The sequence below is a fragment of the Alligator mississippiensis genome, chromosome 4 (assembly GCF_030867095.1).
Source record: "Alligator mississippiensis isolate rAllMis1 chromosome 4, rAllMis1, whole genome shotgun sequence".
Classification (NCBI taxonomy): Eukaryota; Metazoa; Chordata; order Crocodylia; family Alligatoridae; genus Alligator; species Alligator mississippiensis.
The window spans coordinates 152,208,779-152,347,030 of record NC_081827.1 but is presented as its reverse complement, the minus strand read 5'-3'; the positions used below and the strand labels follow the sequence as shown (position 1 = coordinate 152,347,030).

The 138,252-nt window shown below is 50.6% G+C and overlaps 10 protein-coding genes, 1 long non-coding RNA gene and 2 pseudogenes across 21 annotated transcripts in view; 4 read left to right on the top strand and 9 right to left on the bottom strand.

The window, feature by feature from the left end:
* Window positions 1-19, bottom strand: part of LOC102569787 (glucose-6-phosphatase catalytic subunit 1) — a 6,734-nt gene extending 6,715 nt beyond the window's left edge. Inside the window, exon 1 of the mRNA XM_006266360.4 lies at window positions 1-19. This exon is cut by the window's left edge and continues 370 nt beyond it. The gene's annotated coding sequence lies outside the window, so the exon portion shown is untranslated.
* A 5,106-nt stretch (window positions 20-5,125) lies between these two features.
* Window positions 5,126-14,865, bottom strand: G6PC1 (glucose-6-phosphatase catalytic subunit 1). Its single transcript, XM_006266359.4, has 5 exons — window positions 14,558-14,865; window positions 11,290-11,399; window positions 8,931-9,036; window positions 7,068-7,183; window positions 5,126-6,506 (listed from the first exon to the last, which is right to left on the bottom strand). The coding sequence occupies exons 1-5, from the start codon at window positions 14,785-14,787 to the stop codon at window positions 5,995-5,997; spliced, it is 1,074 nt and encodes a 357-aa protein (XP_006266421.1). The 5' UTR covers window positions 14,788-14,865; the 3' UTR covers window positions 5,126-5,994.
* Window positions 14,866-27,193: 12,328 nt separating this feature from the next.
* Window positions 27,194-27,377, bottom strand: LOC132250463 (U1 spliceosomal RNA; annotated as a pseudogene).
* A 1,019-nt stretch (window positions 27,378-28,396) lies between these two features.
* On the top strand, window positions 28,397-33,058 carry LOC109286329 (uncharacterized). The gene is made up of 3 exons (XR_002094329.2): window positions 28,397-28,626; window positions 29,188-29,401; window positions 32,969-33,058. It is a non-coding gene; the product is annotated as an uncharacterized LOC109286329 (long non-coding RNA).
* A 2,944-nt stretch (window positions 33,059-36,002) lies between these two features.
* Window positions 36,003-46,494, bottom strand: LOC102568108 (membrane primary amine oxidase). Its single transcript, XM_006266358.4, has 4 exons — window positions 44,350-46,494; window positions 40,889-41,174; window positions 38,311-38,440; window positions 36,003-36,557 (listed from the first exon to the last, which is right to left on the bottom strand). Exons 1-4 carry the CDS (start codon window positions 45,920-45,922, stop codon window positions 36,273-36,275), a joined length of 2,274 nt encoding a protein of 757 aa, XP_006266420.1. The 5' UTR covers window positions 45,923-46,494; the 3' UTR covers window positions 36,003-36,272.
* Window positions 46,495-57,980: 11,486 nt separating this feature from the next.
* Window positions 57,981-80,280, bottom strand: LOC106737122 (retina-specific copper amine oxidase-like). The gene is made up of 4 exons (XM_019500175.2): window positions 74,334-80,280; window positions 60,466-60,751; window positions 59,659-59,788; window positions 57,981-59,142 (listed from the first exon to the last, which is right to left on the bottom strand). Exons 1-4 carry the CDS (start codon window positions 75,901-75,903, stop codon window positions 58,858-58,860), a joined length of 2,271 nt encoding a protein of 756 aa, XP_019355720.1. The 5' UTR covers window positions 75,904-80,280; the 3' UTR covers window positions 57,981-58,857.
* LOC109286325 (membrane primary amine oxidase-like) lies at window positions 60,751-67,076 on the bottom strand (annotated as a pseudogene).
* Window positions 80,281-80,368: 88 nt separating the features above from the next.
* Window positions 80,369-90,231, bottom strand: PSME3 (proteasome activator subunit 3). The gene is made up of 11 exons (XM_059726813.1): window positions 90,044-90,231; window positions 88,038-88,070; window positions 87,418-87,480; window positions 86,828-86,932; window positions 86,484-86,532; window positions 85,790-85,902; window positions 85,111-85,179; window positions 84,108-84,175; window positions 83,909-83,963; window positions 82,609-82,695; window positions 80,369-82,120 (listed from the first exon to the last, which is right to left on the bottom strand). Exons 1-11 carry the CDS (start codon window positions 90,083-90,085, stop codon window positions 82,040-82,042), a joined length of 765 nt encoding a protein of 254 aa, XP_059582796.1. The 5' UTR covers window positions 90,086-90,231; the 3' UTR covers window positions 80,369-82,039.
* Window positions 90,232-90,320: 89 nt separating this feature from the next.
* Window positions 90,321-98,182, top strand: BECN1 (beclin 1). Of its 2 annotated transcripts, none has more exons than XM_014609216.3 (12): window positions 90,321-90,414; window positions 90,739-90,867; window positions 91,432-91,499; window positions 91,734-91,792; window positions 93,808-93,898; window positions 94,159-94,295; window positions 94,510-94,704; window positions 95,009-95,155; window positions 96,121-96,270; window positions 96,364-96,424; window positions 96,821-96,963; window positions 97,424-98,182. In XM_014609216.3, the coding sequence occupies exons 2-12, from the start codon at window positions 90,741-90,743 to the stop codon at window positions 97,590-97,592; spliced, it is 1,347 nt and encodes a 448-aa protein (XP_014464702.2). In that variant the 5' UTR covers window positions 90,321-90,414; window positions 90,739-90,740; the 3' UTR covers window positions 97,593-98,182. The 2 variants fall into 2 exon arrangements, with proteins under 2 accessions (XP_014464702.2, XP_006273518.3); XM_006273456.4 differs by lacking the exon at window positions 90,321-90,414 and adding an exon at window positions 90,469-90,573.
* Window positions 97,691-103,865, bottom strand: CNTD1 (cyclin N-terminal domain containing 1). The gene is made up of 5 exons (XM_019500169.2): window positions 102,735-103,865; window positions 101,680-101,842; window positions 100,874-101,018; window positions 99,939-100,035; window positions 97,691-99,338 (listed from the first exon to the last, which is right to left on the bottom strand). Exons 1-5 carry the CDS (start codon window positions 102,903-102,905, stop codon window positions 99,216-99,218), a joined length of 699 nt encoding a protein of 232 aa, XP_019355714.1. The 5' UTR covers window positions 102,906-103,865; the 3' UTR covers window positions 97,691-99,215.
* Window positions 103,866-103,935: 70 nt separating this feature from the next.
* On the top strand, window positions 103,936-105,156 carry LOC102565546 (cytochrome c oxidase assembly factor 3 homolog, mitochondrial). Its single transcript, XM_019500151.1, has 3 exons — window positions 103,936-104,018; window positions 104,150-104,463; window positions 104,538-105,156. Coding segments are annotated over exons 1-3 (420 nt in total). The 5' UTR covers window positions 103,936-104,016; the 3' UTR covers window positions 104,642-105,156.
* A 3,806-nt stretch (window positions 105,157-108,962) lies between these two features.
* On the top strand, window positions 108,963-110,046 carry LOC106738084 (cytochrome c oxidase assembly factor 3 homolog, mitochondrial). Its single transcript, XM_014609237.3, has 2 exons — window positions 108,963-109,254; window positions 109,342-110,046. The coding sequence occupies exons 1-2, from the start codon at window positions 109,056-109,058 to the stop codon at window positions 109,440-109,442; spliced, it is 300 nt and encodes a 99-aa protein (XP_014464723.1). The 5' UTR covers window positions 108,963-109,055; the 3' UTR covers window positions 109,443-110,046.
* Window positions 110,047-110,481: 435 nt separating this feature from the next.
* WNK4 (WNK lysine deficient protein kinase 4) lies at window positions 110,482-133,144 on the bottom strand. Of its 10 annotated transcripts, none has more exons than XM_059726806.1 (20): window positions 132,575-133,144; window positions 122,448-122,620; window positions 121,371-121,591; window positions 120,841-120,998; window positions 118,987-119,075; window positions 118,473-118,692; window positions 117,900-118,230; window positions 117,345-117,475; window positions 117,125-117,198; window positions 116,680-116,821; window positions 116,362-116,478; window positions 116,076-116,267; window positions 115,586-115,646; window positions 115,061-115,216; window positions 114,317-114,933; window positions 113,516-113,612; window positions 112,738-113,188; window positions 112,335-112,537; window positions 111,957-112,073; window positions 110,482-111,631 (listed from the first exon to the last, which is right to left on the bottom strand). In XM_059726806.1, exons 1-20 carry the CDS (start codon window positions 133,085-133,087, stop codon window positions 111,561-111,563), a joined length of 4,134 nt encoding a protein of 1,377 aa, XP_059582789.1. In that variant the 5' UTR covers window positions 133,088-133,144; the 3' UTR covers window positions 110,482-111,560. The 10 variants fall into 10 exon arrangements, with proteins under 10 accessions (XP_059582789.1, XP_059582790.1, XP_059582791.1 ...); XM_059726807.1 differs by having other exon boundaries at window positions 110,482-111,628; XM_059726808.1 differs by having other exon boundaries at window positions 110,482-111,628; window positions 111,957-112,054.
* Between the last annotated feature and the right edge of the window lie 5,108 nt (window positions 133,145-138,252).

The window sequence follows — 138,252 nt, the reverse complement described above, 5'->3', positions numbered from 1 at the left end:
TAACACCTGAGCACCTCAGCAAACATTACTTCATTTGAATTCAAGTAATTACCACTCCTTGGAGCTGGGTGCAGACATCTAGCTCAGCGATTTACAATGAATCAATCAAATCAATGATTAACCCATTATGACTGCACTGGCTCAAGGGGGGTGGGGTGGGCGGGGGAGATGCTCTCTTGTTTTGCAGTTTTTTTATGTTTTTTCAGGTTCTGATTGGGAAAAGAAGCTTGTAAATGCTTTTGATTTAGAGCACGGTGGCCCTCCAAGAAGCAGCAGGGAAACAAGAGAGTTAAATGGATCTATCTTCATTGGATAGGAATCTCAGAGGAATCCATATAAAATTAACCTGAGGCTAAAACCAGACAACAAGTTTAATCTGGGACAATCACTCCCCCTCACCTTTTGAGTCCTATCAAAAACAGCCCAGGACAATCATTTACCAATGCACCTTGAATGGCAATTCACTTGGATTAGTCTGCGTTGGTTTAGGGCAAAGTATTAATTTGGGCTAAAAACAGGTAACCTGGGACAAAGCCTTTTATTCTGGGTTCCTACCGATTTTAAGTGCTGTAGCATTCTGTAGGACAGGGGTAGACAATTATTTTGGGCAGAAGGACGCTTACTGAGTTTTGGCAAGCCATTGAGGGCTGCATGACAGGCAACCAGGGGCAGATAAATATTAATTTTTTTTTTTTTTTTTTAGGGACCCCATAGGCCAGATTACAGCCCACCAGGCCATTCTTTTTGTCCACCCCTGCTGTAGGAAAATGCTAGAATAACATATTTTGTCCCTGGGGGAAATTGGTTGTGTTTTTTAGCCTGAGTCACCTCAGTGGGGGGAAGATTCCACTTCCAGCACATTTTGATGCTCAGAATATTCCTTGTGATCCATGGTGCATGCTTCTTAAGGTCGGTACCTTTAGGTTGTCTTTGTAAAGATGAGGATTTGTTGCCTTAGGATGAGCCATGTGTAGTGCGCCAGGGTCTGTAAGCTTCATCAGGATAAATATTAACTGAATTTTAAGAAATAACTATGATGTGGCAAATATCCATGTCACCTTAGATGTGTTCCCTGCTCTTAAGATTTAGCAATCAAGGCAAACAAAGACAAACCCTGAAACACAACTCAGGAAAGGGTGCACGTGGAGCTTATTCAGAGGGCGAGGGTAGAAAAGATTCCTGGTGGAAGTGGACTGTATGTAACGGGTAGGGATATTTGTAGAGTGGAGGCAGAAGAGGCTTTGCTGTTTCCAAGGACATGGATAGATTGAGACTCTTTAACGATATTGTAAGAGTGAACTCTGCTCAAATTACTGCCGTAGTGTCATCCCCAGACCAATGCTGCAATTAGGACAATTTTCAGGGCTTCCCATACAAATTCCTGGTATGCCCCCTTGAAGGCATCTTGCATGCTTACATTCTCCGTCTTGTCTACCCCAAACCAGGAAACCAGAGCAAAGAATTGAAGCTTTCTGTGCTGGTGCAGCTTCTCAGAAGGGCAGAGGGAGATCTATGAATGATGCTGATTGTTCTATGTGAAAGTTTATGCATATTGGCAGCAAGGTCTCAGCGAGTGCAGCAGTGGCTTGAAGACTTGAATGCTCCAGGAAACCTGCAGCCAGCACAAATAATGAGACCACATTCCAACTCCATCTGCTAAAGCCATGCATGTTACTGTGAGGAAAACAGCAAGCAGTATATCTGAGCTCATCCTGCTGTAGCCATAATCTTAAACATAAAGCTTTGAAAATAACAAGGAAAGGCTGAAGCAATTCAGTTCCATGTAAACTGCATATACATTTGATCCTTGATTTAAAAGCTGGGCTCTGATGACTTTGACCAGAGAGGGGGCTGAGCTGGCTGTATCATATGTGCTATTCCAAAGGAGCTGGATTGTCCAGAGGAGCTCCTTGCCCTCTCTTCCCTACCTCTCCATGGTGTGTATTTTACTGTAGTGTTTCTCAACCTTTTAAGTAGCAAGTACCTCTTAACTTCTGAAAATGTTAATAAGTACCCCAACACACAATTTTCCAGGGGATTTTATATTTACAGACTAATGTGTGCTGTATGTTGGAAGAAGGGCTGTGTATATAAGGCCGTGATATGAGAGATGTCTGATCTGGTGTGGGTAGGGTTGCCACCTTTTACACCAGGGGTGCACTGCCCAAGTATGTACCTGGGCTAGAAGTGCTGTTGCCCAAAGCTAGGAGGGCTGAACCCAGTGCCATGCAAAGCACGGCATGCCAAATTATTACTGGGGAATTTTAATGCATGGCGCACCAAATTTTTTGCCATTGTTTTGAGAGGAAAAGAGGGCAAGAGAGAGAGTGTTGGGGTACCCATGTACCCCCTGCCTGTGTCTTGTGTACCACAGGTTGAGAAACTGTTTTACTGTATTTCAGACAGATTTTGCAGCTGAGCTGATCAGGGAACATGCTTTAGCAGCTACTGGTAAATCCTTCTCCTTGGTTTTGCTACCATTACATAAACCAGGCAGCCCAATAAGGACTAAAGGGACCCTGATGCCTGGCACTGGACACCACTTGGATCTCCTGCCTAACTGTCCACCCTGTTGATACCTGCTCTTCTGCACTCTGCCCTGGTGAAAATTGCATCTGTACCAGCGGGCTGGCAGTCCCTACATGTTTGGCCTGTGTAGGCTTAGCTCACACATGGAGTCATCCATGCTGGGGCCATGAACCCTGCAGTGTGCCAAGTCTGAGCCCTTGCGTTGACCTGGATCAATGTCTGGCAGCTCTGGGCCATGTGGGCAGGAGTGTCCTGTGTGACCCATGGGTCCTAAGAGGAAAGGTGGAGAGAGGGGCTTTGGTCCCATGGGAATTGCACCTCAGGATTTTTCTTTCCAGTGTGCATGTTGCTCAGGGGCCACTTGTCCCCTGACTCCTTAAGGCAGTTGAGGGTCATGCTGGGGAATTTTGCTGTGAATATAGGTTGTTGAGGAGAATGGAGCATCCCAGTGCTCCCTTTCAGGAGGTGCCTGTCAGCAGGTCCCTGGGCTAGCACCAGGCTGTCCTCAGGATGCAAACCCAGTCCAATGACTTCCAGCCAGCCACTCCCACCAGCTACTCCAGTCGAGGTGTTTTCGTGGAAAGTGGAGTCTCAATGCAGCCTCTGGGCTGGGCCAAGTACACTTCCAACACCTTTGGGAAAAATAGCTCTTGGGCACAGGGTACTGATTAAGTAGCTGCAGTTTGATAAGCCCGAGAAACAAGATCAGAGGCTAATGACCCTTTTAATCGCAGGCTGATAAAAATAAGGAGCTAGGGCAGTTCCTAGGGCAGTACCTAAGAATCGATCTTAGGACTGCTCTTGTTTATAAATTCCTTAACGACCTTTCTGGGAAAAGTGGGAGTATACGGATGAAATCTGCTGATGACACAAAGTTGGGAGGCATCATGAGAGGAAGATGGGGATATTGTACAGAAAGAAACTGGATGACCTTGAGGACTGGAGCACAGGAAGGAGATAAAATTCAATAGAACAAAATGCAAGGTCACCCACCTATGCACAAATGGGATTTTTCCCAAGGGGTGCATGGCATGGTTTCACCCTGCTTTTGGATCATGCCAGTGAAGCAGCAGCCAGGAACATTTTTGACATCCCCAGAGCAGGTAGGAATCATCTTCCCCCTGCACCCCCCCTCCTCCATACTCAGCAGCACCTCCTCTCCCCTCCCATTCCCTCCCTCCTGCGCCTACTGCTGCCTTTCTTCCCACTGCCCCTGGATGACCCAGGAGTGGGGAGAGTCCCAGAGTCACTCTTGCCCTGCTCCAGCCAGGCTATGCAGGGCCAAACTCAGCTGGGGACAGTGTCAACAGCATCAGTGGGTGGGTTCCTCTTTCCTGCCTGATCCCCCTGGATGTTCCCTGCAAGCCTGGGAGCCATTTCTGCACTTTCAGCTAGTTGGGGACAAAGCCAAACCCTATTAAAAATAAGGCCTCTAAGACCAAACAGGCCAAGTGGCCAGGGACATGCCTGAAGTGTGTTATGCCAGTGTACCTGTGTGCCTCCATGCCTGGTCAGGCAACATAGCAATGATGAAGCACATTAGTTCCTCCCACATCCTGGCCTTTGGTTTCTTTCATTCATGTTTTCAGAAAGACAGGTGCTGGCTTGACATCCTGCGGGCTGAATTTTCTCTCCCGTGCAGGCCCAACCCAGGGGTCACTCCTTCCTTGCTGTCCTTTAGTACCCAAGAAAGCAAAATGCCTGCCTGTCTCGCTCCCAGGGTGAGGAGCTCAACTCTGCCCCAAGAAAGGTGTATTTGGCCAGTCTCCTCTCCATTACCCAGAGAGATTTGAAGCCAGGAGCAGGAAGCTCTGTGGTGGCTGACACATCCACCTTGCAGTGCTAAGGGTAATGTGGGATGTTCCCAGAGCCTGCTCTGGGGTAGACCAATTCTTCCATTCATGGCTTAAAGATATTTTAATAAATGAAACAGAAATAGCAGTTCTGGAGGACTGCATCACTACTGTCATGTATTCCCTGTGAACAACTGGCTGTGCTACCCCAGGCTTTTAATCCTGCCTTGCAGAAGCTGTGCTGCTGGCAACTCAGGATTGGGCTCCAGAATTTCAGGCAAAAACAAAGGACCTCTCAGATATGTTTTTGGATTGAGTGCCCAGGCATGACCGAGAGTTCATATCTGTCAAGATTCATTTGTGGGATAGAACTGAATTACCAACATCTACAGAAAAGTGGAACTTCCCTAAGGATTAATCCTGTACAATGTCCTTGACTATGTCTGCTTGAAGAATGAGACAAAATGCTCTGCTGGTCAGCCCCACTATGAATGTCATTCATATTCATAGTGAGGTGGCCAGATGAGCGGAGAGTGAACTGCTTTGATTAGCACTCCATGAAGCAAAAAACAGTGTAATAAAGAGGAGTCACTGTGATGGTGAATGGACCCATGATAGCAAGACTCTTTTTCCTCTCTTGCCACTACCGTACACTGGGAATATTGGGCAGCATTGTTGAGGGGACAGCATAGGGAAGTCCAGAGCTATTTCTCCCTATGATTTATAATGGATTAACAGTATCCAAAGTGAGGGCTGGATTTCCCTGAAGCAGGGGAGCAATCCAAACACCTTACCACCTCTGGTGACGAAACCACCTCAGGATTTAATAAAATGCCCTCTGTTTACATATAGGTACACACGTATACATACTGCTTTACACACAAGATAACTGCTAGGCACTAGGTACTCAATGGGACACAGAAGCTGGCAAGCCCCAAGGCTGGTGGCACATAGGAGCTTTTCTGCTAAGATTTTTATACTTGGTCTCTAAACATCACTCTCCTGCAAACAGCCTCTGGTCCTCAGTGAGGAGCTATCAGATCAATCATCCCAATAACATGCAGGCATAAGTACCCTCCACCCCCTGGCAATGCCAATCTCCTCACATGACAAATACCAGGGGAGGGATAGGGTTAGCTTGTGTCACCTTGAGAGTGCAAACAGAGCTGGGATGACCTGCTAGGGAAATTGTGATGGCTGCCAGGGGCTTCCACCTGCTACAGTCTGGTCCCAGGGCTCCACTGTTCACCTTATCACATATGCCATCCAAGGGACAGGAGAGGAGCTGTATCTAGTGTCCCTCTCATGGCAGTGGGACTTGCTGTGCATGCAGCCTGCATATGAATGTATCCCAGTCTCTAAACTTTAACCTGCATCATGAGATCAGTTCCATAGGTGGCAGTTCTGCTGTGTAAGCCAGACAGGGACTTCCCAGGAGCCACACGGGGCTGGTCCCAGGGTGAAGTCAGCATGTGCAGATTTGGTGATAAGAAAGCAATGGCCATGGCTGGGTCTAAGCCAGCATCTTCTGTAGCACTGGCTGACCCAGGACTCACTAGATCCAGTTCTGGCACTTGTACCCAGACACAGGTGGGGGGACCAAGAGTCCTAACTTTCTGTTCATGGGACATGGCACCCATGATGTATATAAATACCCAAGTTCCAATTCCTTTTATACAGCTTTCTTATCCTGTTGGCTCAGGACCTGAGAGATGCAGAAGGGGATGAGACAGACAGCAGCCAGGGGCACAGCTGCACTCTTGCAGAAAGACAGGCCATAGAACAGCAGCTCCACCTTGGTGGGCGGTTTGAAAGAGTCAAACAGGTGCAGAACAACAAGTGAAGCCATGATGCAGCTCAGGCGGAAGGCCAGTTGTTGGCCCTGCTTCCCTTTGCAGCTTTCCATGTACATCTGGGAGTGGAGGGCCAGCCCCAACCCAAAGAGGATGCCCAGGTTCCGGAGGAGGCCAGCAAAGGGTGTGGTGTCAATATGAACCCACTCCGGCTGGTCACACCACCTCTTGGCTTTCTCCAGGGTCCACAGCAGGTCAACACCAAGAGTCTTCAGCAGCAGGTAAAAGCCCAGGGCAAAGCTAAAAAGGAAAAGGGTTGTGCCCAGGTATCTCCGGAGACTGGCATTGTAAATGGCGTGGATGTGTTGGAAAGCTTCAGCCACTGCCATGCCTGCAGGGAGCAGAGGGTGAAAGGAGAAACAGCCAGTCAGAATAAGAAAGCATAATTCCTGGGACACGCAGCTCCATGATTATCACTGTGGTGTCATGTCATCCCAGGGAATAAGTGGTATTCAGGTGGCTGTGCCTATTCTTAGCATGGTGAGAAAATATTATTTACCTACTTTAGGCATTGACATACTGTGTTCTCCTCTCAGAGTCCCAAGCCTGCTGCACATGTATACCTCGAAACAGTATTTTTTGGCCAGGAAAACCTGCCAACCATGATAATTAGTCATGTATTGTTCTATCTGTGTGACCTGGATCACTATGTTGAAGTGCCTGGAGGCTACAGGCTTTCCAAAGACTTGTACCATAGTGTGTATTCTCTGGAAAGGCAAATGTAGTAATTGCATAGCAAACTTGGACATATGCAGCTTCATGATTATCCTCATATAACCTAATATAAGTGATTAGTACTGCCCAGGGTATAGGCTATGTAATATTGCAGGTGGACGTGGTGGCCATCAACTAGAATGCAGGAAGAGAAGGCAGCTCTTTTGACTGTACTGACCTGAGATGACCCCTGCAATGACTTGATGAGGAAAATGTGCAGCAATGAAGACTCGGGACAGACAGACACAGATCTGTACTGCCCAGAACCCTGTCCACAACGCCGTCCGCAGAAACCTGCAATGGGGAGACAGTTCAGTTAGTGGCAAAGCCAGTGGGATCAGCAAAGCTTGTTCTTGCTCAGGGATGTAGGGACACATTTCCTGCAGTGTCTGGGTAGGAGCAAGAAGGCTGGGATCTCTGAAATGCCTCCCCCTGACAGCAGGGTAAAGGGTCACAACATAAAACCCTGACAGTCACTGATTATGGCACTACTAACCCACAGAGAAGGAAGCTTGGGGAGGTCCAGGGTTTGCACTCCACAGCCAGGCCACATACCACTTTTAACACACATTAAAAACATCTAGGGGCAGGTTTCCCCAAAGACTCAATGTTAGCTTAACTCTGCCAGTAACAACAGAGATCCCACTGACTTCAACTGGGACAGAGTTCAGGTAACACAAAGCACTTCTGCTCCCACAACCCAAGTGGGGCCTCAGTCAAAGACCATCAGAGTCAACAGAAGGACTTTGAGCCAGGCCTTTGTTCAGACTATACCGCAGAAGGAATGATTCTGTCCCAGTACAAGGGATCCAGCTTGTAGGAAGTATGAGCTGTGATTCTCTTTGGGTGTGTCTACATGTTGCCATGCTTTACTACTTCCCTTTGGAAGTAGTAAAGCATGGTGCAGTACAGGTGGTTACTGCACTGTGTGCATGGCACACAGGTAAATTTTGCCGCTACATCACTGTAGCAGCACACCATACCCAGGGATGCACCGCTACAGCGACATAGCTGGCGATCTCATGTAGACACGTGATTGCTACACTGTGGCATGCCATATGCCACAAGGTAGTGCACCCTTTTGCTATGGCCTTAGCTGGCCTAGCTTCCAATGCCATGGGTGCTTGTGAAGCCCTTACTAGCCTTTTAAACCTCTTGCTCAGCACTTACATGTTGGCCTGTAGGCAAGCATTTGCATACAGGTATATAGCTGTGTATGAGAGAGCCATTGTGCTGCCTGCTTCCTGCAACAGAAAGTTCTGCTGCTCAGCTACATGATGCATGAAGGGCATTGACAGAAGTGATGGTTTGTCACACGATGAAGCCCCTGATGTGCTCGACTGCTGTGCACTGACTCACATGCATGGCTGCAGAGCGCTTTAAAAATGCCAGATTGCATAACAATCTGAAGCTTCATTACATGAAGGTTCAGATGAAGATGCTCCAAAGTGGAACATCTTTATTAATATCTATCAATATGCACCAGGAGCAGAGTTGGGCTGAAGCAGCCCAATGCTGCCCCTGTTGCTGACTGCACAATGGGAAGGGGAGAAGGGAGGGGAGAGACTTCTGTGTAGGATTTGCCCAGCCTGCATTGGAAAGTGGGGCAGGTGGATTTGAATCTCCCCACCCCTCCCGAGGTGGGGGTGGGCTCCAATCCACCTGCCCCACCCTCTAGCTCAGGCTGGCAAACCATCTGCTCCCTTCCTCTCCCTCCCCACTCCCCTCCATTCTGAAGACAGCACCAGAGCTGGGAAAGGGGAGGGGGAGGGGAGAGCAGCTGCAGACACATATCCACTCCAAACTGCAGCTTGATCCCCCAACCCCCATCCCCCCAACCCAACAGCCAATGTTTGCTGGGTCAAGAGACCACTAACTCATGGCACTTCCTGCAAAGCACCACGAGTTATAGCAGGGAGCTGCACATCTATCAGTGCCTGAAAGCTCACTTTCTTTTACTGGTTCAGAATGCACCTTCCCCTACCTTCAGGGCTACCCTCTACACTGAAGATATGAGACTGACTGTCCAAATGCTGCTTACCAGTATTTAAATGTCAGCTGTTTCTTCCCCACAACAATAGAAAGAATGGCTGTCACCATCACATAGTAAACTCCTGCTGCACCCATTGCATGACCTGAGGGACTTCCTAGAGGAAAGAAAGTGCCCATATTAGCTTTTCTCTGGTTGTTCTTTGCACTTTAGAAACATTCCTCCCTGAAGACTAACAGCAAAGACTGCCCAGGCTTCTAGGATCCCTCAGCTGGAAGTCCAAAAGCCTGCTTTGCAGCACAACAGCAGCCAGTTCCAGCAGGACACTGGGGATTCATCAGTGTAGGGACAGGCACTGTGAGAATCCTCTCCACTTGTAGCATTCGGAGTGGGGGAGAAGAAGAGGAACTCTTACAAATAAGGCATTATTTGTAGGGGGGAAATGTGGGAGGGGTCTCCTAGGCCATCAAGTCCAGGCCCTTGCATTTGCAAGCAAATGTTAACCACAGAAATCCCACAAATTGCCACTTCAACACCCCACTCACAGCTATGAGGCAAAACATCTGGAATCTCAGTGACAGTCTACCCATAACAGGGGTAGAAGCAGGAGAGACCAGGGCACTGCCAATGCTCTGCTACGGCAATGACAGGGCAGCAGATTCTACAATATCCAAGATCCCAGATATGCTCAGAAGAATCTAAAGGAAGGACTCTCCCCATACTACAGAGGGAAGGGAGAATCCTCCACAGACCCTGCCAGTCTGATCTAAGGAAAAAATCCTTCCTGACCCCATATTTGATGATCATTATGGTCTTCAGTAGAAGAACAAATGTCTAAGTACAAAATATGTAGTTAAGTATTTCAGCAAGGGAAATAAGCCTACAGCACTATGACCACTCAGAGCAGAGACAGCTCTGCAAATTCCCCAGGGCCTGTGGTACAGTCCCACACAGATATGGCAGTGCCAGCTCTGTTCATGCACTGGGGACCTGGATGGAATCACTGTAATATTTGAAAACTCCTTGTCCTTTAGGCAGCCTGAGCCCCCGCCACCCTCTCCCCCCAACCCTGCATATACATTAACCAACCCACTAAACCCCACTGAATATCATCCCATCCTACAGAAACTCAGTGAGGGTAGTAGCTACAGAAATAGTACCCAGCAGAAGTTGGGATTAGACTGCAGGAGGTATAGCCAAAGGCCAAATCCAAAAGTACCTCTTTGTCCCCTAAGTATCACCTACGTAGCAGTGTATGGGTGATTTTTTTGGTGCTTATGCAGATAAAAGTTCTGTATGCACCAGTGTAGCTGTGCCTCCCTTCTGCACAGTCTCAGAAAGCTGCACTGTGACTGCCTAAGCTTGGGGGTGAAAGAGAATCTTCCGAGTGCCTGCATAGTGCCAGGTAACTCCTGAAACTTTAGTTGGAGAAAAAGCCACAGGTTGTAATTATTTGACACCAGAAGATCCATCCACCTGTTAGCCCATTAGTAAGGTACTTGCCCAAGGAGCAGAATACCTAGGCTCTGGGCCCTTCATAGCCAGAAGGGGTTTGAAACTCCATTTTTCCCTTCCTAGCAAATGATTCTAACCACTAGGCCACAGACTAGGCACAGACTACAGTGCGCCTCTGGAAGATGGCATGCTGGGCAGTCAGGAAAGGGAGATATGTGGGGCCAAGAAGTAAAGAGCAAGCCAAAGGGAGCATGACTCAGTGAAGTGGATGCTGTGATGGAAGGGCTCTGGGTCTATCCCCCTTCTTCTGCTGGGCAGGAATTCTCCCTTCACTATGTACTATTTGACCCAATGAATGCAAGGTGCAGAAATTTTGAGGAAGAAGCCAGATGCCAGGACCTTCTCCCTGACACTGAGTGTCCTTCCTTTACTAAGCTTCTAGGCTAAGAGGTTGGATGTTCCCTCTCACTTCCTCACCAATTTTAGTTCAGGATGTTTCCACACAGATGGAAATAGAATCTAAAAGCTATTTAAGTGCCAAATGGCATTTGGCCCTAAGTGACTTGCTTTGTCAGAGAGTCTGTGGCAGAGCAGGGGATTAAAACCAAGTCTCTACCAGCCTAGGTTAGTGCCTGGTCCTCTGAAATCATTCTCTCTCTCTCTCTGTCCATCCCTGGAGAGACATTTCTTTGTAATAGTGATATCACAGGCCAGCACTTATGACAGCTCTTTGCCTCACCCTCATACATATATGGATTTCTGAAGCCAGCAGCTTGAATCATGAACCTTTGCTCTGCATAGAGATATTAATAGCCCCCCATTCCTTCCCAGGGCAACTGCTCAGTTGGTTGGCACATGAACACTTTCTTCCATATGCTACCCCCTGGCATAAATTGTGGTGCACAGTTCTACTCCTTTACCCCTCTCTCTAGGTAAGTTTTAGAAGATGCCTCACCTGGGCCAGTCTCACATGTGAGAGGGAACTGCTGGATCACAGGAGCAGAGGTGTTGTCATAGTAATTGGTCTCATGGACCCACCAGTAGGGTCTCTGCCCAAAAAGGATCCTGAAACACAAGAGGAAAGGTGGCTCTAGTTGTCTTAGATGCACAAGAAGAAAAGCAGGCTCAAACCCCATCACCTAAGCCCTGGCATGCAAGCAGAGACTGGAGAAGGGATGAGGGGGCCAAGTTTGGGGTAGTCACACACATAGGGTCCAAGAAAGACTTTGAGAATAGTGTCATAGAGAAGTAGGGCTGGAAGGGACCTCAAGAGGTCATCTGGTCCAACCCTCTGCCTGAGAAAGGATCATGTCTATCCAAACTGTCCTATGTAAATGCATTGTCTAATCTCTTACAAAACTACACAGTCAACCCTGACAAGACATAACATCCTAACCAGCCACAGATAAAGTCAGGGGACCACGGTGACCAATATCCTGCTGCTGCTGCAAAGGTTGTTAAAATACACTTTAGAAATTACATACCCTGGTTTACATACTCTCTTTCCGTGCATCAACTCCTCAGGGAAACCAAAGCAGCTAAAATGGGAGGGGGGGGGGACACGGAAAAAAGAAAGAACCACCTCTGGTTTCTCCAAGTTTACATTTTCTAGCTAATAGCAATAAATGTGCTGGCAATACTAAACACACAGACACCTCCACCTTCCCAACATACTTTGTACATGTCCCCTCTATACATGTATGTGTCACCATGGGTGGATCTCAGCTTTTGAAAAGCAGGGGTGTGAGTGCATCCTCACATATAATGCAACACGTATTTTCTTCCAGGTAAAAATAAACTAGAAGCTTTCCTAATATTCTAGGGCAGCGGTTTTCAACCTTTTTTCATTCATGGACCCCTTTGGAAATTTTGAATGAAGGTGCTGACCCTTTGAATATTGTGTGGGTATTCACCAACTTTTGATTGATCACAGTCATCCTTTGTGGACCCCTTATGCATAGTCGGCAGAGCCCCAGGGGGGGTGGATCACAGGTTGAAAGCTACCATGCTAGGGGTCTGGGGCCATATTGTTCAGTTTAAGATCAAAGCAAAAACAAATCTAACTTCATTGGAATGTGCATTAATTTGCTCTAGCCTATATCATAAAAAATGACAATAAACTAGGTAAAAATAATCAAAGGATGTTGTTGCTTTAGTTTTGTTGTCATTAGAATTAAATGCACATCTCTTTCAGATTCGTAAAACAAATTATAGCCTTCTTGTGCATCTTGACAGTGAAATAAGGAGTTCAGAAGGAATCAGGTAAATTAATATAGGCCATGAAGTCAAGTGACTCCCCCGCTGCTCCTTGAATAGAAAAGCTGCTGTCACTGCCGCTGCCAGCCAGTTGGTTTTAAATTTTGGGTAGACCAGGAATCAAAGGGGGTACAACTGCGCCCTCCACGGATCCACCCCTGTGTGGCACTGGGCATTCTCCATATCTCAGGGACCAGAAGTTGGCAGCATGAGCAAAGAGGCCCTGACAAGCTCAGAGCTGCCATGGACTTTCCCTTTTCCACCTCACTCAGTGCAATGCAGAGGCATGCAACTGGGACCAGCAACTACACATTCTATGTGGTCACTTGTGAACCCTTTCCCACTCCCTTCACATGGGTCTGACCCTGCAGCAGGACACAAGTTTTAAAACACTATCAGTGAACATTAAAAAATAATAATTATTTACATGACTTTATAGAGACTGAAGAGAGTGTAGGACCCGGCATATGGTAGTTACATGGTACTTAATTGGTCTAGATGGATGCAAACTAGGACTTGCCATTAGTCATGCAGCCTGCCTTAGCCTGTGGCATAGGGAGTTAAGAAGTTCCAGTGCCATAGTGTCATAGGAAGCAAGGTGAGACCCCACACATGGTAATTGCATGGATACAGAGTTGTAAGGTGGCTAGACATACTGAGACAATGGTTTTAGCATGAGGTGTACAGTTGCTGGGGTGGGGAAAATTCAAAGGTATTAAGGCTGCTTACAGATGTAAAAAAACCCCCAAAACAAAACAGTGTTTTATTTAAACTCAGCATGCTCCCATGCCGAGCCCAGCACACGCCCAGAAGAGGTATGGTGTTAGTTTGACCTGACTCACCCAACTTCTGTATAGATTGGGTGCTTCAGCAGGGTTTTTCTGGTGCTTGTATCTAATAGCTGACTGAATCACCTTTAAATAAAAATGCCAAAAAGCCCTGTTGAGGCTTGTGAGCTATACAGGCGCTGTGGAGTTGGGTAGAACTGATGTGTTGCCTCTTCCAGTAAAGTGTGTTTTTTGGCGCTGGGGGAGGGGGGTGGTTCAAATTTGTCAGCAGTCTTTTTCAGTTAGTGGTGCCTGAGGGCAGTTCTCAGTTCAACCCCTCTGTCCTGCTTCTGCCTGGTGGTTTCAAGTAGCTATCTTCATATTGGCTGGCCCATGATGTTTACACTTGATAATAGCCAAAAAGCCAAGAAGCGATCATGCAGGCATTGCCCAAAGATGGGAAGGTCTCCCAGGGATACAGCCTGAGACCCTGTATATGAACTTATCCATAGGTTGATCATTGCTCCTAGCTCATTCCGCTACATACCTCTTTTGACTCCCATGGCAACTTCACCAGCAGATAGATGCACACTAATCTTTTCCCTACTGGGATCCAGCCCCAAGATGACACCAGCTCTGGGGAAGAACAATGTCCTTAAAAAATGCACCTCTGAAGTAAGCAGGGTTGTGCCCAAAACAGTGTCTGGCCCCCCCAAACACACTTACCTCCTTGCCCATACCCACCCCTGCTCTATGCCCTTTTCTATCATGAGCTACAAACAGACTCACTTTTCTCTAAACAGTGGTAATGTAAGAAGCTCTAAGCACTCTGCATCCACCGATCTCAGTGCCCTTCACAAACCAAGGCAAATATTGTCACCTTGTTTTACAGCTGGGGGGAAATGAAATCCGCTTAAGAGAAGCCCATCTAGAGCTAATGGCTGCATTAATCCCATAAAATGAACAAGTAAAGCTAGTTCAGGTCTTCACTCTGCTGCTGCTTTGGAAGGAAATTTGCATCCTGAAAACTTGAAAGAGGTTTCCAAATTTGCTTTGGAAAGCTCCAGTCTGGAGCCACCTTCAACCTGCCTGGCAGTTCATAGAGAAATACACCTTGGCAATCATCTCAAAGGGACAAGCAGGGATTAAGCAAGTGCTCCTAGTACAGCAGGGCCAGGCACAGCACAGCATACTACTCACCACTTAAAAACCAGGTTGAGCCAGTCCCCAATCACGGCCACCCAGATGAGCTTGATGCCCACTGTCTCACAGAGGTGGAACCAGATGGGGAAGAGGATGAAGAAAGTGTTTCGCAGGTCAGCGGCAAAGGAGACAAAGAGAAACCAGTCCTGGGCACCCTGGTAGTTCATTTGCAAGTAGCGAGTGGCCTGAACCCCTGCATCATGCAGGACATTCATTCCAGCCTCCATTCTTGTCTCCTGTCGGCACCTCAGTGTCAGCAGGAAGCACAGAGTGACTTTGGTCTCTACTGTGCTCCGGCTGTTCTCTGGCTTGGATTTATACCCTGTGAGGCTTGTTTGCAGCCTGTAGGTCACTTGCTCCAGCACTGATCTTTGGACCCAAAAAACACTTTTGTCAAAGGTGCATCACCGGGAAGGAGTTGATGCAAACATGTTTGGAGAAACTTACGTAAAAGCGGAAAAAAAGGGCTGACAAAAACAGAACGTTGTGTGCCCTGCTCTGCCACTGGGCACTGTTAACCCTTTGCAGCACCAGGGGCCTCCCCATGCTGGAGGAACAGTTCAGGTAAACGAGGCAGGATTGTCCCTTAAAGCAAGTACAGCGTCCCACTCTGTACCCTCCATAATTTTTGCCGACTCCTGATAAGATTTCCTGGGTTTCCAAACTTCCATAATATCATTTATTTCCTAATGAAGAGTTTCAGATACAGACATTCACTGAAACTCAGCGGGTGTGTCTACACATCGCCATATGGTGATGTTTCTACTGCACCGTGTTTTAGTACTTCCTTTTGGAAGTACTAAAACACAGCACAGTACGAGCTGTTATTGCACCATGTGGGCAGCACATGCTTAGATTTTGCAGCGATGTCACTGTAGTAGCGTGCTGTAGCTGGGGAGTGTGCCACTACAGTGATGTAGCTGGCGATCACGTGTAGACACATGTGATTCCTATGTTGCTGTAGTGAGCCGCATGGTGATGTACTGCGTCACTACATCACTGTAGGGTGACACGTAGACGTAGGCAGTGAAACTCTGAACCATTTAGATCTCAATTGTAGATATTTCTGTGGATCTCTACTGCCTCAAGCCTGCAGTAGTGCAGCAGGCAAGATGGTCCTTGGGTAATTCAGCACTTCCCCGACTACAAGAGTGATTTGCTTTAGGCTGAGCTGCATTTATGGAGTATAGAGTTGCTACAAGTCACATCCAGTGCTCCTTGCTGAGCTCTGCAGGATATTCTGCACAAGCAGCTGAGGGTCCCAAACTACCTCAGGACAGTTTATTTTCCCAGCATCCACCAACTTGCTCTATAAATTGCCTTCATGTCTGTATAGGGCCCTGTCATTATGTACTTGCAATCTGCAGACCCCACCATGGCATCCCCCACCAAGTGATGAAAACCACAACTTGGGCCTTTAATCATAAGATATTTTTAAGATCTTGAGACCTTTTTAATAATCCATTTTAGCCATTTCCCTTTGCCTTGCAGTTTCAGGATCCTTTAAAGTCATATTTCCCAGCCTGCTGGGATTTTTGCCTTTGTATGTAGTGTGGGGTTGGGGGGGAATGGCTCTCTTCTTTGCATCACTTGAGTGTATTTTAATAACACTTGCAAGTGCAGGACACTGATAGTGCCCTCATCCTCCTGCTTTACTTGTGGCAGACTGGGTGGAAGGCAGCCAGGAGCTGGAGTTGGAGCTGGAGCCCCAACTTCTGCAGCAAAAGCTGCCCAGCTGCAGCTTCTCTCCCTTCTCCCCCACCTCGCTTGGCCTCCTAAGAGCAGTGCAGCAGGGGCAGGAGCAGGAGCAGGAAGAGAAGGAGCCACTGGAGGCAGGGAGAGTGAGCAGCACCAGGGCACATACTACTGCACCAAGAGCAGCCCTGCTGGGAAGCAGCTGGCTGGGGCTGGGATTGTCCAGTGGGCACTGATGGAAGTGCGTCATGGGCTGTCTAGGGCAGGACTTGGTCCCATGCAGAGCACTGCAGGGGCAACCATGGGCTGGACATGGGGGAGAACTGCACCTGCACTGCACCGCCCAGGCAAGCTCTGCTGCATGTGCCCCCTGCCCACCCCACCCCCCTCCCTTCTTCTCCCCCCCCCCTGCCAGTTCCTAGCACCTAGCACTCAGGCAGCCCCTCACACTTATATCCCGCAGCCCCCCAACACCCCACATCCCCTCCATATCCCCTATCCCTCCACCTCCCCAGATGCACGTCCACACACATCCCCATGTACCTACCCACACACCCACCCCCCACACACAGTATACAAGAGTAAGACTTTATTTTGAGCTATTATGCATATACACTCCTCAAAAACATATAAATCAGGACTAAAATTATTTTTCAAAATAAAATTAAAATGTGATAGTAGTAGATGTTTGATTTTAGTATACTTTTTAAAATCTATAATTTGTTTAAATAATATCTTCTAAAAGATGTATGTGGCCCTTGACAGGTCACCAAAACTCATTAAGTGACCCTTCAGCCAAAATAACTGCCCACCCTCGTAGCAGGGCAACAGGATTGTTTTGCAGCTTTAGAACTAGCTTAGCCAAGTGCTTCTATGGGATGGCCTGTACAGAGGTGATCATGCCCAGAGAAGGGGGTTGGACTAGGTGACCTGCTAAGGTCCCTTCCAGCCCTACTTTTCTATGATTCTATGCAAGGAGGAAGGTTAGATATTTGCCTTATATTGAAGAAAGCTGAGATTTCCCATAAACCCAACTCTAGGAATTGGGGTTTTACCAAGGGCACCAAGCATTGTGAGAACAGGTGATGCCACTAGCTGAAGCAATCACTTTGGAGCAGCCTGTTTGGGATTGAGATGATGGAACAGTCAGCAAGTCTGTGGGTCCCAGTTATTGATTATCAGTAGGGCCCAGCTCCCCAGGACATGACCCGTGCGTGGCTTGACTGTGACAAGCTGAATGGTTCAAGGTTCTTGACCTGAACTTTCACACTGAGAGAGATAAGTGATGCCTTTTCACTGGCTGGCAATCATTAACCCCTCATGCTGTTTCCCCATTCACTGACATCACCTTGTTTTGGTGCAGAGGTGCTTGGTTGTCTCCTGTGAACAGCACCACTATTTGAGTAGCCTATCTCCACAAAATGACAGCAGCAGCAGTGGCCAGCAAGGGCCTGCCAGTCAGAGGTTGGAGAGGCAGGGGCCTTGGATCAAGGTCACAGAGTACAGGAACTGCTCCCCTGGAAGCTCAGTATCCCCTCAGTATGACTGGCCCAAGCAACTACCAGGTCCTCTCCATTCTGCTATCCATTAGCTGGACCCTGACTAAGCTGTTCCCTCTTCCTCATTCCCTCCTTCTCCTGCCATCATGCCCTGGCTGCATCTTCCACCTCATCACCATAGCTCTTGGTGTTGCAGTAGCACCCTGAGACCCCATCAGAACAGTGGTGACTCCTCAATCCCTGCCCCGTCTGCCACAATTCAGTCTTTCCTATTTCCTGTGAATCCCTGGAGTCCCATCCCTAGTTTAAAATGCAAAGAAGCTGAAAAGTTTCTTTGCCCAATGCTCTAACTGGATTGTTCCCCCCATTGTAGCCCCTACTACTTCAGATGTCTGGCCGTCACCTTCAAGGCTGTACTTCACACAGTTCCTGCCTATACCTCTGCTTCTCTGCCTTGCTGTGTTTCCAGAGCCCAATGCCAAGGCACTGCCTTCATCTCCCTATCACTGTCCCAGCTCTGTGTTACCATGTGGATTGGAAGTGGCACAGGTCAGCCTGCTCTTGAGCTCTCTGTGTGGCAGGTCCTGGTCCTGGCCCTCCCTCTGGACGTGGTGTAGAGTAAGTAATGATGATAAAACTCAGCTATCCACTGTTGTATTGAAGGCACGCCACAGAGCTGAGGAGTTGTATCTATTTGCACCTCCACATGCTGCAATATGAGGATGCTCAGCTAGTGTTTGCAGGGCTGAGGGGCAACCACAACCAGAGATGATGTTTCTGTTTCCTGCAGAAACAAACCACTGAGATATATTCCTGGGTGCAGCAATGTGGGTCACAACAGTCTTCACAGGCCAGATTCCTGAGCACCCAGACTCTCCTAAGTAAGTTCATTAGGCTCCTATGCTGCCTTGTGAGGGACTTAATTGCAGGCACCTCAGGTATTGGCACAGGTTCTGCCTCTGCTACCTTGATATCAAAACTCAGAGTCGGGCATGACCAAACCTATTTGGCATAAAACCAGCGAAGTTGTTTGGTTGAGTTTCCAGTGCCATAATGACAGGGTGTTGGAGGTTAGCTGGTACACTGCCCAGATGCCAAATCCTTATCAGAAGAAATGTGCTGACAATCCTGATTCACCCAAGAACCATCTTGCCTGCTGCACTTGGGGGGCTCAAGGCAGGAAAGAGCCACAGAAGTATCCAAAATTGAGCTAAATGTTTCACTCATGGAATCCCTGGGCAAGGCAGAGCCAGTCCCATCAACTTCTTAGTACTGGGGCCACTTTGGGGCATGATCAGGAGGAGACCCCACTACAGGGACACCACAGTTCCCAGCTCACATAGTGCAGGGGGATTAGTGCAGCCAGTAAAAATGGAGTAGCCCAACGTTGTACCAAAGGCTGCACAATTCTGTTGCTTTCACAGCAATGTATTGTAGAGGACCTCCACAAAGCTGCTACAGCGAGTGATGGAAGCACTACACTGCCAATACTCTCTGGAGCCCACCAACCTCATGGACTATGTGTCCTTCCCAAGCCAGGCCCTGGCTAGCTGAAATGTCCCTGTGCACGCTGAGTCACACACTGTCAGGCCCTGTGCAGGGCTGGGACAGAGAAGCTGCGTCCGCTGAAGGTTAGGGTCCTGCCCAAATTCCACTAACAGTCTTCAGGGAGCATACTGGGTTTAAGGTAAGCTTTTTCTCTTGATTAAGAGTAGCTAACCTACATATATTTATTGTTAGTAGCTAAAACTCAGGAGTTAGACCAATCCTTAAGTCCTTTGCTTAACTAGAGTCCCAAATGAGGAGGAGTTTGCTAGGGAGTTTGCCTGGAAACTCTCTCTCAACTTCCTTCACCGTAAGCTTGGTGAGAGGAAGCAGGGAAAAAGGAACCTTTCAGGACCAAGGAGCAGTGAACAGGCCAGCTTACAGATGAGTTTGCTAGGGAAGGCCTGCTTGAAGAGAGGGGCAAGAAAAGAGAAGAGGTGGATTAAGAGATCCAGAGAGATGGGTGGAGGACACTGCAATGCCAGAGCCACTACCACTACCAACTCATCCTCTGCTTGCACCTGTAAGGTATCTGTCCAGGCAGCCCACTCACTGGCAAAATTTCCACCCAGGTCCTGGTTTGGCACTGTGGTGGAGACTGCAGCTTGCAGGTTCCTTGCAGTGACAGCCAAATGGGGGAGTGCTTGTGATGTGAGAGGTTCATCCTTTTGGTGTCCCTCAGGGAGCAGGCAAGAGAGCTACAGGTGGAGGTGGCAAAGCTCCAAAGCATCCTCTGCCATGAGGACTTCATTGATTTAATGACAGAAGAGACCTCTAGGACTATGGAGGAAGGACTGCCTAAGGCAGTACTAGAAAGGGAAGAGGACATGGACTCTCAGGAAGGTGGAAGCTGAAAGCTTGTGACCTTTGGCAGCAAGCAGATGTCTTCATCTCCACCTGTATCAGTTTGCCTGGAGAACAGATATGGAACCCTAGCAACAGAGGAGGAGTATGTTCCTTTGGTGGAGGCGACCAGGCCAGGCATCCTGAAGGCTGGAAAGATTGAGATCACTACCATCAAGAAGAAGTGATGGGTGGTGGTAGTTGGAGACTCCCTTCTGCAGGGGCTGGAGGCATCCATCTGCCAGCCTGATCTGTGGTCTTAGGAGGTCTGCTGCTTGCCCAGAGCCCAGATCTGAGATGTCACGGAAGGATTACCAAGACTCATTTGGACCTCTGATTACTACTTAATGCTGCTCATCCATGTGGGTGCCAATGAAACTGCCAGGGGAGACCCTGAGCAGATCAAAAGTGACTACAGGGCTCTGGGTGCAAGAGTGAAGGTCATGCGGGCTCAGATGGTGTTCTCAATCCTTCCAGTCAAGGGGAAGGGCCTGGGAAGGAGCAGACGTATCCTGCAGATCAATGCATGGCTGTGCAGATGGTGTCACCAGCAAGGCTTTGTCTTCTTTGAACACAGGATACTGTTCCAAGAAGGATTGCTAGGAAGACATGGGATCCCCCTGGTGAAGAGAGAGAGAGCATCTTCACAGACAGGCTCACTAGCCAAGTAAGGAGGGCTTTAAACTAGGTTGACCAGGGGAGTGGAGACCAAAGCCATGAGGTAAGTGAGGAAATGGGTGACCTGGAGGAAGTGCAAGCAGGAGCAGGCATTGGCAGGGCGGGTACTCTTATTCTTCCTGAGAAAGTAGGGCAATTGGCTAGTTACTTCAAGGATCTGTGCACGAATGCACAGACTCCGGGAAACAAGCAGGAAGAATTCGAAGTCCTAGCCATGTTACAGAACTATGACATGATTGGAATTACAGAGACTTGGTGGGATCCAGCTGGGGATGGTCCTGCCTTGAGCAGGGAGTTAGACTAGATGACCTCCTGAGGTCCCTTCCAACTCTAATTTTCTTTGATTCTATGGGTTATTTTTCCCCAGAGGAATGAAAAGACTCAGGGGACTTTCTCCCTGTTTATATCTGACTGCACTGCAGTGAAATGAATGTAATCCCCTGTCCACTGAGCAACCCTAAATCTTGCTTATTGTCAATGGTGTGAATAGATTGTGAGCTCAATGGACAGAGGCTGTGTCACTGTGTCTATGCTGCATCAGGCTTCTTAGCACTTGCCCAAGACAAACACCACCAAATTAGCTGTATTTTTCCATCCTGGAGCTCCCTGAGATGCAAAAGCTTCTCAGGTCCATGTTCCCCTGCTCAGCCGCCCAGCTGTTTGTGCCTAAGCATGTGACAAGATTTGACCTAAACATGGAGCCCAATTTCCCTGCCTGCCCCAGAGGAAGAGCAGAATTTGAGAGATGGCCATGTGAGCTCTGCTCCACAAACACAAAAGGAAATTAAAGTTTACACAGGCATAATCTTGCAAAGCAAATTTCCCAAATGCTGTCTTAGCAACCCTGATGTGAGAGCAGCTCTAGGCAGTGAAAGGCATTTCAAGGAACTTGGCCTTAACTTCAAAAATGAGTTTTCTTGGAAACAGATCTATGAGGATTTTGCCCTGTGAGGTTTCTATGTGGAAAACAGGGGTGGGGGGTGGATGGGTCAGAGTCTCTCGGAAACAGCGTCTTTTGGTCTCATTAGAGAGAATTCCTCAGGTGTCCTCCCTGGCCAAGCTACCAGAAAGCCAGAGGAGGGGGCTTGACATGACCCTTCCCTCCCTCCAGTCAGAGCCTGGGTGCCAAGATATGTATAATAATAAACAGGAAGATGCTGAACAAGGGCCCTGTTGTCCAGAAAGGCCTGCAGTCATGCTAGCCCTCTCCAGCTATATCCCCTTCCCTGCTAGCAACACCACACCACACCACACAAGTAACTACTTTTGCTAGCACCTTGGCTTCCCTAGACAACATACCCCCAGCAGAGAACCAACCCTGTTGTCTTTGAGCAGACATCAGCCTCTAGCTCCTCACTTATTTTTCAACCAACTCTGTACCCTGCACCAAGATCTACACGCGCACTCTCTGAGCAGTGCCTCCTGCCATGGAGACAGATGAATTTCATGTCCTGTTTGCCTTTCCCTATCTCTGACTCAATGCAGAAAAATGTTGGACACCAGAAAATGATCTCTGCAGCCAGCGGGCAAGAAGGAATCAATTTCTTCCCTGAGTGTGAATCGCTGCCTCTGCAACCCCAGCGCCAATGCAAGATTCAGATATCAATCATGCACAATAAGCAAGGAGGTATCCAGCCAGCCCCACATGGGGCAAAAGTAAATGCAGGACACTGTGGGGCCAGGAATGCTAATGAGAAATTAAGATCAACCCACATGCACAGACAAGCTGAGAGTGCAGAGCTTTCTCCCTAGGACGTGGCTGCTCAGCCCAGCAATGAACCACTATTGGTTGCTGTGGCCCTCTCCATGTGCTTATGACCTGTTCTGTGCACTGAGAGAAGACAAAACAAATGAAAGCTTTTGTTTTCTTGATTCCAGGATAGCCACAGGCACAGTTTTCCTCCTCATGGGCCCTGTCAGCCATGAGTGGTCATGTGGTTTGGACTGGGTCTGGGGAGGTCTAGTGGATCTTGTGGGGAGGGGATGTGAGTGAAAACAGACTTGATCCATGGAGAGGGACTTGGATTTTATCTGGGAAAACCAATCTGTTGAGGATCATGTCCAGGTGACCTAGGAATGACAAGCATTCCAAGCCTTGAGATCAATTCCCTCCAACTCCATCTTGAAGGGGAAGTTGAACAGAGACCAAGCCAGACTGGTTGGATACTCTAGCACCCTGGAGTGTCACAAGGGGCATGTCAACACTTGTCATCCTGCTCACATGCACAAGAAAAGGAGAGCATGCTGTGCTCCATCCTGCCCTTGAAAACACTATGCAGTTGCCCCTAAGTCCATGGGAGTTTTGTAGATACAGCTTCAGCAGGGCTGAAAACACTCAGAGGTCCTGATGCAGAACCTTGAGGACCAAGAGAGAAGAGCCTGAGAACCTAAAAACCAGCAGGCACTCCCCTGCTGTTGAACTACAGCACTCAGACACAGGATACTTCTATTTCCTTTGTGCAAAGTACCTCTTGCTCTCTGCAGCTGCATGCTGCCCACATGCAAGTCACTCGTGTACCCATGGGCCGTTTTCCTAATAGGCCCCAAATGGAGATGCCAAGAACCAGAAATCCTAGCCCCTTAGGCCCTTCTATTACCGCTTATTCTCACCCCAAATCCCTAAAAGATCCTTTCGCCCAGATGATTGAGTCCAAGTCCCTACTGCCCTGAAGTGTGAAATGCCGCATGTCTTGCTTTGGCTGTTTCCTCACTTTTAAATTCTTAACTAACATGATCAGGATTCACACAGGCCCAGCAATCAGGACTCCCCTCTCAGCAGCTCTGGGAGGCAGTGCCAGGCAGTGTACGAGCCCTACTTGGCTTCCCAGGCAGAAGTTAGAAGCCTCTTCCAGTGGAAAAACAGAGTCAGCATTGGGACAGACCCAAAATCTCTCTGCCAAACACCCTTACTTTGCTGGAAATCCTAATGGAGTGTCTCAACAACTAAGGAACTTGGACAGGGTCTGGGAATTGCGCCAGCGCCTCCAGCATCTGTGCTGCTTCATTCCCGCATAACACAGCACTTCAAGGTGCTAGAGTATCCAACCGGTCTGGCCTGGTCTCTGTTCAATTCCCCTTCAAGATAGAGTGGGAGGAAACTGAACTTAATGCTTGGAATGCTTCTAATTCCCAGGTCATTGGAGATCATATCTCATAGCTTCCCAGAGCCACATCTTTCTCTCCAGCTCCCAGCCTTCCAGCCTCTGCTCTGCGCTTAGGCCATTTATGTCCCTTATCACTGTTTATGGTGTGTGCTTTCCCAAGAGTCAGACTCTTGCACATTCCACCGAGGAAGTTGTATAACAGCTTGTTACAGGCCTTGTATTTTTTGAGCCTTTCCTTGCTGGCTGCAACATTTATCCCAGGGAGATTCCGTCCCTGGGCCACTGACCCAAGCCTCCTGCATTGCAGTGAGGCATTGTTATAGGGAAGTTCTTTCCTTGCTCCATGTCCACGGTATTGATCTTCAGAGGTCCAAACTTGGCATTTCACAGATTCTAGGAACAGGAACCCTGGACCCCAGAGCTGCCTTGTCAGCACTGCCATTGTCCTGCTGAGTGACCTGCCCTCCTCTGTACCCCACCTATAAAATGGCACGGCTGAGGCTAGCCTGACCCTGTGAAGAGCTAGATGCTTGGCTTGATGCTCCAAATCATTTCCTTTCCCAAGAAATGGCCTAACTGAAGACATTTTGAGAGACGTGTTCTGGGGTCAGTAAACCTATTTCTCTGAGGCTGGGGAGGTAAGGTCTGGCCTATTAGCCATTCACCGAATCTGCATTACTGCTCTCAGTTTTGTTGCCTAAATCCTGGGTGAATTCCCTGGACCCAAGAGAAGCTAGAGGGGCAGCAGCTGCTGCAAAGCCAAGCTAGGAATGGAGGGGAAAATGGGGTTTGGCTCCACAGCTTGTAGGAGGAGCAACTTTGCTCCGTCTGCTCAAGCTATGATTTCTCCCTGTCCACAAAATACCAGTTTCCCCAGGTTCTTATTTATTTACTAGGCATCTTGATTGGATATAGCCCAAACATAGACTCTGGAACCTCTGGACAAGGGGGCAGAGATAGGGCTTCCCACTGACATGCTGCAGGGAGTTAAGAGGGAGCCAGAGCAGAGGACTGTTCTCCCAGTCAGAGCAGGAATAAGGCAGCAGGGAGAACATTTGGAGAGCCATGTCCAGAGGGCTGGGAGCTACCGCAGCACTGCTGTTTATAAAGCCGATGCACACTTCCATGCTGAAAGAATAGGAAAGTAATGTTACCAAACACAGACTCTCTTTGGTGTCGCCTGGGCCTATGCTGGAGTGGGACTGAGTTAGGCAGCACTAAGGCACACACGTAGGTGCCCAGTCCCAGCTTGGAGAGCCCCCAAGGATGCTCATTCCTCAGATTCTGGTTCCTGCCTCTCATTGCTGGAAAGCATTTACCAAAGGAACAGCTACAGGAGACAGAAATAGCCTCTGGGTGGAGAGTGCAGAGCCCTTGGGCACTTGTACATGTGACACCTTTAACATGTACTCAGGACAAAAATGTCACTTTGTGTAGCTTAATGGCATCAGAGTGTACACGTGCAAGACTTTTGGGGGTTTTAAATGACTTTGTATGGTTGCAAACTACACTACATCCGGGCCCCCCTAGGCAGGCTGCTAGCAGGCCAGGTGTTGCCCCAGCTCGGAGGTAGCACCTGGCCAGATCTAACTCTTCTCCAAGCCTGCTGGGGCTTCAAGTACCTTGTGCACTGTCCCTACCACCTTCCCACTGCCTGGGACTTCCCAGGAAGGGGCTGGCTTGCCCCTGGGGCAGCACAGGGAGGTGGCAGGAGGATGCCTGGGTGTGCTGGTGGCCAGAGAAGGCAGGGGGGATAGTGCTGGGGGACGCTGGAAGCCCAGGCGGGCTCAGGGAAGCTGGGGCTCGATGAGCTTCCAGCACTCCATGCACTGTTTCTGCTGCCTCCTCTGGCTGCCAGCACATCCAGCTGCCTGCCTGCCACCTCTCTGCACTGTCCCAGGGGCAAACCAGTCCATTCCCATGTGGTCCCATGTGGCGAGAAGACAGCACGGGCCATGCATGGGATGCTGGAAGCCCCACTGGGCTCAGGGAAGAGTTAGATCCAGCCAGGTGCTACCTCTGAGGCACTTGGCTTATTAGCAGCCCATCGCTGCTGTGGAGGAAAGGACCAGGACCCTCCACAGCTCAGCTCACCCTATCGGCAGCTCGCCCCTCAGCCACAGCCACAGCCACAGCCTGCTCTAACGAAAAAATAAAAGGAGTGGGCCCCTCACCATAATGTGACAGAAAAAATGAAATGGTTTAGGCCTCAGGTTTTTATTCTATGCCCCACCATTTCCATTTAGGGGCATAGAATAAAACCTTGGGGATAAAACCCCCGTCATGTATACAAGCGCCCCTTGATGTGCAACCCAGAGAGGATAGATAACTTGTTAGGCTGCTTACAGAGTGCTCAGAGCTCCTGTTCTATAGCACATGAAAATCTAATGCACAGGTAGAAAATGCAAGCATACCAGAGCCCCTTTTTCTCTCACTGCAGAGCAAATCAATAAATAACAGGACAGGAACTCGCTGCAGCTCCAGTGCCTCACACCAACCTTTGGCCCAGAAACCACAGCAGCCAGATTTGGGACAGCATGTTCTCTGCTCTTCCCAGAGCTCTAGTTATCATGCAGCAAAGCAGCCAGAGACTCAAGCTCCTGGAAACACTGCCAGCTCCTGAATTTGCTGCAATATACTTTGTAAGATCTGTGTTCTCTGTGTCAATAGTTAACTGGAAGAGCTCCCAGCTGGCCAGGGGAGCTTGGGGGACACAGAGGAAGAATGGGCAGCGGGGCTGGTATCTATTGGTGTGGTTGGCACTCCCAGGCTTCGTCTGCATCAGTATAGTGAGCAGAGTCCAAATAAGCTTGTCCTGTAAACATGCTGGGCACTTTGCAAAAGGTTTTCTAAGAATGTGAGTGCTAGTCCACCCAACACAAAAAGGCAGCTTCCTGCCCACCCCTCTCTCTTGGGCACCCAGTGCTTACACTCCCCCAACTGTGAGAGACTGAAGAGGGACTACCCTGGAGGAAGGTTTTTTTATTCTATTTGTATTTTTAAATGTTGTTTCAAGGGCCAAAGCAGTTCCAAATTCTGTTGGGCAAAACCCAATAATAAAGTTCCAATTTTGACTGAGCAGAGCTTAATTGTTCAAGTTCATATGGCTGTATCACTGGGCAAGTATTGTCCTTCCCAGACTCATCCATCTGGGGCTTCATATACTCACCAAATCTGTGGCTGACATCCTATAGGCAAGCCCAACGACCCTAGGGTTCAGATGCCCCCTAGTCTCACCTGCTGTTAACCAAAAGGCCAGGGAGCAAGCCAGGGGGAGAGCAAGAAAGCAGTCCCCTAGTCCCACAAAATTATGCAGTTGAGTTTCCTGCACTTGGGGAAAATCTCAGGGGTCAGCATGCCTGCAGTGCTAGGGACAGGCCTCACTCTGGGAAAACCACCTCTTAGTCCACTAGAGGCCTGGTGATCATGGTATTTACCCTGCCAGCCCTGGAGAAAGGGTGAAGAAAATCTGGCCTTCAGACAGCAGGATGAGAAAAGCCCATTGTGTCCTTGGATCAGCCTTCTCCTCCATCTCCCTTCAGTGGGCATGTGGCCCACTTGTCCCTACGTTGAAAGACAATCACTCTAAACCAGGGGTGTCAAATGTGTGGCTCACAGGCTGGATCTGAACCTCAGAATGGGCGGTGGAGGGGGGGCGGGGGGGGCTGTCATGTGGCCCACAGGGCTTCTTGCACACCAGATTTGGCCCGTGAATCTTGTCATTGCATCTGCCAGAGCTGCTGTATCAGCACAGCTCTGGAACCCAGGGGGTTAGTACTGCTGCTGCTTAACACCACCCCCCCCCCAAAAAAAACCCCTGCCATTGAATTTGGGGGTTTTAGCTGCTGTTGGTGACTAAAATGGGAAAAATGTCAGGGGGGGGGACAAGTGGGGGGTTCTGGAGCCATGCCAATTCAGAGGCCTCAGCAGCCATGGGGATTAGCACTGCCACTTGCAATTTGTCTGGCCCACAAATAGACCTACAGCTTGGATCCAGCCTGCAGGGTCAAATGAGTTGGACACCCCTGCTCTAATCCACTGAGGTGTCCTTTGCATCTGTCATATTAGGGACCCCACACAGCCTCTGCGGCAGGACAGAGACTGGAGGTGACTCTGACTCCACCTGTCATGGAAGCGCACCCATGGTACAGATGAGTTGTAGGAGCCACCACACAGCACAGGTCTGATAACACGAACATCAGTGAGATTGAAATTTCTGTGCAGGACCAGTGCAAACACCCTAAGGGCCAAGACGGCCAGGGCAGCAAAGCTGATGACCCACTCCCGGGGGAAAGAGGATCCTTCCTGACTGCAGCTGGGCCAGGTTTGGGAGCTGAACTAAGAACAGAGAGAGAAGGAGCCACTAACTACTCAGGACAGCGCAGTCCCTGTTGAAAGCAGGAAACAAGGAATCTGTGTGCCACTTAGCTTGACAGACTGGCCCTGTCAATGTGTGTCCAGTCTTCCTTGGGCAAAGTCCCCAGTGCTGTCTCAGCTTTTGAAGGTGGCGGCTGTAAAATATTCCTATAACAAAAGCAGGGAGCTCCCAGGGCTCAATTGGAAGAGGAAACCTTCTGCTCCACCCTCCCCAAATCCACATCAGGAACTATGTTCCCTCCAGGGTGAGACCAGCTCGGGGACAGGGACTTCATGGCAGATTTGGGACCCAGATCTTCTCCTTGGAGCAAGGACTGCTGTACAGGTGTGACAGAGAGGGAAGTATGTGTGGGAGAGGGAGGGTGGGGTAGGAGGGTGGAGCTGATGCTACTTGGCCTCCTCGTGGAAACTTGAGGGGTGCTCATTATTACCAGGTGGCACAGTCAGTTCTGCTGAATCAGCAAGTGCCAGCCCATCCCCAGTGAGAGGCAGGCACAACCAAAGCCTCCCAAGAGGACTCCTGATCTGGGCTGATTTGGCCAATGTCTGGCACACAAAGACAAAGACAGTGCACGGTAACATGTTTAGGACCTTGAGGCACACACTGCCCTGAGGCTCTCACAACCTCCAGACCCACGGTCTTTCTTTGTGGGGCACTGTGCATGCCTCAGAGGCATGCCCCATGGAGGGTGAGCACAGGATCACACGAGGCATGCTGCACACACAAGACAAACATGTACCTGTTCGGGTGTTGGGGCATATGTGCAAGGGTCTCCAATTCAGAGCCAGAAGGATCACTCTCCACAGAAGCCAAGGCCAGGGCTGATTAATCTCTGCTCAGAACAATTGTTACACATTAACTCCCTTGTTTGTCCCTAATTTCCAGCTAGTGTCTGCTGTCAGTGGACAGGGTCCACAGAGCATTCATGGCACGAGCACTGTGAGTGGACCACAGCAAGGGAGAGCACAAAGGACACCCTGCAGGATCTGTGCCCATGTTCCTGGCAATGCTGCTTCCAGGGGCCTGCTTCCCTTGCCCAGCACTGAGCTGGTCCCAATCCACAAGCAACTATTGAATATTGAGCCTCTTGGAGCAATGGGTAAGCCAGGAAGCCAGCCTCCCACGAGCTACAGCACAGAAAGCCCTGTTTTCTGCACTGAAGCAACCAAGCTGCCACCTGCCGGGAGAAGATCAGAGGCAGGGGAGCATAGGGATTGCAGGTCTTGGCACAAGGGCCTCAAGTCTGTCCTTACCCTTTCTCTGAGCAAGGCAGGAACTGCACTTATCTGGCCACTGTCCTTTGCACTCCGGGACCCCTCCTCTTGCCCTGTGTCTCCCGGTGCCTAGACAGTACACTAGCAAGGGCTTTAGAAACAAGGGGCCATCTCTGTAGTTTTCTGTAATGGTCACATGCTTTTCTGCTTGTGATGTCACAGGTGGTTGCTGTGGTAACTGTCCTGATGTCACAAGTCAATGGAATGGAAAAATGCAGCTAGAGCAGGGAAATTTCTAAGGTAGCTGATGTCCTAATCTCAGGCAAATATCCTGTCTCCTTCCCCAGTGCCTCAGAGAGGGATGGAGAGGAAACAGAGACTGGGCATGGAGCTGCCTCTCGCTGAACACAGTGGAAAGTTTCCATTCAAGCATTGGTGGCTCTTCCTAGGGCAGGCACTGCCTATCTAAGAGGCATAGGCAGTGTAAGGCCGGGGCTAATGGGGCTTAGCCCGCCCAAATGTGGGGCAGTGGGTAGGGCCACTGGGCAGCCCGGCCACAGGCTCTGGGCAGCTGCAGCAGGGGTGGGGAGGGGTGCGCACACAGCCAGGATCACAGCCCCACATATGGATTACTGCCCAGCAGGTGGGCAAGTATCAATCTACTCTGTAAAAGGGAAGGAGCTGGTGGGGGGCAGAGATCAAGGCTTCCACAGTGAGGGAGGAAGCAGGGCAGAGGTAGGGGCTGGGGTGAATGGGGCCCTGGGGCTGGGCCAGGTTGTGGGATACTCAGAGCCCAGGCAGCTTGTCCAGGGACACGTTGGGGGGGGGGCTTTTCCACTGTGCAGACCCCAGGGGAGGCTTGGGGGATATGTGCCCCCCTAATCTGTGCACAGGGCAGAGGCGGGCTGCCACTGTATGCTGGGCTCTGCTGCCACTGCCTCTGGAGCTGTACAACCTCATGTGCCTGCCGCCTCTGGGCTGCGCTGTGTCCCCTGCCTGCCCAGCTGTGGGATACACATGGTGTCGCTCAGCTCTGGAGGCAGCAGCAGCAGCAGGGCACAGAGCCCAGTGCACAGCGGCAGCTTGCCTCTGCCCTGAGCACAGATCAGGCAGGCACGTACCCCCTGGGCCCCCCCTGAGGTGAACACAGTGACGGGAGCCCCCTCCACCCCACGCCCCTGGATGAGCCTCCCAGGCTCCAACCCTCCCACAAGCCACCCTCACCGTGGGGGCCTTGATCTGCCCCCACCCACTAGTCTTTCCCTGTCCCCCCACCCCTTCCCCCACAGACTTACCTACTAGGCTGGGAGGGGGGTGCGCATGGTCAGCCCTCCCCACAATAATTTTTTCTCCCTCTGCCTATGCTAAGAAGCCTGCCTTGTTCTCATTAAAATCTCCCCATTTCCTCCCCTTGCCCCTGCAGCCCTTCCTCTCTGCCCTGCCTTGCCCAGGTGCCTCAGAGAAGTATCATGATCATGAGATCTGGCAGAGTCCCTGAGTACAGGGGCCAGGACTATGGTGCTGAGCTTGTGGAGTGCTCCAGCATAGCAGAGCTGTGGCCCCTCCATGCTATCCCAGTACAAATCACCTAATTGATTTCAAAGAGTGAGAGCCCAGAGCCCTGAAGCTGCCTGGGTTTGAAGGCTGCCAGCTCAGAGGCAGGTAGAAATGTCACTCATCTGCAGCAGTAGCAGTGCTTCCAGCCTCAGGCTGCAGAGCCCACATCCCCTTAGATCCACTCTACAAACTGGATGTATTGGAAGGTACTGACACTGAGGGTGCAGACAGAAGTGACAGCTTTCAGCCAATATGCCTGAAAGCTGTTCATAGCTGTGACCAAACACAAGCGCATGGCTGCAGACAGCTTAAAAAATGGCCAATTGAGTGAAAATCAGACCCTTCATTGCAGGAGGTATCTGATAAAGATGTTTCAAAATGTAGCATCTGTTGTTACTTGTGTCTGCAGAGCTCCCAGCCTGGAGGAGGGAGTTCAGTCTCAGGGCTTTTCAGCCCCCTCCCCCCACCCCCAAGGGTGGGGTGAGTGTATTGGACCTTCTCCCTCACGGTGGGGGAGGGCTCTAATTCACACACCCCACCCTTCAGCACCAGCTGGGGAGCCCCAAGAACGAACTCCCTCCGCAGCCTTTCCCTGCTCCCATTCTGAAAACAGCAAGCACTGGCAGAGAGCCCTGGCCATTGCTATGGGAACCTGGCTGCAGGCTTCTAACCAGCAGTTAGGTTCTCCTCCTCCCTGAAACCAACAGTGAACTTCTGTTTGGACTGGGGTAACATTGTAAATCAGAACACTTTGCAGAAATCTTTCTGAGTTACAGCTGGGAGATGCACTTCTGTCTGCACCCAGTGAGCTCATCTGGAAGCAGTAGGTGCAGCTATAAGTGCAACTCCCAGGCCTAACTCGTGGTGTTTTACAGAAAGCGCCATGAGTTAGATCTATCCTCCCAAATCAACAGACATTAGCTATCGGCTCAGGAAGGTAGGGGATTGAGCTGCGATTTGGAGCTGATCCAGGGAAAGAGGCCCTAATCCACACACCCCACCCTCTGTCACTGGCTGGGCAACCCCCAGAATCAGCACTGCTCCCTTCTCCCCCTCCTGGTCTAAAAACAGTGCTGGGAGCAGTGTTGGGCTGTGTCAGCTGAGCCCTGCTCCTGGCGTGTGCAGACATAAATTAATGAAGTGCCTTCATTTGAACCCTTGTGTAATGAGGGTTCAGACTGTTGTGGGATCAGATTCTTTTAAAATGCTCTGCAGCCATGCACTTGTGTTTGGCCACAGCTGTAGAGCACTTTCAGGGGTCAGATCAGGTGAAAATTGTCACTTCTGTCTGTGACTAGTAGTGTGCCTGCACATACCCACTTCCTTCCTCCGCAGCTTGGGCAGAGTTCCTGAGCATGCTCCCATGTACCTCTGTGCATGAGAGAGGATGTAATGAAGGGGCTCCAGGCCCAGAGGTGGACCCTTCCCAGCTAACTAGGCCTGTCACTCTGGGGGAAGCTGAAGGCACCACCTGGGCATTCAGCCTCAGACCTTCCCCTCCAAGATAGCTTATATTAGGGAGGGAATTTAGCATCCCATTAACTTTCTTATCCCCTCTGTGCTGCTCCACAGGTACTCTTGAATCAAAGCTGCACCACAACCTGTTAGTAACAAACAGGCATCCTAGTTCCTGGGTTTGGGGAGTCAGAACTAAGACAGACATCCAGAGCCCAGTCAGAGTATACCTAAAGCAGGGAGTGTTTGGTGCTGGGGTCTGCTTCTGGTCATCTCTGAAGAGTGGATCAAACATGAGTCTAGCTTTAAGAAGCACTCGAATATCTGTTTATAGTCAGGGAACTACATTCTTGGCCCAGAGAATGAAGATCCTCTGGGCCCCACAGCAAATTCCACCAGGCCAGCTGGCAGAAAATCACAAAATTGTTTTCTCTCTGCAGGCAGCATCTGGAAAATGGCTCTCCCCAAACCCAGGCATAGTTTGGGATACAGTGCCTGCCTGATGTCCTGCTGTGGGGAGAGACCACTGCGTCTCAGTGGGCAAGCAGAAAGGGCACAGCCTAAACTGCAGGGGCTGTTGAGGCCCCTCCTGGACATTTCCTCTGCCAGTCAGCCTATAGGAACATATCTGGAGCCTGCTGAAAGCTAGTACATGGCATATCCTCTCCTGCCACCTGGCACTCCATTTATCCCGCACAGAAGGCATACATCAGAACCCCAGCTTCATGCTAGTCCTGTACCCCTCTCAAGACACCACAGCCCCTTCTTTCATTGATCTCAAAAAATATTTCAACAGAGAGTTGGGATTATCAGTCCCCTTTTACAGCTGGGAAAACAAGGACGTGGATGCAGGGAGCAGGAACTCATCCAAAGACACAGTGGATGCATCTACACAAGACACTTTACTGCAAAATAGTATAGTTTACTAAGCAGCACGCATGTGCATCTATACTTTCACATGCTTACTGAGCAGTAAACCTCGCTAATCATGAGTAAATTTGCTAACTGCAAATGCAAGTACCAAATTTACTTGCAGTTATTAACTGCACAGTAGCAGGGAGATTGCTCCCTGCCCCAAGAGCTGCCGGCTGCTGCGGGGCTCCGGAACAGGGACTATGTCTCTCTGCCCCAGCAACAGGGAACTCCAAGCCCCCTGCTCTGAAATCACGACTGCAGAGCTGGCACTAGGAGATCCTTATCTCCCAGTGCCAGCCATGTAACCACAGAGCTTGCACTGGGAGATAAGGATTACCCAGCACCAGCCCTGCTGCTTGCTGCCCCACCAGCAGATTAGGGCAGGGGGCTGGTACCTACCCCTCCTCTGCAGTTCTTTCCAAGTCCCCTGCCCTGATTGGGGAGCCAGGGCAAGGAGTTTCCTGCTGCCAAGGCAGGGAGGGAAACATTGTCCCTACCCTGGCAGCAGACAGACCCCTGGGGGCAGGGAGTCATGTCCCAGCCCTCACCAGGAGACAACTCTCTCCTAGTCTGGTGCTTCCTGCCAGCCCCTGAGCTAGCACACAGGGGGAAGCCTAGAACTCCTCGAGGTGGTGGTAGGGGCCCATTGCAGGGCCCCAGGAAGTGGGAGCAGTTTGCTTCCATTAGCAGCAAATCGGCTCCTGCTTCTCTACACATGTAGATGCTTGCCTGGGAGCATTTACTGCATCGACACGTGCACTGGACTGCACAGTAACCACCATTACTGCACAGTCCTGGTGCCACATGAGTTGTTTCTGACACTACTACGCAGTAGTGTCAGCATCATGGTTGCTGCCTGCTGATGCAACATCACCGTAACTCATCGCTACGCCAACATAGTGTCTCATGTAGACGTGCCCAGTGAGTCATTAGCAGGGCTGGGGACAGAACCATACTTTTTGCCTCATATAATGTACCCTGGTATATGGGACCAAATTTCTTCCCCAAAGATCCCTCACCGACCTCCAGAAGTAGTAGTTGGCCATGTCTCTACTGCAGCTGAAGGTGTGCTGGCAGCCAACATAGACACACTCCATATTGGCTTTGAACTCGCTAGCATGGGAAACCAGCAGCAAAGACTCAGGGCATAGGCTTCAGTGTAGGCCAGCTGCTGAGTGCATGCCAAAGTTTCCAGGAAGCTGTGCAGCCTATGCTGTACAGCTTTCCTGCTGTAGTTACTTGTGATAGCTGTGTTAAAGCTGACATGGAATTGCCTGTGCTTGCTGTAATCACACCTCTGAATGCAGCACATATGTATCTTGAGAAGCTACTCCTAAACAACCCTGCTGTGGCTTACCCTTTGTTGAATTAGTAGTTAGATACCCTAGATTTAGTAATAAAGGTGCTTCTTCCCTGCTTGCTATAACGTGGCGCATGTGTAATTACTGAATACAGATAAATGGACTAAAAGCTGCAATATTTTGTCAGAAGTATACCTTAGCAAACCAAAAGCTAGATCATGGGCTAGTACAGAAACATCATGGGTTGTAAATGACGGGCCTGAGCCAGCAGCTGGCTGGAGCTCCTGGGCCTGTAAATCCCGCTAGTGAAGGCTGCATCAAGCTCTGCCTAGTGAGACTGAACAGCTTCCTCTGCACACTTTTAATACACTGTGATCCTGTGATGGGTCTTAATGTGGCTGGAAGCTGTGGAACCGAGAGCTCAATCTGAGAGGAAGGCCAGGGAAATGTCAAATTCAGAACAAACACAGGCAGCAACCAGGGGCAGGGGAGGGCTTGCTATGCTGCATATAGTGGATTATCCTTTTTCTTGATCACTACAGAGGCATATCCTGTGGAGCTGACAGGTTCCAGCATGCACTGTGCCATTGTGTTCCTCCAGTCCTTTAAGAGGATAGTCACTGGCCCCTTGGACAGTTTTGTGGCTGCATTCTATGGGGATGAGTTCTCCTCCAAAGCACAGTATGCTCAGAAGTACCATGTTACCCTTTATACATGGTCACTTGGCCAAGCTGCTCTCTCCCCACTGGATTTTCAGAGAAAATTCAGCCCCCACTTAAGCTGAGCAGTTTGTGTAAGTGTCAAAATGGGATCTGAACTCCTTTGAAAGTCTGACCTTTCGTGTGCTTAGGAAACCGGGGATTGCAGGAAAATTTCTGAGCAAGAAAACATATTGAGGGACCCCAGCTTGTCCAGGCCTAGCTAACAGGGAATGGCTCTTTACAGCATGTTCTCAGGGCTTTGCTTATGAGAAAGCTACTGTAATTTGGGGTGTCAAACATACAGCCCATAGGCTGGATCCAGATGGTGGACCCCTACAATCCAGCCTGTGTCTCGGATTGATTTTATGCGCTGCATGTGGATTGCAGAACCAGTCTGGTGCATGGGCTGGACCTGTTGCCAGCACGCTGCATGAGGTGCCAATGCTGGACTGACCCGAGTGTTAGCTCCAGTGCATGGTCCCGATCCAGCCCACAGACTGGCCCAGTGACCCTCATAGGGCCCACAGGGCCAGATATTTTTGACACCTCTGCTCTAATTGATTTCAGTCAAGCAACAAAATAAGCCAATTTATCTTTGAGAAACAGTGGGGGGGAAAGAGAGAAAGAGTATGCATAAACCCTCTCTCATTGAAGCTTTTGCAAGCTGTATACTTCATCCGCTAAGTATAAACTTCATACAAATCAACAGGCATCAGTGAACCCAAGGGTTATTACATGCCCTTATGCTGCTTACAATGGAAACATGAGCACAGATGCCTTGTGAACAGTCACCAGTGTGCATCAAGGGAGTCCCTGCAGACTGTGGCTCAGACACTGCTCAGGTTCTGGAAGCCGCTATAGGTGAATGGGGGCAGGGCTGGTGAACATGAGGCAGTTTTTGACAGACAGGCCACATGATTGACTTCACACTTGCTTGGGTCCTGGTCAGCCCTGAAGTAGACACTGTCAGATGAGTCACGTGAGGGATCTTCATCAAAATAGTTGTAGGGTCTCAGAAGAAAGCCAACTCCATTCCCCACGGTCACTGTGTTGGGGATATCCTCAGCATGTGGGACATGCAGGAAACCAACAGAAACCCAGGCAACCAGATCCTGCGATTGGAAGAGAGAGAGAAAAAGGGAGAGGTCAGTGGGTGATGCCAGGAGAACTCCTAGCTAGGATACCACACCTTGGGCAGACTTTAGTGGACCCAACCCCACTCCCTGTCAATATTACCCTAAATGCAGATGCTGAGCAATGACTGATATCAGGGCCTGCAACAGACCAGTAAGTGTTTGAGTATAAGCAAAGAGTAAGGGAAAATCCCTGCTGGCTGGGATGTGACCCAGGAGGGATGCTGTGTTTGGACATATGTCCCATATTTACTTGGAGTCCCCTGAGGTTTGGTGGTAGAAACCTTGTCTGGCATGCAGGAGACCTGGTTCTGCTTCTCAGAGGTGGCTACAACTACAGCTGTTGGGGCACTGAATGTCTGGACTCAGCCTGACCTTTGGATTCTGTCTCAATGGCCTAAAGGGAGGATGGAAGTTCTGGGCAGCCTCCATACTCCTGCCTAGGCCTGCACATCAATGGTCTGGGTGACCTCTCATGCATACATCTTGATCCAGAAGGATCAATGGTTGTCTACTACTACTACCACCATATTTACTCAAATGTAAGATAAGGTTTTCTTCCCCAACAAGCACAGGGAAAAAAAGTCTTTATTCTTATATTTGCATATAAGGAAACCACACTAAATACATTGCCTATCCTTGAATTACTGCCAAAAGCAGAATACACTCAGTAATAGAAACCAGCTATGAAGTTGATTAAATGCAGGCAACACTGAGGATGACTATAAAATACCCATATGGGAGAAAAATGCTGATCAGAAGTTAGGGAGACAGGGCGCATCTGAACCTCAAGGCCTCCAGGCTTGGGGCTTGCATGTAGGATGCCTGCTTGGATTTGGGGAATTTTGAAACTTGACTATTGGGCTTTGCCCAATTGAATTTGGAACTGATTTGGCCTTGAATTTTTTTTTTTTTTAATTTTGTATTCTCTCAGTGCACAAAAAAATCCCCCCCCCCCCCCCCCCCCAAAAAAAAAAAAAAAGTTTATATTCTCTCAGTAGTTTCATAGTTGGTAGGGTCGGGAGGGACCTGAGCAGATCATCAAGTCCGACCCCCTGCCATGAAAAGAAAGAGTACTGGGGTCAAATGACCCCAGCGAGGTGTTCATCCAGCCTCCTCCTAAAGACCCCCAGGGTAGGAGCCAGCACCACTTCTCTTGGAAATTGGTTCCAGAAGTAGGTGTAGGTGTTGGAGCAGGTGCTCCTTAAAAATGTGTTTATGGAGTACCTGTGCAGAAGCCTGCAGCAATTTAAAAAAAAGTAAAATGCATCATTTCTGGGTCAGCTAAGTGTACGGGTACTATATGTAAATTACCACAGCTATGTTTCTTTTAAGGTCATTTTTTTTTTTCAGATTCATTCCTCACTTTCATGTGCTCAGGGAAAGCAGGGTCTGACAGTAAGGAGTGGGGAAACGGTTGCAAGGGAAAGAAATTAGGGTGGGGCAGAGGGCAAAGTTGCTACCTGACCTCCCGGCAGCATTTGTTTTCCCTGCTGTAGCAGTGGGAGGGGGACAAATTCAAGACAAGCCTCCAATAATTAGATACTATACCTGGAAAATTATACCAAATTTATACATTTTCCTTATTCAGAATCTAAGTATTGGGGAGTCATCTTATAATCAGGGTCACCTTATATTTGAGTAAATGAGGTATGTGCATGCAGGTGTACATGACCTCCACACTCCCCCAGCAAAATGCTGTTGCCTGCAGCACAGAGAGGACCTTACTCACCTCATTTGTGATGGTTTCATTGTCCACAAAATCTGCAAAAGCCACAGTGGGCTTCCAAGGGTCATTCTGGTTGTAGATGCTGGTGCTTCTTGGCTCGTCTTCCTTCCGCTTGGTGACAGCCAGTTTGTACCTAAAGAACAGAGAGGGAGAGAAATTTCTTTGTTCTTCCCAAGTAAACTGAATCAGAGGCAATGAAGGATAGCAATAGCATCAGTGCTGGATGCCTGGCCTCCTGGGATCTGAGTCTGGGCAAGTCAACACACCTCTCTTTCCTCAGGGGAGGTAACGTTCCCTGCTCCCAGGGCACATGGGGCAATGAAGAGTGCTTGTCAAGGAAAATGCCACATGCTATTTCTGTGTGGAGCCTTAGAGATACTCCACCTGTGCAAGTTACCAGTGCAGGAGCCCTGCACACACAACACTATCATTCTGTGGAGTCCATCCCACAAGACATATCCCCTGCTTGCATACAAAGCTAAGGACAGGCATGCTAGGTAGAGAGGATATTAAAGATAAGAGCCATGAAGCCCTCAGCAGCAGAAGCTCAGGTGGGCATGTAACCAAGGGCTGAATACAGCATGGGAGTAGGTGTGGTGGCTGAGTCTGGGAGGAAATGACAAGGGTTAATGCATTACTGGAGTGCTCTGGTTATATGGACCTTGTGCGTGCCCACTTAGACTGCTCTCCAGAGAGTTCATCTGCCCTTCTTAAAGGACAAGGCCCCATAGAGAGGTTTTGGAAACAAAAAAACAAAAGTGAAAGCCAAAGTGACCCATTATATCAGATGCCCTAAAGCTGTCTATCACAAGCCATTACATTCCACCCAAGTCCCCTGTACTGAGGCAGTAACTTATGCTTATCCATGATTTACTGGGCCTGATAATACTCCATCTTACTTCACTCTCCAGATGGAGTGAGGTCAGCAAATAGCTGCCAAGTGTGTGCATTGCAAGGAGGGTGTGGCTTAAAAAAATTCTGTGTGGTGTCATCAGGAAAATAGCCGGGAGTCTCTCGGGGCCTGACCCCATGGCAAACCCCCTCTCTGGCAGAGGCAGCTATGGAAAGTTTGTCTGACCCTTTTACCGTAATTCTAATTTTAGCTTGACAGTGTCCCTCCATTCTCACATCCTCCCCAGGCTCCAATAGGTTGGTAGGGGAAGAGTTCCTGGCCTGTTTCTCTCAACTTTGTCACAGCCCCCACTACTATTTTTGTACAGAGATTTTGCATTCATTTCCCTTTGACTCTTGTCTTTGTCTGTTGGTCTCCTTATCAGTGACAGGTCTTTCCAGAGGCCCTTGGCATTTCTTAGCACTGAAAGGCCTGTCTGTAGGCTGCAGAGCCAGTGGAGAAGGAAACAGCAACAGCAGAATACAGAATTGCAAAAACTGACTCAACTCTGGACCCCTTCCCTGTGTCTCATGCTTGTGGTAGGCCAGGTTGCCCCAAATCATATCTAAGGCAACATCTGCTAGTGGGAGCCCTGGTTAGATGGTACAACAGTCCTAAGGCAGAGATACTGTGATGCCCTACTAAAATTAGACAGAGACAAGGTGGAGTACTGAGCTCTCCATTTCACCTTGGTGTCAAGCTGCACTAGCCCATGCAGTACAGCTTTTGACAACAACTAATGCCAGCTACCTCAGAGGAAAATATGTAGTGAGTGTTACAGGGCACTTAGCATGCCTGTTACTTTAAGAAGGGAAGAGGCTGCACGAGAAGCAGCTTGCACACGTGGCATGGGCCAGTTAGAGTCATTTGATCAGAAAGGGGATGGGCTTGAAGCATATAAGCCCAGGGCCTGAGCTGGTCAGGTAGTTTATCCCTAAGAGCCATAGAAAAAGGAGCTGCTGGGTAATATCTGAGCTGGGGGTAAGCAGCTCTGGAGGTTTTAGGAAGGGACTAAGGAAGGACTAAGGAAGGACTAAGGAGAAGAGGAGGTACCAATAGCCCTGGGAACAGGGCAGAGGAAGGACAGAGAAGCCTGGGAATAGAGGGGCCTGGAAGATAGGAAAAGAGAGCCCACAGCTTAGAATAGAACAGGGAACAGTGTATGGAGACTGAAGGTTAGAGACTGAGGCCATGGCCCAAGACAGCTGATGATCAATATGATTGATAACATCTGTGAGGCATGGGTGTGGTTTAAGGGGTGGTAGGAGCCACAGTATAAGCCCTTAAGGCAAAGTACAAGCACCTGAATACAAACAAGGGATTGGGGATCCCTGAGGCAGCCTCCCTTTCAAAAGATCTAAGAACAATAAGGCATGGCAGGCGAGGAGAAGCGTACTGAAGGAAGAGCAAAGGGCATCATGGTCACCCCTGGGATAAGCACTTGTTACAGTGGGCAGTCATGGAATAGGCAGCATAGAAGAGAGGCTTCTCTTCACCCTTGGTCAGTCAGTGCTGGTCTCATGCCCTGAAGCATGAAGGTGCTGGCTCACAGCTGCACCCCTGTGGGGCTTCTCCCTGAAGCACTGACCCACCCCACTGGTTAGAGAATGCTCCAACCATAGTACAGACCCAGAGAGGGGCTCTGTAGCATCAGCAGGAATTGCTTCATTTGTAAGTTTTGGCACCTACCTTGCCCAGCTGATAGACCTTTCCATGGAGCTCACTTCTGGCAGATGGTCCCCGGCAAAGCTAACCAACTGAATCCGATAGCTCCGCTGGTGGTTCCACCTGTTTTCTTGGTTGCTGGCAAAATGGAGATATCTGGGGATGTTGGAGTGAAGTGGGAACGCAGCCTGGTTCTCTTTCTCTAAGACTTTCTTGGTGAGCCGTGGACACTGTATCTGGTGTTGGGGGCTCCAGGGAGCCTGCACCGACTCAAATACCATATCCTGGGTCACCAGAGAATTCTTAAGCCCTACAAAGCAAAGACAGACTCTGAGTAATGACTGTGTTGGGCTTCCACTGCTCTTAAGCATCTTACCCTTGGCTTGCATAGGCTCCCTGGGCTCCTACAGCTCTCAAGCATCAGGTCCTTGGTTTGCATAGGGAGGCTGAGGAGAGAACCATTGTGGAAGAAAACAGTCCTCAAATGAGACCAGATGGAGCAGCTGGGAGTTTCCTGGGCACTCAGTATACTGGGGCAGGAAGTCTTTTAGAGCAGGATTTTATTGCCCTTTGTGTGCCTAAAAGAGTTTTTGAGGTGCATAAGGGGTCTGCTTGGCAGATATGCAGAAGCTGTAATTGTATTACACCTGAAATATGGATATATAAGCATACCTGGATGGTACGGTGGCCATCATAGAGGACAGTCCAGTTGTCCTCTGTCCTCTATTGATACGAAACCAGATGCCTTTATGTCCTCTGTTTTTCTCTTGAAGAAAAAAATAGAAGACATAATGGCATAGGGTTTCATATCAATAGAGGACAGAGTAGCAGAAAACTGGAATGCCCTCTATTTTGGCCACCCTACTGCATGGACTGAGCATGTACAATAGGCAACACACGGGCTGGGAAAGGATGCAGCTGTGTACATGCATGCCTGAGTATAAGTCCTGGAAAGAAGAATAGGAGGAGGGAGGGCCTCCACTTTTTTTGCTCCAGTAAGCTGTGTGGTTGGGTCACTTGCCTAGAAAGGACCCAGGTTCTAGATCCTCCCCCTCAAGTGGGAGATGGGGGAGTTAACCTGTACCCCTCTGACTTCCTAGGGCAATGTTTTAACCACCGCACCTTGGGTCAGCCATTAAGCAGGAATGTCTCCAGCACTCCTTTGATATGGAGCTCCTATACCTTGCATTTAATAGATATTGGCTACACAGCAGTACAGTGATGAGGCTTCTGACCCATTGGGAACAAGATCTTAGCTAGGCATAGGGCCCTGCTCCCTTTCAGGGCAGCAGACATCTCACTGAGCCACACACATGCTTAAGCCTCTGCAGTACAGGGGTAATAGAAAAGAACACTGTAAGCAAGTGCCAGAAGGACACTTATTTGGCCTGAAAAATGTTTTTTCAGTGCACAAAGGGTAATGGAATTCCACTCCTAGAGCCCTCTCTGTTGATTCACCTCACCCAGATGAGAGCCCCGGCCTTTCCCACTCAAGGGAGAGGGTGTGTGGCTCCCATAAACATCTCCTTTACAGGCTATGGAGATCCATGAACACACAGCCATCTCTGACCTATGCATAACTACCACATGCCTGCACAGGTGGAAGGCAGTGAAACATTCACAGCTTTTAACCCGATGGGCACGTTTCCATTAAATTCTCCCACTAGCTTGGTGAGGGATCCCCACTAGCAGTCCCACAAGCTGCTCGGCTGGTAGCAATCCAAACACAGGACAGCGATGACAGTACCGCACCCGCGGCAATCATCATCATCATTCTCTGACATCCCATGCTAACTTCAGCCTTGCCCTTTCTCTCCTGTAGCCTGGGAAGGCAGGTGCATCCAAAGTTTATGGAATACTGTGTAATTTTTAAATTTGACCCGGTCTATCACTTTCTGTGTGGAAACAAATCCAGAAGGCTCCATAACATAATTTATCTCCTCCCCTGTCCTGGTGGACGTGTTGCACAATGGGCCTGCTCAAAACCACACTCCATAGGCTATACAATTCAAAGCACATAGCTGCTGGTCCAGTTACTGGCTGTGTTTTAGTCCAGCATAGGCCAGCTCCCAGAGCAAGGCTAGCCCAATGTAATAGTATTCAGCTCTATGCCAAGGGTGGGCAATTATTTGGGCCACAGGGCCATGTAGGGAGTTTTGGTGACCTGTTGTGGGCCAGGTCAGCACCCTTTCCTCCCACTCTGACCAGCTCACCAAAACTCCTTAAGTGGCTCTTCTCCACGCTGGACTGGGTGGCTGGGATAGGACCATGGGTGGGTAGAGAGTGGTATCTGGAAGTGGGATGGCAGGGGGAGGGGGCTGCAGGTGGGATCACAGGGCCATGAGAGTGCAGAGCTGGGGCCGGACTAGAGCCACAATCCACTGCCCGCATGCCCCTGTGCTGGGCACCAGTTCCACAGGCAGGGGTGTGCAGAGCACGGATCATGGCTCCGCCCCAGGCCCCAGCCCCACACTGTCACAGCTCTGCAATCCCAGGGTCTCCATAGCTGGAACCCACGCAGGCAGGGCACACAGCCAGGCATATGGTATGGGGCTGTGCACGGGCAGGAAGCAGCATCCAGGAGCGGGATGGATGGGTAGGGCCAGGTCCAGGAGCTTGGGACAGTGACAGCACAGGACTGGGGCCTGGGGCAGAGCTGTGATCTGCTCCCTGCATGCCCCTGCCTGCAGAACCAGCACCCATCACAGTGCTGTGCAGATAGTGGATTGCGGCTGTGCCCTGGCCCCCAGCCCCGCACTGTCAATGACCCGCAATTCCACCCCATGAACCCAGCCCCATTTGCCTGCCCATCCTGCTCCTGGACACTGCTCCCTGCCTGCCCACTGTCCCATCCCATCTGCCTGGCTGTATGCACTTCCTACATTGGTTCCACCCTCAGCTATGGGTGTGGGAAGGATGGGCTGGGGTGCTCAGGCAGTGGGACCAGATCCAGAGGTGGCAGCAGCTGAAAGAAGCCACCACTGCCAGGGCTGCTGGGGAGTGAGTCCCGCTGCTGTGCTGCCCCAGCCCTAGTACGTGCCCAGGGGAGGTGGGACCAACCATACATGCTACAACCTGGGCTGCCCCTAGCACTTAGGCCAAGCTGGACTGAGGGACCAAACACGGGCTGGAGAAAATCCCTTGGCAGGCCATATTTTGCCCACCCCTGACTCTATGCCAACTCAATAATTCCCAGGGTGAGCAGCCAGACAGGAGCAGATAAGGATGTGGCTGCATAACCCCTCTGTACTGTAGGTGTTCTGGGCAGAGGGAATCTGCCTTAAATTAGGACAAGCCCCTGCTGAGCCCAGGATTCAAGAGACAAAGTTGAAAGCTATGCTACTCTGGGCTGCTTTTTCTGACCAGCAAACTCCAGGACTCAGTGCTATGGAGCTCCTGGGAGCCCCACAGTTCTTGGTGATCTTTTGTGGTGGGGCCCAAACCCACCATGTAGATGAACAGAAGTGTGATGTGCAGAGACCTACCTGCAACATCCAAGTCCACTTTGTAATTTATGAGATGGTTGTGCATTGTGCCAAGGGTATGCTCCCCCACTTGGTTACCATAGTCTATGCCTGTGTTGTACAGAAAGGACGAGCTGATGTAGCCAGTGGCGTGGACTTTGACTTCAATTGCTCCATTCTGGTAGAAGATAAAGTCCCAAGCGTAGTCGTAGTTTATGAGCGTTGAAATGGACCTGAAGACCAAAGCCACTTTAGTCAGCCCCCCATAATACAGGGACTGGAAATTGGAGTAATGGCGTCTCAGAGGAATGGCAGTATCGTGCTCAAAAATACATAGGGAGTTTTTATTGGCTCTGGGGGTCTCTGATTCAATTAAGTAGTGCCTGTCCAAATAAGTGGCTGTGTAGGGGCAATCAACTCCCCGGACCAGCTCATAAGTAAACTTCCCAATACCAAAACTGCCATCCATGTACCTAGTCACCATCCCCCCAGGACAGTTGGAGCCATAGAGTGCAAGGGCTTCCTGGAGACTCAGCTCATAGACAATCCTGTCTCCTTTGAATCTGATGTCGAACAGTCGTGGCCCTGCATTCACATCCACACCAAAGGCAAAGCTCCAGGCTTGGAATACAACGTGGTTACCTTGGATGCTGTAGCGTGGCCCACGAGGCTCATATTGAAAAGGGCCTGGTGCTCCAGGGCCTGCTCTAGGCTTCATGGACCCAAACTCCTCCTCAGGGGAAACCTTTCTAACCTTTACAACACTCACGTGGCCCTGCTCGAACTCCCTCTGCAGCTGGGCCATGTCCCCATAGTACTGCCCGTTATAGAACACTTTGCTCACCCTCCACTGGGACATGTCCAGGCTGCTGTGGTTCACCAGTACCTCCAGCCCCACCGGGTGCACGTACAAGCCACTACCATACACATCCTGGAACAGAACAAACCAAGTCGCACGGTCTCCAGACTGGAACCCTCGGGGGGCGGTGGTGAGGGCGGCAAGGTTGGTCCCGTCATAATCGCAGCAGTATCGAAGAAATCCTTCTGCTTTGGAGAACTCCTCAGAGATGAAGGAATCAATGTCCTTGTATTCCTTCTCAGTCACTGGCCTGCGGTGGAATGGGAGTTTCCCTCCATACTTCTGCATTGTGAAGTCCCGATGAGTCTTTGGACTGGGCAGGGGTCCCACCACATACTCTGTGATGTTCGGGTCTGGTTGGTTTCCAAAATACACTACAGCTAGTGCCTGCCGTGGTGGGAGAACTCCTCCTCGATCCAAAAATTGCAGCACCTCTGCCTTGGTGGGGAGCTGCACGTCGATGTAGTAAATGCAGTTGTCCGAGGGCTTTGCTCGAGAGGCATCTACCAGCGGCACTCCAAGGTTTTCCCGCAGATACCTCACCACTTGCACCATTTCTTCTGGAGTTAGATCAGCAAACACCAGGCTGTGGTCCCTGGGCTTGTCCTCCTGGCCACTCTGGGTTTGGGACTCACAGCTGGTTGGTTTCTCTCTTCGAGTCAGCAGCACACAAACTAAAGCTAAAATGGTAGCAAGAGCCAGCACCAGGAGGATGAGAACTGTTTTCAGGTTCATGTTTGCTGCAGAGGCAGGAGTGGCTCTCAGAGTCTTACAGCGTGTGGTTCCCAGCTGCAGGCAGCTTTGCCAATGACAGGCTTACTACAGAATACACATCTTGCGTGTGTATTCATGGGGAGTTGCAGGGTGGGAGGAGGGATATGTACTTGGAAGAAGCTTCCGGTTTGCTGGGGACCATAAAAGGCATCTTCTCCCTCTGCTTCTCCAAACTGTTCCATGTTTCTTAGGCAGCATCACATGCCATTAGTGCAACACTTGCTTCCTCACCACACCTTTGGGAGTTGGTTTCAGAGATGGATCCCAGGTCCACGGGCTTTGGGGACTACAGATTTAGTCAGTTTGGAAGCAGGAGGACAGAACCAAAAAGGCAACAAAAACAGAACATACAGCTGACAAAGAAAATCAGGGGAGGCAAAAGACCCTCCAAGGCTGCTTGCCAAGGACTGTAACCCGATTCCTTCAGGCTGCAGTCACCTCCTGCCTGGTTATTACTAGAAACTTCTTTGCAGCCCCTTTCATAACCTTCCCCTGTGTTTCGTGCACACAGCTCTGTGCAATAATAAAAGGACTTCATTTGGCTGATATCTTTAAGTGCATTTCATTTAGCCCAACTGCCTCCAGCCCTTAAGCATAATCGTACACTGTGTAGCTGCTCAGAGCCGTTGTGCAACCCACCCCCCAAGCACATAGAGCTTTCTGGCATCACCCTCCAAATGAGTCCCCCTTACAACTCTTATTATACGCTCCTTCTGTGCTGCTGCTTGCAAGGAATTTCCCTCCACTGCCGCCCTCCTGCAATTTGCTCTCTGAGGCACTGGGTTATGAATTTGTATGATGCTCTGGGTAATTACCTTGTGTTTGAGCTGGATCTTTAGACTCTGCCTCTTCTGTATTCATCCCCCACCACAGGCTCAATTGGCTCCTTTAGGTAGCATATGAAGATCCCCCCTGTGCGGGCCAGGAGCGATCCGGGCCCTTTTTCGCGCCATGGGCTGTGGCCAGCAGCCCGGACACACTGGGTCGGAGAAAGCAGGCGACACGCTAGAATTAGGCATGGACGCTTAATGGTAGATTTAAGATTATTTTACTTACGCCGAAGATGGTCGCGGTGCAGGCAGGAAAACTTGCTTGAGTTACAGTTACAGATAGAAAAGAAGAGAGGCAGACTAGAGTTCCTTCCCGTGAACATTCTTCTAGCCCATCCGGTTGGAGGCTCTAAACCGCGAGCCCGTCGCTCCGACCGAAGAAAGTACTCGAAACAAAGAGCTCTGAATAGACTCACACGAAGTTTGCTAGGCTCCGTGGGTCCTTTTTGCGCGCAGGGAAGAGGGATACGTCGAGGATTGCACTCGGCGACGGGGAGAGATGAGAGGCTGATCAGACCCCTGTTGCCTTCTTGAAACACACTGGGTCCAATAGGCTCCGCAGCGCTTAGAGATCTTCACAAGACGTGAAGTCTCCTCCTCCTGATGTTCGTGGAGTCCTCCCTTGCGGGGGTTCTCCTCGGAGTTCTCCAAGTTCTCCAACTTGGGCGGAAACCACTCAAGCCTCTTATACGGCTAGCAAGCCAATCGCTAGCCGCCACGTGGGAATATTTTAACACAAGCCAATAATGGGGCTCGAATTTTAATACAAATGGCGGGAACTCTTTGCACCGTGCATTTCTGTGCTGCAAAGAAGAAATGCACCCTGCAAAGAATGCTTCAAAACGGCGGGAAAATAATTCAGTGGTGCCAAAGCGCACACAAAAACAAAATCACACCTTTGGGTTGTGACTCCCCCCACCCTGCAAACTCTTCTGCAGCTTCCTCCAGGAGTTTTTCTGTGACCACAGTTGATGCAAATTTTATGGGATAAGAAGCCCCAGCTGGAACCAAACTGAACAACTTGTTAGCTAGCAGGGCAGCCAACCAGGACACTGCACAGCTGTCTTTGCCTGCTTGTCTGCAAGGCATCATGCCGATCTCTGGGGCCATCTGCAAGAAAGACCTGTGACAACTGCAGTTGCAGATCGGGGAGCAGGAAGGTGCTGGAAGGGGAATGACACTGCTGGAGGATTCCTACACTAAGTGGGTGCCCCAAGAAATTGAGGTGGTTGTCTCAGACAGCCGGAGCTGACTTGAGGTGATCTAAAAATCGCTCGGCCGTTGGGTGGGCTGGTGAATGGAGAGGCAGACAAAACGTATTGGTTGCAAAAAGGGCTTTACTTACGCCACTAGTAGCCACAACGCAGGTAGTCCGATCACTTAAATAATTACACGAGTTGCTCCAGCTGGCAAAAACCCGAGCCAGCGAATCCGTAAACGAACCAGGCATGCAGGAAAAGGGGTACATCGAGGGATAGCGTTCGGCAACGGAGAGAAAAATCAATAGTTGATCGGGCTATCAATTCGCTCTGCCACGAGTCAGGAATTCTCTTAAGTCACTCTGCAGCGTGCTCAAAGTTCTCTGACTTGGGTGGAAGTCGCACAGAATTTTATATGGCTAACAAGCCAGTCGCTAGCCACCACGTAGGAATAATTTAGAATCGGCCAATGATAGGACACAAATTTGCATACGAATGGTGGGAACTCTCTTGCACCGGAGTTTTCTATTGCAACAGAAAACTTTTGCTGTGCACAGAGACACTCATGTGGCGGGAAAATTTCATTGTGCCGAGGCACTTAAAATCATTGGGTTATGACATGCCCCCTTGCTGACGGCACAGCTGGAATTTTAAACACATGAACGTGCCTCAAGTAAAATTTGTCTAAGGACTCGTTGGTTTTGCAACGCTTAAGTAACAAATATATATATATATTAACAAATAACTTTATAGACCGGTCTCTAACAAACTATAAAATATAACAACTTGAACCTATGACAATAATTATTAATCATCAGCTGACTGGGAAACATCTACTTGAGACTCTTCCTCTATGTCAGTTGACGGAGTGTAGTCCTCAATGACATAGTTGCCACTGAACATTCGCCTTCTTTCGTAACAGATAACCCCAACTAAAATGCTTACAAATATTAGAAAGAAAGCTCCACCCATTACACTACCGATAATGATACCCCAACTGCCTTCCTGCATCGCTGTTAAGGTTAAGGCTGATGCCAAACTTGTAATGTTATTAGTTAAAGGATACCATGGAACCGTGGATGATTGTGTAGTAGTAATAGAAGGATCTAATATATGGATAGTTTGTTGATCGCTTCTTTGACCAATGGAATTTGTTACCCTACAAATATAGGTTCCAATGTATTCGTAGGCTAACGGGCCACTGAAATATAGCGTATCACTCACGGATACTAAATCCGCAGGCCACTGTTCATCTAGCCTGGTCCAGGTGACTTTTATAGGTGGCAGATTGGAATTAACATTGCACTTAAGCCGAACAATTTTTCCACCGAAAACCCAATTTCCGTCATAACCAATTATTGATACTTCAGGGGCATATTGGATGTCTAGTACGTGAGAGTATCTTATTTCTTTGTTTAAAGCTGGGTGTTTCACAATACAAGTTATACGCCTTCCCCTCGCAAATTTAGTGGGAATGATCTTATATCGGCTTATAACTGTTACCATTCTATTTGGAAAGGAAATTGAATTATATTCCATTTTACCAAAGTCTCCTTCCCAACTTATATTTGCAGTGGGTTTCCCAGTGGCTGCTGTACAAATGGCTGCCACTGTCCACTTTCCATCATCTATTAGAGAATTTGGCCCCTTGGTAAAACTTACAGTGGGCTCAACAAATACAGTTACAATTGTTAACGATTGTGTATTTCCCAATGGGAATGTAGTTACTTTGCATATATACTTTCCTTCATCATAGAAACTCACATTATGCAGACTAATCGTCGCATCAATGGGCGAAGAACTTCTAGACAACACCCTCCCGTGGTATTTTCTTTGAACAGAGACCCCATATTCGGGATGATGCACAACAATAGTTTGTGCACTTTTATCATATATCTTTTCCCATGAAATCTGTATTATGGTTTCATTCATGTCAATCATACATTTTAATGTGACATTCTTCGCCCAAACTGCTGTTACGTATGGATCAACAACAGGTCTAACTAATACACTGCAGCAGAAATGAGAGAGGAGCAGCGCCAGAGCGAGTTCTGGCCCGGCGGACATTCGCTGCCTTGGTGCCCCCTCCATAGCTGTCACTACGTTGACTTGAAGGAACTGCAGTTGGGTGCTCGACGGATCTCACAATCGAGCGGCTGTAGATTACTGCTTTGTTGAGGTCAGGCCTGTAAAGAAAGAAAACAACAACAAAACAAAACAAAAGAGAATCGTAATTGAATTTACTATAAAGATACTAGGTGAACGTTGGAACGACAAGTCATCCAGTTGTGATGAACGATAATAGGGGGACGATCGGGCTTCTCCTCTAATAGGACAGAATAGGTATTAGGGTACTGTCCCGATCGTAGAACTGTTCCTTTGTGAACTTGTGGATGAGATTGGCGGGGGTGCGGTATTGAGACCCACACTAACTCATCTGGTTGGAATTTAGGTTCCCAAGGTAGAGGTTTTTTGACATTAGCTTCATCCCATAACTTTTTTGCGGTGTTCAGTGAAATGAGAACATCATGATTGAATTTAGTCCAGTTTTTAAACGTCCCTCCCCCTCTGAGACGAAGTTGTTCTTTGTATAGGCCTATATGTCTTTCTACAACGCCATTGGACTGCGGGTGGTATGGCAGATGGAGATGCCATGCTACATTGTGAAGACGAGCAAATTTGTCTAGAGCATTAGAGTTAAAAGGGGGTCCCCCATCAGACTGAATCTCATGAGGAGGTTGCCAGGTGGCAAATACAGCAGTTAAAGCAGAAACAACAGCAGTGGCATTGCTTTTTCATAAGGGAATGACTTGTAACTGTCTTGTTCCGAAGTTGACAACGACTAATCCTTTATTTGGCGGCTTAGACCCTGGGAGGGGTCCTAGCAGATCTACCTGCCAGACTTTTCCTGCCTGGAACTGCGAAGAGTCAAAAGCTCCGAGCTGATGTTTGGTTTGATGACACTTCTCCTTACCACATATCTCACAGGCCTGAGCTACCTTTTCCCAATCGCGCCGAACTCCATACGAGGCCGGCTCCATAATGGTTTGGTTCCAACATTGATGGCGAGCTCACGGTCCCGGGTGACACCCAATTTTCATGAAGCCACGCAAGGAACGGACTTACTTAAGTACCAGAGTTAGTGGTAATGGGTAATACTACGTCGGTCCAAAGTGGGTCTTCTAAGAGTTTATCGATGACCTCATGCACTGGGTCAGTGTCCAGATGGTGTGACTTAGTGTGCCTGACCAATGGGAGCCGTGCAAATTTAGTTAACGTTTTCCAGATGTTTTGCCAATCATCCAAATTTTCGGTGGGAAGGGCTGTACCAGTAAGAATCTTGTAAATGTACTGCGAGTCGATTGCGATAATTGGAACTGGGAGCTTATCATCATGATGTCTTAGACAATGCTCCAGTACCTTGAGGAATCCTAACAATTCACATTTTTGGGCCGAGTTGTCATCTGGGTAGGCTTGAAATATTTCCTTATCGTGACAAGCCTTGCAATAGTACCCACAGCCTCCGCCATGTTGGGAGGTTCCATCTGAAGCCATCCATGCCAGGGCAGAGGTTCCATACAGTGTAGGGACCTTTTTCTCATCTCCTGGGCTAGGATTGGGTGTTGTATCTTCAAACTTCCAGCACTGCCAGTTGTAATGGTGGGTAAGCACCAACGTATTCCACGTTTTAGGCTCCCCCTGAAAATGCGGGTCAACTTTTTCCGCATCCAGCAAGGGTAACAATGTGGCACCGGGAGCGCGTAGTGTTCCATGCCCCCTTGCTAATGGCTCCACTAGTTGTCCAGCCAGGAGGATTTTCCCTATAGCTCCATACCGATGTTGTGCCACTTGAAGCGTCTTATGGGCCGTGTATACTAGCTCATCGCGAGGGTTGTGCACAACAGCCCACACGTGGTTTGTGGTGAACCCAAGGATTACAATTAATGGCTCACCAAGATCGATTGCGTGGAGCTGTGTCTTTTTAACCGTGGCTAACAGGCGAAGTAGGTTCCGCTGATCTCCTTCCGTCCAAGGTGTGGATTTTCAGGATTTGTCACGGATCTGTCGCTGTAATTTAGTAAGGAGCGCCAAATGACTGGGTTCAACATAATGCTGGTACCAGTTTAAGTGACCCAAAAGCTGTTGAAAGGGTCTCTTAGTAACAGGGAGGAATGTCTTTAATGGATTGATGTTAGGACCATCATGTGAGATTCCGTGGCGGATGGAACCAATATATCGGGTGCCGAGGAACGTGATGTCATCTACAGGATATAGGCATGACTTTTCCTCGTTGATCGTCCATCCTTCACTCTGAAGGTGAGCGACTAGTTGGTTAACTATATTAATAACGACGGAACTATCACGACCCATGATAGCAATGTCATCGACATAACTCCAGATTCTTAATTCCTCCTCTGGGGGAAGAGAATGTGAGGCATGAAAATTCTTCAGGGTATTGTTCATGGCACCAGTAGCCAGCGACGCAGCATTGCAATACCCCTGCGGGCAAACCGTCCATCTGTACATAGTGCCATCAATGCACATATTTAGTACTCCTTCAGGGTCAGTTATCGGAATTGAAAAGAACATGTTTCTTAAATCCAGTGTGACCCCGACCCACTTACTTCGCTGGAATTGAGCCATCTCAAACATGCATTATGGTAGAGTAGAAGGATTAGGTTGTTGAAGTACTTGACATCTTTTGTTGGCCTCCCTATAATCGACGACTAGCCGGGCTTCGTTGGGCTTTCCAGGTTTCGTGACTCCCCATCCTGGTGACAGGTAGGTGCTAGCAGTTACGGTTTTAATACAACCTCATTGCTCTAGTCACCGCAGGAGGTCAGTAAGGGACTTTTTTAGGGGACCCTTGGTTGGGATTAGTCGATACCGCCAGGTGGAGATGTTACGAAGCGTTGGTCGATGCCAATCCTGTTCTGGAATAATAACGGGTAACGCTTGTAGCACTTGTTCTTTAAGGTTAAGCACTTTAATCCCCGGGATTCCTAGAATGTTGATGCCCCCTAGCACGGCCTCTAGAGCGTATCGATGACCTTGGACTAAGAATTTGACTTTTGTTGTGACTGCAATAGCATTAAGTCCTTGTACCTTAATCGTTTTGGTGGTTTTCTGGTGGGGTATCATTGAGGTAATTACATTAACTTGAGCTCCAGTATCGAGGAGGAAGAGTACTCGTTGTTGGTCATCTGGATCAGCAGGGTCATAGACAGTAAGTTCGGCGTAAGGACGAGGGTCAGTGGGGTCAGGTTTGAGTTGGAGAAGGCCGCCGACGGAGCCGACAGCCATTACTCGTTTTTTGGTTGGTCCTTGAACTTGTATCCTAATGCTTCGGCCAGACAGTGTTGGCTCTTATCCCCCAAAATACGCAGTTGAGGTTTCGTGAGTCTGGAATGACTGAGAAGGAACCCGAACATGTTCTTTTCCTCTAATGTTCTTTGAGGTGACCACCACAGCTCTCGCTGGGGGTTAAATTCTTGACGTCTTAGTCTCGGTGCTTCGACTGGGTACGCCGAAGATCGGTCTTTTACATCATTAGAAGTTCCTTCACTTTGTTTCATGAGCACCTGCAGTCATGGGAGATGGCCCAAGAGATTTCCTACTGGCTGACCCGCCATCGGGTTCAGAAAGAGTCGGAGCGTAATAGCATTTGTCCCTCCATATACCTCTACACAGGCGTCTATAGCTTCCAGAGGCGTTGGAATTGCTCCGGGGTCTGATAGGTGGTGATGAGCCCATCTCTCCTTGCGTTGGGTTGCCGTTAGCCCCATTGGATTCGCTCTTGAGCTCCATGAAAGATATGACACTCCAATTATGGCCAAGAGGAGTTGTTCCGCAGTGGCCTTCTGCGGGCGACCCTCATGCCAGGCGTGGAATTTGTGGGTTACCTGTCCCACTACAAGCGCCGGGAGTGGGATGGGCCAGTGTGTACTGTCCATGACCACGTTCAGATCAGTAGCACGCCCTCCGCTCCACGCCGCTTGTCGGGTCGGGGCACTTGCTTCTTCCTTGTCTAAGATGTCAGATCCGAATTCTACTATTAGTCACCCCAGCCACATGGCCAAAGTCTCTTCCAGTTTTATTTTAGATTCCCTGCAAAGTTCCTGTATTTCTGGTTGGGTGCATGTGCGAGAGGTAACAGTGGTACGCGTGGTACCTTCTTCATCTGCAACACGCTTCATCACAGCTATCAGGTGAGCTGTGGCAGAGAGAGAGTTAAATTCATCAGGCGGGAGTGCTGGATACATCCCTCCTCCCATTGCCCCCTCCCTATGGCAAGGAGGCGGGGCCATTGGGAACAACGTCACCTCAGGAGGCGGGGTCGCTAGGCAGATTTCCGCCGGTTCTTCCAAAGCTCCGCCCCTCTTTTCCGGGTTCTCCGGATGGCTCGCGTTTCTTTCGGTGCCATTTTCTATCAGTGGCATCATGCGGCCAGCACTATTGATAAGCGTCGCTCTGGAGTTCTCTGCTGTCCGCTCCAGCGACTCCTTGCCCGCCGTATGCAGTTGAACCTCCAAATTTGCATATTCCCTTAGTAGACCCGCTACTGAACGGAACAACACATTCATCATTTTTCCCTTTTTCCACTTGGTTAAACCCCATCGGGTCACGTGACGGCCCTTGGTCTCCAGATCCTCCCGGAGCTGAATGAGGAGCTCATGACCCCGCGACCCAGGCACCAAATCCGGACAGTTGAACCAGTCCGTTGGGGTGGGTTCCCCTCCTTCCCTCGGGTATCGGGTGCATTGGGCAAACTCCTGAGCGGGGGTCAGCTTTTCTGCCTTCCGCGCCTTCACCCCGGCTAGGGATATGGCCAATGTTTCCTCCGGGGGTCGATAGTAGACCTGGTCGCTCCCCATTATACACCCGAACTCCCAAAGAGATAGCTTTGTTCTCCACTCTTTTATGACCGCTTCTTCTTTCTTTACGGAGAAGTAGCCGTCAATATTTTGTTCATCCCCTTCTACTGCCTGGTGGTAGGCGATATGCACCCATAGATCATTTGCATTTTCCACGCGGCGGATCCCGATGCGCCAAGGGCAGCACCCAATTAGGTTCGTCTCCATCACCGTATCGTTAGATTCCATCCTTGTCGCCATGTCTCAGACGGCCGGAGCCGACTTGAGGTGATCTACAAATCGCTTGGCCGTTGGGCGGGCTGGTGAATGGAGAGGCAGACAAAACGTATTGGTTGCAAAAAAGGCTTTACTTACGCTGCTAGTAGCCGTGACGCAGGTGGTCCGATCGCTTAAATAATTACACGAGTTGCTCCAGCTGGCAAAAACCCGGGCCAGCGAATCCGTAAACGAACCAGGCATGCAGGAAAAGGGGTACGTTGAGGGATAGCGTTTGGCGACAGGGAGAAAAATCGATAGTTGATCAGGCTATCAATTTGCTCTGCCACGAGTCAGGAATTCTCTTAAGTCACTCTGCAGCGTGCTCAAAGTTCTCTGACTTGGGCAGAAGTCGCACAGAATTTTATACGGCTAACAAGCCAGTTGCTAGCCGCCACGTAGGAATAATTTAGAATCGGCCAATGATAGGACACAAATTTGCATACGAATGGCTGGAACTCTCTTGCACCAGAGTTTTCTATTGCAACAGAAGACTTTTGCTGTGCACAGAGACTCTCATGTGGCGGGAAAATTTCATCGTGCTGAGGCACTTAAAATCATTGGGTTATGACAGTGGTGATGACACATGAACATTTATAATATTGTAGTGTCTTGAGAACCCCGTGTGATGGCCTCTGCACAATCCTACATGGAAAAATGGGCATAAAGAACCCACCTGCTCTGTGCAATGGTCCCAGGGCAAAGCCATTTCAGTCAACCCCACCCCTATCCCACACAGTTTGGGGGGTGGATACACCAACCATGGCAGGTCACTGATGCTGATCAGATGTGATGCATCTTGCATCCTTAGCAGCCTTGGCTGTGACAGAGCTGTCCCATTACAAGGCGGCAGCCCCAAAGCCCTCTAATTGGATCTATGGAGACAGTTAAAAAGCCAGGTGCAGCTGTCACCCAGGTGAGTAAATTGCCCTTTTCCATCTTTGACTTTTGTGCTCAGCAAATGCACCTTCTCCCTCTGCCCCCCTCTATCTGCCAATTTCCTGCCTTCCTCAACTGTCGTCTCCAGGTGTGTTTGATGACATCATGCATTTCACCATTTACCATTACCCTTCCTTTCTCCTGGTTCTGGGTCAGAAAATCCAAGCTGCTTTCAGCAAGCTCCTGGGAGCAGGGCAACTCCTTAGTGCTCACTGAATGAAACAAGTGACCATGCTTCATTTCTAGTACTGCCAATGGCTCTATGGTGAAAGGCAATATCCCATCTTTGGTGTCGTTTCTATAACTTGTGTATTGCAAATGGCAGTGGTTTTCAACCAGGGTCCTGCAGCATCTTAGGGTGCTGTGAGATCATTTTAAAGGTACCATAGGGTGCCACTAAATATTCGCACTGTTAGATATGCAAACAGCTACTCGTGATTCACAAGACAACCCCAGAGATTTCAAATAGTTTCAAAAACATTCTGAGCTGTTGTAGTCTTTCTAGGTTCTTTGCAACAAAAGAATTGCTCTGTTATTTTTCTGTAGTTTCACCCATTTCTATTTTTCCAAGAAATGGGTGAAAGCTAAGAGTTGGTATTTTCTGAGGGGGACCTTGAATCTAAAAATGTTGAGAACTACTGGTCCTTTACAAAGCATTGCCTGCAGTCTCTGCCTAGTGAGCAGAGCTGGCCTTGATGCACATCTCTAGCCTCACCTTTGAGGGTGGCTACACCTTGGGAACAGAAACTAGCAATGATTGAGAGGTGTTCTGGTTCCTGGAAAAGCAAAACTCTTCTTCTTTCTTTAAAACCACAATAGGACTATGTTACTCTTGCTTAAACTAGAAACGCATGATTAAAAACACCTGGGATCCTTTAGATGGGCACCAGGTAAGCAGAAAAGCCTGGCTTAAAAACTTGTCCTTTCCCGCAAAATTTCTGAGAGGCATGGCCACAGTTTCACTGCAGGCAGGGGAGTCGGGGGGGAAAAGCAGAGGAAGCTGGAACAGGACCACACTTTTCTTTCTGGGGAGGTATCCCAAGCCCCTTAAAATCTTGCTCCTGCAATGAAAGTCAGAGGGAGTGTCAGCACATACCATCTCTGGAGAAGAGGCAGGGGCTCCAGTTGGCTTGGGCAGGACAAACAGGACTGGACAAAGCCTCAAGGGTGGGAACAAGGGAACAATCCCACCCTAGTCCCTGGATATGGACGCAGAGAACTTGCTGTCAGTCCCTGACATCCTTAGTTGTGGGACTGATGCTGCTCTGTGGTAGGGCTCTTTCCTGTCATGGTGACAACGTGGCTGTTCACAAAACCTAAGACCATCAAGGGAGCTTGGATTTCGGTCAATCCTACAGGGTCCCGGGTCATATTGAGCCCAGACAGCCCCTGGGCCTGGCACTGCTTCCTCTGTAACATTTAATTCCCTTGAATCGTAAGCCTTTGCAGCCCATCAGCCCTAACTGCTCAAATTCATACCTTCTTGGATCTGTGATAGGAATCCCTTTCTTCTGTGACAAGTTAGGGAGCATACACATTCCCACACCTTTTTGCACTAGTATCCTACAAGCACTGAGCCCAGAGGGCCTCATTATTAGCTTCTGGCCCAACTCGTTCCCCCTTCTTCCTCCAGTTTCTGTCACTCTTCATCTTGTTCACCACAGTGACCATTTTTGGTGCTTAACTTGCACTTGTTTTTCCTGCCTCTGTCTGCTTGACAGCCCCACATGTCTTTGCATTCTCCACAGCAGCACAGGTTGTGCTTCTCTGTGCTAGGACTTGGTCAAAGCTTCAAGTTACAGCATGTTTTTAAGATTCAGGTGTCAGTGTAGGAAATGCTGCTGAGTCCCTGTGGCCCACCAATCTTTGTGGTGGCAGACAGTACGACATGTGCAAGGGTTTAGGAATAAGGCACTTCAGAAAAATTTGAACCAAGATCAAATTTAATTATTTTAACCTGAGCTAGTTATACACTGTGCTTGTAACACCACTACAGAAAAGAAATTCTCCCTCCATCTCCCACTTTCTCTCTCCCCTCAACATATCGGACACACACAAAACACAACCTCAGATAAGATAAGCATCTTGTTTTTGAAAGGCAGAATGAAGACAAGATCTTTCCTTGAAAATACTGGTAAGTAACTGAGCACCGGTTTCTACAGCAGTGTCCCCAGCCAGCAGCTAGGGAGCCCTATGTGCAGTGCTGCAGCATTACTTTTACTTTGACAGTACTGCTATTACTGCATTTCTTCAATTCCCCAATTTGCAAAAGCTAAATCTTGGGGTGGAAAAGATGCATATTTTATGCAAGAAAATACAATACTAGATTTCAGCATGCAAATGTATGGAAGAGTAATACAAAATCCTATCTGGCAGCACACTGAGGAAGTTATGTTTTCCTTTAAGGATATATTTTTAAGCAATGATAACAGCAAAGTTACAATAAGAAGCTACGTAAAGTTATTGACTACATGGATTCTAAGACAGTTCTGCAGTATGAAAAAAGCTGTTGAGTAAAGCCACCACTCTGGTACCTCTGATTCATTTCTTTACTCCATCAATGCCCTACAACCCGTAACTCTAGAGCAGCAATTCCCAAACTCTGGCAGATTGCACACCACCAATTTAAAACGATACAACTTTAAGTACCACTAGAAAATTTTCCGGTTCTACCTTAAATACCACCACCAATTTTTTTTCATATATAAGTAATTATAATAGTTCTGTTAACGTGTACCACTGATAGGTTATCTGCATACCACTGGAGGTACCCATACTATAGATTGGGAACTGCTGCTCTAGAGTCTTGTCATATTTTGGAAGCCGCTGTAAGTGAACGGAGGAAAATTTGGTAAACAGGAGGCAGTTTTGGACAAGCATGCTATGGGATTGACTTTGCATGAACCGAAGTCCTGCTCACTCGTAAAAAAGACACCGTCAGGTGAATATATGGAGGGATCTTCATCATAATAGTTGTAGGGTCTCAGAAAAAAGCCAACTGTATTCCCCACTGTCACAGTGTTGGGCACATCCTCAGCATGTGGGATGTGAAGGAAACCAATTGTTATCCACGCAACCAGGTCCTGGGAAAGGAAACAGAGTCAAGCAATTTAATTAACTCAGGAAAACATCCAGTTAGAAGCACACACTAGGAAAGACCAGGTAAAGCTACTGTAAAAAAACCTGTGCCTAGTCCTGAATTTGTGAATGCCATGTGCTGGGCTCCTGCACTACAAGGCTGGCTCAGACAGTGGAATACATTTATTGAAGATTTTCCTTAAACTTTTCCCTTGGAGGAAATTTTGGGTTGCTTCAATGAGTTCTGCCTCACCCCATACACAACCTTTCATGAGCAACAGCCACCACAGTGAAAGGCAGGAGGCACAGGTCAGGAGGGGGGAAAGCACAGAGTTGCTTTTTCATTCTCCGAGATTATACTACTATTGCAAAAAACTATGTCCCTATTAGGAAATGATCCCTGAGCCAGTAAGTCAGGTTTTGCAGGTATTTGTCCTGTGACCCAGCTGGTTCATGCCAATGATAAAACTCAGTCCACTGTAATACATAGCTGCAGAACAGAGAGAGAGTGGCTGGTTTACCTCATTTATGATGGTTTCATTATTTATGAAGTCAGCAAAGGCCACAGTGGGTGTCCAGGGGTCATTCTGGTTGTAGATGCTACTGCTGGTTGGTTCATCTTCTTTCCGTTTAGTGACGGCCAGTTTGTACCTAAAGGGCAAAGAGGAGGACAGAAACACTCACGCTTTTCACGATTTGCCAAATCCAGCAGCTGCACAGGACACAAGGCTGCCACCTGCTCCATGATGTAGAGGACTGTAGTATGCCCATGATATTCTATCAGGTTGCAGTCATTATAAGTAACAAAATGTGAATCTGGGACACAGCCTGTAAAAGATCTTCCACTGGTGATCAAAAAGGGATGCTCTTCCATTTGTATCCCCTCCCCAACACTAAGGGCAATGGTATTTGTGGGACTATAGCAGCTCAGAATTCAGATGAAGTGCTCTGACTTGGGCTCTTGTGGCGATCTGGAATAGGTTCTTCAAGGGAAGGGATGGAAACAGCATCACCCATGGTGTTAATAATTAGGCTGAGCTAAATACCTGTAACAGGGGACCACTAACCCCTTTTACTGGAAGTAAGTGCAGCGCTACGGGGGCAGGTTACAGGATACAGCATGTAGGGAGACAAGCTATACAGCAGTGAGCCTGTTAGCAAGTGATCATGAAGAGGAAATGTAATGCTCTTTTATTATATCATGCAAGAGCTCTTGTTCATATCCACTCTAGTATACCTGAGCCATGTAGCCACTAGGGAGGCCACCCACAGAAGTCTTAGGCATGGACATGAGCTAGATATTAACATATAGAAAAAAAGATACCTACCTCCCCCAGCTGATGGCTCTCTCCATTGTGCTTGTTTCTGGCAGATGGTCCCCAGGAAAGCTAATAATCTGGAACCTGTAACCTTGTTCCTGGCCCCACTTATTTTCACTGTTGGCAGCAAAATAGATGTATCTGGGCATCTTTGAGTCCAGACGGAATGCAGCCTTGTCCTCCTTGTCCAGGACTTTCTTGATGAGCCGTGGGCGCTCTATATGGTGCTCTGGGCTCCAAGGAGCCTGCACGGTCTCAAATGCCATGTCATGGGTTACCAGAGAATTTTTTGTCCCTACAAAACACAGGCAAAACCACTGATAAATCACTTCCTGGGCTTTCATATCCCACTTCTAGACTGCATATGCTCAATAAGTTTTAGCTTATTTTCATCATCATTTCTGCATTACAGACTCTGAACAGCATGGTGTCTGCATGGTACTGTAGGGCCTGCTAGAACACAGGTTAGTGCAAGCATCGATTAGCACATATACTCCTCACACAAAGGCTTTGCTAAGGCATTGGCCAGAATAGGCCTCACCAGTGACTGATATATGAACTGCTTAAACAAACTCAAGCTGGAATATACATGCAAGAGGCTGGTACAAGATAACAGAGAACCATACAGGAGGTATAGTGATGCCAGGAAGGGGAGTCAGATGCATCGAGCGCAGGACCGCATGGTACTTGTATGATAAAGAAAGAACAGGAGCATGTAGATCAGGATGCACAACAGGCACAGGACAGCTTGAGATAACAAGGGAATACAGTATACAGCTTCCTTGAGTCAACATGCTTTGCCTAGTAATGTGGAATGGTGTATATGAAAGAGGAACTGGGAAACTTGGAACTTTAAATTGGCATGGAGGATGGATTTATGCTGATGCCTTGTTGCAGGCAAGCAAGAGCTGGGGGGGAATACCATGCCTAAAGACAATAAGCGTTTCTGAGCCTCACCACCACCAAGCCTGCAGTCTTTTTTTTGTGCAGGCTGTGCTCTTTGTGCACTGGAGTCAGAGATGAGCAACACACATGACAAATACAACATTTACACTTCTGTAGCTACAGGCCCAGTGCTCCAGTGCCACAGGGCCCTATTAAGTCCTCCCTAGCTCTTTGTCTCAGCAATCAGTGTAGCTGTGATTTGTGGGTGAACTTGTAATTTGTCATCTACAACCACGCAGATGGTTAAGTGGGTCTGAAGCCTTGGTGCTAGCCTCCAGCCAAAGAATGAGTTATCCCCAGATGAGAATACTGTACTCTGGCTAATGTACATGACCCACCACATGTCAAACATACAAGTTTTCCTCGTCAACCATGGTTTTGAGTATCCACACTTAATATTCTATATACCATTTCAGCTACCACAGTATAGTTTTGAGTAAGTAGTTTTCTGTGGCTGCGCATCAGCCCACCACCTGGCATTTTTCCCATAAGCCTTTTGTCTTACCAACCATGGTTTTGCCAACCACAGGAACTTTCAGGAACCTAAGCCCAGCAGTTGGCAAGGGAAACCTGTCGTTCTGCTCAATCTGCAGTTATCTAGCAGAGCAGGGGAACCAGAAAAGTGTCAGGAAAAGCCAAGAATTTGAGAGCAGAAGCATGTCACAAGACTCCAATCAATTCAAGGTCTTTCAGCAAGCAAGTCTTAACCAGTAAGAGAAGATGAATCAGCAGAAAAGGTGTGCAAGAGACTGGGTAAACACAAAGACAAACCAGTGAGAAAGGATTTTTGGCAGAGACACCAGAAGGTTGGTCCTAGGACAGATGGACATGATGGTGTTAAATCACCACCAAATATCACAGTTTACCCATCTGTGAGGTTTGCCTCCAGCACCAGTTCATGCCCCTAGGCTTGGCTCAGCATCCCCCATGAAGGAATGAAGCAAGATAGCATAAAGGAACTATGATGATAATCATATCCAAGAGGCTGTGAGACATCCTGAGGTACTGGCTACCCATGGAGCAGACAGGGCAGATGCCTTCAAACCCTCATTCTTGGCACTACAGTGACCGCTTAGTGGCAAAACCCCATAGTGTGTAGGTGTATTATATGTAAAAGAACACTGAACCTCCCTGTCTGTGCATGTGCAGCTGCCTCCATAAAAAAAACCCAGTGTAAGGGATGGGCAGTAATTTTCCAGCTCTTTCCAGTTAGATCAATCAGTGTTGGTTCAAAACTAGAAAGGAAACAGCCAATAGTTAAGGTGAAAATGCCAGGATTTTGGAATCAAGAGTTCTAGTTTTTTGTATGTCTTTTTGTCTCAGACCAACACGGCTACAAAGTTCACTGAGGAATAAGTTGGGAAACTTCAAAGTGGGACAATTTTTGCCTGAAAGTTTAATAAATGAATGACATTTCGCAAGTGGTTCCTTCTGAAAGCACAGAAACACTGGAGATTAGAGCCATTGTTAGAATCCCCATGTTCTGCCAACACAGCCAAGTAAAAAAAATCTTTCCAAGGCTCTTCCATGTATATTGGATTGCAAATTTTAACAAACAGGAATTGCCATTTCTTTCTGCCTCGAAATCTGCAAAACTCAATCATTTTACTCTTCATGACAAGAGCCCAACAACATCAAATCTTATAGGAAGAGAGACCTACCGCCAATATCTAGGTACACCTTAAAATGCAGGGCATGATTATGCATGGTCCCGAGGGTGTGCTCCTGAACCCTACTTCCAAATTTAGTACCATCACCAAAGAAAAAGGAGGAACTTATGTATCCAGTGGCTTGGACTTTGACTTCAACAGCTCCACTCTGGTGGAATATAAAGTTCCAAATATAGTTATAGTTTTCAAGAGTTGAAATTGTCCTAAACACCAGAACTGAGCCGGCCAGGCCCCCATAGTTCATCTTGCTATAATGGCATCTAACAGGGATTTCAGAATTCTCCTCAAAAATGCAGCTGGAGTTTTCACGCTTCTCAGGCATAAAGGATTCAATTAAGTAGTAGCTATCCAAATACGTTGCTAAGTAGGGGCAATCAACCCCTGGGACAAGCGAGAATGCAAATTTTCCAATGCCATAGCTTGCATCCAGGTATCTGGCGGACATCGCCCCTGGACTATTGGAGCTGTAAATTGCAGAGGCTTCCTGGAGGCCAAGTTCATAGGCAATCCTCTCACCCTTAAACCTAATGTCAAAGAGTCGTGGCCCTGTATGCACATCCATTCCAAAGGCAAAGCTCCAGGCCTGGAAGACAACTTGGTTGCTTCTGATGCTATAGCGAGGCCCAAGAGGCTCATTACTGCAAGGGCCCCGGATTCTGGTGGGGCACTCTAGGCTTCAGGGAGGAGTATCCCCCATCAGGTGGGGTTTTTTTCACTTTGTCCACCTTCACATGGCCCTGTTTGAACTCACTCTCCAGCTGCACCATCCCCTGGAAGTATTGGCCATTATAAAATACTTTCAATACCTTCCACTGGGAGATATTCAGGCTGCTGTGATCAACCAGTACCTCCAGCCCTATAGGATGCACATAAAAGCCAATCACAGCCTGAAAGTGAAGAATCCAGGTTTTGCGATCTCCAGACTGAAATCCTCAAGGGGCCACATTGAGAGATGCCAGGTTAGTCCCATTGTAATCAAATACCTGACTCATGAAGTTTGGTGCTTTGGGGAATTCCCTGCTCTGTAAAAAAGCATCAATCTGGTCATACTTATTTTGTAGAATCGGTCTGCCATAATATGGTAGCTTCCTTCCATACTTCAGCACTGTGATGTCCCTGTGATATGTTGGCTTTGGCAGAGGGCCCACCAGATATTCTGTAATATTTGGCATTGGCCGATTTCCAAAGAAAATAGCAGCTAGTGCCTGCCGTGGGGGGCGAGCTCCCCCTTGATCCAAGAACCGCAGTACCTCTGCCTTGGTGGGGAGCTGCATGCTGATGTAGTAAATGCAGTTGTCGGAGGGATTTGCACGAGAGGCATCTACCAGTGGCACTCCAAGGTTTTCCCGCAGATACTTCACCACTCGCACCATTTCTCCTGGGGTAAGATCAGCAAACACCAGGTTGTGGTCATTGTGGACTCTGTGTCCTGTCTTCTGGATATGCTGGGGCCTGGTACCACAGGTGGCTGGTCTCCATTCTTTACCCAGCAACAAACAAATTAGAATAAAACTTATTGCTGCGGATAAGGCTAAGAAAATGTAGGCAATTTTCAAATTCATATCCTTGAAGTGGCTAAGGCAGGTCTGAGTCTTGATGCCTCCCAGTGGCTTCTGGACTGGAATTCCTAGCTGCAAGCAGCCTGTATATCCTGCTGCTTCTCTCCTGCCAGGGTACTTGGAATATAGCCGGTCCGGGTGTAAACGTAACGTATATGATAGAAAAAGAGACCAAAAATTGGAATTGAATCAAAGATCACAGATCTTTTTCTCTCAGCCAGTCCAACCTGTTCTGTCTCTCTCAGCCAGTGGATGAGGATGCAATTAGCAATGCAATATTAACACTTCAGAGAAGTCGTTAATCACTTTCTCAGTTATTTGTGTAGCAAGGCCATAAATCACGATTCATCCGACAGCCATTTTTTATCACTGGCAAGTTTTATCCCAATGCCACATCTCAAGCCCAAAGGACAAATATTTCAGTCTTCAGAAAACCAAACCTGCGGGCCATGTAGAAAGAAAGAGAATGGGAAAGACCAAGGTACCACTAATACCCAAGGCCCTGGCAATGTCAGAGAATCGCTGAGGTGAGATGTGCCCAGATGATCCAGAAGGCAAACCATACCCCAAGCTGCATAGAAAGGGGAAACCCACCAGGCCCGAGCCAGTTTGGCTAGGGGGAAATCAGCTGTCAGCTGAACTCTGCACATGAGAATGGGATGCGGCAGGCAAGACACCCTAAAAGAAGCTCTGTGCCTAGTGACGTGTCACAGCTGTGGCAGATCTCTGACAAGTCAGAGGAAGGCAAGCCTCCCCCCCCCCCCCGAAGCCACAGCAAGCAGCAGAGGGAAAAAAAGAAAATGCTTCTTGACCACACCAATTGGCTTGATCAGTCAAACAGACTTGCAGCAGTGACACAAATGAGTACAATTGTGTAAATTACAAGGGGGTGCCTGCTTGCTTGCCTGCCTGCAAGACGCAGCGATGGAACCAAGCTTGCTGGGCTTAGGGGGGGAAGTCGGTGCCATACTGCAGTTTCATCCTTCCCCAGCTCACCAGATTTGGAAGGGTCCAGGGACTCTTTCCCATGAACCCCTTCCTTTCCTTGCTGCTCAAAACCTGGATGCATGTTGCATCAAAGCACCAAAGTGTATTTCTCCCTAATTCACCTCTGGTTCACAACCTGAGTTGCACTTTGTTCTGATGTTTGAGTGTGGGAGGGGAAGAGGGTATTAATGCATACTTCTCATTGTAAATAATTTAATTGAAATTCTGACAGGTCTGAGCAAGAAAAAAGGTTAATCTGCCTTCCAGCTCTCTTGAAATAGGGCTGCTTAATTATATGTTAGCAAGGAAACGCTACTTATCCTCCATGAATGACACTACCTTGCCCTTCCCCAAATCACAGGATGTCCGCATGGTTCTCACATAAGTGTTGATAATGCATGTATTGGACCCAATGCCTGGCATCTAGAAGTTGCTTGTGCGCTTTTTTTTTTTCTCCTCCACTTCTTCGCTTTTTGGAAAACTCCCAGAAAAACACCAACAGCAAGGGAGACAGAGAGTCCTGCCCTCTGTCTTTTCCCTGAATTATTTCCACTCCGCACTGCAGCTGTGGGTGGGTCACTGGTATTAAATCCCTTGGCACAGTAGCATTATTATATGGGTTTTTCCTGAAGCAGGGGCTGAACCTGTTTGGGAAATGCTGTTCTGGGGACAAATCCAAACTCCTTCCAGGAATTCCAGTTATGCTAGGCTGTATGCTAAGCTATAGTCAACTACAGTGCCAAAAAAGCAGTAGGGGAGAAAGGGGCCTCCTGACCACTGGATGACCCAGTAAGAAAAGAGAAATAAAGAAAATAAACATGCACTAATGAACAAAAAGACATTGAAGGGAGCGTGAAAACAGCAGCTACTAATGAGAGTGCAGGTGTGTAAACTTGGAGGTACTTGTCCCTCACAGGTTAGGGACAGACATTACACATAAACTGGTTTAAGCAATCTGGTTTAAACCTGTAACAGACTATAAGTTCAGTGAATATAAACCAGTTTCAAAATAGCCAAAACCGGTTTGAGATAAACTTGGTTGAATGTAGTATCAGACTTAACTGAGTTCAAACCAGTTTATGCAATGTCTGTCCCAGGCCCCTTCCTGGTTTAAGTTAAACCGGAGTCCCCCAGCAATGCTCTCTGGACTGGGCTATCTGCTCCAGCCCTCTGCTCCCTAGCCGTTATTTCCCCCCTCCCACTGGTAGAAGGGGCTTATCCTGCTGCTCAGTCCTGCGAGGATTGGTGGTGGCAGGGTCAGCAGTGGTGGTGGTCAGGGCAGGCAGACCCTACTGTGATCCCTTGGAAGCAGAGGGGGAAATAACCCCCACCCTCCCTGCTCCCTGCCTAAGGGGTCCTGCCCCCTAGGCTCTGGCTCTGCCCCCACTCCCAAAGCAGTGATGGGGAAGCGACCGTGATGGGGGCTGGAGCCCTTGTCACAGTGTCCCAGAGCGTGAGCCTCTTCCCAGCAGGGGTCTGCACTGTGGGCAAGGGAAGTTGCCACACATGAGCGGCAGTACTTGGGGGGGGGGGGGGAAATGGCCCTCTGAGCCCCCATGCAGTCCACGGCAGCACTGACCCCTGCTTGTGGTCCCCCCGCTGGGAAGAGGCTCATGCTCCCTAGACACCAGGACAGGGGCTGCAGCCCCCATCCAGGCCCTGACCTCTTGCTGCTACAGTGGCAGGCTCAGGGCCTGATTGGAGGCTGGCCAGCAGGGCCCCTTAGGCGAGGGAGCAGGGAAGGGAGTTATCCCCCCCCTCCCTCTGGCATCCGGTGGAGGGGTCAGAAGAAGGTTTGCCCCACGCAGGAAGTGAATGGGGTGGTGGCAGTAAGGGTGGGCAGACCCTGTTGTGGTCCTCCAGGGGCAGTGGGGGTAGAGGGGGAAATACCCCCGCTAAAGGGGGGGAATAACTCTCCTCCCTGCCCCCTTTGCCTCAGGGGCCATGCCGGCTGGTGCTTGGCCGTGCCTTGGCTCTGCTGCTGCAGCAGCAGCAAGTGGGGAGTGCCAGGGAGACCCTGGCCTGGGTCTGTGCAGGTAGGACAGGGAGGGGGGAATTAAACCCCTCTCTGGCCAGCTCACTTCAAGCTACTGCCAGGGGTGACCATGCCCCCACAGCACAGCTTCCCTGCAGCCAAGGGCTGCTCTAGCACCGCCCGCCAGCTCCTGGCCTGAGCGAGTGCAGGCATGTCCCTGCATTTCCTCAGTCCAGAGGGAATGTATGTACAGTTGCAAACTAATTCAATGTAGGCAGGGTGAACTAATCTGCAAAGATTGAATCAGTTTAGGCTCCAGCTTTTTTAATGTCTGTCCCTAGCCATAGAGACCTAGGGGAGAGTGAATAACATATGGTGCCTCTACCTGTTAAGGGCAAGCTTTCCTAAGTTGGACTGATTGTTAATCAGATCAACTGATGTGCTGCCTGACAACAATAAACCTTTCTGAGCTTTCATTATTGAACACATATCCGAGCTCTGTTTTCTGCGTCGCCTCAGGGATCTGGAAGACAGCTTGCTAGTGTCAGCCTTCCAGACCATACAGACTTCAGCAGTCTGTATATCAAAAAGCAACAGCAACCAGATACTATTGGAGAAACCACTCTGCACACCTCAGAACAACATTCCTGAGCATAACCAGGATTGCTATTGACTTCCAACCATCAGCATGCTCTTGAAAACAGACACCTGACCACTGATGGAAGATGCCAGATGAGCGGTCACAAGGAATTTCCCAGCTGCCCTTTCTCCCAGTACCTGCCTGGCTGGATGCACATATGCCAGTGGTCCCATACTTTGAGATTTTCAGCTTTTTCTTACTTTTCACAGTCACATATAGATTTTAATGAGCTTTCTATTGCCTCCTGCTGGGATCTTGCAGAGTACAAGGATGAGACAACACAGGTCCTCCTGCACAGTCACAGAGCAAGTTCTGGGAAGGACCACATTGTGAGGCTGCCTTATCTGCTGTCTTCCCAGGGGCAGAAGAAGAGTGCTGACAGCCTTTCTAGAGCAGCAAGCCCAGAAGCAGAATATAAAAAACCGGAACAACCCTTCTGACCCCTCCATCCTCATCATACATTGGCCATACTGTGCAAGAAGCCATGTCCTGGGAGACATGCTCTTCATGCCTTCCTCCTTTTGCCAAGGGGAAACCAGAAATCAAGGATCCTCTCTAGCGAATATTCTCCACCCTTCCCCCCGGAACACACTGGGGCAAGGTGGCCAGCAGTCACTTCCAACAGGGTGGGGCTCTGCATGTTACAAGGGTTCCTGTGGCAGCACACGACTAGGCTGATGTCCCTGTCCTTCTACATCCCTTGCAGGTAGAAGTCTCAACACTACATGAGCCAACCCTCACCATGAGCCCCTGAAAGGCCCAAACGAGCAGGGAAAATGAAGCCATCAGGACTTGGGTAAAACTCATGGGAAGAGCCCTTGAATAGAAAACCATTCCCAGCTGAGACAGCATAGATGAGAACCTGTTCTGCTTCCCTCAGGGCACATGGCACACTGGATGGTGAGAACCACTCCTTGTGGTCAAAAGCACTGCTCTGGCTTACATGTCCACATCCTGCGTCCCCCTCAGACCTGTGAGCTGCATGGGACAGACACAGACTTCCCAGCCTGCAGGCACTAGGAAAGATTCCCATGGCTGCAGCACCCCATGCTCTTGGCCACGGTATAGACTTGGGGATTGGTTGCTCTTACACTGTCCTCTGCAGGCCAGGAGCAGTACTGCCTGCCAAGCTGTACTGCTGGTTGCTAAAGAGACTGCGGGCCAAGACAGCCCCCCTCCAGTTGCAAGTGGTGCTCAACCTCAGCCCCACAAGCTACATCTGGCCTGCCATGCTGAGTCACCTGGCCTGTGGGGCTCCCTGCAAGTCTGGACATTTGGCAATTAAGACTAACACCACTCCCCCGCTGTCAAATTTCTAAGCCTTTTGGCCAGATGGCAGTGCCAATCCAGCACTTATGGAGCCAGGACAGCAGGCAGGATGTGCCTCAAATCCAGGCCACAGGGCAGACCCATGCCAACCCCCTGTCTTCAGCAAAGCTAATCAGAAAGGGACGCAAGTGCAACTAAGCCAGTTCCATCCACAAATATAAAATCGGTGTTATACAGACAGCGCTGGCAAGGATGTATGGTAGTAGCGCCCCACTCCTCCCCTCCCGTGGGACAGCCTGCTCTGGAGACAAAGCCCTGAGTACATTCCTCCAGCTCCCAGGGCCAGAACCCCATGGCTTAGTACAGACAAGGTTCCTTGGGTGAATTTGATATCTTTTATTAGACCAACCCAAATGGTTGGAGAATAGTTATTAAGCAAGCTTTCGGGTTCAAAAACCCTTCGTCAGGCTGAGGACGCTGCAGCAGTTGCTGCGTGCTCTTCCTGGATGGAAAGACCAGCACTGAGCTTTCAGTTGGCCTGCTTTTGAAGGGAATGTAAGGAAGTGTGACTGGGAACAAGTAGTCCTCAATTAGCAGCCTTTACACTGGAAGAAGTCAAAACATCCACAACAGTAAGAGAAAAATGCTGTAGTTTTGTCCACTTTAGTAAAAAACCCACCTGCTTAGGAAATAATATCTAGCATTTCCCCTATAACTACTCATCCAACACAGCCAGGTCCCCATAATATTTATGACTGCAGAAAGTCAAGTGCTGACATCTCCAATAAGGAAGCCAAAACATACAACAGAAAATCAGGGCAACTCTGTGATGCCAACTCTGATATGAATTCAGTGATCATCTCTTAAAGCTAGTGGCCATTTTTTGGATTTGGAGTTTGACTAACAGGAATGTTTGTCCTGTATTTCCTTCCATCCATGAAAACTGGAAGATAACTTGTATTCCTGAGACTAGTATTCCCTTTGTCGCCCAAAACACAGGAAATAGTTCTCCCTCTGGTCTAGGCTAACCAATTTGAATCAACATGCTATACAACAGTTCCCAAATGCTAGGCTCTGACAAGCAACAGAGCACATTAACACACCCTGCCACCCTGAAAGGAAAGATGAGCATGCCATGAAGATTGTCCTATATTGCACAGGATAGAAGGGAGCTACTCGAGTCTGCTGTGGGCTTCAGTTTACAAATTTAAAGGCAGGAAAGGATGACATTTTGCAGGAAGAGAAGTTAACAGAGAAGCTTTTTATACAGAGATACACACCTCTAACATCCATAGCCACTTCTTAGGTCATGGAATGGGTAGACAGTGTCCCCAGCATATGTTCCCCAACCCTGTGGCCATACTTCAGACCATCACCATAGAGAAAGGATGAATTCATGTACCCTGTGGTTTGAACTGTGGCTTCAATAGCTCCATTCTGGTAGAAGAGGAAGTCCCAGACAATCATAGTTGGTCACAGTGGCAATAGACTGAATGACCAGGGGAGAGTTAGACCCCCATAGTACATGGACTGCAAGTTCAAGTAATGACACTTCAGAGGAGACTCAATGGTCAGCTCACATATACAAAAGACACTCTCCAGTTTTGTAGGGGTCATGGTCTTGGATAAGTGCATGCCCAGATAGGTAGCTGATGGTAGAAAGTCAACCCCCTGGACTAATGAGAAAATCTCCCAATGCCAAAGCTCCCATCGGTGTCCCAGGTCAACATCCCTCCAGCACAGTTGGACCCGTAGACAGTCAAGGCATCCTGGACACCGATTTCATAGGCAACCCTCTCCCACTTAAACCTGATGTCAAACAGCTGCATCCCTGTGTTCATGCTCATCACAACAGCAAAGCTCCAGGCCTGGTAAAGGACTTGGTTATTTTCAATGGGGTAGCAGGGACCACAGGGCTTATACTGCAAAAGGGAATGGTGCTGCGGGGGTTGTAAAATGGAGGTAAAAGATGGAGGTAAAATCCTCCATCTAGAGGGGCTCGCTGAACCCTCTCAACTGTCACATAGCCTTGCTTGAACTCATTTTCCAGCTGGGCCATAACCCTATAGTACATACAGTGGGTTATAGAACACTTTGCTCACTGAGACGTGTCCCGGCTGCTGTGATCCACCAGCACCTGCAGCTCCACTGGGTGCAGGAAGAAGCTGCTCACATTCTGGAACAAGACAAAACAGATGTTACAATCGATGCACTGGAACCCGCACACGATATTGTTGCTGTTGTAATCCTGTTCTAGGAAAGCCGAGGCCATGAGGAATGCAACCATCTGCAGAAAGTTTGCAAACTGCTCATACTCATTACCTAGCACTGGTCTGTGGTAGAATGGGAGCTCCTCTCCATATTTTCCCATGGTGATGTCGCAGTGAGTTGTTGGGATGGGCAGAGGGCCCATCACATACTCTGTGATGTTTGGGTCTGGTTGGTTTTCAAACTACACCACAGCCAGTGCCTGCCATGGGGGCGACCTCCCCCTTGATCCAAGAATTGCAGCACCTCTGCCTTGGTGGGGAGCTGCACCGTCAATGTAATAAATGCAGCTGTCAGAAGGGTTTGGCATCTATCAGCAGCATCCCAAGGTTTTCCTGCAGGTACCTCACCACTTGCACTATTTCTTTTGGAATAGGATCAGCAAACACCAGGCTGTGGCCCCTGGGCTTTTCCTTCTGGCTGCTTGGGGGCTGAGAATCACAGATGGTTTATTCTTCTCCTTGAGTCAGCAGCATACAAACTAAAGCTAAAATGGTGGCAAGAACCAAAGCCAGGAGGATGAAGAGTTTTCAGGTTCATGTTTGCTGTAGTGGCTGGTTTTCCTTTTTATGTGCTTGTGTGACAAAGATGTTTAGCAGAATTTGCAGATTTGTAGGAGTCTGACAAGACCATGCTGTGAGTGCTTCTGATGGCCTCAAACATGCGACCTCTAGCCTGTCAACCATGCACCTTAGGGCCTGTACCACTCCAGCCCCGCTGCAGTGGTGGAAGTAGAGGACATCACAAGGCCTCCAGAGTCTGCCTGTTTCAGCTGCAGTTGGGTTAATTATTACAGGAAATAAGGAGAGGCTGGGGGAGGAGACCTGAAATTTGTAGTAAGTAGACTGGACAGATTTTCATCATCTGCCCTCTTATCCCTCTGCATGTTCTTCAAAGAGAAATGAACCTGAGACTACTGGAGCTGCAGGATCCCTGACACTATAAACCAGGCTAAGAGTAGGCTCTATTGCTCATTTATTCAGACCAATGTCCTGAGGCTGCCTGCAAAGCTAGGATGCAAGTATTCAGCATTAGGTGGAGGAAATGACGACAAACCTTTAAGAGGGCAATGAATTTAAGTCATGCCACAGAATTTCTGGCTTACTGTACCTGGCGTACAACATGGCTTCCCTTTGCAGACACTCCCCACACCTCTGACAGTTCAGATTTCAGTGTGGAGAGATCTTGCTTTTCAGAAGTTGTGCCCAAAAAACTTACCCTGCTTACCAAGAAAGGATTTTGCTGCCTCTGGGTGAAAGACTAAAGCTCAGGGATGCAGCAAGTCTGGCAGAGGAACTTAGGCAGGCCATTGAACTTTTGTGTACCCTCAGGCCTTGACTACATGAAGAAAGTGGGTGCCAGTATGTCTGTCTACATGTAATTACAGTGGTGCAGTCATCTCCTGTAAACACAAGCCAGCACACCCTTACCCCATGTAACCTCTGCTTTGTGCTTGGCAGGTGCCTGCTCTGGCATCACAGTAACCACTACTAAAATTTAACATAAGCTAAGCCCAGTCTCCTTGGTGCAGCTCCAGGAGTCAGCATGTCATTGCTGTTAACAGAGAGCTGTCACTGAGATGGAGAGGAGGTGTGAGATCTGTGTCCAAATGCCAAGCCTGCTCCAGTGCAGATGCCAAGTGTCTCTTCATTGCACCCTTTCTGCAGACAGATTTCATGGAAGGAACTTCGAAGTTGCACCCTTCTCCCTGTATACTAACCTGGTTCCTTGGCATCTCGCTGGGTTAGAAATAAATCATGACATACACACAAGAAATTTGGGACCTGCCCACTGATGCAATACGTACATTTCTGAGGTTTGCAGTAATATGAATACAGGTTTAAAGGAAAGCACCTAATTATTTCAGCCATCAGGTGGCGCTCCCTAGCATAGCGCAACAAACCCACTCTGAATGATGCTCATCATTCTTTCCATTCAGGTGCTGCTGAATGGAAAACACAGCTGTGCTTCTAGCAGAAACAGGAGTCCACTATGATGGCTTGAGACCTGAACTACAAATGTTTCCAGAGCAGACAGGAGGCAGTAGATAGGGCTGCTCAAGCAAACTAATTCCACAACACAGGGCAGGAGCAGCATCACTTCACTTTACACTGGAGAACCTGAGACACAGAAGGGGATTTCCTTTGAGATCTGGAGGAAGTGCCACGTTTAGAGCAAGGAAACCTTTGGCTCCAAAACTCACTTTTCAAAACTAGGTTGCCCCTCCCCTGTCTGCCTAGACACCTCTGGCCAAATGCAACAGGCAGGATAGAGGCCACAAAAATGCACACATTTTCAAGCTGCCGCTTTTTCCTGAGCCGACTGGTGTTTAATCCTGGGTTTTGGGATTTTGCTGGACTCACTTTGATAAGTGGACATATGTATAAAAATTACAGTGGGAGACAAGGATAAGAGAATTTGAAAACATGGGATTCTGCTGCCCGTTAGCCAGAGTTCTGTAGATTACAAGGTCAAACTTTACCGCTGCTCTACACATCACCAATACACTGGCAGAAATTAGAGATGGAGGCACAGAAATATGCCTTATCAACCAAGACACATACCTCCAACATCCAAGTCCACTTTGTAGTTCATGGAATGGGTGTGAAGCGTCCCCAGTGTGTGTTCCCCAACCCTGTGGCCATACTCCAGACCATCACCATAGAGAAAGGAAGAACTCATATACCCGGTGGCCTGGACTTTGGCTTCAATAGCTCCGTTCTGGTAGAAGAGGAAGTCCCAGACATAGTCATAGTTGCCCACAGTGGCAATGGATCTAATGACCAGGGCAGAGTTAGTCAAGCCCCCATAGTACATGGACTGCAAGTTTGAGTAATGGCGCCTCAAAGGAGACTTGGAGTTCAGCTCAAACACACAGAGAGAGTTCTTATTAATTCTAGGCATCTGTGACTGAACCAAGTAGGGCACATCCAAATAGGTGGCTGAATAAGGACAATCGACACCCTGGACTAATGGGAAACTGAATCTCCCTATGCCAAAACTCCCATCCATGTACCTGATTGTCATCCCACCAGGGCAGTTGGAGCCATAGATGGACATGGCCTCCTGGACACTGATTTCATAGACAATCCTCTCCCCCTTAAACCTGATGTCAAACAGCCGCATCCCTGTGTTCACGCTCATCCCAAAAGCAAAGCTCCAAGCCTGGTAAATGACTTCATTGTTTTCAATGTGGTAGCGAGGACCATGAGGCTCATACTGCAACGGGAATGGTGCCACAGGGGCTGCTCTGGGCCTCATGGAAGAAAATCCTCCGTCTAGAGGGGCTTGTTGAATTTTGTCCACTGTCACGTGGCCTTGCTTGAACTCATTTTCCAGCTGGGCCATATCCCCATAGTACTGCCCATTATAGAACACTTTGCTCACCCTCCACTGGGACAAGTCCAGGCTGCTGTGGTCCACCAGTACCTCCAGCCCCACCGGGTGCAGGAAGAAGCCGCTCACATTCTGGAACAAGACAAACCACGTGTTGCGATCAGTAGACTGGAACCCCCGCGGGGCTGAGGTCATGGCTGCTAAATTGGTACGATCATAATTAAAAGTCTGACTCATAAATGTTGGTGCCATGGGGAACACTGTCTCCCTTAGGAACCCTGCAATCTGCTTGTACTCAACAGCTAGCACTGGTCTGCGGTAGTATGGGAGCTTCTCTCCATATTTCTCCAAAGTAATGTCGCGGTGAGTTGTTGGGATGGGCAAAGGGCCCACCACATACTCCGTGATGTTTGGGTCTGGTTGGTTTCCAAAGTACACCACAGCCAGCGCCTGCCGTGGGGGGTGACCTCCCCCTTGATCCAAGAACTGCAGCACCTCTGCCTTGGCGGGGAGTTGCACATCAATGTAATAAATGCAGTTGTCAGAAGGGTTTGCTTGAGAGGCATCTACCAGTGGCACCCCAAGGTTTTCCTGTAGATACTTCACCACTTGCACCATTTCTTCTGGAGTCAGATCAGCAAACACCAAGCTGAAGCCCCTGGGCTTTTCCTTCTGGCTTCTCAGAGGCTGGGACTTGCAGCTGGTTGGTTTTTCTCCTCGAGTCAGCAGCACACAAATTAAAGCTAAAATGGTGGCAAGAGCCAAAGCCAGGAGGATGAGGACAATTTTTAGGTTCATGTTTGCTGCAGCGGTGAAAACAGAGGATGCCACGAGGTTTCCAGAGCAGCTTCCAGGGGAGGGTTCCCTGTTGCAGTATGCCTGTTTCAACTGCAGTTGGATTGATTATTACTGGAACTATGAAGAGAGGCTGGAGGAGACCTGATGTCTGCGGTGACCAGAAAGGGCAGATCTCCACACCCCGGCTATCCAGCCTGCTGTGTATCCCTCCAAAAGCAATGCACTGAGAAAGCTCCTGGAGATGCCTGTGACTCATTAGACAAATTTCACATAATTTCTGTTGCTTTTTCTATCCACCCAACTTCCTGAGGCTGCCTGTAAAAGCTGGGATCATGCATCAAGTGGAGGAGCAGGTCAATGCAACACGCTGTGAGCTGCTGTCACACAGGAGAATTTCATGTCTTCACAACTTGTGGAATGTGTGTTATGTCTTAGGCTCCTTCTCTGTAAACATGCTCCCTGGCTCCCTGGTTTTGGATCCTAGGTTGAGTTCCTCTTCGTTTCACCTTCCACGTGGAAACTTTTCCTGAAAAATATAGCAGCAGCAGTTTGGCACCTATGGCCCAATCTAATTGGGAATCAGGCTCAGGCCTCCAATCACAGCAAGTACTCAGCACTTGAGTAGTGGCAGGACACAGCCAGTAACCATCGACTTTCACCAGCCCATGCCCTCTGGTCAGACAGACTGGGATCATTAACCTTGCTGTTGGCCCTGGGCCAAGAAATCTCCTCCAAAATTCTGTAGGTCATAGGTTATGACTAGTTTTATTACTAACTTTGGTCAAATAATGCACTTATTGTTCTCCCTACACCTCCCAAAAGCACCTGGCATCACAGCATAGCATGAAGGCAGGCAAAGCAGACACACCACAGGATTCAGCACCCTGTCCAAGTACAGGACCTAAGTTTGGGGTGAATAAGCCCCTTAGCTGACTCCTGCCTGACTTCTAATCTGCACTGAAAAAAAAACACACACAAGCCTGAGAGGCTCCAAGGTGGAGATACAAACCAAAATTTCCAGCCCTACTGCCAGCATCACAATCATTGTTTTTCTGGCATGAACAGGCCCTTCCTACTCATGGCAGCTGCCCTGCCATTGCCCCACCTTGCAGTCCCTATACTTAGGAGATACCACACTTGGAAAGAAAGCAGCGTTGTCACAGAACATGCTTCACCATCACAACCACAGCTGGCAGCTTTCATCTCTCTCTGACCTACTCTACACTTGTGAAGATAAAAGAAGAAACATGACTCTTGTCTACCAACAATCATTTCTCTCTCCTGGCAGCTTGCAGCCTAGTGCTATGGTGAGGGTAGGGACTACATTATCACCAGCCAACAAAATGCCCATGAGCAGGGAATTATGTACAATTGTATAGGACACATGCATCTTCTCTGGGTTTGTTTAGTAACATGGAGACAAGTAGTGTAAAAACAGAAGGGAGACAATAAAGCAGTTGCCATGGGGACAGAGCCTGCTCAACAGAGGTGACTCTCACAGACTTTCAAAGGGCCTCAGGCAATTTTGTGGATGACCGAAAGTAGCAGAGGATTTGGGGCTGTCCTCCAAGGCTGCATGGTACGTAGACAAAGCTCTGTTAGTGTGTATGTGTGCATGCACTTTTTAAAATGATCATGGCACTGCTTTACAGAAGCTGGAAACACCATGGCCTTTACTACCCTAACATGCAGACCCCAGCTCAGAGCAAGTAGCTGGACTGCCTAAGTACAAAGGACTGGAGCTGCGTGCTGCAGGTGTTAGCATGTAGATTTAATTCACAATGACATCCTTGTAAACCCCAAATACATGAGTGCAAAGTTTGTGGGAAAAGACACAGCAGAGGGTTTAGTTCAGTGCTGCGGCTCTCCCAAGTCTCTAAGCTGAGTATTTGCCCAAGGTTGTCCCATAGGCTTCAGCTGTGATATCTGCAAATATATATTTAATACCTTACACTCCTCTTAGATTTAAACTGAGGGACCTCAAAGCAAGAAAACAGCAGTTATGTTACACAGGAGACCATGTCAGAAACCTGAATCCACTTCAAACTGAGGGGAATTAGTTTGAAGCTGAATTGAGAACCTGAGACAGGGTGTGTACACCAGCATCCAGTTCTTAAGAAAACTAAGTCATCTGAGCTCTTTAAAAACTATATGGGCAAGGGACTTGGTTTTACTTCTCATCACAGAGACCATGCTGAGTACCAGAACGGAGGCTTAGAAAAACAGCAGGTCTTACTACTACCAACACAACTTGTTTACCACTATTTTGGGAAAATCTGTCTCATCCCACACATGTCCCATCCCACAGCAGTGCTGAGCTCCTCCTGTCTGGGCTCCAGAGCGGAGAATTCATACCCCACTGAAGTTTATTTTAGGTGGTTAGTTACTTTCTGGAACAAGCCAATGCTACATCTTGTGTTGGTAAGTTACCCACCTCACCCTGCCCCTACCACCAAACAGGGTAGGGCAGGGCAGAGCTTACCATTAGCCTGAGTAGAGCAGACTGTTCAACACACACAAAAGGTCCTGCTGCAAATCATTTCTACAACTTCTAGGAACCTCAGCAACAGCCAGCTTCCCTCTGAAGAGAGGTAGCACCAGAGTGCCAGACAGCAGGGCAGGGAGTCCAATACAAGAGACTGCCCTGGCATTACCCAGGCCCAAATACTGTTCAACTCAGACATGTCTGAAATTTTCTCCTCTCAGTAGGTCTTTCCCAGCATTCTAAGCGTCCATGTGAGAATCCTCAATTCCTATTTGTTTTCACAGAGCCACTTTTAAAAAGGGCTAAGGTCCCCCAGGGAGCAGCAATGCCTTGATGGCTATAATGGGCAATTAAAGAAGACAACATCATGGGTAGTCTGTGCTATTTCCCATGCCTATTTATCATTTGCCAGAATACTGCCATTTCTCCAGTAGAGCACAGCAGGCTGTACAGATGGGAAAGTAAATCTCATGAATTTGCTCTAGTCTTGTCACAGAAACTGCCCCCAAGTCATGGTCCAGCAGCAACACCAGCCCAGGGGAAAGTATCTTTTTGCAAAGCTGCTTTCAGAGCTGGTTTGTTTTTCCAAGGCAATGCTGACAGGCTGCTTTCCGTACTGCTGAGTCAGCTCCTGTAAGCATTAATCCTTCTCAGCCACAGCTCCTCCTGCAGCCTCTCAAACTCAGGGGGAATTTTATTTTAATCCACAGTCCTTCCCTCTCCTTGCAAGGGGTCCTGGCCTAAGGAGGACTTCAGCCTTTCTCACACCACAGGGAGTACGGTAGCGTAGGCAGCCTCATGGGAAGCACGAAGTATGGGCAGGGTCCCTCCAGAAGCTTTCTTGCCTATTTCCTGATGGTTTGCAAGGTCTGCATGACCATCTCCAGAACACTGATAGGAGCCTGAAGCTCAGTGCTATCCAAACCTAGCTTTTCTCTGGATGGAAAAGCAGCATCCCCTAGTGGCTGCAAAACAAATCTTCCAGTTTGTCCTTGAGCAGAGTGCTGCTCCTGCTCAAAGCCAGCCCTTCCCACCAGCAAGAGAGAGATACCTGGTTAAGTCGCTTATTAAGTTTGAAGACCACTGTCTTAAATTGGTCCCTTCTCACGATCTTTGTGCTTACCCAAGCATAAACCCCAGGAAACTTGCAGGTTCTGTCCATTAAGGTGGGAGCCCAGGTTCCAGGCTCTGTGGCAGGGAGCTCAGGAAAAGATTTCAGTCTTCTCTAAACAGAGTTCAAGTTTCATTGGGGTGAAGGGAAAAAGGAGGAACTTGGAAAATCCTGACAAGGGACCATACACTTGGATTAACACTGGGAAACAAGTCTCCCCTCACAAGGACAGGGCTGCTAGACATTCATAGGCAACTACAGCTTGGAGATGGTAATTGAATGACAGTAGAACAAGGATTGCAGATCCACACCATGGCTTCAGCCCACTTGGGGCCACTGCTATACAGCGAAAGAGCTCCACTTGAAAGGACACCAGTGTCCCCTTAGCTTCAGACTTGTGAAAGGGCCAGAAGGGGCATATAGGACAGCTCCTGCAACTACATATGCAGGGCACCCCTGGCAGCCAATGGCTGGCCACTCCACTGAGACTCACAATTTCACTATGAACATACACTCAGGAAAGCAGGGCAGACAGCATGGAACATTTGCCTAGAGGTGGAAGGCTGTTACCCACACCGCTGGCACGCAGCTTGCCAGCCTCTCACTTCCGCTACAGACTGCTCCAGAGGGACATAGAACAAAGTCACCCCATTCACTTGTATGGATGTGTCAGACTATGAGCTCTGGAACCACTGTGAAGGATATTACAGAAATGGGACCCCAATGAAGTAGCAAACACAAAAACACAGTAAAGGAAAAGAAGCTGGACCTGGGGCAGGGATGGAATGAGCAGACACAAAGGCAGGACTGAAGCAAGGCACACCATGTCTGACAACTCTGTGGCACACACAGGTTCTAACAAAAAGGAGTCAAAGTACCTGTATTTTAATTTGTTGACATGGTAAAATTATTACATGTGTTCATCTGGCAAGGAAAGGTGAACAAATTAAAAAGGAATCAATACAAAGAAACACAAGGGAAGGTGCTGCTTCTAGGCAGCGGCTAAAACGCAGTTGGTTTGTTACTGAATATTTATTAACGGGAAGACTAAGATTTGACTTGCTACAAACAAAAGAAGAGTCTAATCTGAAAAGTCAGGGGCCTTCCACACTCCAGGCAAATCTTGGGAAGCCAGCAAGACACAGCATGGCTCTTATGTACAGAGAAAGAAATCAAACCAGGACATAAGGAAGGGGAAGAAGATTCATTCCATCTGTCACGTTGTTACAATGACATGAACACAACTATTAAAGCTACTGCACAAGGAGAATAAATGGGTGTAACAGCAAGACCCAGGAAAACAAAGAGTTCCAGAAACAGCTGGCTCAATATTCTGCTGGGGGAGCAAAAGAGAAATACTATAAATAGGAAGATTTAGAAGCCTACAGTGTTGGGGATCCATTTGCCACACATACCAAATGACAACCAAGCCAATCATTTCCAAAGGGGCTTGCAATGGGCCATGAAATGCTCTAGCAGCTGTGAAGAAGGAAGCATGAGAACAAACTGAATGGCTTTTCACAGGGGAAGAAACAGCCAGGAGACAAAAGCATAAGTTTAGCTAAGGTTCTTTTTGCAGTTATGGCCATTCTCAACCCTAAGGATCAGCCATCAGAACTGCCTGCTTCAGATACCCCACAGCATGCAGCTGGGGACAGCAGATAATAACCTGCTTGTGCATTTCACTCCTAGCTCATCCAGGGAAGAAATACCTCACACTAAAGGAGACAGGAGGATGCAGAAAGTCACATGTGATATTAACATTAATTTTAACCCCACAGTTTTTGTGGAGGCAACAGGAAAATTACATGCAAGAGCCAAAGACACCTGTACTCCGCACCTGCCACCCCAGCAGTGTGGGCTGGCAGATGCAAGCTCTAGTGACATTGGCTTCACATAGCCCTGTGTGCTGGATCTAGCTGTACGACACAAAAGAAAAGGAAAGCTGGGTAAACTCGATTGTAGAACAAGCCAAAAGAGAGCTAGCCCTCTTAATGGCACACTGAGCATAGCTTCTATCTGGGCTGGGGGAGTCACTTTCTCCAAGGGACACATCCTCCTGTCCTTGCAGCTAGAAAGTATAGAATGGCTACTAGAATGACTTCTCCCAGCCAGGGCATCATTGCCTGGTCTCAGCTTAATGCAGAGGAAACTGCATCTGCCCCAGCCCAGAGACCCCAACAAAACTTTTCAGCTCGCAGGCAAATAGGGAATCTTCAGTAGACCAGTGCCTGGTCTCTACGTCAGTTCCTACCTAGGTAGGAAGAAAGGCGTGATAGCGCTCCTGCCTGGCTGCTGCTTTCAGCCTGCAGTAGCTTGTGCGTCCCATGGCAGTGGCGCTCTCAATACCAATTACTACAGGGAGGGAGAGTTCCTGAGACCTGAACAAACCAAGCACAGAACTAAGTGAGTTTCGTTAGAATTTAACTAAGAGTGCGATACTATTTCCAGCCAGTTTCCCATCTCGATAGTCACGTAACAAACCAAGGCAATGACGGTCTTTAGTGGACTGAACAGTTCTCAAGTTCAAATGTTGACACTTAGTAGAGGGTCTCGGCATTGCTGCTCCGAGGCCTCTTGATCTTCTCGATGTTTTTAAGAATCATGTCATGCAAAGTGACCTGCAAAAAAAAGAGAGAAGCTATGGACATGCAGCCTGATAAAGGAGCATCAGCAGCACTTAACAAGCTTCCCTTCACAAGCACCAGTCAAGACCACACCACAGCTCACTGGAGAGCTAAGAGCCCTTGGGCTCCTCCCCATTCCTGCTCCTGGGGCATGGCCTTCTGGTGGCCACAGAAAATACTACTAGTGAGAACAGGTTTGTTAATGCAGAGCTGAGGAACACCCTGAACCACCTAGAAAGCTTGGAACAAAAAAATCCCACCAAAGAGCACAAGGAACTGTCAACCCACTGACTTTTGTACTCTGGATATTGGGATTTTTCCATGAACACTCATCAACTGGAAACAGAGACTCCAGAGTAATGTGTTGCTGTGCCTGCTGGCCAAAGCACAGGAAAGAGGGCCAGGGCCAGAACTGTGCACTGGGAAAGGATCCCAAGGGCTCCCCCACTGGGGAACAAGCTGGGGCTACAGCTCTCACTCACATATTGATTCCTCAGCTCTGATATGATCAGGCGCAGACTAATGTATTCCTTCTCATCAATCTCTGTCACTGTGCGGCGATAATCCTCCTATGGAGAAGAGAAGAGACAACTGTCAGTGGCTTAAGCCTGGGTGACCCTCCCCTGCACTGACGGTGAGGGGGAGGCCATTCTCTCTTATAATTCCCTTACATTCACCTTCCAGTTCAACCTTGACAGAAGCCTGATCCTCCCAGCTCCTGCAGGCTCCCCACCCCATAGAACAGAGGCAGGCAAAATACGGCCCGCGGGCCAGATAGGCCATTCTATCTGACCCACGGGGCCTCTAAAAAAATTTAGAAAATTAGTATTTATCTGGCTGGGCAGCCTGTCAAACTGACAGCAGCAGTAGGACCCAGGGGGAGCCTCAGCAAGACTGAAAAGCCCAGCTCTGCCCAACCCCCAGCCATTTCACTCACTCCCATCCTGCCCCAGCCCTGCTCCACCACCACCTGGCTGCCAGCTGCATCGCCCAGCCAGTGAGGATGGGGCCGCGCCGGTAAGGGGATGTGTGTGTGGATGCAGGCAGGGGCAGGGAGAGAGAGTGTTCAAAGGCTGAGTCCCACAGGCACACCCCACCATACACATGTACCCACACCCCCCCTCGCACTGCCATACACGCAGACCCCCCACATCCCCTCACACACCCCAGGCACCCCTCCCTCCCCCCACAAGCCCCATACCCACCCACCCCCCACATATCTACACACACACCCACATGCTCTCTCACCCCACATACCCACACATCCAGACCCTCCCCACAAACCTATACCCACCCCCCACAAAATATAAGAGTTAGGCTTTATTTTAAGTTACTGTGCAATCACCTCTATGTACACTTCATAAACGCATGTAAATCAGGACAGAAATACTTTTTGAAACCAAATCGATAATGTCGTAGATGTTTGCTTTTTAGAATACAATTTTTCTGGTTCCGAGATGGCAAAACCTCTTGCTGAAAGGAGTACTTCCAGGGGCAAGGGGAGGGACTTCTGGTGGCAAAGGCCAGGGGGTGGGACTTCCGGTCACAAAATGGCAACCAGGGCAGGGCATCATTAAGGGGCAGGGCTACCAATGCGGCCCTCAACAGCTTGTCAAAACTTGGTAAGCGGCCCTCGACCCAAAATAATTGCCCGCTCCTGCCACAGACCCTGAGCAGCTGCTATTCAATGGAGCCAGTGATGAAAGAGCCCACATAAAATAGCCATAGAAACAGAAGAATGCCAGCCTCCCCAACATGTTATCTCAACCAAACTCCACTTACCACATGAGGGTATTTTGCTATTTTCGAAACCAACTTTGCTCGTGTGATATAGTATCTGGAAGGAAAAGGGAGCAGATGTAATAGCCAAATGAACAGCAGTGTCCTCAAGCCTGGCCCCACCCCAGAAGGCAAAAGGCTTCACCTTAAAAACACTCAGCCTCTGCAGGAAGGCCCTGAGAAAAGCATCTGTAGCACCTACCTAGAAATCTGGTCCAGGTAGGAAGCTGCCTCACTCTCCACAGTACGAAGCTCAGCTACAGTCTCCTCCTGCAAAGAAGGTAAGGACACTGTGCTTTTTCCAGAACAGAAGCAAAAGTGTCCGACATCACCCTCAGGACAAGTGCCTGAGGTCCTAAAAGTACTCTCTCAAGTCCAGAATGGAAACAGAACATGGGGCTCAAGATCAAAGGGTGCAAGTGCCAGAGAATCCAGACAGAACCTGACCAGGATCCCCAGCCACAAAACTCCTTGCTCAGCCAAGGAACTGTCAGAGAAACCTGCACTGCTCAGGATGAGGACTAAAGCAATAAAACTAGCTCACCCTTAACCATCCTAATTCTGACTATCTCGGAATCTGGGCAAAACCGAGTCCCTGCAGCATGCAGTCTTGTTCAAATAGAGAACTGGCTAGCTTAATCTAGCAACTCAAAGGCTCAGAAGGATCCAACCACTGTATATGGCAGAGAGAACTATTTAAACTAGAAAACAATGTGGGCACAAGAACAAATAGCTATGAACTGGTCCTATATACATTCAGGAGGAATTTAAAAAAGAGGTTTCTAGCTATCAGAGTAGCAAGACTCCAGTGAAGCCTTCTGGCTGGGATACTAACTGCTTTCAGCACAGAGCTAAATAAGCTTGGGAAAGGGACTAACATGGACCCTACTATGTATGCAGGCTCAATAACCCAGGATATCCCATTTGGTCCCGCAGTCATAAGTATAGCTTGGTTTTCCTGACTTGGAGCTCTATGGCTGGTTTTCTGGTTCCCCAGCAGAGCAATGGCTTTGGATGCTACAGTGCAGACTATTCAATCTACTCCCAACCTGCCCCCTCAGATGCTAGGGAAGACTTTAGGTTTAAGCCTCAAAACCAGCTCCACAGATACCTAGGGGCAGAACCAAATGGATCTTAAAGGCCCCAAAGGAACCAGAGATGACCTTGAGTTTTAGTCCCCCTCTACAAGCCACAGGCTGCCATACCTGAATAGAAACACCAAAGTTGTTTCCATCTTCTATCCTAGGGATAAGAAGCTGCACCCACATTTTGACCTAAAAGGAGAAAAAAACATGACACTGTGACCCAAAGTCCAGCAGAAGAACCTGTCTTCCCAGAAGTTTGTTGAGAGGCCCCACTAAGCTGTTCCCCGGGCAGCTCATCCAAGGCCTGATCCAGAATCCATCAAAACACTTGCATGGTGTTTTTCAACGGATCCTGGTGCATTGACTGCTCCTTCAAATCTGCTGGGAATCATGACACATCTGAGCCAAAGCTTCTCATTGCAACACACATCTAATGCAACATCAGTTCTTTGATTTCACCAAACCAGCTCAGCATGCAGCACTGAGGACAAGCACTGTACTCAGCGATAGGAAGGGCAACAGGCACAAGCCCTTCCAAGAAACAGCCTCTTCCCATGGCTGCAGTGATGGCTCCCTTCTGTAGGAACTGACATCATGCTGCACAGTAAGCTTTGGGGAACATTTCTGTCCTTTTGGGCAGGACCTTACAATTCCCAACAAGAGGAGGTTGCACCCCATCCTTGTAAGCTGTGGGAGCCACAACTCCATGGGAAGAAGACACTAAAATGACAATTCCACCAGCCATGGCAGGCCAGTCTCCATCCAGCTGAGTGTTTGGGGTCCTCAGCCTTATACACACCGTGTTACACTTCTCAATCAACAGCCTGATCTCTGGTTTCACTTTCTCAATGATGTCCACCAGCTGCTGGTTGCTCTTCAGCATCCCATTGGGCATCACAAACACTTTGGTACCTAGTGACAGAGAAGGAAGAGGTGTTTACTTGCAGCACCTCACACTGACAGCCAGGCCCAGGCATATTGCAACTGAGATGGACGGTATGGGAGAAGGGAATATTTAGTGCAGTACTGGAAACAACTACATGGGAAGGAGAGAAGAAAAGATGGAACCGAGGCCAAACCTGTGAATAAATCGAAACGTGGTGCAGACAAGCCTCCTTCCACCACAGGTAGAAACTACTTTTGTCTCATCTCAACTGAGCATGAGGTTGGCACCTTCCTTCTCATGAAGATATGAGGGAGCCATGTAAGCTACAGCCAGGCAGAGCTCTTTCTGCCTCCACTAGTGGGAAGACTTGAGAGCAACACTCACAAAGGAAAACCAATTCTTTTCAGCAGAAACCAGAGCGGGTTCCTTCATGACTCAATCTCTGCCCAGTGTTCAGTTTTTGAAGAGGCAGTGCAAGAGGCCTGCGTACAGCAGTGGCGGCTGTGGCTAACAGGACAGAGTTGGTGGATCTTAAGCCATTTCATATCCCAGGTATGAAGCGCTGGCTCAGTGACGGGCAGTAGCACAGAGACATGAGGACTCTTACCCTGGAGGGTCTCTTCACAGTCTTCCAGCTTCCTTTTTTTCATGTTTGGCTAAAATGCACACACAACAAAATGTTTTACTCACAAATCAGCAACAGAAAGTCACTACAAAACCTCATTTATGATCCTAATTTGAGTACAGACTCTTCTCTCAAGCTGGGGAAGGATTACAGAGAAAAACAGAGTATTGCCTCCCACAGGAATTGCTGGGCTTCACAGACCCATTCTCAAAGGATGACAGGGAGCTGCAGCCCATCTTTAACAGGAACAGCCTAACTGAGCCCACAGCAAAACATGCAGTTTTAATTAGCAGAAGCATGCATCACAGTCAACAGAGTAATCTTACCCCATCCAGTCCATCATGGCTGTTTGTGAGAAGGATCGGGTCAGGCACTGGGAGGTTCATGTCTGAGTGGATTTGGGTAAGATCATGAATGTTCAGGATGGGGTCCTGGAAAATAAAATTATATTAAAAAAGAATAATAATGCAAATCAAACAGCTTGTCACGTTCAACAGCCAGAGCAGACAGAAGGTCCCAGCTCTCATATTTCTTTCATAAGACAAGCAAGTACAAAAGGCTATTGGATGACAGGACTGTGGGACAGTATACTGCTACAGATTTAAAAACGGAGTGCCATAATCATGTCTTCGTACAGTCCTGAGCCCAAAGGCAACATAAAAAAAAAAAAGAAAACAGAAGGAACATAAACGGAGGGTCCAGAAATACTCCATATGCAACATAAGTGACCGAAAACCAACATCTTACAGAAAAATAACTGAAAATATGTGCGCTCTGTCTAGGGCTAAAGGCATCTGGACTACTGCTCCTCAGCTTTTATCGTGTGTTACCTCCTTTGATGGAAGCCAGCACCAACTGCCATGGTCCTGTCTGGGCCAGCACCCAGTGGGAAGTGCTGTGACAGCACACAGCTTACCTTAAGGAACCCGTCAAGTTCTAACAACTTCTTTGGGAAAAAGTTTGCCACCAAGTCTTCAGCCTGAATGAGAAAAAGCCACAGACTGTTATACAAGAAGAGTGCCTAAGGTTCCTAGTCAGCACTCAAGGACACGTGAGAGGCTAAGATTCTTGTAACACAGATGGAGTGTGCAGCTTTGTCCAAAGCTAACAAATATCCCAGAGGGAATGAATCGCTCTCACAGGTAGGCCTTCAGTGGAAGATTAACCAGTTTTGGCAGCTCTCTAAGAGCCACAGTAACAATACAGTGGCATGTCCCTTTTGCTCAGAGAGTGGCTGACAATCACTGCCAGCAAGGAGTCTGCAGAGATCATAATAAAATCAAAGAGAAAGACACACTGAGCAAAACACTTACTACAGCCTCACATTACACTCTAGGGCAAGAGTGGGCAGAATGCGGCCTGCCAGGCTGTTCTATCTGGCCCACAGGGCCCCCAAAAAACGTAGACAATGAATATATATCTGCCCCTGGCTGCCTGTCATGCGGCCTTCGATGGCTTGCCAAAACTCAGTAAGCAGCCCTCCGCCTGATATAATTCCCCACCCCTGCTCTAGGGCAACAAAGAAGGAATACTTACCTCACTTGTGATCCGCTCCCTGAAAGAATCAACCTAGAGAAGAGAAAACAAAAGCTCAAAATAATGGTTCCCTCATCATCACACAGCTCTCTTTAGTTTTTCATGATTGAGTAACTCAGGTGAGCCAAGCAGCACACACTCCAAAGTGATAGAATTCATCTTCTGCTGCAGAACTGCTCATGGATCAGAGCTCCTTATCATGTAATGTTCTAGCCCATAAAAGTATTAGGAACAAAGAATAACCAACCCTGTGATAATTGCTTAAGTTTGCAGATAGCCTAAAACAAAACTGCAGGGGAAACTGCTCACCTAAATATTCAAACTCACAATTCTGAAGACAGTGCAAGAAAGAAAGTACATGGATAGCATTAAAATCCAAACCAACCATAAAAATGAACAACGGGGTTGCTTCAGCTTGTTGTGGCAAGGACAGCCAGAGGAAACACCATTTGCAAAATTTACCTGAAGCTCCCCCAATCTCCAAGCTGCTGTAAACTTGTCCGATTTTGACAAAGAATTTTGCTCCACAGCATACAGTCCCTTCCTCAGGGGCTGAGGACCCAAGCCTCCCCCAATCCCAAACAGTGGCCATTACAATGCCATGCCATGGAAGATCAGGCGGCCAGAAAGAAGCCTCCTCACTGCCTTCTCCACAGAAAGCTTTAATGAGAAACAGGGCAGAGCTTTCTACTGTGCAACTAGAGCCAACTACTGACATGGCTCCAGATTCTAAATATTCTGAGAGGAACTTGCTGCTCTAACCCAAGGCAGGTTAGAAACCCCACTTGTCAGAAACGCAGCAAGCCCTGTGCAGGGAGCAGAACGCCGACTCCTTCAGTGCAACAGGGAACAAAGAAAGTGACAGTGGAAGCTACTGCTAAAGTGAAAAAGATGAGAGAGACTGCAAAGCCTGAGAAACATTCCTACTACTAACTGCAGCACAGGTGGTTTTTTGTAGTTGCTATTTTTTTTTTGGCCACCACATAGCTGGAATGAATCACAGGATCAAGCTTCATGAGGACCTGATGCAGAATACCTGGCATTCGGAATCTTGTCCACCCTTATTCCAATCATGCAGTTGATCCAGTGAAAAAACATCACCCACAGAAAACCCTGCCTCTTGCATAACACTTGGACCAACACAGCTATAGCAACACTTTGATACTATTAACTGAGAAACGTAATAATAGTAGTGGCATCTACAGAGCTGATCTGGACTGTAAGTAACAGAGGAAGGCACTGGCCAAGCTGCCAGGACTTATTTCCACCCACTGAGGGCTGTCCTGCTGAATCCTGGACTCTGTACAGCTGTTACTCCAACAGGGTCAATGCCTAGCTCTTTTTCCCACAGCAAAGCCATGGCAGGAGAATGACCCACCTACTGGCAGCAGCCACAGAGCAGTAACTGCGCCACCCCCTCTAGACAGGCAGTGGCTGCAGCCAAGCAGGTCACCTGCACTCACCCACATCCCTTTTACTCAGCCTTATGAGAGCAGTTTCTTGCTCTGTGGCCTCCTCACGGCTGGAGCAGTGTAACCGATAGCACAAGCGGGGCCGTTGCCTTGGCAGTCAGCGCTATCAAGTACCAAGATGTTTTGCCCTGATCCCCGTCAATCCTGCCCCTTTTCTCCCAGCCTGCTCAGCGCCACGGGCAACGATGTCTTTGTTGCTGCCACACAGGCAGCTGCTGGGATGCGACGCGGGCGCCAGGCGGGCCCAAGGCTGCGGCAGGACAACGCTGCCGGTCACCAACCCGCGCCTTCAAAGCGGCGCCAGAGCCAGCCCCACACAGCAGCGTGTCCAAGCCGGGGCCCCCAACTCGGCGCCGCGGCGGGGGCTAGCGGGCAGCAGTCGAGGCGAGGGTGCCGCGCCGGGGGCAGCGAGGCCCGCGCCACAAGCCGGTGCCGAGGGCAGCGGGCCGGGGCCGCACGAGGCGCGGGGGAGGGCGGGGCCGGCGCACGTGGGGCCGCGGGGCCGGGCGCGGGGGGACCGGGCCGGGCCGCTACCTTCAGCTTCACTTCCGGGTCCACCTTGAGCAGCGAGGCCATGGCCGGGCGAGGTCGCGGGCGGCGCCTCCGGGGCTCGCTCTAGGTCTCACCTGCGTCCGCCCGAGCCACCGGCTTCGCCGCCACCGGAAGTGATCTCACAATGCCCCGGCCAACCCCCGCGCGCCGGCGGCCCCACGTGCCGCGCCCTTCCGGCGCGCACGCGCCGCGCGCGGAGCCGGGGGCCCACAACGGGGAGCGTTGCCCCGCGCCTGCGCAGGGAATGGCCGGCCGCGGGCCGGCTGGGGCGGCATTTCCGGTCGCGCCGCCGTGACGTCAGGCAGCAGAGGCGCGCGCGCCGCTCGCGAGATTAGAAGCCGCGCGCCCGGCTGGTCAGTGGCTGCTGTTCGGCTCCTCTTTGCGCGCGGCGCTCGCTGCGAGGGGGAGGGGGTGGTGATGCAGCTTCCGTAAGGGCGGGACCCGGCGCCGGAAGCGGAATCGGGGATGTTGTGATGTGCGGGGCCGGGGCCAGGCCCACGCTCCCTCTCACGGCAAGTTGGGGGGGGGGCGCGGGGTCGGGCCGGGCCGGGCCCCCGGGGGAGGCGTAGCTGGGCCGTGGGCTCGCGTCGGGGAGGGCAGAGCGGAGACCGGCGCAGCCCGATTCGGGGGAGGGCCGGGCCTGTGGCCGCTCACACTATCTCTGCCCCCCACCCCAGGCATGGAAGGCTCCAAGTTGTCGGCGTGCACCATGCAGGTGAGCTTCGTGTGCCAGCGCTGCAGCCAGCCCCTCAAGCTGGACACCTCCTTCAAGATCCTGGACAGGGTCACGATCCAGGAGCTGACAGGTGAGGGGACTGGAGCCTCGGGGGAGGCGTGCGGCCGGGCAACAAGGGACAGAGGTGCTGGCCAGGCTGGCATTCGTGCAGCCAGAGCTATTGTATGGGGAGCAGGCTGGGATCCCTTTGCGGGCAGGATCCTTTTGCGGTGTATGGGCTTCTCTGCCTGCAACATGACAGGCAAGGACTTGCAGGCCTCCATGGCCAGAAGGTGATGGAAGAGAAGTCTCTGGGCCTGAAGCCTGGCTGTCTTGTGGGAGTTGGCCAGTGAAGGTCTTGTCAGGCACCTGATGAAATAGCCAGGACCCGCTGCTACTGAGCGCAATCTGCGAACGCAGCAGGTCGTTTCAAAGACTCTGTGACAGCTAGACCCTTGGGATTGGATTTAGGGAGTAACTAAGGGAGACGCCTGAAAGGATGCTGAAAGGAAATGGTTGCAGAAAATGCCTGTGATAATCTCATTAATTGGGCCCGCTTCAGTATGGCTGACGTAGAAAACAGTCTCAGAAACAGCTGATTTGTATCCTGTGAGATTATTTTCCTGTTCTTTAGTAACTGTTATTTCTTGTTCAGCTCCATTACTTACTACAGTGCCTGCAAAACCAGGAGACACTCATGAGGAAGATGCTACCTTGGCAGAGGTAAGGGATCTGTCTGGGTTGAGCCAGATGTATTTCATGTCTTTCTCATAAATTCAGTTGTGAAGCAACAGCTTAAGTGTTTTTGAAGGCTGCAGATTAACCTGAGTTGTAAACAAGTTCTTCCTGTGGGGATCATTATCCCTCTTTAGGGAGACGGATGAAGTGGAAACTGACTCAACTGTTTTGTCGTAAGTGCCAGTTGATTGGCTAATAACATGTTACCTCAATTTCTAGGAAGCCTTCACAGAAAACCATCAGGATGGGGTATCTAGGAGATTCGTTCCTCCAGCAAGGTATCACACAGGGTTTATTCCTCTTGGCCAGTGTGTTTGCAATACATTTGTCAGGGTTTTGTGCTCCTTCAGAAATCCATCTCTAAGAATAGCTGTGATGGAAGGCACTGTAGCTGCTGGTACAATCATGTTTATTCTCAAATGATTATGAATAAAGCCTAAAAAACCTGGATGGGAGGGGATCCCTGTACCTGTTACAAGCTGACTGATAATAGAAGTTGCACATTACATTTGGTGCTGTGTGAACCTCACTTGAGCTTATGCAGAGAGATCCTTGGCTTTCTAATGTACTAATACAAGGGTTTTCAACTTTTAGTAAGTGTACCTCCAGTGGCTGGATGCAGAGTGGGCAGGGCGGGGGTGGGAGTACACTGCTGCCCTTGTCCCTTGCCCTGCTCCTGGGAAGTGGTAGCACAGGGTAGTGGGTGGGTGGCGGCGGTCCATCCCCGCCCACCCACATGTATCCCCTAGTGTTTTCCCAAGTACCCCTGGGGGTATACGTACCTCTGGTTGACAAACTCTGTATTAATCGATCAAATGGGGACCCCACAGGCTTTTAGAGCTACTTAATTTAGGGCCTTATGTTCATTCTCCTTATGCAGTAGCACTAAATCCAGCTGTCCCATTCACTGTTCTTGGGATGGTAATTACCACCTAAGGCAGGGGTAGCCAACCCATGGTTTGTGTACCCAAGTAGCATGAGCAGACGCTGTGTTTTCCATGTGGCAGATCAATGAAAGGGTGGGGGGCAGACTGGCAGATCATGGGAGAGAAGCATTTGAGGAGGGGATGATGATGGATCTTAACTTGTGGCACGCCTCCAAAAAAGGCTTGCCACTAGGCCTGTGTGAAGTGACTAGTATTTGTTTCAGATTTGGCCGATCCAGGGGACAGTGATCCGTAATTCAAATCACTGTCCCGAATTGATTCGGCCAAATCTCCAAATCAAATGGGCCCCATCCCCCGCCTGCTCTCCCAGCCCTGTCAGTGGCTGCCCTGCCTGGCCCCAGCATCCCAGCTATTAAAAAAAAAAAAAAAAAAGCCCCGCACTCATGTGCTGCTGCCAGATTAGGGGGGGGCAATCCCTGCTGCCCCTCACTGCGTGGAGGGCTCTGCCACAAGCCCCCAGAAGCCCTGACGGCTGCTGCAGCTGCCAGTGTGTGTGGAGCTTTTTTTTTTTTCAAAGGGGCTGGATGGGGCAGCTATTGACAGGGCTGGGAGAGCGGGTGGGGAATAGGGACTTGTGGCAGTGCCGTCCACGCAGCATGGGGCAGTTCGGATTGACCCCCACGCCTGGCAGCAGCCAGAGAATGTGGGGCTTTTTTTTAAAGAACTGGAGGCTGGAGCTGGGCCATTGACATAGCTGGAAGAGTGGTCAGGGGGCACTTAGTGGGGCTGGGGGAGCAGGCAGGGGATAGGGCCTGGCAGGGGTCCCCCCATGGTCCCCTCCCCCCTCTTCCAGCTCCGCACCCCATACTTACTGGCATGGAGTCCAGGTCCAGCTTCCTGCAGCAGCAAGTGGGGACTGCCTGAATCTCTGAAGCAATCTTTTCTGAATCAATTTGGAGCTTCAAATCAATTCAGACCTTTTTATTAGTCTCCCGATTTGATTTGGATTTGGACATTCAGCCACTGAATTGGGCCAGATTTCCTCCGAATCGAATCAACACCTGAAGCTTCGCGCAGCCCTGCTTGCCACTTCCCCATCTAAGGCAAGGTTGCCTAACTGGTAGCCTGTGGCCTCTCAGAAGTTGAATAGCCTTGATTTAAGGCTTGGCACAAAACTACTGCTTGAAGGTTCCCATAAAGGCCATGCAGACCCTCCCACTGAACTCCATATAAGATTAATACATTGTCTTAAAGATTATTGATCAGTTAATTCCCTTTTAATTCTTGAACAAGATGTGAGACTTAAATTAGTAGAGATGTTTCCCTTAGGAACCTGTGGGACTTGACATCAGGAAATCATCATTTTTTTTCCTTCAAATATTTACAACGATTCTTTTTCCTTTAAGAATGATGTCTACAGAAAGTGCCAATAGTTTCACTCTGATTGGAGAAGCTTCTGATGGTGGAACCATGGAGAACCTCAGCAGGAGACTGAAGGCAAGCCTTCATGTGCTATGTGTATTCTGAACACACTGCAAATTGTACTGAGTGCTTTGAAAGTTGGCAGTATAAAGCTTTCTTGACCTTCTAGTCTTCAAATCCTGGTGGGAAAAAATTAAAGTTAGACCAGTTAATTGAGTGTTGGTGCTCAGAAAGGGCATGTGGGAGTTGTCTTGAGGGGCACAAGTCCCTTGTCTGAGAAGCAGAACCTGAAGTTGCCTTTAGATTTGCTCTACTAAGATGAGCTTTTTCTCTAGGTTACTGGTGACCTTTTTGACATTATGTCAGGACAGACAGATGTGGATCACCCTCTGTGTGAGGAATGCACAGATACCCTTCTAGACCAGTTAGACACACAACTTAACATCACAGAGAATGAGTGCCAGAACTACAAGTGAGTGACTTGATGTTGGTCTTAATTTTGAAGAGCAGTGAAAGAATACTGATTTACTCACTTGTCTACTAGTAATTCTTAAATGATAGATGTCCAACAACAAAGTGTTGATTGTGCTGCTGGCCAGCTGCAACTAAGCATATCAGAAGCCCTAAGGTGTCATGTTCTGATAACTGCACTATAGGCTTTAATAACCAGTGAGTGTCTTCTATAGGCGATGTCTAGAGATCTTGGAACAAATGAATGAAGAAGACAAGGAAAAATTGCAAATGGAGCTGAAGGAACTTGCTCTGGAGGAGGAGCAGTTGATCCAGGAGCTGGAAGATGTAGAGAAGAACCGCAAGATTGTAGCAGAAGACTTTAAGAGGGTCAGGGCAGAAGCAGAGAGGCTGGATCAGGAGGAGGCACAGTAAGTCTTAGCTAAAACTCCATTGCAGGGTAGTGGTGATGAATATATAGATGACTGGGTGCATCAGCTAGGATTGTGGGTAAATACATAAATAATGTCTCCTTAATAAATTACCAATATTGTCTGGGTACAATTGACTTCATCTGCTACAAACTGGGATAGCCTTGTACTTTTAGTTAGACCAAAAATTGCACAAGCTGTGAAGTTGGGGTTTTCCTCGTACTTCCAGGGAATGGTTCACAATGGAGCTAGTGCTCTTGCCATCCTACACTCTTAGTAGCTTTCTCCTTTTTGCTTTTTGAAGGTATCAGAAGGAATACTGTGAATTCAAGAGGCAGCAACTGGAGTTGGATGATGAACTGAAAAGTGTTGATAACCAGATGCGTTATGCCCAGATGCAGTTGGATAAACTGAAGAAAACTAATGTGTTCAATGCAACATTTCATATCTGGTAATGTTTAGACACAAGTAAATGGCATCAGCTTCCAGAAATCTGCATTTCAGTATCAGTTTGGATAGGAGTTTATATAGTAATATAGGTGTGAGCACAGGTTGCATTATACCATATTGTTGCAAGCAGCTGATCAGATCTCGCTGCTGAAAGGGTAACCAGGAAGAGCCTGTACAGGTTTCCCTCGCTTTATGGAGTTTCTGTATGTGTAAATTCACTCTTATGCAATGAGCCTTTTTATACCAAAAATTCATTATATGCAAGGTAAATTTACTCTTAAGCAATTGATGTGGTGGAAGCCTGCAATCAGCTGCTTTGTGTGGTGCATTGTGGGAGTGACAAGCACCAAAATATAGTCTCCTTTGTGGATCTGTGCTCACTCATCTGCAACACCGTGTTTCTGTAATTGCTGTCCCCGTTGTGATAGTTCCCTGTGCTTGAGCTGTTGTTGGTGAGTACCAAAATTGTCTTGTAAAAGTGGTAGACATGGGTCTGGGGGTTAGTACAGTTGAGGCCTTGGAACATATCTCTATTTGTTACATTGTAAAGTGTGTTCCCTTTATGCAAATTTGAGTTATGCGTCATTTTCCATTAACACATGTACAGCATAAAGTGAGGGAAACCTGTACTTTATCCAGCCTGCATACAGAACTATAAATAGAGCACGTAGTAGGGCTGGGTCAAATAAGCTGTCAAACTGGATACCACATGGGCTCCAAAGCTATGTTCCTAAGCAAATGGCTATGCTGGAGGGCAACTCTGAGCTTGTCCCTTGTTCTGCATGGCTAGCATAGAACTTGTTTGCAGTTCTTTCTGTAATGTTTGGGATGTATTCTGAGCTTCTGAGTGGGTTGCAGTCTCAAGTGGTTAATTTACACTAACTAGCAATTAGGATGAGACCCTTTTGTGCTGTGTACCATGAGCGATCCTTGCTTCAGTAATCTTATTTATGACTTCTGCCACAGGCACAGTGGACAGTTTGGCACAATTAATAACTTTAGACTTGGCCGTCTCCCCAGCGTTCCTGTAGAATGGAATGAGATCAATGCAGCTTGGGGGCAAACGGTGTTACTACTGCATGCTCTTGCCAACAAGATGGGCCTGAAGTTTCAAAGGTAAGAGCTGTCCCTTACACAACTTGGCAATTTGTAAAGCTGCTGTGGTTAAGAACACTTGGATTAATTTTCCTTTTGAACTGTTTCTTTCAGATACCATCTTGTTCCATATGGGAACCATTCCTATTTAGAGTCCCTCACAGACAAATCAAAGGTAAAAAGCCTTAGTTCATGCAATGGTAATATGGTTTGAAATACAGACTTCCCCAGTTCACACCAGTTGGATGGGGCAGAATACTTCTTGCTGTAAGTTTAATAAAGTTGCTGCAGTAAATGCCTTATTCTTCAACTCTCTAGGCAGGTTGGGGGAAAGCAGAGGAGGTCTCTCCCATAAAAATGTAAATTCCTATAGCCAGTTGAATTGAACTAGTAGGCTCCAGTCCTGTCCAGTTGACTAATGGTGGATGACTCAAATGAGTAGCATGAGTGCTGGAATGTTCAGAGTCCACTGATTTCTTGAAAACAGGATTCCCAGTGACATCTCAGTGCAAATTACAGAACATCTAAAATGGATTTTCTGATGTTTGGATTTGTCTACTGTGTTTTTCAGGAGTTGCCCTTGTATTGCTCTGGAGGTTTAAGATTCTTTTGGGACAATAAATTTGATCATGCGATGGTGGCTTTCTTGGACTGTGTGCAGCAATTTAAAGAAGAGGTGGAAAAAGGTGAAACTCATTTCTGTTTGCCCTACAGGTTAGTGCTGCTCTTTATTCCACTTTGCTAATTTGTGCAGTACTGCCAGAACATGTCCATCCTGATTCACAGAACCCTTTACTTTTTTTATTCGTGGCTTCCTGGTAGCTAGTTGCAATAAATGCTGCTTAAGATGTGGAGGATAAAACCCCTATGCCTGTCTTCTGATCTAATTGGAAGGACCAGGGTATGGTTGTTTTTTTAAACAGCAGTCCTTACATGTCTTCAGATAAGGAATAAGAGTGATAGAAAATGTTTAGCAGTTATGTGCAGTTCATAGCTGTTTACAATGACTGAAAAAAATGTATTTTAGTCAAGTCTGACCTTAATCACTGGAAAGTAATAGTTTCAGGGGCAGTGGAAGGCGCACACACTTTACAAGTAGAATTGATTAGTGGTTTCAGAGATAATACTGTTACTTGCAATGTAAATGTGCTAATGTTCTGTTTCTGCAATACAGAATGGATGTGGAAAAAGGCAAGATAGAAGATACAGGGGGCAGCGGTGGCTCTTACTCTATTAAAACCCAGTTTAATTCAGAGGAGCAATGGACAAAAGCACTCAAGTTCATGTTAACTAACCTGAAATGGGGTCTTGCCTGGGTTTCATCTCAATTCTATAACAAATGACTGCATGAAGAACTTACCCTGATGGCTGTGGAGTATCTGCATTTTGTTTTGAAGAATATCAGATTAAGTTGTCACTTAATATTAACCAGTACAAGATGTTTACAATACCAAAAATCCACAAGACACTTTATTTAAAATTTCATACCACAAGTAATACGTAGAAAAGCAATATGTAAAGTTATGCTGTTAAGCGGAACAGAATAAAATTAAGCTGTTCATGAAGTAGCTATTTAGCTTTTATGTATATTGTGCTTTTATGTATGTCAAAACTTATTTTACTGTACAAGTGGATATTTAATACCATTGCAACTTTTAAACAAATTGTATCTTAGGAAAATGAAGTACTAAGAATACAGTGGGGAAAAACTCATAGGCACTTTGCCTGGTCACCTTAAAGCTTGAACATATTTATTTTTTCTTTAAATCAGATACAGATGCGCACTTAACTTGGTGCCATTCAAATTTACTAGGGTTTGATACTATTTAAAATGTTGCTATAATATTTAAGTGTTTCTATTCAGTATTTCTTGCAGTCTGTTACTGCACAAAGGTGCACTGAACACTGTAATAAAAGTTTGTATTCTAGACAAGGAGTGTTCACTGAATGAAAGCACTACCTGCAGCATAACATTCCTCTGCACTGAGATGGATATATCAAACAACCTCCAACCCAAATGAGGTTTGCATCTGCCTCTCAAGGCATGCAGTGCTGTGTTTGACTTGCACTTCTCCTTCAACAGTGTCTGCTACCTGAATTTTCTGTGGGGACAGATAACTGGATTAGTGGGGTATCTAGTACTGAAGATCCTAGAACAATAGTGCCCAACCTTTTGGGGCTCTAGGCCATATGCATGGTGTGGGATGGGTCTTGACTAGTCCCTCGGTATGCTTTGGCCCCTCCCCCTGGTCCTATGCATACCTTCATGCGTACTGGATCAGCCTTGTTGCCCCACTGCCCTGGTTTCTTGCATGCTGGTGGGATCCTGTGCACAAAGTCATATCATCTGGCCTGTGGGGCATGAGAATTCAGCAGTAGGGGAGTACTAGCACTATTCATTGCCACTGCTTCTGCCCTACCCTTCCCAAATAATTTCCAGAGCCCTCTGAGCCAGATCACACTGCTCTGCAGGCCAGAGGTTGAGAACCCCTGCTGCAGTATGCTGAGAGCTGTTACTCTGCAACAGCTACTATACAGAAGGAAAATACAGCCTTGTTTGCAAAGGTTTTATTAGGGGATTTATCATGAGCATTTTGTATATTCCCAAACCATGGTGGAGTCTTTTCTATGGGTGGCCTTGGCAATCCAATCAAAGTTGTGAACTTCTTCAAAGGACACCCAAGCCTGCAAATTTACAAAATCTAGCTGCTGTTTTTTCTTTAAGAAAAAGAAAACCCTTTTTTTTGTCCCAAATGACACTGCTATGCTCTCTCCATAAGAGAGGTAGGGGATAGTCTGCAGAGGCTGTTATACAACTACTATAGCTCATCAGAAAGGAGTTAAAGTTCCTTGTTTGGTATGATAAAGGATGGATCCTTTCCAGTAACATGCTGGCTTTGAGAACGCTGTTGAAAAAAAACCAAATAAATCCATGTTTACCGTTAAGTAGTGTAGTACTGAAAACATCATTCCATCCTTGCATTGGTTCCAGTGGGTGTAGTGCCAAGACTGTGCTTTAGTATTGCATATAAAAATTCAAAAACGCTTTGTGAGGTAATGCCAGTGATACAGTTCAAATGCTCCACAACCTTTAAAAAAAATAAACCCCTACTTCAAATACTTTTTCATTTTGAAGTTTAAACTGTGAATACTTTTAAAGGGAAAGAAACAAATGATAATTGTCATGCCACCACGATACAGCTAAGTAACCCTTTGCAGTGGACCAAATGAAGAACCTTTCAGTGGGAGAAAAGAGAATTGAGTTTTCACACTTAGTTCATTCTACTGGAGATTATTAGAACAGGCCTTTGTTAGTCTTAAAAACAGATACCTTGATTCTAAGCTGACAAGTATCCTGTAGCTAGTTTGGCAGAAATCTGGTGTGCTAGAGAGGTTACTTCCATATGAAGATGCTGCTATTGACAATCATAGATTTGTTACAGGTGTAAGAAAGTTGTAAGCTTTATTTTGGAAAGAAATTGGGGTGGGGGAAGGGGCAGTTTCTTTTGCAAACTGGAGATAATTGAAGCTTCTGCCTTCCTGATAATTTCTACCTGGTCCTATCCCTGATTTTTTTTCTTGTTAATCTTAAATTGAAATGTTTCTCCCCTCAAAATAATTTCTCTTTGCACTGTCTAAATGGTAGAATTTTTTCATTCTCCTAAGGCTTCTAACTGCAGTGACTCTACCTGATTCCAGTGTTCAGGGTTTAGTATGAAAGCACTTGTTCCAATAATTCCAGCTGCCAAGAGCATAAAATCTTCTTTTACTGACAAAAACTTTGCTCTGTACAAAAACAAAAACCAAACCAGTGATGTGTGGTTTAAAATGAGGCGGGTTCTGTATTTCAACTACAGTCATGTTTAATATTTGATTTTGTATATGTGGGACTCAGTAAACACAAGTAACGTTCTAATAACATCTAGGTACAGCCCTCCCCTTTAAGGTCACCTCATGCTGGTATTAATAGCTTCAACTTAAAAGTTCAGTTTATGTACCAGTTTTCTTAAAGAAAAGACAAGAAGCATGAGTTAAGGAACATTCTCCCAGTCTCCTTCCATAGCAATGTTGCTAAAATATGTGGAAATGTTGAGTGAAACTAGTTCTATCCAGAACCAACTACTATTAATACACCACACTTTGTGCTAACTAGTATTGACATTGTCATAGTAATTTATCTTCTAAACTCTCCTTTTGCAAATACTAATTAATTTATGTCTGGGAAATTAGATAAATACTCATTCTTCTAGAGATGTATCAATAGGGAGGAAGGTACTCTGATTTATCCAGCATGACAAACAGTCAGTGCAGAATTGGAACAGACTACCTCCAAATGCTATTTTCTATGAAAAGGAAGTCTTGTACAGAGACTGTTCTCAGCATTTCAAATTTACTTAAATCAAGAAACTTGTCTCATATTCTTAGCGCATAAAAAATGCCCTATTAACTGGTATTGCAAGTAACCAACTCATTTTGGTTTACAAAGTACTTCTGTTACTGTGCTGTCAAACTGCAGCAAATGTAAGTTAGAGATGCAAGTTTGTGTCCTTCACCAGCCTTTTTTCTCTAAATACACAAAACACTGGTATTAGTTCAAACATGTCCTTAAGACATGTATACTTACATCTGGAGTTCATTTGGCGTCGAATTTTCAATAGAAGTCTTTAGCAATGTATTGTAGATAACATCGCGCATGAGGTAAGTTAAATCCAGCAGATGCACACACATTTCATGCAATTGTTTTAAAGACAGTAAGCAGCCATTATGTCCTAAGGTAAAGATTTTAGAGGGTCAGCTGTATCTATTTTGTGGCCCATACCAAATTAGGAAAAATATTAGAAGCATTAGAATTGGTGCCTAAGCTTTTCAGCAGTGACTGCCATATCCTGAAAGCCTTAACTTGATGCTCCATAAGAGAATGTGATTTTACTCAGGTCCTCTAAGGCATTCATTGAACAACACAACTCACTTTGGAAAAAGTATGACCTCATATAGCAGGGGGGGGCAGGGAGTAAATCTATTAAGTTTTTATTAGTGTTTTGCCAAATGAGTCTAGGAGCCAACTATATCTTGCGAAGCAGAAATGCTGGATTCCTTGATTTGTACAACAGGGTAAAGCTTATTTTATCATGTGTGGCAGATGACTCAAGCAGATTTCTTATTTTGAAAGGTAGAACAAAACCTCAGATTTACCCTAGGAAATGGTACTAAATAGGGAGAATGCATCAAATCTTTAGGTTTTTTTCCCCATTAGTAATGATGGCTTGCCCACAAGGACAATCTTTTTTTTTTTTCCACTGTCACTTCATATATGGATTTTACCTCTACAAAAGATTAATCTGACACTCCTTCAGATTCACTGTTTCCGTATTTTCTACTTTTTAGCCTTTTGGTTTCTACACAATTGTTTCCTGCTGTTCATGCCCTTACCCAAGACTTCCAGGAGCAACTCAACATAGGCCAAAGGAGTTGGCAAATTGATCTGGAAGTGTAGACCCTTCAAAATGGCAAGTTCTGACTCCAGCAATTCTTGTTTAGTGAATGAATAGTCTAAAGACTGCAGAAATTTCAGAACTGTGTTATTGTTAACTATCTGGAAGAAAAAAAGTCAAGCTTATTTTGTGTTATTTTTAAAACGTAACCCCCCCTTCCAGCAGTGAGATGTGTTTTCTCAAAACCCATGCTTTAATTATTAACATGACTTGCTGATAATATTTCCTGTTTCAGTTATGCCTGCCACTAGCTTTTATGTCTAATGTGTCCTCTAAGCTAGAAGAGGAAACCAAGTTGGATAAGTTTTGCCATATTACTGCTCCCCTGCCAGGCAGTACCAGATACTGAGATTCATAGAGGTTGGTGTCCTACTGGATGCGAAATCAGCGATTCTGATTCTAGGTATCTTCTTAGTAGATCTTATTTTATTTGCATTATATACACCTGTTGTAGAATAAATGTGCCTCTATGAAATCTCAGCTCACTTCTCAAAAAGCAGCCAAAGAACTAACACTAGCCAAATTAAAGCAGAGAAACTTGTTACAGGATCTCTAAAAGTCACGAAGTTAACAGCGATTCAATATCACTCCAAAGAGTGAATGGGGCTTGTACGCTAAGAAAAAGAACTTAGGTAAACTGTGAGTCACAGCAGTACCTTATGTCACCCACCACAATACTGGATTTTGTGCTGTTATTAGCAACTAGATGACACAAGTGACGGGACTCTGAGCAGTAACACTGTGGGTTGTTGATTCTTTTCCCCAGTTTGTTGCGAAGGTACAGGGGTATTTTCTGAGTAAAAATTCCTTTTCTTAAAATGGATGGAGATCTAGATCTCCTACACCCAAGCTGTTCTTAATTCATAGGTCACTGCTGTCTTTGAAAACCGTAATAAGTTCCGTGACCTGGAGATAAGAGAAACTCAAATCTAAATGACAAATGCTATCCTATACTGCTGAAAGCTGCAACGAGGAAGTGTTTGGTCTGCTTACACTGTAGTGGAAGGAAAGTTTGCTTGCAAGCTGGATGCAAGACACAAGGCGCAGCATAAACATGTTGTGCATCTGTGCTTTCAAAAAATTCCAGCCGTGGCTCCGTCCTTGTTCACCGCTTTCCCCTGACTCTTCAGTGGAATTATACATCTCTTGTACCTGCTTAATCATAAACCTGCAAGAAAAGCCCAGCTCTCAGGAAGCAACTACCTCTTGCTAATGGAAAGAAAAACTGTTTGTGTGTGGATTAAGAACACTCTACAACTAGAAATCACAGGTACAGAGACGGTTAAAAGGCAGAGAGAAAAATATTCTACAGCCTGCAGCTGAGCATTGCAAAATGAGGAGTATACCCTATTTACTGGAACCCAAGGCAGATTTCCTTCCCCTCCATGCCCCCTTCAGTATGGGGGAGGGCTCCAGGCTGGGGCTCTTGCTGCCTGACAAGGAGTGGGGAATGGATTGGGTGGTAGGGGGAAAGACACCAGTGGCCTCCCCCTGCTCCTACACACCCTCCCCTGCCACAGAAACCACCCTGGCTCAGCCCAGATGAGGGCAGGGGAGTGCCTGTGATTTCAGCTGCGGGGGACCCACACCAGGGCCAGAGCTGCTGTATAGGGGAAGCAGAGAGCAAGTAGGGCTTTCCCTAACCACAGTGGGGGTCGGCGGGCAGGGGGAGAAAGCTTAAGACAATCTTCCAACGCTCGGGCAACAACGCCGGGAGGTGCCGAGGACCGCCGTGTTCTTCACGCGCAGAATCAAGCTCCGGAGGGCTTCAACGGGGGCGGGGCGAGGCGGGCCCGCCCCCCGCGCGCGGCGGTACCTGTCGAATATCTCCGCCGCCTGGTAGCGGGCTGGGGGGTCCAGGCGCCATTTCTCCGCTAGGAGGAAGATCAGTTCTGCGGAGAGAAGGGCACTAGGAGACCCCGCGGGAGAGGAGCGGCGCCCTCCGCGCTCAGGGGAGGGGAGGGGCCGCTCCGCAGGAGCGCGGCCAAAGCAGTGCCCCGGCCGGGGCGGGGCGCGCGGAGCCGTTGCTGACCCGTGGAGCGCGGCCCACGGAAGCACCCCGCCGCCGCCGGCAGCTCGCGCAGGCGACGCTCGTTGTCGGCCGCTAGGCGCAGCAGCGTCGCCTCCAGCAGCTCCGGAGCGGCCACGCCGAAAGCCGGGCCCGGCAGCCGCCCGAAGGCGCACGGAGGTCGGGCGGGGCCGGCCTGGGCCATCCCCACAGCTCGCAGGGCTGCCACAGTCCACCCCCAGTCTCGGCGCTTCTCCTGGTCACGTGATGTGAGTCCCCCAATCGCGGGGCGCCTTCCTCCCTCTCTCCCGCCTCGAGACGTTCTGCTGCATGTGGAGATTGGCCAGGCCTGGGAGCGAGGTTTGAGAGTCTGGTCAGTCCCTTTCTGCCCTTATCAAAGGTGGTGGGGACGACGCCCGGCACGGGTGACGTCACGCCGGTCCCGTGCGGATGTGACGTTTCCGGCCGCCCGCCCGCGCGCCCCACTTCCGCGGCGGAAGAAGCGGGTGCGCAGCATGGAGACGCCGCCGGGTCCGCGCGAGGAGGTGGTGTCGAAGCGGATCGACCCCGCGCGGGACCCGGACCTCAGCGTCGAGCAGCGCCGCATCATCCAAAGCCTGGAGTACGCGCAGCAGCAGCGCGCCATGCAGCGCCGGCTCCGCGGCCGCAACGCGCTGCTGGCGCTCGGCATCGGCTCCATCACGCTTGGCATCTGTATCCTTCAGGGGCGGGGGTGCGGGGCCGGGGGGCCCGGGGCGGTGCTGGCGTTTTCCTGAGCGGGCGTGCAGACGCCTACACCTTCTACTCGGTGTCCCAGGAGCGGTTCCTCGACGACCTGGAGGAGGAGGCGGTGGCGGCCCGCGCCCGGGCGGCCAAGAGCGCGACCAGCTGACCCGGCTCGTGACGGCCCGTGCGCCGCCCCCCCCCCCGCGGCGCACTGACCCGGAGCGAGCGGCCCGTCCCCCCAGGCCACTTGGGCAGCAGGCAGGGATTTCCCTTATGGCCATTCACCTGCGGTGGTACCTGGGGGGTATTTGTGGGGACAGTTTCAGCAACCTACTTCCCTAAGAGGTTTATGTTGTTAGAGGGAAAATTCACAGGTCAGTCATTCATTTTTATCATCTCACTGAATCCAACATGCGCACCAAAGGCTGGCTGGACGTGTGGATACTAGTTAGTGGCACAGAGCTGTCCTTGTCCTACTCCTTCTCTCTCCTCCAGCCCATGCACAAACCAGGCAACAGAAGCTGACATTTGTCTTTCATCCATCTTTGGCAGGAAAGGGGGAGAACAGGAATGTATTTTTCCAGAAGGAAGGACAGTTTGCTTTCGGATGCCCCTGTGGCCACTCTTGCTCTGCTGCTGGAGTTGTGCGGTCTTTGAGCAATAAAAGACTGCTGCCCCTTTGTTCGCTCTACTTTATTCACAACCACTGTACAGGGAGGTTTTTACATCATCAGTCTGTTCTGTTTTCTACCAGGGCAGAGGCAGAACTTCACATGGCAGCAGCATCTCTCACAGCTCAGCTAGAACAGGTGGGGAGCTGCATGGTAGCCTAGGGCTAGCCACCCCTGGCTCTGGAACAGCAGACATTGTCTTCAGCATAGGGCAGAGCCTCAGGCAGCCCATGGTGCAAGGCAGAAGGTTTGCCTGATACTAGAACACACAGAGGCATAAGTGCACTTGGGCTTTTTCTGCTGGCTTACAGCTCTGGGTCAAGGGCACCCCAGGAGACAAAAGCATCCATCCACACACAACCTGTGGACTCTTGGGGCTGGGAGCAAAGCAGAGGCAAGAGCTGCCATGAAGGGGAGGGATGTTGGCACACACATTTCCATAGCCCCAGCCCTGTCTTCTGCAAACATGGCCTGGGGCAGAATGTGCCTGAGGAGTCCCTCAGAGACTGAGTCACACTTGCTGCAACTGAAGTGAGAAGGGTGGGGTGAGGGAGGAAATGAAATGCAGTGGGAAAGGCTGGAGGGAGCTGACCTCTTTGCAGCGATCACCACAAGGAGGTGCTCTGAAACAAGGTATGAGGCCCTCCAGAGACTGCTGCTACATATGTGGAGTTGGGCCACTGCCCTGTTGCATACTTTTCCCTTTCTGGTGTGCCCTCCCCCACTCCCTTCAGAGCCAGGCTTCCCCTAGTTCCCTGTAGCTCCTGCAGTCTGAACAAGGGGAGGGACTGTGCAGAGAAGGGGCAGGACTGGGGGGCTGTAAGGTGGTTGATCACATGCCTAGAGCTTTGGCTCAGGCTTCTGAGGCTGAACAAGGATGGATTGACCTCGCAGGTATGTGGCTCAGCCAGGACTTGGTGCAGCAGCACCAAGAGGCCAGGCACTATACAGACCCACAGCAGGGCTGGGGCTGAGGCAGAGCCCAAACCCCCAGCCACCCCTTATCTGTCTCAAGGACCCATGGTCCAGGCTGCCAAGGGCCTGTACAGCAGCCCCATGTGCTCACTTCTCATTCATGCGGATGCAGCCCTCGATGATCTCCTTCAGCTCTGGCACTTTCACTTTATAGAAGCTGTTGGGTTTCAGGCCCTGTGGAAGAGCAGTCACCCTAAGTCCAGCAGGTCCCTTCCTGCAAGGGCCACCCACAGCTCAAAGGATTGCTTAGTGGTACAGGGCTCTCCCAGACTGGTGTATGGGCAAGGGACATGTTCCCTCCAGGACTCTGGGGCCTCAACCTACAGGGCTACAAGCTGAGCATGGAAACAGCTCCACTGGGAGGGTCTTAGAGGAAACACCTTCCTTACCCAATCACTCGCCTTTGGACATGCCCTTGCCCTTCACAACCTGGAGAGACAGAGCCTTTCACCCCCCCAGCAACGACTGAGCTCAGCAGAACTGCTCAACGCCAGGACAGCTTCCACCCACCAGCAGTGAGGGCCTCTTTCACCTCCCTGCACCCCACATGTTTGCACACATGGGGGTAATTTAAATTCCTGAGCCTTGTGGCTTCCATCTCCCAGGTCAGCAATCATGGAACAAACCAGCCCTGCACTGGATCCAGCCAGCTCAGTGACTGAGGAGCTGAGGGCACAGAGCCAGACGGGAGCGGCTGGATCTGGCTCCCTAGCTCTGTTCCACAAGCACGCCTGCAGCTGCTGCCCATGCACAATGCCCACTAGACATGCTGAGGAACAGCTGGTGGGCAGTGGATGGCAGCCAGGAGCAGAGCAGGGGCTGCAGTGACAGCATTGCAATGGGAAGGGAAAGCAGCCTTACCCAGGAACAGCAGAGGCCTCCAGGTAGTGCAGACCACCTGCAAGGCCAGGACAGGGCAGCCTGGAGAAAGCAGAGGCTAGATGCACCCCCAAGAGCAATCCTCTCCACTAGCCCCACCTCTCAGGCACAGGCAACCAAAGCAAGCCAAGGGGACAGATGTAACAGTCTCAGCCCAAGTACCTGAAAATGCACAACTGTTCCTGGCACAGCCCCTGGGGCAGGAGGGACCTCTTGGAAGCAAGGCCATCCAGCACAGGGCAGTGCACACCAGCGTCAGGGGCTCGGGGCAGCAGAGACTGTGCTAAGGATAGGGCCACTCTGAGTATAGGGGTGCCCAGCTGCCCCAGGGGGCTCACTACAGAGGAAGGGCACATCAGCTGGCAAAGGCTGCATGTGTAACAGAGCCAGAGCCCAAGCTGCTGCAGATCCCTTGTGCTGCCTGGCAGGCCCCTGCTGCCTGCCTCTGTGTAGGGGAGCAGCTTTCCAAGGACAGGGCTGTACAGAGAAAGGCAGGTGCCAGGGCTGGCCAGACTCCACACTGCTGCCAGCTGAGGCACACATCCTCCCAACCTTGACAGTTATTTTTAGCATTTTACATAACTTGTGAAGTGATGGACTCAAGGAGCTGGTGAAGCCTGACAGTCCTGGGCAAGAGACTGGCCCTAAGCAAGCCTGCCCCATCAATAAGCTCCCCCCACAGCCCTGCTCATCCCTGCACTCTCACTGCTGCCCAAACAAGCCTGGAAATTCCCCAGTACACCCAGTCCACTGAGCTTCAGGTAGCTGCAAGGGACAAGAGAAACAGCTGTGAGCAGTGGGCACTCCAGATGGGCTGCACATGCAGGGAGGTGGCCTGGGGCTGGGCTTGGAGACACCCTGATGGTATTGCCAGGCCCACCTCCCACATGCCTGTATGGCCCAAACGCGTCACTGCCCTCTTGACTGGGAGTCACCCAAGTGACCAGAACCTGTGAGGAGCCCATTTCGGTACCCAGTTGCCCCAGCCTGCATGAAGAACGTTCTCCTGCCACAGGCTGCAAAAAGCAGGAGCCAAGCTCCAAAAGCGCCAGGAGCAGGCCAAGACACCAGTGTGGGGAGCCCAGCCACAGCAAGTGGCCAGAGATGCAGCATGAGGAAGTGACATTGTACAGGCAACACCACCAGCTGCTGGTCAAGCGGAAAGTGCCACACCCTGGGGCTGCAGACCTGGGCACATGGGGCCAAACCCAGTTACTGAGCACCCAGCAGCAGCGTTTTGTTGCACTGTCCACCAGCTCCAGGGCCTCTTCCCACGCTCAACTGCAGCCATGCCAGCCCAAGGGGATGGCAGACTCTGCCCAGCACACAGTGGGCCTGGACAGATTCTGGCAGAGATGGCTGGAAACATGTCCTGCTTTGTGCTGGGCCTCGCTCCATGCGCCTGCAGCATGGCCCAGGTTGCTGGGAAGACACACACACACACACACACACACACACACTCCCTGCTTGCCCACTGCCCCATGCTGTACATTTCCTCACCCTGACATACACTATATGTCCCCACCTATCCATCACCATAAAACCTAAGACTCCCTCTCCCCACATCCCTTTCCCCCCCTATTACCTTTCCCCCAACCTTAAAATACTCACGTTTTCAGGGTGCCAGATGTCATGAGCTCAGTGACCAGCACAATGCAGACCTGACCCTTGACACATGACTTCCAGGAGTTATAGAATCGGACAACGCTGGGATGCGGAGAGCAGGGCACTTGGACTCTCCGCGGGAGGGGAGCGGGGAGCGGCGCCCCCCGCGCTCAGAGCAGGGCAGGGGCCGCCCCCCACACGCCGCCCCGCCCCTGACAAGCGCGGCCGGAGCAGCCCCCCCAGACAGTCGCCCCCCACCCTAGCTCCCGCCTCGAAACGTTCTGCCGCACGTGAAGCCCCGTGATTGGCCAGGCCTGGGAGGCGGGTTCGAGGGCCAGGGGGCGGTCACTCTCGGCCTTTATCAAAGATGGCAGCGGCAGCGCCCCGCGCGGATGTGACGTTGCTGACCCGTTCATCGCACTCACGAGGCGGAGGGAGCGGGCGCGGAGCATGGCCGTGCCGAAGCAGTCGCGCAAGGAGTTGGTGGCGGCGAAGGCGCAGATCGACCCCGCGTGGGACCCGGAGCTCAGCGCCGGGCAGCGCCACCTTGCGGAGCACCTGGAGGAAGCGCAGCGCGTCCTGAAGCGCCGGTCCGGGGGCCGCAAGGCGGTGGTGGTGACCGTCCTCGGCGCCCTCGCGCTCGGCTTCTGTATCCTGCCGGGACCGGGGCCGGGACCGGGGCCGGGGTGGGGGCGGGCCAGGGGCGGTGTCGGTGTTTTCCTGAGCGGACGCACAGACGGCTACGTTTTCCACTCGGTGTCCCAGGAGTGGTTCTTCGGCGACAGGGAGGAGGCGGCGGCGGGGGCGGACCGGGAGGCCAAGAGCGCGACCAGCTGACCCGGCCCGCAGCGCACTGAGCCGGAGTCTCCCAGGACTGCATTGTGGGGGGCAGTGGTGGCAGGGGCCTGGCAGTGCCTCGCCAGCCCTCTTCACCCCTGCCAGTGGCACCGCTGTGCACCCTCGCCTCTGTGCGCCAGGACTGAGAGGGTCACTGGGTAGGTTGGACTGGGGCACCAGCCCTTTTCCCTGGCGCACTTCCTGGTCTCTTGCTGAGCCACATCTGCCCGGTGGTCCCCACACACAGCCCGGGGTGGGCATGGTGGTGGGGCTCCATGCTGCTGCGCAGGGGGACTGGGGGCAGCCCACCTTTGTAGGGAAAGGGGCTTAGTTGGGGCTTCACCTAGCCCAGGATGGGGTGGGGATGACCAGCCCAATCCTGATCCACTTGTATAGGGGAAGGGGCTTGGCCAGCAGAAGTGACCCTGTTGCACTGTGGGGAAAAGCCAGTGTGAGCACCCCTTCCCTGCAGAGAGAGGTTGCTAAGGAGCTCTTGTCCACATTGGCCTCTGCCCAGGGGAAATGCTGGCAAGAGGAGACCTAAGCCAGGTGCTGGCACATACCACTGCCTTCTGTATCTGTAATAAATGCTTCTGTGAAAGGATTGCAGGTCCTTGTAGTTCATTAAAGCAGCTGTTGGCAGGCGTCCAGCTGGGGGGGGGGAGCAGCATCTGTGGGGACATTTTCAGCAACCTACTTCCCTAAGAGGTTTATGTTGTTAGAGAGGGAAAATTCCCATTTCAATCATTCGTTTTTATCATCTCACTGAATCCAACATGCACACCAAGGGCTGGCTGGACATGTGGATACTAGTTAGTGGCACAGAGCTGTCCTTGTCCTACTCCTTTTCTCTCCTCCATCCCATGCACAAACCAGGCAACACAAGCTGACATTTGTCTTTCATCCATCTTTGGCAGGAAAGGGGGAGAACAGGAATGTATTTTTCCAGAAGGAAGGACAGTTTGCTTTCGGATGCCCCTGTGGCCACTCTTGCTCTGCTGCTGGAGTTGTGCGGTCTCAGAGCAATAAAAGACAGCTGCCCCTTTGTTTGCTCTACTTTATTCACAACCACTGTACAGGGAGGTTTTTACATCATTAGTCTGTTCTGTTTTCTACCAGGGCAGAGGCAGAACTTCACATGGCAGCAGCATCTCTCACAGCTCAGCTAGAACAGGTGGGGAGCTGCATGGTAGCCTAGGGCTAGCCACCCCTGGCTCTGGAACAGCAGACATTGTCTTCAGCATAGGGCAGAGCCTCAGGCAGCCCATGGTGCAAGGCAGAAGGTTTGCCTGATACTAGAACACACAGAGGCATAAGTGCACTTGGGCTTTTTCTGCTGGCTTACAGCTCTGGGTCAAGGGCACCCCAGGAGACAAAAGCATCCATCCACACACAACCTGTGGACTCTTGGGGCTGGGAGCAAAGCAGAGGCAAGAGCTGCCATGAAGGGGAGGGATGTTGGCACACACATTTCCATAGCCCCAGCCCTGTCTTCTGCAAACATGGCCTGGGGCAGAATGTGCCCGAGTCACACTTGCTGCAACTGAAGGAAGGGGAGGTGTGCAGGAATGAAACGCAGTGGGAGAGGCTGGAGGGAGCTGACCTCTTTGCAGCGATCACCACAAGGAGGTGCTCTGAAACAAGGTATGAGGCCCTCCAGAGACTGCTGCTACATATGTGGAGTTGGGCCACTGCCCTGTTGCATACTTTTCCCTTTCTGGTGTGCCCTCCCCCACTCCCTTCAGAGCCAGGCTCCCCCTAGTTCCCTGTAGCTCCTGCAGTCTGAACAAGGGGAGGGACTGTGCAGAGAAGGGGCAGGACTGGGGGGCTGTAAGGTGGTTGGTCACATGCCTAGAGCTTTGGCTCAGGCTTCTGAGGCTGAACAAGGATGGATTGACCTCAGAAGTATCAGACTGGGCCAGGACTCCGTGCCCCTCTAGACCATGAGGCACTCTCACAGAGGCTCCCTGGCCTGCAGAAGTTGAACTGAAAGGGATAAGCAACAGCAGGGGCTTTCTGTTCCCATTGGAAGTTGCTCTCTTCCCCCACAGAGCCTGTGCTGCCTCTGCACCAGGAAGGGAACTACAGCACAGGATTCCCAGCTCACAGCAGGGCCCCTCACTGGACCTCTAGGGCAGCAAGCGCTTGGCTGAGGTAGTCTATGCAAGTCACTCCTGACCAGCCAACTACTGGAAAGACAAAGAAGTGAGACAGTGATGGCTCTTGGCAGGGAGCCCCAAACATTCGAAGAAGCCAGCAAGCCACCACATTGGGCCAGGCCATGGCTGTTCCCCAGGAGCTTGCAGCCACAAGCATGAACTGCTGAGAAAGGGAGCTCAGGGCCCAGTTTTGGGGAAGGAAACATCCCACCCTCCTCCTTCCACCCCCTCTCCTAGTACGTGCCTTTGACCCAGAGCTTAGCCAAGCTTCTGCTCTGCTGGGTAGGGAGTGAATGAGCTGGGAGGTCCCATACACAGGGCTGAGGCCCATGGAACAATCTTTGTCCTGACTCACCATCCGGCTGAAGTCTCCAGCAAACGTTACCCCTTTGTTCGACCGCTGATCCTGGGACCCGGTGCTGCTGCCACTCAGGGAGTTCCGGCGCATGATCCCTGCCAGGGCCAGATGCAGCTGAGGATGGGCCAGCACCAACAGAGACATGGCAGCAGTAGCTGTTGGGACTGAGCCTTCCTCAGACACAGGACAGTAGAGTGCATGCTCTTCAGGCAGCTGGTTAAAGCCATGGCCCACAGCTGTTCTCTATGCAACATGGGGCACAGTCTACCACAGCACCCAGCTCCATGAGGCTGCTTAAGACTTCCCAGGGTGTGTGAGCCCAGTGCTTGGGAGGGCGGGGAGCAGGGTCCTTGGGCGCTAGAAAAGAGCTGGTACCTGTGGGCTGCAAGAGTTCCACACGCTGGAGGCTGTTGCGCCTGGATGGGTTGAAGCTGCCTTTGGAGAGGCGGCGCTGGCGGCTAGAGAGCATGGCAGCTGGGGAGACGATGCCTGGGGGTGGCTGCTTTCCCATCCTCAGATACAACTCTTCGATCTCCTTCTTCTGCATGGACTGCAATGTCTGCACTTCCGAGAGATGCCTGGGGGCAGATAGGCCATAAGGGCAGGAGCAGGGGTTGCGGGTCCCTAGGGACCATGTAGACGTGGGTCTGGACAACTGCCTCTTAGCCCAGTTCCCCATAGAGAACAGAGGGAGGGCCTGGAAGAGTGCAGCAACGGTACCTGCCCACACCACCAGGCACCAGGATACACCCTTTCAGCTCCCCTTGGCCCCACTCACTTCTGCCGCAGATTTTGCAACTCTTCCCAGATCTCCTCATCCTCACTCTCGCTGTCATCACTGCTCAGGTAGGAGGAGCTGCGCGAGTAGCTGATCCACACCTGGCTCAACACTGCCTGCTGGGGGTTCTCAATGCCCTCCTCCTGCTCTTCCACTCCAGGCCCATCGTGGTCACTCTCTGCTGGTGCCACTGGTGTCCCCTCCTCAGCCAGCAGCTCATCTGGGTCCTGTACTGCAGTCTCAGGGACAGAGTCCGAGTCATAGCTGGTGCTCTCCTGTCCATCGGGGGAGCTGGGCACCATAGGCTGGGGGGAGCTGGTGGCTGTCCCAGGCTCCCAAGGCTCTTGCCCACTCTGCTCACTGTCACTCTGGCTCTGTTGATCTGGGGGGCTGTCAGCTGGGTCCTGGGACCGGGTCACCTGGAAGCGACCCAGAACCTGGGGTCTGGCCTCTGACAGTGAGCAGGGAGAAGTGTGAACAAGAGATGGGCTCTGCCTGAGCACAGGTGGGAGCCCTGGCTCAGCAAAGTCCAAGATGCACCCCCTCAGCACTGGTACCCAACCCATAGAAGACCAGGCTGCCTAAGCACACATGCAGCAGCAAAGGGAGCTGCTTGGTGGTCCCTCCATGGAGCAGATACCACTTCTGAGACCCTCCAGCCCCACTCCCCCCAGGTCAGGCTGCCCCGCACCTGCATGCTGCACCTCAGCCAAGCAGCAGCAGCATCCCTGCTCCACGTTCCCCACCCATCAGTCTCCTCGCCTGCTCAGCACCTCACCTTCATTGATGGGTGACAGCCGAGTCCTGGGCATGCTGGGTGCAGGTGACTCTGAGACAATCAGGTGGTGACTGGGTTTGGGGGAGCTGAGTGGCACCTGGAAGACAAGGCCCCAGGCAGCATCAGCAAGTGCCAGGCCACTCTCAGCCCCTACCCTGCACAAGATGCCAACAGGATGCCTCTGTGCTGGCTAATGCCTAGCAGCAGGTGGTTCTGCACTGAGCTGCAGCTATTAGCTCAGGCCCTCAGACTCTAAAGAGGTTGCCACAGGCCTAGCTCCCTATTAAGACTTCAAGCCAACCTAGACTGGCCCACCCCAAGGGCAGTGCTGCATCCCTGCAGCTCCACAGCTAGTTCAGTGCACTGGCAGAAACTGCCCCAGGACCATCCCACCATCTCAGTGCTGGAGCACCACAGCCAGGCCCCTCCACATGACCCTACCTGCCAGCAAACACAGGGGGAAGCAGGGAGGGAGGAGGATGGGGGTGGTGCTAACTCAGCAGAGGGGGCTTCCTTACTATTCATAAGAGTCAATATATCCTGGCAGTGCTCCCCAATACCTAGGTTCTTCCCAGGGGTCTGACCAGGCCCCTCCTGCAGCAGCTTGATACTTGGTACAGAGACAATGGCAAGTCAACCAAATTCTCCAACCCCCTCAGGGGAAGAATGGGATCTAGTCCAGGTACACAGCATCCAGCTCAGCCTGTCTGCCAAGCCCAGACCCCAGCAACAGGCTCTGGGGGCACAGGGAATCTCCACAACCCAGGCAGGGCATGGGGAGCAAAAGAAGCACCTGCTTACCACGCTGCTGTCCAGCCTCTCCGCAGCACTCTGTGATGATAGTGGGTTCTCTGTGGCTTCACAGTTTCCAGGGTCCTGCAAGATTGGAGCAGGCACTGGGGCCCAGAGGGGATGTGGAACCAAGGCAGCAGTACTGGCCTCATCCAGTTTCCCAGTCCCATTGCAGAGCACAGCCGGCTCCACCAGGGCTGACGAGTCAGGGTAGACAAAGTGTGTTGTTCCTGGGTACAGCGCCTGTGGCTCAGAAATTTGTGGTGAGCAGATATGCCCACCTGGGCTGGGGGATGAGACAGCTGGCAGCAGTGTCTGGGCCACAGTCATCACTGCCAAGGAGAACATGTTGGCCAGCGACAGCAAAGGGGCAGCTGGAGACCAGTGGGGCATGGCTGGTGTGGCACTGGTCACAGGCGGGCTCAGGGGTTCTGGGATGCTCAGCCCTCCTGGAGGCAGCAAGGTGGACGGCCGGGTTGGGAGAGACTGTGCCAGTGCAGGTGGGAAGCCCCCAGTTTCAGCACCGGGAACAGTCTGTGGGAACTGGGAGATGGGTAGCTGGCCTGAGACCAGGCCAGGCGCTGTCAGGAAGGAGGGCCAACTCTGCACAGCTGCACTAGGGGAACCTGTGGAGGGAGAAGACAGTGAGAACGGCCTTGGGGGGGAAAGAGAAAGACACAGTTCCTGCTGGTGCAATTCCCTCTTCCAAAACTCAAACTCTCTTTCTGCTCAGAGAGACTGCTGCCCCAGTACCTGCAGATGTTCCTGGCAGTGCAGACCACAGCACATTGGGCTGGGTCCCTGGCAAGGGGTCTGCAGAGCTGAAGATGTCATTCTCTGATGGGGAGCTGCTCAGTGAGGGCTGGATCAAAGACTGCATCGACTGGCTAGGGCTGGTGTAGCCCAGATCTGGGACAGAGAGTAAGAGTCATCCCTGGTACCATGCGCAAACACAGCCCCTCACACTGGGCCCAATTTATACTGCCACTCAGACAGCAAAGGTCCATGCCTGCATCTCCCTCTGGCAGGCACAGCCATGCATCTACTGCTTCTTGGGCTCCCAAAAACCCAGATGCCCTGCCATCTTCTCAATGCAAGCCATCCATTACTATGTTGCCAGCAGGCAGCACAGAGCATTCTGACCCACTCCAGGAGAGGATGTCACAGACAGAGAAGGCAGGCAGTCACTGGTGTGGACACAACCCCTAAGTGGGAGGTGTGGAGGTAGGGGTGTCACAGTGCCATGTTAACACAAAGCTCGGCAGGACAGAGACATACCGCTTAGCGAGGATGACGAAGAGATGGAGTGGGAGAGTTCCTGCAGCTGTAGCTCCGCCTGCTGACAAAAGACAGAGACTGAGCCAGAGCAAGGGGTGGCATCTGGCTCCAGAGATGCACTGCATCCTCTCTCAGGCCCCCAGTGCAACCCATTACAGGCACCCATGAATATGTGCAAGACCAACCTGTTGCACCCACCAATCAGCAGGAACCAGGCCTGCGGGGTCAGATGGCAGGGGCCAAGTTCCACTTAGCCTGGGGAAGGGAGATGCCCAGGAAAGACTTGTGGAAGCTGGCTGCTGGGGCTCCCCCCCCATGGCATATCAAAGTGGCATCAATGAGACTGTGGTAGGAATCAGGGAAGCCAGGCTTTGTTCTTCATAGAGAGCTGCTCCCTCTCCCTCCTCCACATCACACAAAGATGGGCAGCTGCCCGCTGGGGGAAGAGGAAAGGGAATAGCTTTGGCCGAAGAGGATGAAGGGCACTCACTGGGCAACTGGCAGCTGCAGCAGTAGCTGCAGCTGCCACAGGTGACAGACTCTCAGCCTCGGGGCTCCCAGCCACCTCCAAGCTGCTGCTGTGCCCATCCTTGCGCAGCAGGGTCTCTACGCGGTGGATGATGTCCCGGATGCGGTGAATGAAGCCTTCCTGCTCTGACTTGAGGATGAACTCACTGTTGACCTGCAGGAGTCAAGGAGGAAGATCATCACTGGGAGAAGCAGCCTGGGGCCCTGTTCCCCGAGTACCAGCACCAAGAACAACAATGCACACTCACCATGACAGCAGCAATCTCCTCAGGGTTGTCACCATCCAGATCAAACTTGAAGGTTACCATCTTATTGTTGTAAGTCTGCAGCTGGCATTCCACCACCCGGTCACTCTTGTCGGAGATCTGCAGAGCAGGGGCAGGGTTAACTCATGCAGGGGAGGCCTCTGTATGCCACATAATGGCCCCTTCCATCCCTGGACAGCAGAAGGAACTCACCTTGGGGGAGAGCAATTGGGGGAGCCAGGGCTTATTGTCCTAGCCCTCCCTTCTCCCCCTTAGCTGGCAGGCAGCACACCCAATCCCACACCCACCTGCTACACTTACATTTGTGATGCGCAGCCTGGACCTGGCTCGGCGCCGCAGCAATTTTCCCGATGACCGCTTGGCAGGCAGCTTGGTACTCGGCTCACTGGCTGACAGCCCCTCATACCCATCGCTCAGGCCAGATGCCACATCGGATGCATAGCTGTGGTAGAGGCCCCAGTATCAGGCTGCATACAGTTCACTTCCTGTCCTAAGGTCCTTATCAACTGCCCCCTGCTGCCCCACTGGACCCTGAGCCTCTCAGCTCTGAATTCTCCTGCTTTATGACAAGACCTACACAGTCCTAATCTATACCATCTTCCCAGCTCACATCCCTCTGTGACCAGAGCTAGCTCACTCCAGGTGCTACCCTGCCCAGGTGAGACGCTGCTCAGCCCCTCATGCTGGGGGGCTCACATGGCTCCAGCATGCTTCGCCCCCACATGAGGATAAGGTCCAGTCATACCTGTCCACAGGGGAGGAGAACTCGCTGGCTGGTGCAGAAGAAAGGCGCTCGGAGGACATGCTCACTGCAATGCTCTGCAGGGGGTGGGATGACTAGAGTGAGGGCGCAGCACAACTACCTACCAGCCCTGTCCCTACGCTGCACTCCCCCACACCTACATCCCCCACAGTAGAGCCACCTGCTACCCTCTTGCCCCAGCCCAGCCCAAGGCCCTGCTCACCGAGGGGAAGCAGCAGTCTAGCGGAGCAGCAGGCGGGCTGAAGGGTTCCCCTGCAGAGAAACTGCGATGGGACAGGTTGGGGGAGTCCATGAACCCTGAGGAACTCAGGTAACCATCTGTCTCACAGTCAGCTGCAGAAGACAAAGTGGTGTCAGAGGGCTCCTGCGGTGCAGGGCTCCTGGCTCCCAGTTTGCTGTGGGGAAACAGCTTTCTGCCCAGGCTCTAGGAACAAGGGCTGGTCGGGCTCTCCCCTGCCCAACTCCACCATGGGAACTGCCATTTTTCAGAAGCAGGGAGAAACCAGGCAGCAACTGCCTGGAGAAACAGCCACCAGAGCAACCAGCTGGCACATTCAGGGCTCCGAGCAACATCAGCTAGATGCCAATACACTCACTGTGAAGCAGGACACTGCCTGCCCCTGCCCCCATGAACCCCAAATGAGACCTGATATCCCATCTCTGTGGCTGGCCAGTGTAAGGCAGATCCCCCTCCTTCCCACCCCCAAAAATGCTGGGCCATACCCCCCCAAGCAGGAGCCAGGCACTGTCAACATACAGGTGGCAGAAGAGTAGCTGGTATGCCGGTACAGGAAGTGCTGGTGCTGGTCGGCTTCAGGTTCCTCAGGCTCCGGGGGGAAGCTACCACTGAGCATGGAGTCCCCAGAGCCAGGTGTGGTTGGAGAGGGTGCAGGGGTCCCCGGTGCCAGAGGGGACTTCAACTCCTCCAGCAGCTGCAGGATGCCCTGCTGCTTCTCCCGTTCCTTGCGCTGCAGCTCATCCTGTGCCTGTTTCAGCTTCTCCCGCTTGCGCTTGATGGCCACCACACGGTCCCGCACTGCCTTGGCTACCAGCTTGTAGTCTGCTTCGCACACAAAGCCCAGGGTCACCTGTAGAGGCACAGACCAGCAGCATCAGGTAGCGCAGCCCTGCCCTACACTGCCTGGGCCACAGCCTTTCCAGTCTTAGGCTGCAGGCTGGTAGAATAGTTGGGCAACTAAGAAAAGATGGGAACCAGGCACAGGGGAGATTGTGGGCCTTAGAGGCCCCAAGAGGGATATTTATAGGGGAGAGGGGGCAGGAGAGGAAGGTGAGAGTGGTGCTGCTACCCAATCCTCACTCTTGCACCTACCATCTCCTGGGCCACCTCCTCAGCCACGTCCTTGTAGAGCTCAAAGAGGAACTCAATGGCATTGTTGTCCTTGTACTTGCCATGAAGCTTCTTGGTGTCGTCCATGCGCAGCCAGAGCTTGAGGCCAGATTTGATGCCATCATCCTCCTCAGCCAGCTCGACATGCACTCCTGTGTCCTCCTGGAAGAAGGAGTGCTCCAGCAGGTCCTGAATGGTGTACCTGCCAGAGACACAGTGGGTTTGGCATGGGGAGGCAGGCTGCCTGGCACAGTTAGGGGGCACTGTAGGGAAAAGGCTGCCCAACAGGAAAGCTCCACTTGGATTTGCAGAGCTCAGCTCCCTGCAAACAAAGATGCCATCTCCACTCACAGCAGCACCGAGAGGCCAGGCACTATACAGACCCACAGCAGGGCTGGGGCTGAGACAGAGCCCAAACCCCCAGCCACCCCTTATCTGTCTCAAGGACCCATGGTCCAGGCTGCCTAGGGCCTGCACAGCAGCCCCATGTTCTCACCTCTCATTCTTGTTCATGCGGATGCAGCCCTCGATGATCTCCTTCAGCTCTGGCACTTTCACTTTATAGAAGCTGTTGGGTTTCAGGCCCTGTGGAAGAGCAGTCACCCTAAGTCCAGCAGGTCCCTTCCCACAAGGGCCACCCACAGCTCAAAGGATTGCTTAGTGGTACAGGGCTCTCCCAGACTGGCGTATGGGCAAGGGACATGCTCCCTCCAGGTTTCTGGGGCCTCAACCTATAGGGCTACAAGCTGAGCATGGAAACAGCTCCACTGGGAGGGTCTTAGAAGAAACACCTCCCTTACCCAATCACTCACCTTTGGACATGCCCTTGCCATTCACAACCTGCAGAGACAGGGCCTTTCACACCCCAGCAATGACTAAGCTCAGCAGAACTGCTCAACACCAGGCCAGGGCCAGGACTGCTTCCACCCACCAGCAGTGAGGTCCTCCTTCACCTCCCTGCACCCCCACAAGTTTGCATACATGGGGGCAATTTAAATTCCTGAGGCTTGTGGCTTTCAACTCCCAGGTCAGCAATCAGGCAACAAACCGGCCCCGCACTGGATCCAGCCAGCTCAGAGTGACTGAGGAGCGGAGGGCGCAGAGCCAGACGGGAGCGGCTGGAACTGGCTCCGCTCCACAAGCACGCCTGCAGCTGCTGCCCATGCACAATGCCCACTAGACATGCTGAGGAACAGCTGGTGGGCAGTGGATGGCAGCCAGGAGCAGAGCAGGGGCTGCAGTGACAGCATTGCAATGGGAAGGGAAAGCAGCCTTACCCAGGAACAGCAGAGGCCTCCAGGTAGTGCAGACCACCTGCAAGGCCAGGACAGGGCAGCCTGGAGAAAGCAGAGGCTAGATGCACCCCCAAGAGCAATCCTCTCCACTAGCCCCACCTCTCAGGCACAGGCAACCAAAGCAAGCCAAGGGGACAGATGTAACAGTCTCAGCCCAAGTACCTGAAAATGCACAACTGTTCCTGGCACAGCCCCTGGGGCAGGAGGGACCTCTTGGAAGCAAGGCCATCCAGCACAGGGCAGTGCACACCAGCGTCAGGGGCTCGGGGCAGCAGAGACTGTGCTAAGGATAGGGCCACTCTGAGCATAGGGGTGCCCAGCTGCCCCAGGGGGCTCACTACAGAGGAAGGGCACATCAGCTGGCAAAGGCTGCATGTGTAACAGAGCCAGAGCCCAAGCTGCTGCAGATCCCTTGTGCTGCCTGGCAGGCCCCTGCTGCCTGCCTCTGTGTAGGGGAGCAGCTTTCCAAGGACAGGGCTGTACAGAGAAAGGCAGGTGCCAGGGCTGGCCAGACTCCACACTGCTGCCAGCTGAGGCACACATCCTCCCAACCTTGACAGTTATTTTTAGCATCTTACATAACTTGTGAAGTGATGGACTCAAGGAGCTGGTGAAACCTGACAGTCCTGGGCAAGAGACTGGCCCTAAGCAAGCCTGCCCCATCAATAAGCTCCCCCCCAGCCCTGCTCATCCCTGCACTCTCTCTGCTGCCCAAACAAGCCTGGAAATTCCCCAGTACACCCAGTCCATTGAGCCAAACCCTTGCCCTCACCTGGTCCCATAGCCCTAGGGATCGCTAGCCTCACATCAGGGATGTGGACATGGCAGTCATGCTGCCAGCAGCATACTCCATGGCCCAGGAGCTGCCTGCAACCTGCCTGGACAGCCCAAACCTGCAGGGCCATGCCACCTTACATGCTGTACGGCAGAAGTGGCAGCAGTGCCCAGGAGGATGCAGGCAGCCCTCAGAGTGAGTGGAGAGCCCAGGGCTAGGATGGCACATGAAGACAGGCCCCGCAGGGAAGGGCTGATAAGGCTGGCAGGCACTCACTCACCGAGGTGACCTTGCGGTAGATCTGGGCGGCGTTCTGGCACTCTGAGTATGGGTACTCTGAGGTGGCCATCTCCAGCATGCACATACCGAAGGCATACACATCCACTGCCTCATCGTACTTCTCCTCGTACATCTCCGGGGCCATGAACTCTGGAGTGCCTGGGGGGCACACAGGACATGGCTCAGGACCAAGACCTGGGCGGCTTGGGGAAGATGTGGCGGCTAGAGCCCAATACCACCCGCTGTCCAATCCAAGGGCTGTAGGAACGGCCATACCTCAAGGCCATCCTGCTACCCAAGGGCTACTTGGAGCCCTCCTGTTTCATGAGGTGCAGTAGCTGGAAACCTTAAGCTCAGCAGGCTTCATGCCCTCTTGATTCAAGCTAAGGCTCCTGTGTCCCCAGCCAGACCACACACAGCTCCTTGAAATGTTTGGGACTCAGCTGTGACAAAAGACACTTCCCCCCCAGGGACCTGGCTATGTGCACAGCCCTGTGCTAGGGCATCACAGGAAAGGTCTTGCCCACATACCTATCACGCTTTTGGCAAAGGAAGCTCGCTTGAGTGTGGCCAGGCCCAAGTCCCCAATCTTAACAGAGCCTGTGGGGCCAGTGATGAAGATGTTGTCACACTTGAGGTCACGGTGAATGATGGGAGGTGAGCGCGTGTGCAGGAAGTGCAGGCCTCTGAGGATCTGCCGGCTCCAACGCTGCAGGACCTTCAGCTTCATCTCCTTGAACCGCTTCAGGTAGCTGCAAGGGACAGAAGAGGCAGCTGTGAGCAGTGGGCACTCCAGATGGGCTGCACATGCAGGGAGGTGGCCTGGGGCTGGGCTTGGAGACACCCTGATGGTATTGCCAGGCCCACCTCCCACATGCCTGTATGGCCCAAACGCGTCACTGCCCTCTTGACTGGGAGTCACCCAAGTGACCAGAACCTGTGAGGAGCCCATTTCGGTACCCAGTTGCCCCAGCCTGCATGAAGAACGTTCTCCTGCCACAGGCTGCAAAAAGCAGGAGCCAAGCTCCAAAAGCGCCAGGAGCAGGCCAAGACACCAGTGTGGGGAGCCCAGCCACAGCAAGTGGCCAGAGATGCAGCATGAGGAAGTGACATTGTACAGGCAACACCACCAGCTGCTGGTCAAGCGGAAAGTGCCACACCCTGGGGCTGCAGACCTGGGCACATGGGGCCAAACCCAGTTACTGAGCACCCAGCAGCAGCGTTTTGTTGCACTGTCCACCAGCTCCAGGGCCTCTTCCCACGCTCAACTGCAGCCATGCCAGCCCAAGGGGATGGCAGACTCTGCCCAGCACACAGTGGGCCTGGACAGATTCTGGCAGAGATGGCTGGAAACATGTCCTGCTTTGTGCTGGGCCTCGCTCCATGCGCCTGCAGCATGGCCCAGGTTGCTGGGAAGACACACACACACACACACACACACACACACACACACACACACACTGCTTGCCCACTGCCCCATGCTGTACATTTCCTCACCCTGACATACACTATATGTCCCCACCTATCTATCACCATAAAACCTAAGACTCCCTCTCCCCACATCCCTTTCCCCCCCTATTACCTTTCCCCCAACCTTAAAATACTCACGTTTTCAGGGTGCCAGATGTCATGAGCTCAGTGACCAGCACAATGCAGACTTGACCCTTGACACATGACTTCCAGGAGTCATAGAAGCGGACAATGTTGGGATGCTGCAGTCCCTTCAGCATCTCCACCTCCTCACTGAAGCGCTGCCGCTCAGACTTTGAAAGCTTCCGGGTCTGCAAGGAGACCAGGTAGGTGGCATGAGTGGTCACAAGGGACCTGGAGTTTGATGGACTGGGGAGCATCTGCACAACAACAGGCTGGCAAGGAGGGGCTCTTGTACCCCACTTACTCTCCACAGCAGCAAGGTGAAGCCAAGGGACTCCACTTAGGGATTGCGCAGGCACTGCCACACCCTGAATGTCTCAGGGCATTCCAAGACATGCCTTGCTGGCTGAGGTGGTTACTGGATGGACAGTGCAGGCCATACAGCCTGGTAGTAGGGGCACCGAGACCATGCTCAGTCCCCACATTCTCCATCAGTTCACTTGTTGTGGGAGAGAAAGGACTGAATGCAAGACCTGGAGCTGATGCAGTCACAGGGCCTTGGCATCAGCCCTGAGTACCTGCTGTAGCCAGATGTGCTGTGCTGTGCAACTGCCTGCCACCCCCACACAGCTCACAGGCTCGGCTTGTCAGCATCATGCACAGTATGCAGGTCAGGATGTGTGCAGCTTGCTTCATGGGCTGAATCACTACAGAGGGGTCCCAACTGGGGAGGGTAAGCTAGATGCACTGGCCTCTCTCTGTTCAAAGGGGTGAAGTTTACTTACTTGCTAGCAAAGCCAGCCCACCTGTCTCATCCCAGAGTGCATGCTGGGATTTGCTCCACATGCCAGGCCAGGAGACCAGTGCCCACAGCAGGAAGGAGCTCAAGCCAAGCCTGCCTCTCCAACCCTAGTCAAGGCAACACACCCTTGTGCAGCACAACTGGAAAGGGCACAGTACTGGAAAGCAACATGTACATGGCAGGGGCACCTGGGAAAGTGCCCATCATGGGCCTATGCAGATGGGCATCAGAAGAAAGGTCTTGCCCACCACATACCTATCATGCTCTTGGAAAAAGAGGCTCACTTGAGTGTGGCCAGGCCCAAGTCCCCAATCTTAAAAGAGCTCATGGGGGATGAACTGAGCTTGGTGAATCCCTGTTCATAGCTCAGGCTGAGTGTACACACACACACACACACACACACACACACACACACACACACACACACACACACACCACCCCCATAAGGAATACCCTAAGGCTCCAGAACCAGCTCCTGCCACCTGGTGTCCAGAGAGGCATCTTTTATGCCAGACAGAGGGACTGCCCACAGCTCCGTGCTATGCCCACTGGGACAGCAGATTCCCTCAGGTCAGCTTCTCATTTACACTACTGGAAACGAGCAGCAGCAGGGCAGGGAGGAGCCAATACCTGCCCCAAGACCATCAGCACTGCTATCCTATGCTGCTCTCTCAGGGAGGGGATGCACAGCAAGTGGCATGCAAGTCCTGTGAGTGCCTTGACAAGGGGCACCAGGAAACCTCAGTGCAGCCTTTGCTGGACAGCACAGATGCAGCAGCTCCATCCCCTCACAGACATGCTGCAGCTGGGTGGCATGTAGGGCAGTGACATCCTCTTTGCTCATGTAGCTTGCAGGGTGGCAAAGCAAGCACTCCCCAACCCCTTGTCAGGCATCAGCAAAAATGCCTAATAATGACCCCTAGAAGAAATTCCCCATTCTTCCCCCATGTATATGGAGCATAGGATTCCTGCTTGCTGCTTTGGTGCAAAGTGGCATCATCATTCCCAGCTGAGCACAGGGCTTGGGGCAAGGGGTGCAAGGTGAAGCAGCTCCCAGGGTTTTCTGAGGCCAGACACCCTCCATCAGCTACTTCAAGGTACAAAGAATGATACTTTGGGGAGAAAGAGCAGGCTCCTTCCCACCCCTGTGATCAGCACTTGCAGAGTGAGTGGGGGCATGGGCCAGCCAGCATCTCTTGGCAGTGCCCTACCTGAGTCACACAAATGCAGCAATGGGGGAGGGAGCTGCATCTGGCCCAGACAGCAGAGCTGCAAGGGACTGTCCTTGTGGCCCAGCAAGCCAGGGGGAACACGGTTTCACAGCTCAGAGGTTCTCTGGGATTGCAGGCCTGCATTCTCCAATAGGCCTCAGTCAGCTCTTCCCCTAGGCAGGTCTGGGTGCTAGAAGTGGGAAAGGTGGGTGCTCATTCAAAGGGGACTTAGACCCTTTTCATCTTCCAGAACAGGAGTCAGCCCTGGCACCAGGAGCAGTGAGCTGTGGGACAGATCTGGAGCTGCCCAGTTGAGTCAGGCTTCCCACACCTCAGCCTCAGCGGCTTGGCTGCTCTCTGGTTGGAGGAGTCTGATTAGTGGCAGGCGGCAGCCACGCTCCCAAACACTGGAAGCGGGAGGCTCCAGGGAGTAGCTAAGCCCTTTGGCTCCCAGTCACCATAAATCAACCTAGCATCTTTCGCAATATTTGTGTTGCATCATAACTGGTCCTGCAGCTGCCAAGCTCCCCACATGGGGCCGTTCCATAATCCCCTCCTTTCTGAGCACATGGTCAGGGGCCAGACACAGTCCAGCACAGTGCAAACCCACCAAGAGGAGCTGGGATGAATGGGACCTTTCACATCCAGGAAGAGTTTAGCCTGTGGGGGCCTCCCATCCACGATTCCGGTTCTAGCCTAAAGCATCCCCTGCTAGCAAGCCAAGGGAGGGGCAGTACCTCTGCTCTGAGGCTGCCCCACACTCCTGACATACTGCCCCCTTCCCATGCTGCCCAGTCTCTCTCTCAAGCCAGGATGACCAGAATGGAACACGCTGCAAAAACATTTCTGTGCCGGGGCCAAAACGCCCAGGGAGCTCCAGACTGAGTCCTGGCAAACTCTGAGGGAAGGCCAAGCCAAGGTTGGTTACAAACAGCAGCCAGACAGAAGCCACTACAGTGCTTAGATCCCTCTGCCTTGGAGAGGTTGAGGGACGGCCTGCTCAGGTCCCAGCCCAGGGGGTGAGGGGTGGTTCCCTCTCCCCAAATGCATGAGAACTTGATTCAGACAATTTGAGCCCTTTCCCTGCAATCTGATCCTGGACCTTGTGAGCTGCTGCTGAGACAACATGAGAGAGCCAGGGGCTGCCCTCAACCCCCTACGAGGCTTACAGGGTGAAGTTAGAGCGCACCAACTCCCCACATGAGCATAACCCCAGGGCCTGATGTTTGTGCCCAAAACACCTCTCCGCTTCCCTGCTCAAGAGCTGTGAAAGCACATCCTGCCCCTGGCCTGGGACCCCAGCAGCAGGAGGCCAAATCAGCTGGCTGCCATGCTCTGCCAGCCATTGCTCACCTTCTTGTTCTTGATACAGCACTATGGAGAACTGGGGCCTAGTGCCCAGAGTGGCAGGATGGAAGCCACGACTCCTGGGTTCCATCCCTTGCAGCTTCACGGCATTTAGTACTGGAGCAACAGTCTGCCACATGGACCACTTGCCCTGACATACCCGGCAGCCCCAAACTGCCCACAACCAACAATGCCAGGGGAGGAGGGCATCTTTGTCCCTGCAAGCTCCAGACCCCCTACCCAAGGAAGCATGCCCAAAGAGCCCACTCCGTGGTGACACACAGGGGCAGGAGACATGCAGCCTGGCTTGCCAGCAGGGACACAATGTACTCTCCTAATAGCCACCTGGTAGGGGTGCAGAAGGACACTGAGAATCGCAGGCACTGGAGCCATGTAGCAAGCTGAAGTGGAAACAGTCCAGCCTGCCCCTCTTCCCCCCAATCCCTCCCCTGCCAGGAGAAGCATGCTCCTGGGGTGTTTTCAAGGGCTGATCTGAGGGTGCTCTAGCCAGTGGCCACAGGAAGAGGGAGGGGCAGGAGACAGCAAGGAGGGGCTGCAAGTGTGACTGCAGCAGCATGTTTTCCTGGACACGGGGGAAGAGATTGGTGGTGCAACTGAAGCTGAAGCCATCACACCCCTCTGCCAGGGCTCAGGCTCTCCCCCAGCACTAAGGGCTTCTCATTCTCAGTGCTGCTCTGACAGCTCTGCTGAGCACTCCAATCCCCCCACCGCCTCATCCCACAGGTGAAGAGCCCAAGACAGTGCCTTTCCCAAAGCCACAGCTTCTCAAGTGTCCGGGCTGGGATCAAAACCCAAGAGAAACTGGCTCCTTGCCCAGCACTGGCCCTGCTAGGCCATGCGGCCGACACGTGTTTATTCCTGCTGCAGCCGGCCTGCCAGACACCCACAGCTCTCATTGGCCTTTGCTGAGGTGGAGTTTGGGGGAGGCTGGTATTTTTACACATTTGTTCCTTTCCGAGGGTGTTTATGAGGCTCTGGCTACAAGCACAGCTCTGTGGAGCCCTGGGCAGTGGGTCCAAGTAGCGCCCTATAAAAGCCCCATTGTGCAAAGCTGAAAGTCACATCTGAAAAGGGGGTGGGGAAAGAGACCTATTTACATAAGTTAAGGTGCATTTATAGCCATCAGCCTCCCTATGCCACCAGAGCAAGCACAGTGCAGTAGCCCTGCACACAGCCTGGAAATAGAGCCCAGCTGTAAATGACAGTGCCCAAACACCTCCTGCTGTGGCCCCAGAGAATGGGGAGCGGGTGCCGCACGCCCTCCCACTGTGCCTAACTGGCCTCTTCAACGCTGCCAGAGCCACCCCAAACACAGGACTTGAGCCCAGCCACAGCTGCCTGGCAGACTGCGGTCTTCTAGCTTTTATGCAAACATGTTCCAGTTCACAGCTCTCAGGGGTTCCAGGGCATGTGCTCCACTGGAGCCCAGCAGTTTCATGGCACCTAGAATGATTCCTTCCTTGACAGACCAAAACGGGTTCAGACAGGGACTGCAACAGGAATCCCAGGCACCTCGTGTCCATTTCTTTCTGCAAAGCCTAGTCAGGCATTCACAGTGGGCCTTGCCATGGCTTAGGGACCCGAGAACAAAGCTGCTTCCCCATGCATCAAACATTTCATGGGCCCTTGGGCATCAACCACCCCCAAGCTTCATGTGGCAGGGGCAGGGTTCAACCTACTGAAATCCTCACCCCTACCCCTGCTTGGCTCTGATGGCCCTGCATACCAAGTCATGCCTCACCTCGGTCTCCCATTCTTTGGTTGGGGAATCAGCTGGATATATCACCCTCTGTGCTGAGCTCCCCCATACCTACAGAACCATCCCACCACCTCCAGGCTGCAGGCACTCAATCCCAGGAGGGATTTGTTCCTCTAGCTAACTATGCTCAATAATCCAGGAGACCATTACCAGATTGCTGCAGGGCTCTGCCCCCACCCAAATACAAGGACAATTGCTTGGGCATACCCTCTCCAAGCAGCAGCATCACCCTGTCCTGCAGGAGGCACAGGTGAGCAGGAGGGGCTCCCAGCAGGCACCCCCCAGCTGGGAGCACAGCACCCAGGCAGGGGGCAAGGACTCACAGCACAGCTGAGGCAGGGATAAGAACCCAGGCATCAGGGCTTTCTGTGAAGTCCCTCACCCCCTGGACAGGAGCGCAGCCTTCCAGCAACCAGCCCTAATGCTTCTAATTAGCAACCCCCAGATCTCCCAGGTGGGAAGCAGCACACTCTCCCCCAAGCCTCAGCACAATTTTGCAGGTAGCTACAGAAGCAGCTCTGTGGCACCCCCATGCACACTCAGCCCTGCCCAGGGGTTCAGAACAACCTGTGCCAACAATGCTGCCAAAGCCCGAGCTTGGTGGGGGGTCTGTCCCCAGGGGGAGGCAAAAGTGAAGGTACAGCCCAAGCCCCAAGCTAAACACGTAGGAGTGAGAAGCCTAGAATACCTTGGCTGCTCTCGACCTTGCAGCATGTCTGGCGAGCAGAGGATTTTACTTACAAAGCACAGGCTAGAGCAACCCCATCACGCCCACATCTGTAGCTCATCCAAGGCAGCCCAGTACCAGGGTGCACCAGAGGCCTGAAACAAAAGCCCAGCCTACTTGGACAGCAACCCCAGGTGCCAACAGGCAGCCCAGAGCCAGAAGTCATCACCTCCCACCCTGGTGCTGCCTCTGGGGAAGCCAGGCTAAACTCGGGGCTCTACCATGCACACGCTGCACCCTGCTACAGACATGGAACATAACAGAGGTACAGGAAGGGAAGGGCTGCATGCCACTATCAGGGAGAGCAGTGGGGAGAGGCTGTCAGCTACCTATGTGAGATGCACCTCCTTATCAAATGGCTACCTCACACAGCTGGGACCCACTAGAGTGAGCAAGCAAGCACAAAGACTGCCCCAGAGCCCAAAGCTCCTGCCTCAGAGGATGCTGCTGCTGCTGCAGTGTAAAATGCAACAGGCACCGCTGTCTGCTATTCCAAAGCATTTAACCACAACCCCCTCCCTCCAGGCACAAACCACAACATCTAGGTGGCACAGTAGCATCAGGCGGAGGCTTCTGAACCAACATGCAACAGGCACAGCTGGTAGGCACCCAACCCCATGCAAGTGACTGCCCAGGATCCCACCCCATGCACGATCCTTGGCAGCTGTCTCTTCTCTGTGTCCCATGGCTCACATCACCCAGAGGGCTCATGTCCAGGATGGGGCTCCAACAGGGCGAGTCACCATCACCCCATGGGTGGGCAAGGGCATTGCAGACCAGGGTGGGGAAGAGGGAGACAGTCTTGGGGACCTTTCTGGATGAGCACTCTATACACAAAGAAAGGGGGTGCAAACACAGTTCAGCCAGCCCCAGGGCTGGTTCTGTGTTGCTGCCGAGGGCAGCAGAGCTGAGGGAGGAAGCATTTGAAAAACCACTGAGAATCAACATATTTACTGACTAGTCCCAAGGTGGGCCTCTAGTCCCCTCCTGCCCCACCCCATTCTTTTCCCCAGGCATTTGTCAACAAAAACACTGTTTTAAAACTAAATCTGGAACGCAAAGAGAGGTCAGGGCAAATCTGCAGCATAGGGGAGCCCAGGGCTGGACAGCCAGGAGCTGGGTGCCAGAAGCAAGGGGCAACAGCAGAGCTGGGTGGGAGCCCAGGGATAGAACAGGCATGGGGTTAGGATGGGGAAAGGAATGATTTTCAAGACTAAGGGGCATCCTGAGAGCTGTGTGAGGAGTCCAGGGCTGGAATGAGGTGACCATTTCTATTTTAAAGGCCATAAAAGACAACTGTGTGAAAAACAGAGGACGAAGCTATTTTTATAAGGACAGAACCGCAACCGTTTTTATCTGTGGTCCAGAATCCTATATTCGTATCACAGAGTACAATTCTTTCTATGACTGTTGCTCAAAAAACAGACTTTTAAGGTCTAGCAAAATGTTTCTTATCCCCTTTTGGGATATGGGTCTTGGGACAAGAGAGGCTGAACCAAGGATATCCTAAATGACAGCATCAGCAGAGCTGGTACAATAGTGGTCTGTGGATTGGGAGACAGGGGACCAACAGAGCTAGAAGAGTGTAGGGGAGCCCTCAGCTGGGGTGGGAGGGGCATCAGGATTGAGGGACACTAACACTGTGGCTGGCTTGCACTAGGGGGAGCGTGCCTCTTTAAAGGCAAGCTTGGTTCTACAGGGGAGCAGCCGAGTAAATGCCAAAGGAGGGTATCACTGCCAGCCGAGAGGCTCCTGTTACTCCTGCAACCCCATTCCCTTGCAGCACGCACAGATGGCTTTGGCCCCATACCATCGCATACAAGGCAAGCACAGGCAACATAGCAGGGCTTTCTGCATGAACTTTGTATCCAACTGCCCCTGCCTCCCTCCCCCTGCCACTCTGCTGGACAGGACACTCAGCAGACAGGGGAATTGCCAGAACCACCCTCTACAGAGAAGGGCCCCTAGATGGCAATAGTAGACACTGCTCCCCCCTCCCCCCAGAAATACCATTCAGCATCATCTCTCAAGCCTGCCAGGAAGTCATCTACACAGCCACCATGACAGCAAGTTTGGCCATGACAGGCATTACGTGCCAGGCTGGCTGAGAGACTGATACAGATAGTGCCCTGCTGCATCCCCCTGAGGACTCCCCCAGCATTGCAGACATGCACTGGATACCTCCAGGGCATCCCCAAGGCCTCCTGCACAGTACATACCTTTGGCCTGAGAAGTGCTGGTCTGCCATGGGGTCTGTATCCCCATTCAGTTTGGGGCCTTGACAACAGGGCAAGATCGAGAAGCAGCATGTAGATAAGAAACACAGGCAGACACTCGTCACAATGCCAGGAGGGACACCGCAATTATCCAAATAGGGAAAGCAAGGTGAAATAAGTTCACCCTGAAGCACATGCTGGGCAATGGTTTCTATCCCGGACACTCATCCTGGAGGAATGAGATTCCAGATTTGGGAAGGTGGGAATGTCCTGACCAAAACAAGGGACACACATAGGAACAGGGCTACAGAGCAAGCTGGCAGTCAGATGAAAGTGACCGTGTACCCCCCCAACATCTATGAATCTATGTAGCACCACCCAAATCATGATGCTTTCCTTGCTGAGAGCTGAACCCCAGAGCCTTCCAAAGAGGGCCCTGCTCCCCACACTGAGAAGCGGCCACCTCTGCAGCACAGTACAGGGGTTAGGGGCCAGGATGACAAACTCACAAGACACATTATCCTGTGTAAACAAGGACTTGGGACCTCTAGATGTAGCCTCCTCAGGACAAAGAGGTTATCAGAGACTTTGGACCATAGCTATAACTTAAGGAGGCTGAAATGGAAAAGGGGCCTCAACACAGACAGCAGCATGGGGTTGTGCAGCCCCACACTGCCCTGCTGTGGCCTCACCTCCTTACTAGCAACTGCGCCATCGAAAACACTTGAGTCAGGAAACAGAGGGGGCAAAGACAGTAATGAAACCAGCCTCCTTGGCACAAGCACCCTGGAATCATTGCCTCTTTGGGGCCCACCAGCAAGGCACATGGGGGTGAAAGGAAAAGAAACAGGGGCCCTAGCAGAAGCCCTGGGTCCAGGCACTAATACAGTGGCTGTTACATCCACCTCCAGAAGGCTTATAGAGGTTCTGGCAGCATCACGCAGACTACCCACAAGCCACAGGTACCCATCAAGGCTTCTGTATTTATAAAGCTGCCAGCACTGCATTAGGCTGTGGTCATAATAACCTGTTAGAGCCTGACTGGGACGCAGTACCCCTGAACCAAGTTAACTGTTTCTACTCCAAACACACTGAGGAAGCCAGGCACTGGTGCCGCCAGACCAGCACTCTGACCCAGCTAACACCCCTGGGGCACTGCACACAATTACCTACTTCAGCCAGAGCCAGCAAAGTGCTTGGTCATGCTGACCCCTTTATGTCTTGACCTGGTATAACTGCAAGCTCTTTGGGCAGGGATTGGCACAGGTGTCTGGAGCGTGGCTGTGGGCCTGCCATAACACATATGCAACACCAATCTGGACAAGAAACAGCAAGCAATGGGGCTGGGATATGGAATCCAAAAACTAGCAGCAAGACACTAAGAGTTTTTCACATGAGGATCCTGGTTGCCAGATTGAGCAGAGCACCTTGGTGCCAGCATGTGTGTCTGAGATGTGGAAGGGGTTCCAAGGTGTGCTGGGAAGGGGGGTCAGGGTACGCGTGAGCCCTGCTTACAGTCCGCTCGGCCAGCTTGGGTGCTGCAGCCCATCTGCAGAAATGGCACCGTTGTGAATGATGGCAAATGAGGGTAATTTAATATCCTGTCTGCTGCCAGCTCATTCTTCTTTGTAACAGAAATTGCCCTGTGTTTCAGGTCCAGCGTGCCAGCCTCAGGAGGCCCTGGCACACAGATAGGAGAACCCAGGTGAACAGCAACAGGTCACAGGTGCCAAGGTAAAGCCAGCCATAGCCTAGGGCTGTCCCCACTTTGTCTGACCTCCTTCTCTCCAGGCATAGGCTGGTCTGGCACCCCTCGAACAGGGGCGGTCTCTGCAGAGTGGGGAAGCAGGTCAGGGGCTGGAGTGTCCCTTGGGCACCTGAACCCCTACCTGCGTCCCACGCGCTCCACTTCCAGGCCAGGGCCACTCGGCCCCAGCTCCGAGCACTGCCGCCCCAAGCTAGGATTTCTCATCTCAGCCTTTGCGCTCCGGGCTGTGCGGGCCACCAGATGGGGGTGGAGGAAGCGCCGGGTCCCGGGGGCAGCAGTGGCAGCGCTCACCTGCAGCTCGCACCAGGCCACCTCCACGGTGGTGTCGGTGTCCAGCCCCTTGTAGACTGTTTTGAAGGAGCCGCGGCCGATCTCGATGTCGAACTTGAGGAACCGGCCGTCCGGGGACGTGGCCACGGCGCGGGTCTCCGCCTCCTCACTCTCCTCCTGCTCCTGCCCCTGCCCCTGCTCGGGCCGGGGCCCCTCGGCGGCGGGCGGCGGGCTCCGGCGCTGGGGCCGCCCCGCCGCGCTCTGCCCGTCGCCGACCCCGTCCGCATCCCCCCGCGCCGGCTCCCCCGCGCAGCCCAGCAGCAGCAGCCCCAGCTCGGCCGAGCTCCGCCGGCTGAACTTGTGCGAGCCGCGGCGGCCCGACAGCCTGCGCGCCCGGCGGTGGGGCGGCGCTGCCCGGCCGGGGGGCTCTGCCTGCGGCTCGGGCTCCGGGGCGATGCCGCAGCCGGGCAGCTCCGCCTCGGGCTGGGCCACGGCAGGGGCCGGCGAGGGCTCGGCCACGCGGAGCATCAGCATCGAGGCAGCCCCGGCGCTGCTCGGCCACGCTCCCGCCGTCCTCGCACCTGGCCGCGGCGGCGCTGCCCTGCAGACTGGGAGCAGCGCAGCGCCCGCCCCGCCCCGCCCCGCCCCTCCGGGCCCCGCCTCCGCCGCGGCGCGGGGTCCTAGCGCCCCGCCCAGCTGCTCCAGGGGCCGGGCCGCAGCGCCCCTGTTGCGGGCGGCCGGCCGGGCCCCGCTCTGCCCGCAGCGCCTCTCTCCCCCCACGCTGGCACAGGCGCCAGAAGCTCTGCCCCGACCACGTGCAGAGGCTTCTCGGGGCAGGCGGCGCGCAGCGGCTAGGCGGATCCCCAGCCCCACGAGCCGGGGCAAGGGCTGGAACCAGATGTTCCTCGGGTTGTTCAGAGCTGGGGAAAAGCTTTCAGGTCCCAGTGGCCCGCCCATTTCTCGCAGGCTTGCTCCGCAGTGGCTTGAAGCGGTTCCATCAGTGGGGCTCCTAGTCCCGAAGGGCGAGCCTGGGGGCGCTGAGCTGCGGTGACATGCTTGTCTTTCATTATTTGTCTGCAGTTTTTGACCTGAGACTTCACAGCAATCTGTTGCCTGGAAAGAGCAGCTCCCAGGTTAGGTTGCAGGAGCCACACACACTGCTCCGTTCTGGCACTGGCATCAAGTCCCCGAGCCATGGAATTGGCCCTGCCTTAGCTGCCGAGTAAAATCCAGAAATCAGGGTTACAGCCAGAAACACAGACATTAACCTCAGAACTGAGGGATGGGCAGGCGGTCTTCACAACACGTTCAGGCAAGAGCCTGTTGTCTCTGGAGTTGCTTTCAGTTTGTTTAACTTCTGGTGGAACTGTTTACACAACATAAAAAGCAATTGTAGCTGGGATTAATTTATGCTCACTAAGGTCAGATTGTTTCTATTCAATGATAAGAAATGCACCAAGGGGAAGGGCTGCAATGGCAGCCCAGCAGTGTCCCCTGTGCTGAGTTCAGCCACTAAACCAGCATGTCCAGGATGATCCCCTCAGATCTTTGGCACTGTAGTTAAAGCTCACAACCTAGTGGATTTGCAGCACAGCTGCTGCACAGCAAATCCCCTTGATCTGGAGCGGAGGGAGGGAAATGTACAATAAAATGTGCCTGCAGAAGTTCTGGATAGGTCCAGTGTTGAACAGGCCATCACCTGTTACATTCACCTGCTCCAATCACCCCTGCTTTCCCAACTCACTGAACAAAGGGACTGGACTGGGTATAACTTGACCAGCCCTCTCTGACTGCTCAAAAACTGCTAACTTGCTGAGTGAGCAAGCAAGCTAGCTGGGAAAATAAATCACCCTCACCCCTGCTCCCCAGTACATGCACAGAGCACATGGTACTGAGTGAACAGTCACAGAAGCCTTAAACAAACATGCGTGTGTGCAGTATCTACCCCCCTCAGCAATGCACAACTAGATGCCTCACGGGCGGGGGAGCTTTACCTTGTTCTGAGCCATTGCTATAGATGGGCCTGATGAGCCCCGATGAATTGATACATGGGAAAACGTGCTGTCTCTAGCCACAGAAGGGGTGCCTTGCTGTGACAGGTGGCACAGCTGGACTCCGCCCTGCTGGAGGCTGCATGCTTTATACAGACCTGTCTGTCAGTGAAAGCTGAGGACAGGAGGGGAAGTCTGTTCCTGACACTCATGCAGCACAAAATGGTCAAGAGCAGACAGTGGCACACTCTTCAAACACATCTGTCTCCTACCATTGAACTCACTCCCTGCACACCCCTGAGAACTGCACAGGGCCAAGGTATGAGCACAAAACCAGCAGTCTGAGGAGCAGTACAAGAAGGTATCGTTCCTGCTCTGGTCTTTGCCTTCTCCTCTTGAGCCCAGAGCTATGTAAAATGACGTTGCAGCCTTCTTGTTCGTGCAGCATATGCCAGGCTTATAAAGTTTGCTGCTTAAAAAGGACAGTAATTGCTTTCACTCTTATCCTACCCTGGCTGTAGCTTTCAGTAAAGCTGGGGATTTCAGCTCTTCCTAGTGACAAATCCTCAACCTGATCCACATAGGCAGGGTGGGGGAGATTCTGGATCTTGTTCCCCAGCTGCTTCTCTCTCCTGCCAGAATGCAGACAGCTGAATCACTCATAGGGATTCCAGATCATGCTGGCCAATCTCATCCCCAGTCACGGCCAAGAGACTGCCTCCAAAATAAAACAGGAAAAGGGATCTGTTCTGAGGGGCAAATTCTGTTGCCCTGTCAGTGGATTGATCACTGCTACCCAAGGGTTCAGGCACATCAAAGCCTATTTGCTGCTCACCCTGTCCCCAGAACTGGTTCTGGTTCAGGTATCAGAAACCCACAGGAAAAGGAAAAATAAGTTTCCTTTCCTTGTTCCCTTTTAAGCATTAAACCCATGAATGAACACAGAACTGTGTGTTACAAGAGCCCTCAGGGCCCAAGGGTAGCAGAGGATCCAGGAGTGGGGGTGGTGTGGTCACACCTCCTTCCACTGTGTAGGACACTCAGCTTTCCCATTCCCTGGGCAATGGCGGGGGGGGGGGGGGGAAGGGGGGTGTCACCCAGGGGGGCAGGGGCAGGCATAGAGCAGGTGCAGAAAGCAGAGTCACCCACCACCACTGTCTGTGACTGAACTCAGCACCCTATGCAGCCTCTCCTGACAGCTGAAACCCCTGGGCAGGCGATGGACACTAGGGGCCCAACTGGGGAACAGCTGCAGGCCTCAAGGCGCAGTAGTCAGCAGACCATCCCTTTCAGTGCCTGCTCCCCAGCTGGAAGATGAAACCCAGAGGGACAGGCAGTGCACAGGAAGGGGGGTCCTACCTGCCACCACTGTCCCCCACACCCCACACAGACAATCCTGGCTGCTGAAGCCTCCAGCTGGTGGGGGAAAATGGGAGGAGGTGAAGGGGAAGCAAATAGATTTAGAAACAGGGACCTTCATGTTGCTGTTGCTCTCAGCTGGGCCTGGAAACCCATGCAACCACTCCACAGTCTCCAGCTGGAATGGGCAGGAGCAACTCTGGGACTCTCCCCATGCCAACCAGACAGCAGATGGTGGCAGTGGACAGGCCCTGGATTACCTATCTTCCTGCACCCTCCTCGTGGTTCCACACCAGCAGTGGGGCTCCAGCCATGCCTCACCCCCATTCCTCCCATGGTCTGAGGAGAAGCGTACCACATCTCTGTTTATTAAATTCTAGAGCCGACTATGTCCCCATATAGAGAATAGTGGCCCCATCCAAGAGGCTGCATACAGTCTGTGCTTCATGGTCAAGTGGAAAACTAGGAATCCATCTAGGTGCTGGAGCTCATTGGAGTCATCTACATGTCTAGGGCACTCATGGAAAGTCAGTGTTGGTCCTGCACAGGAAGACTGGTGCAGAGGACAACAGGCCTCTTGCCTCCAGGTTGCATCACCTGCAGAGCTGGCTGGGAGCCTTCACTGTCTGGCAGAGCACCTGGGGCCAGGGTGCAAGGCATCAGACAAGGATCTTGGTTCAGTTTCCAGCAGACAGGTGCTCCACTCATAAAGAACTGCCTTCACAGTCACTCCAAGCAGCCAAAGCAGACTGCCAAGGACCTGAAAGAGCAGGGGTACCTCTCCCTCATAAGAGCTCACTGCAGGTCATGGGGAACCAGGCTGCCAGGAGAATGGTGGGAGGGGTCTTGACTTGGCACTATCCCACCATGGCCTCTCCTCCAGCCCCCCCAGGGGTGCAACTTCTGTGCCACACCATGAAGTTGGCAGGAAGTTGACAGCTCAAGGGGACAGGGCACCTCTCCAACTAGCACTTCTTGACCTAGTCCTAGGCACCACGTGGGAGTCAGACATGGAACAAGGACAGAAATTCTCTACTCTAAATCAACAGCTGAGTTCCAGTGCATAGGAAGTACACACAACACCTGGGTGCCTTATCAGGGTGACATTTCCCTTGGGTTCCTGGGGCTGGTGCCAGCCCTCCTCATTGAGACCTGTTCTAAACTGGTAACTTAACCCATTTTTCACATGCATTCAGCTGCCATGAGAATAACAGAGGCTAGGTAATTACTCTCCTCAGGGACTGGATCACTAATCAAAGGGACGGCTGCTTCACTATGCTTCACTAAATACTCGTGTGTCCAGCAAACACTGCCAGGATTCATTCCCTCTGTTTTCTAAGCTCCCAGCAGGAAGGCAAAGAAGCTGTAAGAGCAGAACACAGAGAGTTCTGAGCATCTAATGAACTCAGCACCTCTCACCATTTGATCATAGGGATTCAGGCCCTTTCTACAAAAGACTGGGTTAGCAAACTGCTACATGGTGCACCACATAGAGGATGTAACAGAGAACCCATGTTCCTGTTGCTAGGAAGCCCTGAGAGGCTGAGAAACCCAAAGCCAAAAAGAGCAGCAAGGAGTAGCAGTCGAGGTGGATTGAGCAAAGGACTAAAAAGATCAGGCAGCTAATGGGGCAATTAGCTGCACCTGGTCCCTGGGTGCAGACTATCCAGTCACATAGCTGGAAGGAAGCTGGGCTTGGGGATATAAACCCTGTCTCTGACCATGCAAAAGGGCCTCTGCATGTGGCAGGGAGAGGTTCTGCTACAAGTCAGCTAGTTCACCCACCTAAGGTGGGTTGAGAGCACTTTGAAGGAGGCAGACCTGAGGGTAACATTTACCCAGAGCAAGGGAGACTATTTTTTTTTTTTGTGAAGCAGCTGGCTTGTGTTTGTTACAAAGAAGATGGAGCTAGACTGTCCTCAGTGTGATAGATGACAGAACAAGGAGCATAGCCTCAAGCTGCAGTGAGGTTTAGGTTGAATGTTAGAAAAAATGCTGTCTTATTAGGAGGGTAGTAAAGCACTGGAATGGGTTACCTAGAGAGGTGGTAGAATCTCTATCCTTGGAGTTTAAGGCCTGGCAAAACAAAGCCCCGGCCGGAATGATCTAGTTGGGAATGCTCCTGCTTTGAGCAGAAGGCTGGACTAGATGACCTCCTGAGGTACCTTCCAACCCTAGTAGTCTATGTTCAGTTTTGAACCTGAGACCAGAGGACTAGGTTGTGCCTACAGGGGAGGGAGAAACACTCCCTTGCTGCAGCCAGAGGGGCTGAGACTGGAAACTGGACCCCCAGAAGTGGCTGCCACCAAGGCAGAGCTGATACCCAGGAGCTAAGGCCTTAAACAGTGG

Coding starts and splice junctions, on each gene's coding strand:
- G6PC1 (XM_006266359.4), bottom strand. CDS start 14,787: ATGGAGGCTGGAATGAATGTCCTGCATGATGCAGGGGTTCAGGCCACT. Junction 9,037..11,289: donor CACATGTGAGACTGGCCCAG/GTGAGGCATCTT, acceptor TCTTTCCTCTAG/GAAGTCCCTCAGGTCATGCA. Junction 6,507..7,067: donor CATTGCAGGGGTCATCTCAG/GTCAGTACAGTC, acceptor TGCTCCCTGCAG/GCATGGCAGTGGCTGAAGCT.
- LOC106737122 (XM_019500175.2), bottom strand. CDS start 75,903: ATGAACCTAAAAATTGTCCTCATCCTCCTGGCTTTGGCTCTTGCCACC. Junction 59,789..60,465: donor AGAGCCATCAGCTGGGGGAG/GTAGGTATCTTT, acceptor TTTGCCCTTTAG/GTACAAACTGGCCGTCACTA. Junction 59,143..59,658: donor ATGAAACCATCATAAATGAG/GTAAACCAGCCA, acceptor TTCCTTTCCCAG/GACCTGGTTGCGTGGATAAC.
- LOC106738084 (XM_014609237.3), top strand. CDS start 109,056: ATGGCCGTGCCGAAGCAGTCGCGCAAGGAGTTGGTGGCGGCGAAGGCG. Junction 109,255..109,341: donor CGCCCTCGCGCTCGGCTTCT/GTATCCTGCCGG, acceptor GCGGACGCACAG/ACGGCTACGTTTTCCACTCG.
- BECN1 (XM_014609216.3), top strand. CDS start 90,741: ATGGAAGGCTCCAAGTTGTCGGCGTGCACCATGCAGGTGAGCTTCGTG. Junction 91,500..91,733: donor AAGATGCTACCTTGGCAGAG/GTAAGGGATCTG, acceptor CTCAATTTCTAG/GAAGCCTTCACAGAAAACCA. Junction 93,899..94,158: donor ACCTCAGCAGGAGACTGAAG/GCAAGCCTTCAT, acceptor CTTTTTCTCTAG/GTTACTGGTGACCTTTTTGA.
- LOC102565546 (XM_019500151.1), top strand. Junction 104,464..104,537: donor CTCCATCACGCTTGGCATCT/GTATCCTTCAGG, acceptor GCGGGCGTGCAG/ACGCCTACACCTTCTACTCG.
- WNK4 (XM_059726803.1), bottom strand. CDS start 133,087: ATGCTGATGCTCCGCGTGGCCGAGCCCTCGCCGGCCCCTGCCGTGGCC. Junction 118,231..118,472: donor AGGAGGTGGCCCAGGAGATG/GTAGGTGCAAGA, acceptor GTGCCTCTACAG/GTGACCCTGGGCTTTGTGTG. Junction 117,476..117,899: donor CAGCTACTCTTCTGCCACCT/GTATGTTGACAG, acceptor TGTCTTCTGCAG/CTGACTGTGAGACAGATGGT.
- CNTD1 (XM_019500169.2), bottom strand. CDS start 102,905: ATGATTAAGCAGGTACAAGAGATGTATAATTCCACTGAAGAGTCAGGG. Junction 101,019..101,679: donor GTTGCTCCTGGAAGTCTTGG/GTAAGGGCATGA, acceptor TCTTTACCTTAG/GACATAATGGCTGCTTACTG. Junction 99,339..99,938: donor ACCCTGAACACTGGAATCAG/GTAGAGTCACTG, acceptor TTTTTTTTAAAG/GTTGTGGAGCATTTGAACTG.
- LOC102568108 (XM_006266358.4), bottom strand. CDS start 45,922: ATGAACCTGAAAACAGTTCTCATCCTCCTGGTGCTGGCTCTTGCTACC. Junction 41,175..44,349: donor AGTGGACTTGGATGTTGCAG/GTAGGTCTCTGC, acceptor TTTGCTTTGTAG/GGCTTAAGAATTCTCTGGTG. Junction 36,558..38,310: donor ATGAAACCATCACAAATGAG/GTGAGTAAGGTC, acceptor TTCCAATCGCAG/GATCTGGTTGCCTGGGTTTC.
- PSME3 (XM_059726813.1), bottom strand. CDS start 90,085: ATGGCCTCGCTGCTCAAGGTGGACCCGGAAGTGAAGCTGAAG. Junction 85,903..86,483: donor CTGTGAAGAGACCCTCCAGG/GTAAGAGTCCTC, acceptor CTCTGTCACTAG/GTACCAAAGTGTTTGTGATG. Junction 82,121..82,608: donor CAGAGCTGAGGAATCAATAT/GTGAGTGAGAGC, acceptor TTTTTTTTGCAG/GTCACTTTGCATGACATGAT.